This window comes from Hemitrygon akajei, unplaced genomic scaffold (assembly GCF_048418815.1).
Source record: "Hemitrygon akajei unplaced genomic scaffold, sHemAka1.3 Scf000048, whole genome shotgun sequence".
In the NCBI taxonomy this organism is placed as follows: domain Eukaryota; kingdom Metazoa; phylum Chordata; class Chondrichthyes; order Myliobatiformes; family Dasyatidae; genus Hemitrygon; species Hemitrygon akajei.
Window position 1 is genome coordinate 1854390 of NW_027331934.1, and position 121597 is coordinate 1975986.

At 45.1% G+C, this 121597-nt stretch overlaps 1 protein-coding gene and 1 non-coding gene across 2 annotated transcripts; both read right to left on the reverse strand.

Moving 5' to 3' along the window:
* Positions 1-4504: 4504 nt before the first annotated feature.
* trnav-uac (transfer RNA valine (anticodon UAC)) lies at positions 4505-4577 on the reverse strand. The gene has a single exon. It is a non-coding gene; the product is annotated as a tRNA-Val (tRNA).
* Positions 4578-36630: 32053 nt separating this feature from the next.
* Positions 36631-77759, reverse strand: LOC140720951 (NACHT, LRR and PYD domains-containing protein 3-like). Its single transcript, XM_073035797.1, has 13 exons — positions 77701-77759; positions 75090-75258; positions 69496-69659; positions 66193-66289; positions 63421-63708; positions 54615-55262; positions 47247-47413; positions 46155-46326; positions 46005-46055; positions 39350-41087; positions 38153-38239; positions 37830-37997; positions 36631-37665 (listed from the first exon to the last, which is right to left on the reverse strand). Exons 4-13 carry the CDS (start codon positions 66200-66202, stop codon positions 37578-37580), a joined length of 3417 nt encoding a protein of 1138 aa, XP_072891898.1. The 5' UTR covers positions 66203-66289; positions 69496-69659; positions 75090-75258; positions 77701-77759; the 3' UTR covers positions 36631-37577.
* Positions 77760-121597: the final 43838 nt, after the last annotated feature.

A 121597-nucleotide genomic window follows, 5' to 3' on the forward strand; every position in this document is an offset into this window, starting at 1 on the left:
ATCGGAAAGAAACTCAGCAATAAAACACAAATGGCTGAAGAGCTGACGAGGTAGACGCAAAGTTAAGGCGATGAACTGCTAATCCGTTGTGTTTTGCACGCGTGGGTTCGAATCCAATCCTAGTCGAGGCAGGTTTATCTGGGGGATGAAATATTGAAGTTATCACTTATTAGAATTCGGAGCCTTCACCTTTTGTCACATAGAGTGCTTGGCTGGGAATCATGAAAATCAACTTTTTCTATTAACGTTTGTTAATCTTTTGGCCATAATACCAGACGATATAGATGCAGAATTCAGCCATTCCGTCCGTTCCATCATGGCTGATATATTTTCTCTCAATGCCATTCTCCTGCCTTCTCGCAGTCACCTCTAACACGCCTCATAATCAAATACTTGTCTATCTCCGCTTAAGAATAGGATTCGAGAGGTAATGTTACAGCTTTATAAGACCCTGGTCTGATCCCACTTGGAGTACTGTACGCAGTTCTGGTCACCTCACTACACGAAGGATGCTGAAATTATAGAAAGTGTGCAGAGGAGATTTACAAGGATGTTGCCTGAATGGGAGTGTATGCCTTATGAGAATAGGTTGAGTGAACTCGGCATTTTCTCCTTGGAGCGATGGAGCATGACAGGTGACCTGATAGAGGTGTATAAGAGGATGAGAGGCATTGATCATGTGGATAGTCAGAGGCTCTTTTCCAGGGCTGAAATGGCTAGCACGAGAGGGCGCAGTTTCCAGGTGCTTGGGAGTAGGTACAGAGGAGATGTCAGGTTTAGGGGTTTAGGGTTTTTTTTCGCAGAGAGTGGTGAGTATGTGGAATGGGTTGCCGGCGACGATGTTGGAGGTGGATATAAAAGGATATTTTAACAGCCTCCTGGACAGGTACACGAAGCTTAGAAAAATAGAGGGCTATATATAGCCACAGGTAATTTCTAAATTATACACATGTTCGGCTCAGGTGTGTGGGCCGATGGGCCTGTATTATGCTGTAGGGCCTGTATTATGCTGTAGGATTTCTAAGTTTCTAAAATATTACCAAGTGAGTTGACTCCACAGATATCCCCGCAATGAAATCCACATATCGATAGCCTTCTGGTGACACAACTTCCTCCTCATCCCTGTCCTAAAGGGCGTCCCAATATTCTGAGGTTGTGCTCTGTTGACTCTAAACTCACCCACAATTGGAATCATCCTTTCCATGTCCAGTCTACCTGGGCCTTTCAGTATTTGATAATTTTCAAAGAAAACCCTAACTCCTTCTTCTAATCTCCAACGAGTACAGGGGCAGAGTCATAAAACGATCCTCATACATCTTTCCGGGATCATTCTCGTCACCGTCCTCTGGACCCTTTCCAATGCCAGGGCATCAGTTCTTAAATAAGGTACACAGACTGTTCATCTTGTTCCAGGCGCGGTCTGACCAATGCATTATAAAGACTCAACATTACAGCCTCACTCTTGTACTCTGGTTCTCTCCAAATGAATGTTGGCATTGCATTTGTCGTCCTTACTACCAACTCAGCCTGTGTTTGCCCTTTCGGCAATCCTGCACAGGGTCTCCCAGTTGTCTTTGTGCCTTCGATATTTGAATTTACTTCCCATTTAGAATCTTGTCTACGCCTTCGACAAAGTGTACAGTCGGACCTCCTTATCCGCGGATTCCGCATGCGCGGATTCAACCAACCGTGGATCGAGAAAACCCAGAAGATCTCTCTCCAGCACTCGTTGTTTGAGCATGTACAGACTATTTTTTCTTGTCATTATTCCCTAAGCAATGCAGTATACCAACTATTTACATTGTATTAGGTATGAAAAGTAATCTAGAGAGGATTTAAAACTACAGGCAGTTCCTGGGTTATGAGGGAGTTCCGTTCTTGAGTCCGTTTTTAAAACGGATTTGAAGTCGGAACAGGCATATCGGTTTATTTAACGTCAGTTAGTCAAACGTTTGTTTTAGTATATAATACATATTTTACCTTTCTATGCATATAGAACACTTAAGAAATGTTCTATTTTAAATTCATCAGTCCGTAGGACTTGATTCCAAAATGCATCAGGCTTGTTTAGATGTTCCTTTTGAAACGTCTGACGCTGGATTTTGTGGTGAGGACGCAGGAAAGGTTTTCTTCTGATGACTCTTCCATGACGGTTATATTTGTGCAGGTGTCGCTGCAGAGTAGAACAGTGCACCACCACTCCAGAGGCTGCTACATCTTCCTGAAGGTCTCTTGCAGTCAAACGGGGGTTTTGATTTGCCTTTCTAGCAATCCTACGAGCAGTTCTCTCGGAAAGTTTTCTTTGTCTTCCAGACCTCAACTTGACCTCCACCGTTCCTGTTAACTGACATTGATTAATTACATTACGAACTGAGGAAACGGCTACCAGAAAACTCTTTGCTATCTTCTTATAGCTTTCTCTTGTTTTGGGGCATCATTTATTTATTTTCTAAGCAGCTGCCAGGAGGAGCCCATGGTTGCTGATTGTTGGGACAAGGTTTGAGGAGTCAGGGTATTTATGAAGCTTTGAAATTTCCATCCCCTGGCCTTTCCTAACGACGACAGTAAACACGCCAGAGCCCTCACAAGCTCATAAAGGTCTGAGACACTGGTAAAGGTTATCTGAGACCTCAAATCTCTTGGGGTGCCCAAGCTTTTGCTTGGTGCTCCTTTTATTCTCTTTCACTCTGAAATTGTACAAAACAAAAATAATACACTAATCTTGCTTAAAATGCAGAAAAAGAATGTTTCATCTTTAACTTTATGACTTTTGGAGATCAGTTCATCTTCTACTCACTGAACTATTCACAGTAACAGAAACTTTGTCCGGGGCTGCCCGAACATTTGCATGTCACTGTACATGAGGCGGTGGAAAAGCGGCACAAGATCCGGACCGAAGAAGCACAAAACCTCAAATGTTGCCATGGAATTTTACACGCAAACTCGCGACTGCTGAGAAGGACAAATTACCACTGTCAATATACCATCCATCTGTTCATTAATGTCCAATGGTGAGGTGTTATTTTTCTACTGGACTCCACTGATATCCCAGGATACATTTTCATTGATCACTTTTCAGTGGCATACATTTCAAACGTTTCACATCACTGTGGAGATCCTGGAGTCAAGCATCACTGGTCATTACGTTGCCGAAATGTTAAACAATATAATTGTGGCCGGTTTGATCAGAATGACCGGCCGTAAGGTTTTAATAAGGTGATAGAGTTAAGAGTGTAACCGGGGAAAGATCGGGAGTTATTTCGGTGTAATTCTAAACGTTGAGTCAGGGGCAGAGCGTATTCCGAGATAAGTATTTATTCCTGATGTTCACATTGCGGAAGAAGCTCCATGGCCAGTTACTGACCCTTATGCAGGCGCGGGATATTTCGCCCATGCTTTAATTTTACAGGGAATCACAACAAATTCGATATATTGAAAAGTACAGTGATCCCAACTCTGCACCGATATGCGATCACCCACCGCCACCTCGTCTCAAAACTAAACAGTACCCAGTTTTCCTGTTCTACATTACCCTCATTACACAGGAAGGTTTTAACCATACTTTCGGCATTCCCGCAGAACCACGAAGTCAGCATTGTGATCAGTCCTTCCTCGCTGGTCCTTTAACAGGAATGGAATGTGCGATACCAGTGGTAAGATATTTGACCTGTCTGCGCTGCAATATCATCGGAAGATCGCAGATTCGAGTCCTGAAAATTTTAGGTGCTGATGTTACCGACTGTTTCCACCGCGGCTTAAACTGTACGAAGCACAAATATTTGATCGGTTGACGTGGGGTGGCTGTGGTGCTGCTCGCGACAGAGAAAACAAAGAGAAGCAGAGAGATTGAATGTGTGTGTGTGTGTGTGTGTGTGTGTGTGTGTGTGTGTGTGTGTGTGTGTGTGTGTGTGTGTGTGTGTGTGTGTATTTGAGTGTGCGTGTGTGTGAGAGTGGGAGAGATAGAGAGAGATGGAGAGAGAGATGGGGTGAGGCAAACTGAAAAGGTGGAACCTGGAATACTGTGGCGGAGAATTTGATCGGAGAGTCTGTATGGTGGGACTGGGAAAGCGTGGAATACAGGAGGGAGGCAAAATAAAGCGACTTCACATTTTAAAGTAGGTTTGAAATTTTGCAGCACACGGTTATTCTTCCCGATGTTTGTCTGGATGGGAACATTTCAGATGTGAGCTCCGTTGAAACCACAATGCATCCTCATGCGACAATACATGACAATAGGTTTGAAGGCTAATTCTCCCGTTACGCAGTGTACGTTATCCACGAACCTCCTTAGGTTTAAATCCGTTTATGTTCTCCTGTAAATTATATGTAATTTCTATTAATTCTTCTTTCTTTAATTTACCTTTGCCAGGTTTGAAATACAATGCGCTACTGCTAGAAAAGCGAATGTTCATAATATTTGCACCTGGATGCCCATGACAATACACTTGAACACAAACTGAAAAGTTGAGCCTCAAGTTCATTTGAAGCGCTGACGCCCAAACAATGTTTCTGCCCGGAATTGAACTGGGGACCTTTCGCGTGTAAAGCGAATGTGATAACCACTACACCACAGAAACCGTGCAAAGCGCTTAATGCTTTGCGCTCTTGAGCAATGACCCGAGGCACCCCCTCACCGCCCTGCTCTGAAGTACAGCAATAAGTACAAAACTTTGCCCACTGTTCCTTTCCGTTTTCAGGAACAAGTATTACATAGGTTAGAGAGAAAGATTCAATAGTTTAGGACTTTATTCCATGGAGCGTAGAAGAATGAGGGGAGACTTGATAGAGGTATATAAAATTATGATGGGTATAGATAGAGTGAATGCAAGCAGGTTTTTTCCACTGAGGCCAGGGGAGAAAAAAAAATCAGAGGACATCGGTTGAGGGTGAAGGGGGAACAGTTTAAAGGGAACATTGGGGGGGGGGGTTTCTTCACACAAAGAGTGGTGGGAGGGTGGAATGAGCTGCCAGATGAAGTGGTAAATACTCGCTCACTTTTAACATTTAATTAAACCTTGGACATGTACATGGATGAGAGGTGTATGGAGGGATATGGGCCAGGTGCAGGTCCATAGGACAAGGCAGAAAAATGGTTCGGCACAGCCAAGAAGGGCTGAAAGGCCTGATTCTGTACTGTAATGTTCGATGGTTCTATGGTTATGCGCCATATACAGAGATATGCATTAACAATTTCCTGTCGGATGTTGGTTAAGGCGCGACATGTGATAGTTAACTAAACTGTGTTGTATTAATAGGCAAGGAATTAAAACACCTTCTGTACTCTAGCTTCCAGTAGTCTCCACAGGGTGGCGCTCGGGCTCACGTGCGAAATTTAACAGTGCCTTTCAGCTTTCCCACCCTGTCTCTCTCGTCCGTTCTCTTCACCTCAGATTACAAGTTAATTGAAGCAAGTGAGAGAACCATGTGCCGATACACTTATATACAACAGGACGCGTTACGAGCCAGGGTTACTTGTGAGATGATGTCAGCTGTATAGTAACGAATCACGGCTAATCGTCCCACCGAGTCCGCACTGACACCAGACATACCGTCACACTGATATTTCATTAATGGTCACCGTCCAATCTGTTCCGTCGGATCGCAACCAGACCAAGACATCAACGGCCAATTAAACGACCTATCGAAGGAACATTATATCGGTAACAACAGCCTTCAGGAACGGAGCGGCAAGTCGATCAACTCTGAGGTCGCAGTGGAGTGATCACTCTCCAGCCGGAAGAACGTCAGCAGAATCGAGGGAGGGGTCGTTTCTTGAACAGAGGCTTGGTGATCTCGGGACATGTGAGAATTATTTTATAATTCGGCGCAGAAAGAATGCAGGTTCATGTTGAGAGAGCGGGAGAGTGATATCAGCATCTCGATACCATTTCCGGCCATTGAGGTTACGATTAATATCTCTTTTTTTTCCGCGTGTGCCTGAAGCTTATTGTGGACTTCAGGAAGGAGAGAGGTACCAATCCTCATAGAGGGATCAGAAGTGGAGAGAGTGAGCAGTTTCAGGTTCCTGGGTGTTAAGATCTCTGAGGACTTAACCTGGTCCCGACATATCGATGCAGTTATGAGGAAGGCAAAACAGCGGCTATCCAGTACTTCATTAGCAGATTAATGAATAGACTGAAACAACTTCTGGAGAACATTCTGACAGGCTGCATCACTGTCTGGTTTGGGGGAGGGCGGCGGGAGTGTTGTTACTCTACCGGAAGGAGAGATGGGGAGATGGGGAGCCTTATGATCATGCGGATGAGAACTATGGATGGTGGAGAACAAGTGAGCACTCAGTACTCAGTCGGTGAACTTTCCATGAGCGAAGGTAGCAGCGACAATTACAGTCTGATTCTTAAAGGAACAGTAGCATCTAACCATTCTCCGGCAGAAATCATTGTCGAGACTTGGATGACAGTGTCGCAAGGACGTGGCGGTGGAACGAACCCAAGTGCTGAACACGGGCGCGGAGGCCAAGTCGGGAGGTGTTACCGTCGTAGCGAGCGTGGAATGGGTACCAAGGGAGTGTTTACCCGGAGTCTTGGTTTTAGTAGAGAATTCAGAAACGATGCTAGACTGATAGTCCGAAGAACCATGGAACGAGGTTACTCATACACGAGTCGACTAACAAACTGGCAGCTCCTAGTTGTGGTCACAGGATTTTTACACTACATTTGCTGATGGAAAGCAGGTGTTTGTAGGTAGTGGAACCTGGGAATGATTGGAAACTAAACGAGATGATTAAGGCACAATTTCTGAGCCTGGTGCCAGAGGGGTCAATGACAGGCATCCTTTGATCTGTTGGAATGATAACGCTGGAACTCTTCCCTGGTTGGGAACAGATTACTTGATGTTAATCTTCATCTTCTCCTGAAGCTTTCTTCGTACGTTGTTTCTCTGTGTGTCCAGACGCCACATTATGGCTGAAAATTTTAACTTTCATTTCAGTTGATTATCCGCTCGCAGTGCTACATTTTCTCAGGCAGATGATGTGAACGTTCACTTGCCTTTCGCACTTGAGGTCCATCCAATAATATATCATCAATGCCGCTAAATCTGGGGCACCAAGTGAGAGACAGCTAGTTACCGAACCGCTAACTATTGGATCGTGACATTCAGTCAGCCTTTGTAAATCTGTCCAGTAATACTGAGAAAGTAATCTTTTCTCAAACTCCACAGTGCTTCTCATTGATAATCGCCTTGTCAATTCCGCTCCATCAAATTCGCAATATCTGATACAGCACAACCAGACAAAAACAGACAGCAGACGTCAGGCAGCAAGACAGACGAGTAGATAGACAAATAGATAGATAGATAGATAGATAGATAGATAGATAGATAGATAGATAGATAGATAGATAGATAGATAGATAGATAGATAGATAGATAGATAGATAGGTAGATAGATAGATAGACAGACACACCGACAGATAGATAGATAGATAGATAGATAGATAGATAGATAGATAGATAGATAGATAGATAGATAGATACATACATACAAGCACTCAGACAGTTATGCCGACCGGCCCTGTGGTTCAGAAGGAGAGGGAAAGGAAGAGGAAGGCAGGAAGGCAGTAGTAATAGGGGACTCTATAGTCAGGAGTTCAGACAGGCGATTCTGTGGACACAGGAAAGAAACTCGGAAGGCAGTTTGCCTCCCAGGTGCCAGGGTCCGGGATGTTTCTCATCGCGTCCAAGATATCCTGCGGTGGGAGGGAGAATACCAAGAGGTCGTGGAACATATTGGTACCAATGACATAGGTAGGAAAAGGGAAGAGGTCCTGAAAGAAGACTACAGGGAGTTCGGAAGGAAGTTGAAAAGCAGGACGTCAAAGGTAGTAATCTCGGGATTACCGCCTGTTCCAAGCGACAGTGAGAATAGGAATAGAATGAGGTGGAGGATAAATGCGTGGCTGAGGGATTGGAGCAGCAGGCAGTGATTCAGATTTCTGGATCATAGGGACCTCTTTTGGGGCGGGTGTGACCTGTACAAAACGGGCGGGTTGCACTTGAATCCCAGGGAGACCAATGTCCTGACGGGCAAGTTTGATAGAGCTGTTGGGGAGGCTTGAAACTAGTTTGGCAGGGGGAGGGGAGGGAATCAGAATGTGAGTGCAGGGATTATGGTAGAAGGACAGGAGCATGATGCTACGAGTTCTGAGTTGATGAGGAAGGGGACAGAACATAATTGTAGCCAGTTAAAGGGGTTGAAATGTGTCTATTTCAATGCTAGGAGTATTAGGAACAAGGAGGATGAACTTAGAGCATGGAGTAGGATGTGGATCTACGATGTTGTGGTTGTTACTGAAACTTGGTTGGAGGAAGGGCAGGACTGGATGATGCAGGTCCCGGGGTTCAGGTTTTTTAAAAGGAATAGGATGGGAGGTAGAAAAGTGGGGTTGGGTGAGTGGCATTGCAGGTCAGGGATAATATCACGGCTATAGAAAGGGAGAACACTGCAGAAGGAGTGTCCACTGAGTCGGCGTGGGTGGATGTCAGAAATAGGAAGGGATCAATCACTGTGCTGGGAGTAGACTGTAGGCCCCCAAATAGCCCTCGAGACACCGAGGAGCAGATAAGCAGGCTTATTTTAGAATGATGCTGGAAATACAGGGTAGTAGTTATGGGTGACTTCAACTTCCCTCATATTGACTGGTACCTCCTGAGTGCAAGGGGGATAGATGGGGTTGAATTTGTCAGGTGTGTTAAAGAAGGATTCGTGACACAGTATGTGGACCGGCCGACGGGAGGAGAGTCTATACTGGATCTAGTTCTGGGGAATGAACCTGGTCAGGTGACAGACCTCTTGGTGGAGGAGCAATTTGGTGAGAGTGACCACAACTCCCTTAGCTTCAGCCTAGCTATCGAAAGGAATAAAATCAGACTAAATGGTAAAGTGCTTAACTGGGGAAAGGCTAACTTTGAAGGGATGAGGCAGGAACTAGCAACAGTAAATTGGAAACAAATGTTCAAAGGGGAAAGCACAGAAGTAATGTGGGAAAAGTTTATGGATCACTTGAGCTGGGTTCAGGATAGGTTTGTCCCACTGAGGCAAGGAAAGAATGATAGGAAGAGGGAGCCGTGGCTGACAAAGCATGTGAGGCAACACTTCAAGAGGAAAAAGGAAGCATATGTTAGATATAAGAAGCAGGAAGTAGGAGGAGCTTATGAGAAATATAGTGCAGCCAGGAAGGAGCTAACGAAAGGACTTAGGAGAGCTCGAGGGCGGCATGAAAAGGCCTTGGCATGTAGGATTAAGGAGAACTCCAAGGCGTTCTATGCGTATGTGAAGTATAGGAGGATGACGAGAACAAAGGTGGGACCGCTAAAGGATAAAGAGGGCAACATGTGCCTGAAGGCAGAGGAGGTTGGGGAGGTCCTAAATTAATACTTTGCTTCAGTATTCACAAGTGAAAAGGATCTTGATCAGGATGAAGTCGAATTTGAGAGGGCCTGTGTACTTGACAATGTGGAGATTAAGGAAGAAAAAGTGCTTAAGCCTGATAAATTCCCAGGGCCGGACATGATACACCCCAGGTTGTTCTGGGAATTGAGAGAGGAGATCGCAGGAGCATTAGCTATGACCTTTGAATCCTCTTTGGCTGCAGGGGAAGTGCCGGAGGACTGGAGAATGGCAAATGTAGTTTCCTTGTTTAAAGAAGGCAATAGGGAGAAACCTGTGAACTATAGACCGATGAGTCTTACGTCGGTGGTATGCAAACTATTGGAAAGGATCCTTAAGGATAGGATCTACGAGCATTTGGAGAAGTACATTCTACTCCTGGATAGTCAACATGGTTTTGTGAAGGGAAGATCGTGCCTCAGGAGCCTGATTGAACTTTTTGAAGAGGTAACAAAAGAAATTGATGAGGGTGGGACAGTGGATGTGTTCTACATGGACTTTAGCAAAGCATTTGACAAGGTCCCTCATGAGAGACTCATCCAGAAAGTCATGAGGCATTGGGATAAGTGGAACCTTAGCTGTTTGGATAAAAAATTGGCTTAAAGGCAGAAAGAAGAGGGTAGTTGTAGAAGTAAGCAATGTACAGGGTATGTTAATTAAAATGGCTTCTTTGGTTTTCTAGAGTAGGAATGCTTTTATGTCTGATAAGTGTTTTCTCTCGCAGTTGTTTAGCTTTGGACTTGCTGATAGGGGGATTGTATTCATTTTTTATCCAATGGGGAATGTTATTTTGTCTTGTGGGGCTGGGAGCTTGGGGGTTTTCGCGGGTTTTCAGGGGAGTCGGGAAGAAGACGCCGAGGAAGGTGGACGTGCGCTGCACTGCTCGGTCGACCACCGGGGGTGGTCCCAGGTGCGAGGACATGGAGGTCGGAGGAAAGTGACGAGGGGTCGAATGGTTCGATGGTTGAGCTCCAACGATGTGCACTAAACTGACTGAACTTTGATAAGTTGGCGCCTTTTACTTTATTTTCTTTTCCATCACATATACTGTATTGCATAGTACTCTTTTAGTTTTAGTAAAATCTTTAAAGTGTATTCCATAAAGGTATCTGGTGTGAGTTTGATACTGTATGTTTACGGGAGGCATAAACTTGATTCTCACAGCACCTGCGTGCACGGGAGGTGGAGTTGGTGAGTGGCTGGATCTCCTTTTCCCCTAGACATATACCGGCCTGTTGGATAAGTGTTACAGAAGGAAAGTATTCTGCCTGGAGGTCGGTGACTACGGGAGTGCCGCAGGAATCCGTCCTGGGACCCCGCCTTTTGTGATTTTTTATAAATGACCTGGATGCAGAGGCGGAAGGATGGGTGAATAAGTTTTCGGATGACACGCAGATTGGAGGAGTTGTGAATGGAGCTGTAGGTTGTAGAAGCTTACAAGAGGATATAGACAAGCTGCAGAGTTGGGCAGGAAAATGGCAGATGGAGTTCAATCCGGACAAGTGTGAGGTGATGCGGTTTGGAAGCGCAAACCAGAGGACTGAATACAGAGTTAATGGTCAGTTACTTATGAGTGTGGATGAACAAAGGGACCTTGGGGTTCAAATCCATACATCCCTCAAGGTCGCTGCACAGGTTGATAGGGTAGTTAAGAAGGCCTATAGGATGCTAGGCTTCATTGACAAGGGGATTGAGTTCAAGAGTAGAGAGGCCATGTTACAACTCTACAAATCTCTGGCGAGTTCGCACTTAGAGTATTGTGTTCAATTCTGCTCACCTCATTATCGGAAGGATGTGGAAGCTATGGAGAGGGTGCGGAGGAGATTTACCAGGACGTTGCCTGGTTTGGAGAACAAGTCATATGAAGCAAGTTTATCAGAGCTGGGACTTTTCTCGTTGGAGTGTAGAAGAATGAGAGGGGACTTGATAGAGACCTACAAGATTATGAGAGGCATAGATATGGTGAATAGTCAGTACCTGTTTCCCAGGGCACCAATAGCAAACACCAGAGGGCATATGTACAAAATTAAGGGAGGGAAGTTTAGGGGAGAAATCAGGGGTAAGTTTTTTACACGAAGGGTTGTGAGTGCCTGGAATGACTTGCCAGGGATGGTGGTGGAGGCTAAAACATGAAGTGTATTTAAGAGCCTCTTGGACAGGCACATAGATGAAAAAAAATGGAGGGTTATGGGGTGGTGTGGGTTTAGTACTTTTTTAAAGGATTACATGGGTCGGCACAACATAGAGAGCTGAAGGGCATGTACTGTGCTGTAGTGTTCTATGGTTCAATGGTTCTATGGGAAGAAGTATAGTTCAGGTAATTGTGTGAGTCGATGGACTTATGATGTACGACAGTAGATGAGCTGGCTCGGAAGACAGAGAAAGAGAGATTGGAAATGGATCAGGTAAAACTAAAGGCGTGTTGGAAATTGGAGCTGGTTGATGAAATCAACGAGCAGCGTCCAGGAAGCAGCAGCAATGCTGTCGTCAGTGTCCCGCGGGAGATTTCGGACAGTGACACCGCTGTCGGCTTGGAACACGGACCGTTCCACGTAGCCAATAAAAAGGCAGGAATAGCCGGGATCCATGCGAGTGCCTATGGCTACAAGGTCTTCAAAGTGGGGGAGGGGTGGATGGGCGGGGGATGTGAATATGTTTACAGGCACTGTACCTGTTATCCGTTCAGCGACAATTACCAGTTCAACACTTTTATTCGAATCTAATCTGAGTTGGGTCTGGATGACCACTGTCCTTACTGCCACTGATATCTGCGATTCATGTTTAGTAGTATGGTTTAGCTGACGGACGTGTTCGTATTCAGGTATTATCGTTATGTTTGAGATTGACAGGATAAGCAGTTTGATTCATGTGTGAAAATGTCACCACTAGTAGAACTATTTATGTATCGTGAAAAGACCCGGTCACATCAGATCCCTCCAAGTATAAACACAATACCATGTGATACTTAAAAATAAAACAGCGAGCTTTTTCTGTGAACATTTTGGGCTATTCCCGATATTATTGAGATCAGAATAACAACAAATAATGTTCCTATCTCCCTCTGTCCGTGTGGGCACTCAATGGGGCCCTTGTTCAAAAATATCTCTCCTCCAAACTCGATAATATCTAGCCCATAACAACTTTCAGGACAATTCTGTCCGCGGCAACGGGGATTGTAAATGACATCATTGATGACAGTGGGTTTTTGACGATTGTAGCTGGATGGAGTATCAGCATTTTATTTCTTGCAATACAGCGGACACTGGAAATGCAGTATGTCGCCAATGTGATCTCCGTTGTCCAGGAATAACCAGTACCTGCTGGAAATAATGTCTGCAGTACGGTTACAGGAATAAGGGAGACTTGTGCGGACCGCTGGTAGTCAATGGAGTCGCGCAGAGGACGATCAGCAGAAACCGGAGATGGGGGAGGGAAAGTCGTGCCTGTTGGTAGAGTGGCTATGGAGATGGTGGAAGTTACGGTAAAATATTTTGCATGCGGAGGCTCGTGGCGTGTTACCTGATGACAAGGAGACCCAATCCTTTTTTATTATTCTGGGTGGGTTGGAGTGATGGTACCTGGGGGAAATGCGTCAGAGAATGGTGATAGCAGCATCGATCGTGGCGGAAGGGAATCTCCATTGACTGTAAAATGTCTGGAGATGAAATTCTCATCAATGGAAATGATAGAATGGAATAGCACTTTTGCGAGTGTCCGTTTGGCAGAAAGTATCGTCAGGATGACTGTTGGAGTCAGTAGCATGGCTTTGTAAAATATGTCTGTAGATAATCTCCCCCTGGAGTTGGGAACAGAGAGATCGAGAGACAAGATTGGTGTCAGAACGGGTACAACCTGATCTGAGGGCGGTGTGGCAAGTTGTAGGCCGGGTAGATGAGACTGACGAGCTCAGCGTGGCTGCAGGAAGAGGCACCAATTCAGTGGTCGATGGACTCGCAGCAGCAATTCAGCCGCCACTGTCGGGAATGAACAGGTTGTTCCGGGAACACGGATGCCCTCGCAGGAATATGGCCTTGCAGCTGGACCAACGAATCGGGAGGACAGAGGAATGTACAGTGGAACCATGGGGCGAAATGCACTACAATCAGTAGAGCAGAGAAGGGAAATGAGCCAGCGAATTCGGGACCAGCAATGCAGCTGCATAAGGGGCTTGTCTATGCAATTTCCGCTTGTGAGGTGTGACAGGAATAACGATATCGCCGGGCCAAGAGGGACAGAACGTGCCCGCAATATATAGAACGTAGTGGTATCTGGACGGGCGACGCCGCTAAGTCACGACTTTTTCGGAACAATGAGGGTAAGCGGAGATTTTACCACATTCTTTAGCTGCTCCCTAAACTTGGCCTGTGTAACGGCGTAAAGGGCCGTGTTTGTACAACAGCTCAGAAGCTGCAGAATGATGCCCAGCTCTCGAAGGGAATCTGGCGGAAGCAAACGTATGGGAAGATAATTCAGCCGATCCCACGCAGAGAACACACTGAAAGGTGCCCACAGCAGGATGAAATTACCCGAGACCATCAGCAATAAAACGAGGGATTTCCTGCGTTTCTCCATCTCCGGGTCTCTGGCACTCTGTCCGTTACCGGGAACTCTGAGTCTCCTGCGGGCTCTGCTGGTGACTAAGACGTGCCTGACAGTGATTCCATTCGTAACCAGAACCAGCACAAATGGGAGTACAGGGGTGAGGAAGGAATAAAATAGGTCAATTTGATTCGTGAAATGTAAAAACTGATATCTCTGTTGACAAATGAATGGAGCAATTATCCATGTGTATTTCTCTGACAGTCGAAAATACCAGTAAATATTCTTTAAATTGCTGATCACAGTGATTGTCCCCAAAACCACGGACGCAGTTTTCCGCGTGCAATATTTCGTTTTCAACTTTTGGCAACAAATGGCGACAAACCGATCAAAGGTGAACGAGACGGTGAACCAGACAGAACAGTCGGTTGCGGTGCAAATCAGAGCAGCGTGGATATTACACCCCTTGGGCATTGAGCGGGTGAAAACGTAGTGCTGCATATACGTAAGTGGAATCTTGCTCAATATCAGGTCCAGGATACGAACCAGAAGATCCGCCGCTGCCATGGCAACCAGATAGCAAGTGACAACTCTGGAGAGGCCGCACTTTCCCCGAGACAGGATGAATATGGTCACCATGTTCACTGCGAAGCAGAATAAACAGTCAGGGCAAATACAACAGGAAGAGCTCTCTTAAAACGAGTGTAATCTGTGTCAATGATTGAAATGAGTGTACCTGACGGAATAATGTAATCGTAGCGATTACCAGTTGAATAAAATTGAACCATTTTGCAAAGTAGTGTAATCTTAGCGCAATCTGTTCGATCGAAAATCAGCAACGAAACGGAAAGCGAAGAACACAGGTAACGACGGCCGATGGTTGAGAAATTCCGTACATGCTGAGGGAAAAAGATCCGAATGATGCTCCGCGGAATCTCCGTGAAATAATTATCCTTGACACCCACCATCTCTGGCTGAGGCGCAAATTCCCGTCCCTGATCCTTAGCCAGGGCGGCTGAATTTGCAGATGTAGTCCAAAACCTTATTTTTGTACATCACTTCCTGTTTGCCAACATTGGGGGAGTATTACCTTGAAATCGTACCACGAGTCTCGCCAGCTCCTCCTTGTACTTCTGCCTTTACAATCCTATGCCAGTCATTAATGTCTCGAAAATGCCTTATTTTTTCAGCAACAGTGAAACTGATTTGTCACCAGAACAATACGTCATGGTCAGCATTTCAAGAATTTACTGTGGTCTATCATGTTCTCAGAAAAAAAATCATGTTTTCAGAAATATGTTCCTTAGGCTTTACACACGGTCAAATGCAGCTGGCGTGAAAATATATATTAAAGATCACTGCATTTTACAATTTTTGGGTCCCAGTCGGAAAATGCATTTGATGAACACAGTGGGCAGGAGGGTGGCCAGAGCCAGAAGATGCAACCAGCGATTATATTCCGGAGACAATGCTTCCTTTGCTTCAGCGGCACCTCGGTCAGCACATGGAAGTTAGAAAGGAACTAACGAATTTGTTAACTTTCTAATCCGACCGATGTTGTTGGAGATGATCAGAGAGAAACGGAGGAGGGGTCGTCACACTAACGTCATTCTTTCTGCTGGAAGGCAGATAATTAGATGATTTATCCAACACAATTCTGCGGCAGCCTCACTCTGCCAACTGAAACGATAGCAAAATAAATGTGGATACAGAGCTGGCGAACGCAAAACGCGCGGAAGCGAAGCCATTAACATAAATGTTCACAGTTTAGAGAACGTAATGCCACTGCTGAACGACAGCCAATGTGGAAACGTGAAGAACGAACGACGTTTTCTAAGGAACTCCCGCAAGCCTATAGGGCGAGATAGGAGCCAAAATGCGAAAGACACTTCGATAATGTGGTCGCACGGCCGAAGGTCCTGACAGCGGAGGGACCTGGTTAAGTTCACGGGAATCCTGGACTGCAGATGACCGATCAGACCGATTAGCCACGGAAAGACTAGGGGTTGGAAACCTGTTTAATTGCAATTGACCCTCAAGTGAGGGGGAACAAAATCTTGATTCATCGCAGACATTCTCGCGGCGAGGAGAAAGCGAATGGAAAGCGGAGATCCATTTTAATATGCAATGGTTCAACGTCTCGGTGGTAGGCTGCTGTGCTGAGCGACTGTCAGTAAGTTTACTCGTCAGAAATTTAACCATTACACCCGGAGCAGTAACTGAACCAGCCTGACCACGCCACAGGACCATAAGCTACTTAAATCATGGTTGACGTGTTTCCCTTCCAAAACTGTCTTCCTGCCTTCTCTCCATAAACGTTGATGTCTCAGTTAACAACCGCTAAATTACCCGAATACGGGCACAGGCCATCAAACGCGCCTGATACGTGAGATCGCTTAATCGCTGGACCATTCTCATAAACCTGCTCTGGATCAACACCACTGCCACCACAAACTCTCTTGAACAGAGATCGTCAGGACAGAAAACCACCAAAGTGCATAGGAAAAAGGTTTGTTTAATTAACAGATTGCAGTGCGACAGCATCATTAATTATTATAATGAGAGGTACACATGATAAGAAAAATGGGGTGACGTAATAAAGAGACTCACCAGGAAGAGCAATAATGGCGAGGACGGGGAAGAAAACCACCTGAATGGCGAGGAGAACATGTGTAATTCGAAAATCTACCGATACCCGGTAATTTGTAGAAATATATGGAAACATCCAGAAGACACTTCTCCCATTTCCCGTTATATTCCAGGCTGCGCTTCGCGGATTCCGATCCATGACAGAACGAGCCAGTCCGTCCTCACTCTCCCCGACACTGCAGCTTTTGGTTATCTGTCCGTGGCAGGGGAGGCTGCTCTCGCTGAAACTGGAGGAACCGAGTGAACGGGGCTCTTATTAAGAAGGGAGAAAATAATCTCCTGTGACGTCAGCAGCCTACCCTGAAAAGACTTCCGCAAAGCTACAGGAAGAGTTAACCCTTGGTCTACCAGGTGACTGAGGAAGAAGTGTGTAGATAAGTGTTGCTGTGACCACGTATCCTGATATTAATAAAATTAATTTAAAAAATATTTTACTGCACCTGTTTAACAAGTTTGAAGAGGAAATAAGTCCAAAATGAGCAAGTATATGAATTTCCTTCAAAACACCCAGGTTAGCAAACCGGTAAATTAGTCAATAATCACATTTGATCCATCTTGGTTGGTGTAAGATGAATGGAAGAAAACAGCGGTTCTGAAAGAGAGCGGCATTAGTGTGGAAAGTAGAGGTTTTCTGAGACAGAAAAGGACCGTCAGCCCTCTGTGCAAATGTGCTCTCATGTTCGACAGGAGTAGCAGGTGGACAAGAAAGGTAGACAAGAGGAGGAAGGGAAGAGTGAGAGTGAAAGAGACAGACAGAGAGAGAGAGAAAGGGAGAGAGAGACAGAGAGAGAGAGAGAGAGAGAGAGAGAGAGAGATAGAGAGAGACAGAGAGAGATACAACGATAATAATGATGGAGTTAACTGTCCGCAACTGGGTTCCCTCCAGCGCAATGCGGATCAGATCACTGAGTGGGCAATAAGTATTCTTTGAGACGGTTGATTATTATTTTTTTTCATGTCATCCTTATATACTAGTAGATTACCAATCTTCAACATGGGCACTGTATCTCGCTTTCCTCTAAAATCCTGCTGCTGTTGAACCAGAAATTAGCAAGAAAAGTCAAGTTGTAGGTAGCAAGAAAAGTCAAGTTGTTTCCTTACGGTCCATAAGCCTCCCCACACCACATACAAAGCCCAAGCCGCAGACAGACAGAGATTTCCACTGTATGGCCGATGATCATAACCCTCCCCACACCGCATACAAAGCCCAGGCCGCAGACAGACAGAGATTTCCACTGTATGGCCGATGATCATAAGCCTCCCCACACCACATACAAAGCCGAAGCCGCAGACAGACAGAGATTTCCACTGTATGGCCGATGATCATAACCCTCCCCACACCACATACAAAGCCCAGGCCGCAGACAGACAGAGATTTCCACTGTATGGCGGATGATCATAAGCCTCCCCACACCGCATACAAAGCCCTGGCCGCAGACACGCAGAGATTTCCACTGTATGGCGGATGATCATAAGCATCCCCACACCGCATACAAAGCCCAGGCCGCAGACACACAGAGATTTCCACTGTATGGCCGATAATCATAACCCTCCCCACACCGCATACAAAGCCCAGCCCGCAGACAGACAGAGGTTTCCACTGTATGGCCGACGATCATAAGCCTCCCCACACCGCATACAAAGCCCAGGCCGCAGACAAACAGAGAGTTCCACTATATGGCCGATGATCATAAGCCTTCCCACACCGCATACAAAGCCCAGGCCGCAGACAGACAGAGATTTCCACTGTATGGCCGATGATCATAAGCCTCCCCACACCGCATACAAAGTCCAGGCCGCAGACAAACAGAGATTTCCACTGTATAGCCGATGATGCTGTTCTGCTGTCTGCAATGTGTCGGAGTGATAGGATGCGCTTTAATCCAGGCAGAATCAGCACTTTCCTGTAAAGTGACTTTGTATTTGTTGGCAAGCAAACGTGCCGCTGTACCTTTGTACAATTTACCCTCGATTGAAGATCATACAGAAATTAACATTCACCAGTGCTCTAAATGTGTTATTCGGATTATTTTATTATTATTTTTTCCTCTTTATTCGGTTCCTTGGAATGTTTCCTCTCACTTGAGCAGGGTCCGCAATCCTATGGTATTTCAACAAAGTCTATGGAAAGTAGAATTGTTTTCATTTTCCACAGACATGGTATATTTGTAAGCCTGCAAAGGCTGAACTAAAACTTCTCTTCCTGACTGTTATTTATCTCTGTTGCGTTTGCAATGAATTCCCTTAGAATTCAGCTTAGAGATCTAGAAGCAGCGGAACGGGTACGTTTATTCGAATTGTCGATAGCAATAAATTTGAAAAAGAATGTGTTTCAAGCTGGGAAAATTCTGATTAAAAGTATATATGTTCTATTAAACATATTTCTTTGCCACAAAAAAAAGTCAGGCAAGCACAGTCGTGTAACGTTCAATAAACCATTGCAGAGTAAGTGCCGAAGAAATATATCATTGCTTGCTCCTGTAGGCACCCTTACGTCCAGCCACTGAATACAAACGGCAGATGATTATGTAACTTCAGCTTCTTTATATGCTAATCAACTGAACAGCAATCACATTTAGATTTGACGTATAAATCCCAAATTTCTTCGGTGTGTGTGCAAAGAATCCCTTTAGTCCTACTGATGTGTAACCCTGTGTGATAAGAACATGGAATAGTACAGCACATTACAGGCCCTTCGTTGTGCCGACCCTCAAACCCTGCATCCCATATAATCCTCCCCCACCTTAGATTCCTCCATATACCTGTCTAGTAGTCTCTTAAACTTCATCAGTGTATCTGCCTCCACCACTAGCTCAGGCAGTGCATTCCACGCACCAACCACTCTGAGTAAAAAAAAACTTTCTATAATATCCCCCTTGAACTTCCCTCCCCTTATGTTAATGCCATGTCCTCTTGTATTGAGCAGTGGTGCCCTGGGGAAGAGGCGCTGGCTGTCCACTCTGTCTATTCCTCTTAATATCTTGTACACCTCTATCATGTCTCCTCTCATCCTCCTTCTCTCTAGAGAGGAAATCCTTGGCTCCCTTAATCTCTGATCATAATCCATACTCTCTAAGCAGGCAGCATCCTGGTAAATCTCCTCTGTACCCTTTCCAATGCTTCCACATCCTTCCTATATTGAGGCGACCAGAACTGGACACAATACTCCAAGTGTGGCCTAACCAGAGTTTTATAGAGCTGCATCATTACATCGCGACTCTTAAACCCTATCCCTCGACTTATGAAAGCTAACACCCCATAAGCTTTCTTAAATACCCTACCTACCTGTGAAGCAACTTTCAGGGATCTATGGACATGTACCCAGATCCCTCTGCTCCTCCACACCTACAATAATCCTGCTACGTACTTTGTACTCTGCCTTGGAGTTTTTCCTTCCAAAGTGTAGCACCTGACACTTCTCCGGGTTGAATTCCATCTGCCACTTCTTAGCCCACTTCTGCATCCTATCAATGTCTCTCTGCAATTTTCAACAATCCGCTACACTACCAACCTGTGTGTCGTCTGCAAACTTGCCAACCCACCAGCCTGCGCTTTCTCCGGTCTATTCGGTGTGCTACCCCTGCCCAATATAATGATTAAAATTAAACACAATAAACGTTCTTCCGCAACAACTTCAGTGTTTACTGATATTCTTGCGATAAAAATCAGCATATGATCATGCTGTTGAGGGTACAGGAAATCCCATCAATGATGTAAATGCTGACATGTTGACTGTTGAGTTTGGTTCTCGCTGAACAAACAGCTTTTATATTTGCCGGCGTGTGAGCGGCCATTGATATTATGAATATTGTTACACCTGTCCTTCGTAACCTGTGACAATGCAATACTCCACCAGATGTAATGTAGTAAATGCTGATTATGATTTATCCACTGCATATGTTTATGGTAGACAGGTAGAGTATTAAACATCGTCTGCGTGGAAGCTAAAGTCGAAATGAGTAACGTGTCTCCACAAAACTGCATTACTGCGATCTTAAATCACTTCGCCTCGTCGCTCGTTCTGTAAAAAAAAAGAACTATCTTTTGATGTGCATTTGATATAATTTCCAATCTAGTGCGCAGTGGATACCTATACTGCATAAAAACCAGACCAGATGCAATTTGACGAATTCCAATCTTTTAGCATTATGATAACGCTATATGAACTGCACCTTTAAGGGAAAATCCAGTGCCCGGTGTAGGCGGTGATCCTGCTTTAAAACGAAACAAGTAACGTACAGAAAACAGGATTTCACTCTGCTGATCACTTTCATCTGGAGAATCGAAAATCAGCTGGCTGCAAGGTTCACAACAGCAGTGAATAAATCGCCAATTGAATTCTATGCATAGAGGAGGAATTTCAAATATCGGTGACTTTGGAATGGAGTTCAGCGAGTGACCAGGAATCGCAGTGACATCATCACTGTCGTCAGATTTAAGATTCCAGACACAACAACATGAGTAACATGGTCAACGATGGGCGTGAAATAGTAATGACTTTTATCCGCGAGGCCAGTAGTGAGATCATCATCTCAGTTCAGTCGGCTGAGGTTGAACAGCAGTGACAGTGATGTAATTCAAGCAATGATAACTTCAGTGTGAGCAGCGACCAGTTTGAAAGTGTAGGCCATTTTACTCATTGAAATAAAGAGCCCCTGATCATTCCGACGTTCCATTATTACACTCTGCTTCCCGCAACACACAGAAAATGCTGGTGGAACGCAGCAGGCCAGGCAGCCTCAGTAGGAAGAAGTACAGTCGACGTTTCGGGCCGAGACCCTTCGTCAGGACAAACTGAAAGAAAAGATAGTAAGGCATTTAAAAGTGGGAGGGGTAAGGGAAATCCTAAATGATAGAAGACAGGAGGGGGAGGAGCTGGAAAGTTGATTGGCAACCTCAGCAATGGGTCGCTTAGCTACCTCCAGACAGGTGTGCACCTTCATACCGGCGGCTGCATCACTGAATCTGTTCGCATCCTTACAACAATATGCATCCCCATATTTGCCGACGCCGCCCTAAACCTGCGCACTTCCCGAAGAGTGCGCACCCTAACGGGCTGACACTCCAATATCCATAATAGATTATTCAGAGCAGGACTTATTTCAAACGGCGCAGAAAATGACTGTTTCCACGATAAGAATCCGCACGCATCCCAAATCCGTCTGGAACTGCAAATCGGCCGATACACCGAAATTTGGTGAAACCCAAAATCCGTATGCATCTCCATATTCGACAACAGATTCCTAAAACTGCGCTCATCACTAAATAAGAGCGCACACCTAAATCCATATGTATGTCAAACCCGATGACAGCTTCACATGCATATTAGATTATCCAAAAACAAAAGTCTTTTCAAGCAGTTCACAAAACAGCTGCCTCCACGTTCAAAATCTAGAACAAAGTTGTGCTCTATGTACATTTATTGTGAATGTATCTATAAACGATGCGACCTTGAGATTCATCACACACCACGATCCACCGACATCGCCAAATCCGCGTGTACCCAAACCTGCCGCGTATATCTCCAAATCTCTGCGCAGCTCCAAATTAGAAGGCGGCCCAAGAAGTACAAATGTTTATCCCAGAGCCAGAATCATTTCAAACTTTTCACAAGATAGCTTAATCCACATTAACAACAGCAAACAATCGAAGTTGAACGTTGAAGTGCATTATTTATTGACGTGTTTGTGAAAGAAACATTCTTGATATTTTCCATTACTCCAAATCCACAATTGCTCAGAAATCCGTGAAGACGAGCTTGAGATTCGTCACGTCACCAAATGCACCACCTCCCGGAATCTGTGAGCACCCGAGGACCGTGTACACCGTCAACCCGACTGAAACCCAGGTATGTACATTTGATTTTCCCAAAAGAATCATTCACAAAATAGCAGCCTTCACCTGAAAGAAATAGCTAGAACAAAGTTCAATGTTTAAAGATCAGTTGTTATTAAAACTCAAATAAATGAAACGACTTTGAGATTTTAACAGCTCGAAATCGACTGGCACCCACAAATCCATGTGCACACATATGCGCCGACCAACACCTAAACCAGCGGACATTATCAAAACCGTGTGCACCCCAAACACGCACGCACCCCTAAAATCCCTGTGCTCACTTACTCGGCGGCATTCCCATCAATCCGTGTGCACGACGTAATCCGTATGCGACCCCAAATCTGCTGACATACCCACTTGCATATTAGATTATCTCAGAGCAAGAAACATTTCTAGCAGATCACAAAATAGACTTAAACAATCAAATAGGTGTAAAGTACGATTGGAAGTGCATTTATTAATAAATTGTCGCAAAACGACCACCGATAAGCTAAAACCCCATGCGCAATGACGGCCATCAGCTGAGCGGCCATTGCACACATTTAGGCTAGTGGGCGAGGGTAGAAGCGACAGGCGTTGTCTCAAAGGAGCCTTCGGCTCTGTGTAAAGCGTCCGCTAAGGTTTCAGTTTTATCATTTTATCATTTTTCCCTCTCTCACTGGCTGTGGTATGCTCTTCGTGCCGTATGTTGGAGAACATTTCCCAGGGTGTCCATGAAATGCATTCGGCTGCAGCTCCATGAAGACCGTGTTAGGGATCTGGATCGGAAACGGGATGACCTTCAGCTTGTACGGGAGAGCGAGTTACAGGGATGTAGTCACCCCGAAGTTGCAGGAAGCGATTAGTTGGGTGCCCGTCTGGAGAAATGGGAATAGGCAGTTAGAACAGAAAACACCGTGGCCATTCCCACGAGAAAAGTATACGGCTTTGGGTACATTTGTCGGGGATGACCTCCCGGAAGAATGCCGCGGCAACCTGGTTACCGGCACAGAACATGGGGCGATGGCGGGGAAGGGGAAGAGAGCGAAGAAGGAACGGTAGCGATAGGGGAATCGATAGTGAGGGGAACAGACAGGAGACACTGTGGACGTAAACTGGACACTCGAAAGATATGTTGCCTCCCAGGTGCCAGGGCTGGGACAGATAAAATCGCGTCCACAACATTTTGGAAGGGGTGGGCGGGGCGTGGGAGGTGAAGCAGCCAGATGTCTCGGTGCATATTGATATCAATGACATACGGAGGAAAAGCAATGATGTCCTGAAAAGAGAATTGAGAGAGCTGGGTGGAAAGCTGAGAAGCAGGCCTCCCGGGTCGTAACTTCTAGATGTGTTCCTGAACCCGGGGGGGGGGGGCAATATTCTCGCGGGCAGATTTCTTACAGCTGGTGGGAAGGTTGGGAACCGGGGTGAGGGGACTCAGGAAAGGATAGATGGTAAAAAGTAAAGATAGCATGCAGTCACGTTGTCAGGAATGGAAGGCAGGTGATGGGACTTATTTGCAGCCAAAAGGTTGAGTCTCAAATCATTAGGTGTGCAGGGTTAGAAAGGACAGCAAGTGCGGTACTCAAGGTGTTGTATCTAAATGCTCGTCGTATAAGAAATAAGGTGGATGATATTGTGGCAATATTACAGATTTCCAGGCATGATGCTGCGGCTATCACTGAAATGCGGCTGAGAGATCTTTCTAAACAAGAGGAAATCTGCAGATGCTGGAAATTCAAGCAACACACACAAAATGCTGGTGGAACACAACAGGCCAGGCAGCAACTATAAGGAGAAGCACTGTCGACGTTTCGGGCCGAGACCCTTCGTCAGGACTAACTGAAAGGAGAGATTGTAAGAGATTTGAAAGTAGTGGAAGGAGTGGGAAATGCAAAATGATAGGAGAAGACTGGAGTGGTTGGGCTGAAGCTCAGAGCCGGAAAGGTGATTGGCAAAAAAGATACAGAGCTAGAGAAGGGAAAGCATCATTGGACGGGAGGCCTAGGGAGAAAGAATGGGGGAGGGGAGCACCAGTGGGAGATGGAGAACAGGTTGGGTGATGGGCAGAAAGAGAGAAAGGAAAGGAAGGGGGGAAAATATATCAGGGATGGGGTAAGAAGGGAAGGATGAACATTAACGGAAGTTAGAGAAGTCAATGTTCATGCCATTAGGTTGGCGGCTACCCAGCCGGTATATAAAGGTGTTGTTCCTCCATGCAACCTGAGTGTGGCTTCATCTTGACAGTAGAGCAGGCCATGGATAGACATATCAGAATGGGAATGGGACTTGGAATTAAAATGTGTGGCCACTGGGAGATCCTGCTTTCTCTGGTGGACAGAGCGTAGGTGTTCATCGAAAAGGTCTCCCAGTCGGCGTCGGGTCTCACCAATATATAAAAGGCCACACCGGGAGCACCGGACGCAATACACCACACCAGCCGACTCACAGTTGAAGTGTCGCCTCACCTGGAAGGACTGTCTGGGGCCCTGAATGGTGGTGAGTGGGGAAGTGTAAGGGCAGGTGTAGCACCTGTTCCGCTTCCAAGGATAAGTGCCAGGATGGAGATCGGTGGGAAGGGATGGGGGGGACGAGTGGACAATGGAGTCGCGTAGGGAGCGATCCCTGCGGAAAGCAAAAAGAGGGGGGAGGGAAAGATGTGCTTGGTGGTGGGATCCCGTTGGTGGTGGCGGAAGTTACGGAGAATTATACGTTGGACCTAGAGGCTGGTGGGGTGGGAGGTCATGACAAGGGGAACCCTATCCCGAGTGGGGTGGCTGGCGAATGGGGTGAGGGCAGATGTGCGGGAAATGGGAGAGATGCGTTTGAGAGCAGAGTTGATGGTGGAAGAAGGGAAGCACCTTTGTTTAAAAAAGGAAGACATTTTGCTTCGTCCTGGAATGAAAAGCCTCATCCTGAGAGCAGATGCGGCGGAGACGGAGGAATTGTGAGAGGAGGATGGCATTTTTGCAAGAGACAGGGTGGGAAGAGGAATAGTCCAGGTCGCTGTGAGAGTCTGTAGGCTTATAGTAGATATCAGTAGATAAGCCGTCTCCAGAGATGGAGACAGAAAGATCAAGAAAGGGGAAGGAGGTGTCGGAAATGGACCAGGTAAATTTGAGGGTAGGGTGAAAGTTGGAGGCAAAGTTAAAGAAGTCAACGAACTCAGCATGCGTGCAGGAGGCAGCGCCAATGCAGTCGTCGATGTAGCGAAGGAAAAGAGGGAGACAGAAAAGAGGGGGGAAAATGTTAGTAGTTGGGAACTGAATGTCCAAGTTTACATGTTATATCGGAGGGATAGAAAGTTAGTTAGAGGGGATGATGTGGCTCTACTGGAAAAGAATGCCATCCAATCATTAGAAAGATGTGATTGAGTATCGGAAGATCTTGCACCCTTGTGGGTTGAGTCAAGTAAATGCAAGGGGAAAAGAATGTTGTTGCCAGTTTTATACAGCCTCCCAACAGCGGCTGGGAGCTGGACAATAGGTTTCAACAGGAAACAGAAAAGGCGAGTCAACAGGAAATCATATGGTAGTCATGGACGATTTTAACATGCAGGTCGATTAGGAAGATCAGTTTGGTAATGGATCTCAAGAAAGTGAGTTTGTTGAATGCCTGAAATATAGCGTTTCGGAGCAGTTTATCGTTGAGCCTTCTAGGTGTTTAGTTATACTGGATTGGGTGTTACGTAATGAACCGGGGTCGACTTGGGAGCTTAAGGTAATAGAACGGTTAGGAACCACTGATCACAATATGACTGTGTTCTACTTGAAATTTCATAACTAGAAAGTGAAGTCTGAAGTAGCAGTATTTCACTGGAGTAAGGGAAATCACAGTGGTACGAGAGAGTAGTTGGTCAAAGTACAGTCAATTGGAAGGAGCTACATGCAGGGAGGTCAGCAGAGCAGAACAGGGAAAATGAGGAATGTGCAGGACATTTATATCCCAAATTTGAATAAATACTCACATTGTAAAATAGTACAACCGGGGCTGACAAGGGAAGTCAAAGTTATTGTAAAATCAAAGAAAGGGCAAACAACAAAGCTAAAATTAGTGGGAAGATAGAGGATTGGGAAGTTTTGTTTAAACCTACAGAGAGCAACTAAAACGATGATTAAAAGGGAAAAGATAAAATATGAAAGCAAGGTAGCAAATAATATCAAAGTTGATTGTAAAATATTTTTCAAGTATATTAAAAATAAAAGAGAAATGAGAATGGATATATGACCGCTAGAAAATGAGGCAGGAGAAATAATAAAGGAGACAAAGAGATGGCTGATCAATTAAATCAGTATTTTGCATCAGTGTTCATTGTGGCAGACACAAGCTGTATGCCTGATGTTGTAGTGTGTGAAGGAAGATAAATGTGTGCAGTTACTGTTAAAAGAGAAAAGATGCCCAAAGAGCTGAAAGACAGAAAGTTACATGAGTCACACGGATCAGAAGAACTGCACCCTAGGGTTCTGAAAGAGATAGCGTCAGAAATTGTGGTGCAATAGAAACGATCTTTCAGAAATCATTGAAATCTGTCATGATGCCAGAGGACTAGAAAATTGCAAACGTTACTCGTCTCTTTAGGAAAGGAGGAAGGCAGCAGAAAGGAAATTATAGACCAGTCACCCAGCTGCCATACCGTCAGGAGTACTGAACTGCAAACATTCTCCATCCTCTGCCAAACGGTCCTGATATCGACTTTAAATGATCTTGTAACTCCATCCACATATTCCAGTTTCTCCTAATGGCAGAACCTTCTGAACCTCTCCACTGTCAGAGACTCTGAATACATTTTACCATCGAGGAAGATGATGATCCACTTTTCTAAATTCCGCTGAACCTGGACATAGTTCAACTGGCAACTCATAACAGGACAATCCTTTCATCGAGGGAATTCTGAATCCCTTTCAGACTGACCCAGAGGATCTGCTTCCCTGTCAGGGGATTAGAACTGTCCCCGTTTCTCCAGATGTGGCCACACCAACTCCCCGTATAAATGCACTGTCTTGAAAGAAAAAAAAACTATTCATGTTCTTCTTGTTACGTACCCCGTAACGGGTTAAACGATGGAAGGAAGATGGTAAGTAATGATAGTAAAGTTGATGACAGAAATGCCGGGAGAATTTTCTCTGTAAAGGTGAAGAAAAAAAACGAGAAAGTAGCACCAACAGATTGAACGAGTAAAGGAATCCCGGGGAGATCCGTTGGTGCCGTCAGTCTCCCCGCTGACGAGGTCTGGTTGAAAAGTGGATATACTAGACATGTGATTCCTTTTACTAGAGACTTGTGTGGTTGGACACAAGGACGGTGGCCCTATGGGAGGCTTTGGAGATAAAGAAAATTAAATATTTTAAACAAGATACTGGTAGAGCAGACGGAGGCACTACGTGAGATTTAATAAAGTGTTTTGATTTATGCAATTTACTTTGTTATTTCGAACCTGGTCAACGGAGCATGTTGTCCTTGCTTTCCTAAGTAGCTGTGTGTTGTGTGTGCCCTGGGTCGGGGAAACGAAACGTTGTTTCGTTAAATGACAGTAACCTTGACTTGACGACTTGAAAAAAAGGCTGGAGGTAGCTAAGCGACATCAATCTCCGAAACCAATAAATAGACCGACTCTGCAGAAGACGTCCGAACAGAAGAACCGTAAGGTGTCTCAAGACTTATATCCTCACCTAGAGAGTCTGAGAGAGCCCGAGCCCGCCCCGGATTCAGATCTGGACGACGTTTTAATGTTCGCAGAAGCCGTACGACAGAATCAAACACCCCGACCCGCCTTATAACGCCCAGGCAAACGAAGCCGACGAGCAGAAGGGGGACAAACCGCAAGACAAAGAACTATCCAAGGATAGATGAGCCCATTTTCAGGGTCGCTTGTCCACTGGCAGAAGGGACTAAAAATCAAACGGGACATGAATATAATTTGCGCATTTAACCAGGAAACGGGAAGCGAATCAGAACAGATCCTGTTACACAATATCCAAAACAAAAGATTTACGCCACGGCGGTAATCCGGCCGTGGGCCCTGTCCGAGGTTCAGGCTATGGGACAAATTTGTAAGATTTATAACCCCTTCTCCAAATTTTTACATACAATTATTATCAATATACATACATTTGCCAACATACTGGGATGAGACTTATTATGTTCTGTAGGGGAACGGACGTGTGGTCGGGGAGAAGCAGAGATCAGATGGTGAAGTAAGGAAACAGACTGTCACGGGGCCACGGGATGTGAACAGAGAGAAAGACGGAGATATGCGGGGACAAAGAGAGAGCAGTCCGGAGATGGAGACGGAGTTGAAAAAAAAAAACCATATTGACCCCGTTATATGTTTCCCAGTCCGATCATGTTTCCCTCATGGTGAAAGTCACCAATCTAAACCGGTGTACAGGTGTTGGGGAAGAAACAACCGGGAAGTTTCTGGTGCGATCGAGGGCATCCTGAGAGAGGTTGGGAGCAAACACCGGGAATGTCACTAAAAGGAAGAATGAGAAACAGCCGAGAGGGTGTAGAAAAGGGAGTTGATCCATCCTGAGTGAACAAACCCGGAGAAAAGCACAGAGGGCATCACCAGAACAAAGAATGAGATGTAACGGAGAGAAAGAAAATAAAACGGGCGGGACCTGATTGGACCGTCCCTGACAGTTCCCGAGTTCTGCAGAGCGTCCACCGGGGTGAATTACCGCTGATGCGAGTCTCACATATTTGTCAGGAATATGGAACACTGCCTGCTACGAAAGCAATGGGATTAATAGTGTCAGCGTCTTCCGCCCATGACTGAAATGCGGGGACTGGGCAGGTGGCTGTGGATACAAGTAGCGAGAGAAACACTTCAGAACATCAGAATTAACTCTAATTCTGCCGTTTTCCGTTTCCTCACCTGCCACTCACTTCCCTCCCAGTATATTCAATCTCAACTCGTCATCCCTCCACTCCTTGCCCTCCCTCCTCGCTCTCCCAATTCTCCATTTAACCTTCTGCCGCCAGCCATTTTGTGACACTGTGACCATCTCTCCGACATACCCTACCACGAAGTGTGTCAGTCCCTCACACTCACAATCTTATCACACTCCTTCCCATCCCATCAATCGCAAACCCCTTCCCTCCCTCCCCTCGCTCTCCTCCCCACCACCTCGATTCTTTGCATCTTATGCCGGTTGGCTGCCATTTTCCGATTCCAATCTTCGCCTCACCTCATCGCCCTCTCTCTCTCTCTCTCTCTCTCTCTCTCTCTCTCTCTCTCTCTCTCTCACTCACTCTCTCTCTCTCTCTCTCTCTCTCTATTATCCGGTGAGTCACTCCCCTACTAACCTTATCACTTGATCAGGGATTCGCTCATTTTCAATCAGCGCGTCCCTCCCTCTCTTGTGCTCACTTCTACCAAAGCAGTCACTCCCTCCCCAGCGGCCATTTCAAGTGAAGCGTCGGACAATCCACCTCTCCCGGAAGTTCCGGGAGTCTCCCGCATATTGATAGTGGCTCCCTGACGCCCGGAAATTATATACAATATCCCGGAAATCAATTCTTTGAGAACGAGCGAGCGAGAAAGAGAGATAGATAGATAGATAGATAGATAGATAGAGAGAGAGAGAGAGAGAGAGAGAGAGAGAGAGAGAGAGAGAGAGAGAGAGAGAGAGAGAGAGAGAGAGAGAGAGAGAACGCCATAGCAGAGTATTCCAAAAAAGGAAAATATAAAACGTATTTCACCCCAGACTACACTAACGTGTACCCCTGCCTAATAGAGGTCAAAAATAATGACAGTGTTGCTCGCTGTACTGTTTGCAACAGTGACTTTTCTATTGCCCATGGGGAGTTAAATCACTGTTGAGGTGAGTTTAACAGGTGTCATTCGTTCATTAGCAGTGCAAACTTTATTTAAACTAGCTGGCTAGCTGCTAGGAGCTAATCTATTGCAGACATCCCGCCTCTCCCGGGAGTTCCGGGAGTCTCCCGGAAACTGATGGTGCTACCTCCCTGAAATGAGGTTTTGCAGGGTGGGATTAATTCAATTCGACGTTTCCTTCACTCCTTCTCTGCCGTTAATTTTATCCAAGACGTCGCTTCCTCCTCGGACCCGTTTCAACCCGGCCAAACGGGGTCTCCTTCAGTCAATACATCTACCCTTTTTCCTCAACAACATGAAGAATGTTGACGGATGTTTTCATTCGCCGTCTCACCCCCTCCCTTCCCTGCGCTCATGTTAAACAAGGTATCACAAACCCTAAACTGCCCCGTCAGTCATTTTAAGCGAAGCTGCTCTCTCCCAATAGATCCTTTTACATCGACCCATTACCCGTTCTCTTCTCAATGTGCCACTCCTCCATTTCGGCCATTTTACCCGGTGCGTGTCTCTCTCCCTGTCGGCCATTGTAACAAAGGAATCAGGGGCTATTTCAGGTCGGGCCGCCACTCCCTCTGACTTGTCCTGGCTTCCATTTTCTCAGTGTGTTACTCCACTCCTGGCGTCCATTTTCTCTCAGTGCATCCGTCCCTCCCTAGTGGCTATTTTCAATTCGTGAGTCACGGCCTCCCTGGTGACAATGTTATGTCGGTGCGTCACCCTCTCACTGGTGATAATTTTAATTTCTGGTTTTAAGTCTGAATCCTAGTTTCAATCATCACATAACTCCCTCGCTGGTGATAATTTTCAGTCAGTGCTTAATCCCCACCCTGTCGGTCATTTTAACTCTGCCTGTCTCTCCCACTCTCTTGTCAGTGTATCACTCCCTCCCTGCCGGCCATGAGGAACAAGGTGACCGCGACCATCTTAATTCCGCCCATCGCCCCCTCCCTGGCGCCCATTGTCACTCAGCCCATCACTTTCCCCCTGGAGGCCATTTTCAGTCAACCTTTCACTCCATCCCTAGTGACCATTCCAAATCCTTCTGTCATAGAAACATAGAAACGTAGAAAATAGGTGCAGGAGTAGGCTATTCGGCCCTTCGAGCCTGCACCGCCATTCTGTCTGATCATGGCTGATCATCCAACTCAGAACCCTGGACCTGCTTTCTCTCCATACCCCCTGATCCCTTTAGCCACAAGGGCCATAACAAACTTCCTCTTAAATATAGCCAATGAACCGGCCTCAACTGTTTACTGCGGCAGAAAATTCCACAGATTCACCACTTTCTGTGTAAAGTAGTTTTTCCTCATCTTGGTCCTAAAAGCCTTCCCCTTTATCCTTAAACTGTGACCCCTCGTTCTGGACTTCCCCAACATCAGAAACAATCTTCCTGCATCTAGCCTGTTCAATCCCTTCAGAATTTTATACGTTTCAATAAGATCCCTCCTCAATCTTCTAAATTCCTGTGAGTATAAGCCTAGTCGATCCAGTCTTTCTTCATATGAAAGTCCTGCCATCCCAGGAATCAATCTGGTGAACCTTCTTTGTACTCCCTCTATGGCAAGAATGCCTTGCCTCAGAGTAGGGGACCAAAACTGCACACAATACTCCAGATGCGGTCTCACCAAGTCCTTGTACAACTGCAATAGAACCTCCCTGCTCCTGTACTCAAATCCTTTTGCTATGAATGCCAACATACCATTTGCCTTTTTCACCGCCTGCTGTACTTGCATGGCCACCTTCAATGACTGTTGTACAATGACACCCAGGTCTCGTCGCACCTCCCCTTTTCTTAATCGGTCACCATTCAAATAATAATCTGTTTTCCTGTTCTTGCAACCAAAGTGGATAAGCTCACATTTTTCCACATTAAATTGCATCTGCCATGAATTTGCCCACTCACCTAACCTATCCAAGTCACCCTGCATCCTCTTAGCATCCTCCTCACAGCTAACACCGCCGCCCAGCTTCGTGTCATCCGCAAACTTGGAGATGCTGCATTTAACTCCCTCGTCTAAATCATTAATATATATTGTAAACAACTGGGGTCCCAGCACTGAGCCTTGCAGTACCCCACTAGTCACTGCCTGCCAATATGAAAAGGTCCCGTTTAATTCCACTCTTTGATTCCTGTTTGCCAACCAATTCTCTATCCACATCAAAACCATACCCTCAATATCGTGTGCTTTAAGTTTGCACACTAATCTCCTGTGTGGGATCTTGTCAAAAGCCTTTTGAAAATCTAAATATACCACATCCACTGGCTCTCCCCTATTCACTCTACTAGTTAAATCGTCAGAAAATTCTATAAGATTCGTCAGACATGATTTTCCTTTCACAAATCCACGCTGACATTGTCCGATGATTTCACCTCTTTCCAAATGTGCTGTTAACACATCTTTGATAACCTACTCTAGCATTTTCCGCATCACCGATGTCAGACTAACCGGTCTATAATTCCCCGGTTTTTCTCTCCCTCCTTTTTTTAGAAAGTGGGGTTACATTAGCCACCCTCCAAACCTCAGGAACTAATCCAGAATCTAAGGAGTTTTGAAAAATTATCACTAATGCATCCACTATTTCTTGGGCTACATCCTTAAGCACTCTGGGATGCAGACCATCTGGCCCTGAGGATTTATCTGCCTTTAATCCCTTCAATTTACTTAACACCACTTCGCTACTAATAAGTATTTCCCTCAGTTCCTCCATCTCACTAGACCCTCGGTCCCCTACTATTTCCGGAAGATTATTTATGTCCTCCTTAGTGAAGACAGAACCAAAGTCGTTGTTCAATTGGTCTGCCATGTCCTTGTTCCCTATGATCAATTCACCTGTTTCTGACTGTAAGGGACCTACATCTGTCTTGACCAATCTTTTTCTTTTCACATATCTAGAAAAGCTTTTACAGTCAGTTTTTATGTTCCCTGCCAACTTTCTCTCATAATCTTTTTTCCCTTTCCTAATTAAGCCCTTTGTCCTCCTCTGCTGGACTCTGAATTCCTCCCAGTCCTCAGGTGTGACGCTTTTTCTGCCTAATTTATATGTTTCTTCTTTGGGCTTGATACTATCACTAATTTCCCTTGTCAGCCACGGGTGCACTACCTTCCCTGGTTTATTCTTTTGTAGTTGTAGTTCATCCGTGCGACATTTAAATGCTTGCCATTGCACATCCACCGTCAACTCTTTAAGTATCATTTGCCAGTCTAGCTTAGCTAATTCGTGTCTCATACTTTCAAAGTTACCCTTCATTAAGTTCAGAACCTTTGCTTCTGAATTAACTATGTCACTCTTCATCTTAATGAAGAATTCCACCATATTATGGCCACTCTCACCCAAGGGGCCTCGCACGACAAGATTGCTAACTAACCCTTCCTCATTGTTCAATACCCAATCTAGAATGTCCTGCTCTCTAGTTGGTTCCTCGACATATTGGTTCAGAAAACCATCCCGCATACATTCCAAGAAATCCTCTTCCTCAGCACGCTTACCAATTTGGTTCACCCAATCTATATGTAGATTGAAGTCACCCATTATGACTATTGTTCCTTTATTGTACGCATTTCTAATTTCCTGTTTAATGTCATCCCCAACCTCACTACTACTGTTAGGTGGCCTGTACACTATTCTCACCAGCGTTTTATGCTCCTTAGTGTTATGCAGCTGCACCCATATTGATTCTACATCCTCTAGGCTAATGCCCTTCCTTTCTATTGCGTTAATCTCCTCTCTAACCAGCAATGCTACCTCACCTCCTTTTCTTTCCTGTCTATCCCTCCTGAATATTGAATATCCCTGGATGTTGAGCTCTCAACCTTGGTAACCCTGGAGCCATGCCTCTGTGATCCCAAGTAAATCATATTCATTAATAACTATCTGCACATTCATTTCATCCATCTTGTTATGAATGCTCCTCGCATCGACGCACAAATCCTTCAGGCTTGTTTTTACAACACTCTTAGCCCTTATACAATTACGTTGAAAAGTGGCCCCTTTTGCTTTTTGCTCTGGATTTGCCTGCCTGCCACTTTAACTTTTCACCTTTCTACTTTTTGCTTCTACCCTCATTTTACACCCCTCTGTCTCTCTGCACTTGTTCCCATCCTACTGCCACATTAGTTTAAATCCTCCTGAACATGCAGTAGCAAACGCTCCCCCTAGGACATTGGTTCTAGTCCAGCCCAAGTGCAGACCGTCCAGTTTATACTGGCCTCACCTCCCCCGGAACTGGTTCCAATGCCCCAAAAATTTGAATCCCTCCCCCTTGCACCATTTTTCAAGCCACGTATTCATCAGAAATATCCTCCTATTTCTACTCTGACTACCACGTGGCACTGGTAGTAATCCAGAGATTATTACCTTTGTGGCCCGACATTTTAGTTTATCTCCTAACTCCCTCAATTTAATTTGTAGGACCTCATCCCGTTTTTTACCTATATCGTTCCCTCCCTATTCACTATCTTCAATCAGGAGCCCCTCGCAGCACAGACACTCTCGACCACCCTCCACTCGATTGCGCAGACTGTTAATCATGAATAATAAAAATATCGCCAACAATAGAGACCGATCCGACATCCTCATTTCCGGATTCTGTGCGTCGTTACTCCAAGTGTCGTGGAGAGAGAGGATACAGACACCAGGAAACGTGTGTGGTAATATTCTCGGTGTCGATACAGAAACCCGACACCGTGCGCGGTAAAACTCTCGGTGTGGAGACAGAGATCGGGAACCGTGCCTGGCAAAATTCCCAGTTTGGATATGGAGACCGGAAACCGTGCCCTGTATTACTTCCGGTGTGCTATGTGGACACCGGGAACCGGGCGCAATGACTCACCCGGCATGCGGACACAGAAGCAATAAACCTCTCTCATCACTCCCCCACATCCCCTCCCCCCGCCATCTTTTGGAAGGCGTGCCGAAGTTCCATCAGTCCGATCATATCCACCGTCTCCGCCAGGGCATCGTCAGTTTTACGAAGTCGTCAACATCCACTCGACCCTCGACTTTCTGTGTAACTAATAAACCCATCGGCGTTCCCGTCAAATTTCCTACGTGCAGCCGTGAGTTCTGTCAAACACGGAACTCAGGCCTCCCCGCCAGTTTCCAGGTTCACAGGCCCGTTGGAAATGAACTGGAAGGAGTGCCATTGGGAGGCAGATGGTGAGAGTGAATGGAAAGGTATGAGTTCCATTGGGAGTGAATGGGAAGGCGTGGGTCCCATTGGGAGTTCGGACGATTGGAGTGAATTGGAAGCGGTTGAAACGGTAGGAGTGAATGGCAAGGGGCGGGGAACACTGGTATGCAAACAGTGGGAGTGAATGGGAAGGTGTGGGATCCATTGGAAGTTTGGACGATGCAAGCTAATGAGTAGGAGGGCGTCCCGTTAGGAATGCGGATGGGTTGAGTGAATGGGAAGGGGTGGGGTCATTGGGAGTGCGGATGGTTGGAATGAATGGGAAAGAACGGCATTTGATTGGGATAGCGGTCTGTGCGAGTGAACGGGAAGGGACGGCGTCCTGTGAGGAGTACGGACCATGGGAGAGGACGGGAAGGGATGGAGGCTTGTTTTGCAAAATTATCCTCAACTTTGATTTCATCCTGGGCTACTTCTGGACCCGAGAAGTCAAATATGATTGTTAACCGCTATGGTTAAGATTCCCGTCTGTCCTTCCCTGCCCCGTTTGTGCCCCACCCACCCTCTCGTGGTCTGTGCACATTGCATCCTCCCCCGTCTCTGTGACCACTTCTAAGTATATTCATTTTGTGTTTGTCTGTGTGTGTGTGTGTGTGTGTGTGGATATCAAATCATCGGAAGTTTTTTCCAAAGAGTTAACTGGATAACATAAAGATAGACCAGTTGATTTGTTTACAGTGCTACAGTTCCAAGGTGAACACAATGAGAGTCTCCTCTGTAATCTGTTTAAAATCGAGAACTCATTTGATATATCTCACACGACTACAGAGACGTACTTTTCCGGTGTCTGACCCCGGGAGTGTGTGATGGGACGGTGTGGAGGGAGATTCACTCTGTGTTTGACACCAGGAGTGTGTGATGGGGCGGTGTGGAGGGAGATTCATCCCGTACATAAAGCCGGTATTCCATCCCCTATCCCTCGCTGCACCGGTCCTCGGTTGAATCACGGCTGATATTACAGTCTATTTTAACGGTCTGCGGGGGGCAGGAGGGGGTCAGTTAGCCAGGAAGGGGGTTGGGTGGAGATGAGATCCTGGGCACCCAGACTCTGCCAGTCCGGCCTCCCTCAGCCTGGAGCTGAGACGCTACTGTGTCAGTGTGAGGAGCTCCGACCCACTGTTGCAGTGCACAGGGTGCGGGGGGCAGCAGAAACCTCAAATAAAACTCGAGTCCGGCACCAGGACAGGAAGTTACAGCGGTTTATTGATTTCATCATAACAAATGTAAATTAAACAACGTGTGAGCTGCTGACGTGCGGGAATAAATAAGCTGCTCCCGACTCACTCACAGTCACACACAATTAACTGACCGGCGACAACGAGTGAACGTTTGAATAATCACTCCCGTTTCGCACCGTCTCTCTGCATCGGGGAACCGATGATTATAAAATCACACTTCAGGGCCGTGTCCGAGATCGCTGCAGATCCAGGGTCACTGCCGAGGGATTTGTCAATTTAACATCATTATATCGGCCAGGCTGCCGAATGCACCGTCCTCAGCAAAGGGAGCAAAAGGATTCTCTCCTGGGAAAAATCCCACCCCGGGACTGACTGTGTCCCAGACTGTGCCCCGGCCCCCGGGCTCTTCCTGTCTGGGAAATTCTCCGGGGAGTCACGTGGGAGTCTCGAACCTGCACATTCCGCGAAAGCTGCCCCGCCGGACAACAGGCGGAAACACGTCACTGCGGGACCGCTCCGAGCGACGCACAGCGCGAGACCTGAGCTGGTTCCGTTAAAACCGTTGGGAATCATACCCGGCGCGCGGCTATTAAAGGTAAGGGCAGGAGTTAAAGGGGAGGGCGGGGATGTTCACACATTCAGATGTTCACAGATCCACTCTCAGTCCGGGTCTGACTCCCTCCAGAGGTCCCAGTTCCCCGGGGTCTCACGTGGGGGAAGTCTCGAAACCGCATATCCGGCGGAAGCTGCGCCGCTGGAGAACAGGCGGAAATACGTCACTGCGGACCGCATCCGATGTCACCGATCTCGAGACTGGAGCCAGTTCCGTTAAAACCGTTGGGAATCACCCCCGGCGTGCAGCCATGAAAGGTAAGGGCGGGAGTTAAAGGGGAGGGCGGGGAATCGGCCAAATCTCCCCATCCCGTGGGCGGGGATGTTCACACATTCAGATGTTCACACGGATATTCTCAGTCCGTGTCTGAGTTCCTGCAGAGATCTCAGTTCTTTCCTCCCGGACTCACTGAACTGATTGTCCACCAGCCTGAAACAGATGGGAGAATAAAGATGAAATAAACAGATTACACAACAGTGTCAGTAACAGGGGACTGGGGTTAATGTTTCAACAACACTCACAGACAAATATCACCAGAAAACCCGCGGATCCGCTGATATTTTATCACATTGAACATTAACACAAACACTCACAGGATCCACTCCAGACTCGGGAGGGTCAGTATGAGGCGGCGGAGAGCGGGGACAGATCGGTCTGTCAGAGAGTTTAATGTCAGGTCCAGCCCCGTCAGTGATCTGTTTGTACTAAGAGCGGAGACGAGACCCTCGGCACCAGAATCTGTGAGACCGACATTGAACAGCCTGGAGATGAAAGAGAGTGAGGGTGAAGGACAGAGAGAGACAGGAGACAGTACAAATCCCCAGTGTTTATCGGTAACACAATTACTGATCATATTAATGTTCAGTGTCAGACACCCAGTGACTGTAAACACAATCTCCCACAGTCTGTTACTTACCACAGTTTCTGTATTTTACACTCCGGGTTCCTCAGAGCCGCAGACACCAATTTCACTCCTGACTCTCCCAGTTTATTCATTGCAAGTCTAAAGACAAGTAGACAAATTGATGAACAAAGTGATTCAAACCGTTGGTCTGTGGGAATTTCTCTCACTCAGATGTTTCAAGAAACATTAAACCCTTCAGTAAATCACTGATCGGAGTTCCCATCACTGTCAATGTCCCTCACTGACCATCTCCAGCGTATTCACCAAATGTCGGTAATTTAGTCTGTCGGTGTGACCCTTTATACTCCACATATTCTGTCCCATTCCCCGATGGTTAGAAAAGTGTTCCTGATGTGAGAAGTTTGGGAGGGGCAGGGATGATGGATGGGAAAAAGTCACACAGTGAGGAAGATTTATGACTGAGGAAATGTCGATGGGAGACGGTGAAAGAGACCCTACCTGAGGAAAAGTGATGGGAAGACAGAAACTGCAAGGGGAAGAGGATGGGGAAGAGAGATCCCACAGGAGTAAGGGGGTGGGGAAGAGAGGTCTCACTGGACGAAGGGGGATGGGGATGAGAAGTCCCCCAGCAGTATTCTGATGGGAAAAGATAATCCAATAAGATGAGATGATCCAGAAGTAGATTGTAGGGGAGGGGTGGGTCTGAACGGAGGCCCACAATCGGGAGAGGAGATACACCCATGGGCTCTGGATATCTGGTAGTGAGCACAGTCACACAGGTGGACTGATGGTGATAGTCACAGTCGGGGAAGGGCAGTGAGGACAATCTCACAATGGTATTTCTTTCCTTCTCACTGGGACCGTCTGCTGACGGCCTCTTGTCCGTCACCGGGAAGGGGGTGTGAATCTCTGACCCACCTGCTGCAGTCAGAGTCGGTCTGGGTGTCAGTAACAGTGAGAAGGAACATTGTCAATGGACGTGTCACAGGCAGCGAGAAACACGGCCATTCCTGTGATTTACTACCATTAAACCAATGGTTGTTGTTCACTGATCTGATGAAGTCTCCAACATCCCTACACAAGGAGCCACAGAACCCTCCCGTCCTTGGGGAATTACTGACCGATCCCCTGGGCATTTGTCACAATTCTGCTCAATCTGATGTACCGCAGTTTAACCAAAATCCCTTTACATTGAAGCAACACAATGGAACTGTTTCACATTTTAGAGTGTGAAATAAATCAAGTTACCTCAGCTCCCGGCACTTGTGCAGCCCGGGTCCCAGCCGCTGGATTCCTTCACACTGAATGTGGCAGGCAGCCAAGTCGAGTTGTTTTATTGTATCACAGAGCCCGATGGAATGTGACAGGACCGCGCAATCAATCGGGGTCAGTGTCATTTCACTGAATGAAAGTGTTTCCACAGATCCCAGTGCGGCCTGAGCCAGTCCACTATTTTGAGACTCAAACAGGTAGTGCAATGTGTTCAGGAAGCTCCTTTTACCAGCTTCACTCCATGTGTTTTTAATCTGGCGTTTAACCTCCTCCTTCACCCAGTCAATCACCTGGCAGGTTGTGTCATGAGGAAATGGACCCAGAAACTCCTCCAGGCCCCGAGCTGTCATTGGGTTGGAGAGACCAGCGACAAAACGGAGAATTACCTCAAATCGCCCATTTGTCGTGTTGTGGGCTTCAATGAGAAATTTCAGGATTTTCTTGGGATGCAGAGATAGGAATAGTGCGACAGCAGCTACAAACTCTTGGATGGTGAGGTGTGGGAATGTGTACACCACGCTCCGGGCACAATCCTCTCTCTCCAAAAGTTCCATCAGGAACCCGGACAGGAACTGGGAAGGCTGCAGTTTATAGTTGATCAAATCTCCATCTGTAAACGCAATCTTCCTCTCGGACACTCCTCTGAAGGCCATCTGACCAACCTTGAGTAACACATCACGGGAGTTCTCAATCTCACGGCCGTGGTTTTTCAGGATGTTGTAAATATAGTAGGAGAACAGTTGGGTGATGGTCTTGGGAACTCGCTGCGTGTCCCTGATTCTTTGTGTGAAAAAGGGGCCCAGTGCCAGAGCGAGGATCCAGCAATAGGAGGGGTTGTAGCTCATGGTGTACAAGATCTCGTTCTCCTTCACGTGTTTGAAAACAGCTGCTGCCACCTTCTGATCTTCAAAATGTCTGATGAAATATTCCTTCCGTTCCTCACCAACAAATCCCAGGATTTCAGCCCAGACACCGATCTTTGCCTTTTCCAATAAATGTAACGCAGTGGGACGGGTGGTCACCAGCACTGAACACCCTGGGAGCAGCTTGCCCTGGATTAAACTGTACACAATGTCGGACACTTCACACCACCTCTCGGGATCTGGGCACATGTGCTTGGGTTCTGTATGTCTCCGACTGTCAGCAAAATCGATTCTGTGTTTGAATTCATCCAAACCATCGAATATAAACAGCAACCCTTCTGAGATCTTCCAGACCTCTCTCAGGATTTTCCCAAAGTAAGGATACCGATCCAGAATCAGTTCCCTCAGGTTTATTCTGCAGTTAATGGAGTTTAAATCACGGAATTTGAAACTGAAGACAAACTGGAACTGTTCGTATATTTTCCCCATTGCCCAGTCATAAACAATCTTTTGTACCATTGTTGTTTTCCCGATCCCCGGGACTCCGGCCACTGCTGCCGAACTCCCAGATTTGGATTTACTCCGGGAAAAGCTGCTCTGGAATAACTGATCAGACCGGATTTTTTCCAGCTCTCTGCGGAGATGTTTCTTTCTCAATTCTTCATGGTCTCTGCCTCTTGCCAGCAGCTCATGTTCCACCAGTCTCCGATCTCGAACAGTAGAAATGACCGTGAGCTCAGCGTATCGATCAACCAGCTGGAAAACCTTTACCTTCTCCCTCATCAGGATCGTGTTCACTCTCAGTGTTTCAGTTTGTGCCCGCAGAGTCTCCTTGTGTTTCTGTTGAACATCTTCCATGGGAACAGACAGTGGACAAACTGTTAGATGCCTCAACTCAGAACTCAGTATTTAAGCACACAATAGTTAGTTCAGAGCTATTGCATTGATTGGATTCATCAATGGATGTTCGTACAGTAAGTAAATTCAATTAACAGAACGCTGACTGGACAGAGAGGCCTGGTCTAGAGAAACACAAGGTCATCACATTTCCTCATTAATTGTGCTGTGAAGGTGAGTATTTCCCTGGTAGTTTACTGACCCCCGACTGCCCGGACCAAACACACTCCCACTACTGTCACAGATGTCATTTTTTCCTGAGGAAGAAACTTTTCACCCCAGTGTTGATATGTAGGGTCTCACCGTGTTTCAGCACCGTGTCAGGGGTGAGTATGCTCTCACTGTGTGTAGGAAACTATTAGGGGTATGTTGGGTCTCACAATGTGTGGGGACCCTGCCAGGGGTGTGTCAGGTCTCACATCCTGTCAAGTCAAGTCAAGTCACTTTTATTCTCATTTTGATCATAACTGCTGGAACAGTGCATAGTAAAAATGAGACAACGTTTTTCAGGACCATGGTGTTACATGACACAGTACAAAAAACTAGACTGAACTACGTAAAAAAAAACAACACAGAGAAAGCTACACTGGACTACAGACCTACACAGAACTGCGTAAAGTGCACAAAAAAACAGTGCAGGCATTACAATAAATAATAAACAGGACAATAGGGCAAGTTGTCAGTCCAGGCTCTGGGTATTGAGGAGTCTGATGGCTTGGGGGAAGAAACTGTTACATAGTCTGGTCGTGAGAGCCCGAAAGCTTCGGAGCCTTTTCCCAGACGGCAGGAGGGAGAAGATGTTTTATGATGGGTGCATGGAGTCCTTCATAATGCCGTTTGCTTTGTGGATGCAGCGTGTAGTGTAAATGTCCGTGATGGCGGGAAGAGAGACCCCGATGATCTTCTCAGCTGACCTCACTATCCGCTGCAGTGTCTTGCGATCCGAGACGGTGCAATTGCCAAACGAGACAGTGATGCAGCTGCTCAGGATGCTCTCAATACAACCCCTGTAGAATGTGATGAGGATGGGGGGTGGGTCATGGACTTTCCTCAGCCTTCGCAGAAAGTCTCACAGTGTGTCCGGAACTTGTCAAGGATGCGTAGGGACTCACCGTGTGTCAGGACACTGTCAGAGGTGTGTGGGGATTTATTGTGTGCAGGGACCTATCAGGGGTGTGTGGGGTCTCAACCTAACATAGAACATTGAATAGTACAGCATATTAGAGGCCCTACGGCCCACAATATTGTGCCGACCCTCAAAACCTGCCTCCCATATAATCCCCACCTTAAATTACTCCATATACCTCTCTAGTAGTCTCTTAAACTTCACTAGTGTATCTGCCTCCACCACTGACTCAGGCAGTGCATTCCACGCACCAACCACTCTCTGAGTGAAAACCCTTCCTCGAATATCCCCCTAGAGTTTCCCTCCTCTTACCTTTAAGTCATGTCCTTTTGTGCTGAGCAGTGGTGCCCTGGGGAAGAGGCTCTGGCTATCCACTCTATCTATTCCTCTTAATATCTTGTACACCTGTATCATTTCTCCTCTCATCCTCCGTCATTCCAAATTGTAAAGACCTAGATCCCTTAATCTCTGATCATAATCCATACTCTCTAAACCAGACAGCATCCTGGCAAATCTCCTCTGCACCCTTTCCAATGCTTCCACATTCTTCCTATAGTGAGGCGGCCAGAACTGGACACAGTACTCCAAGTGTGGCCTAACCAGAGTTTTACAGAGCTGCATCATTACATCGCGACTCTTAAACTCTATCCCTCAACTTATGTAAGCTAACACCCCATAAGCTTTCTTAACTACCCTATCTACCTGTGAGACAACTTTCAGGGATCTGTGGACATGTACCCCCAGATCCCTCTGCTCCTCCACACTACCAAGTATCCTGCCATTTACTTTGTACTCTGCCTTGGAGTTTGTCCTTCTAAAGTTACCACCTCACACTTCTCCGGGTTGAACTCCATCTGCCACTTCTCAGCCCACTTCTGCATCCTATCAATGTCTCTCTGCAATATTCGACAATCATCTACACTATCTACAACTCCACCAACTTTTGTGTCTTCTGCAAACTTTTCAACCCACCCTTCTACCCCCACATCCAGGTCGTTAATAAAAATCACGAAAAGTAGAGGTCACAGAACAGATCCTTGTGGGACACCATTAGACACAACACACCAATCTGAATGTACTCCCTCCATCACGACCCTCTGCCTTCTGCAGGCAAGATAATTATGAATCCACCTGGCCAAACTTCCCTGGATCCCATGCCTTCTGACTTTCTGAAAAAGCCTACCGTGTGAAAACTTGTCAAATACCTTACTAAATTCCATGTACATTACATTCACTGCACTACCCTCATCTATATGCCTGGTCACCTCCACAAAGAACTCTATCAGGCTTGTTAGTCACGATCTGCCCTTCACAAAGCCATGCTGTCTGTCCCTGATCAGACTATGATTCCCTAAATGCCCACAGATCCTATCTCTAAGAATCATTTCCAACAGCTTTCCCACGACAGACGTAAGGCTCACTGGTATATAATTACCCGGACTATCCCTACTACTTTTTTTGAACAAGGGGACCACATTGACTTCCCTCCAAACCTCCGGTACCATCCCCGGGGACAATGAGGACATAATGATCCTAGCCAGAGGCTCAGCAATCACTTCCCTCGCCTCGTGGAACAGCCTGGCGAATATTCCGTAAGGCCCTAGGGAATAATCCGTCCTAATGTATTATAACAACTCCAAAACCTCCTCTCTCTTAATATCATCATGGTCCCGAACATCAACCTCACTTATATTGCCCTCACCGTCACCAAGTTCACTCTCATTGGTGAATACCGAAGAGAAGTATTCATTGAGGACCTCGCTCACTTCCACAGCCTCCAGGTACATCTTCCCACCTTTATCTCTAATCGGTCTTACCTTCACTCCTGTCATCCTTTTGTTCTTCACATAATTAAAAAAATGCCCTGGGAGTTTCCTTTATCCTATTCGCCAAGATCTTCTCATGCCCCCTTCTTGCTCTTCTCAGCCCTTTCTTAAGCTCCTTTCTTGCTACCCTATATTCTTCAATAGACCCATCTGATCCTTACTTCCTAAACCTCATGTATACTGCCTTCTTCCATCTGACTAGATTTTCCACCTCACTTGTCACCCGTGGTTCCTTCACCCTACCATTCTTTATCTTCCTCATCGGGACAAATTTAACCCTAACGTCCTGTAAGAGATCCTTCAACATCGACCACATGTCCATAGTACATTTCCCTGCAAAAACATCATCCCAATTCACACCCCCAAGTTCTAGCCTTATAGCCTCACAATTTGCCCTCCCCCAATTAAAACTGTTGCTGTCCTCTGTGATTCTATCCCTTTCCATGATAATGCTAAAGGCCAGGGAGTGGTGTCACTGTCCCCCAGATACTCACCCACTGAAGGATCTGTGACCTGACCCAATCAATGTATTCGGGTGAAACAGGGAGGGTAGGAAAACTTTGACTTTTGAACTGTTTGGAGAATATGACAATGGTAGAAATAATATTCTTCAATAATCAGGGAGATGTCTGTTCTGTATTCAGAAATAGATGTGGGAATTTCACTGTCGTGACAGTTCCCTCAGCAAACAGAATGAAGAACAGAGAAGAACAAGTTTCCAGGGAAATTGCCGAGAATTCCCAAATACTTAGTGCAGAGAAACGGATGGAAATTACTGTCAGAATCTGGACTGGAAAAGCATTAACTCAGGTAACAGAAACGTGAGCAGTTTGAAAACTTTCTCTGGTATCTTTTGAAAATTAACATCTTTTGGAATTTGTTCTTGGAAATGAGACAGGCTGATTGAGGGTGTTGGCCAAGATTCCTTATATTTCTGTTCAAGGGCTTCTAGTTATCTGTTAAAGCATGGACTACGGTAAGATTAAGAATTTTTTACGATGTCTGACTTCTCTACGCTCTCTCCTCTATTAAATCTGCAGTTGAGTGATCCAACTCAATCTGCGATGATGAAGCCTTACAATCTCTGAGCCCATGGACTGCCCCGGGCTCCATTTTCTCCGACACAATGTGCTTACCGATGTAGTGAGTTTCTTATCCAGACGGTCACAATTTAACTAATTGCTATATTATTTATAGATATTTACAGTCCTTTCCACCTTCCTTGCCACAATCCCACAACCCTCGGTTTCTCTGTCCTAATTCCCATCTCTCACCCTTCCACAGTGTCCATCACACAACACAGGCACACATGAATTTTAGCTTCTGTGGACTGAGCTGAGGATTTTGTCTCCGATCTCACCTTCAGTAACACTGTATCTTGATGGAATTCCCATGATTATTGAGTAGGAAATTGAACTGAATAACTGTAGCAGTGTTTGCACTAAGGGGTTGCAGATGTGAACAGAGTGGGGTTCATATGCTGCTCTGGTATTAAACAGACTAGTTGTAGAGGTATCTGCTTTTCGCATTAAATGGATGCTGTCATTGTTATTCTGTGACGAGAACTTCAATGGACTCCCGATTCTAAAAAAATGATAACCTGTAGGATCTGAGGGAGTTTAGAAATGTGACTTAGGATGAGAGCTATTCCGGGTTTGGGTGGTTTTCGGGATATAATGAGTAAGACATTTCCCATAGTTTCGCTCCTCAGATTGCCCTCTTCTCCATTCTGACCCTGGTAGAGGGATTGTGTGGTTGAAGGACCCAGAGAGGAGTGATCCCTTTCAGCAAACTCACCAACTCTCTGCGTTGTTCCGCATAATGTCCTGTGAAAACTCTCCCTCCAGCAAACATTTTTCCATGTGTCTCACTGTGCGCTGTGTCACGGTGGAACATTTACCTGCGGTTTCTTCACTTACCTTTCAGCTTACTGGGGATCTCCGGAACGGGTTGATGGACCGGAACACAACCTGTTCAGATTTAAAATAAGTTGACACGTTTCAATTCCTCAAATTATAAGGATGTAATGTTTGATTCCAAAATTAAATCAATCTCTGATTTTATCTCACCATGTTCCTGTATTTCTTTCAAGATTTTATCAAACTTTGGGACATCAATCCGCATTTTCACAAAGGTTTCCCACATTACCCTCCGGGCGCGGGAGCCTTTCTCCATCACCAGGCTCAGGAGGAGTTTAGAACTGTCCGCCCGCTCTCCCTTATCAGCGAGATCAGAGATTTTCTGTGAAGAGTAACGGTGAACATATTGGGGACTGACAGATTCACACAGAGAATGAGAAGTAAATGATGTGCTCTGTAACGGGATCACACTGAGCAGTCACCCGGACGGATGCTGATCCTGTCTGGACATGGACTGTACATTCTGAGTGCAGAGCACACGGAGGGACATTCACCGTGAACCTGGTCCACCAGTCAATGAGATCCTGGCTGGTCTGTGACCGCTTCATTGACGTGGCTCCAAATCCATAAATAATTCCTCACTGGATTTGACCATGTAAAACAGAAATCAGAAAATAACGATCACAGATGAAGAAAGAAGTCAGGAGGGTTTTATAACAGAGTGAGCAGTCTCGGAGAAGTTGCAGAAAAGATGATGTGATTCATCTCCTCAGTCCGCCAGTGTCCAACATGACAGCGGATTACCGGCTGACACCTGATGCCTTTCCTTTGCCTTTTCCAGTGGAGGTTTATTCAGTGATTACACATTACAACACGGCAGTATTCCCCGATCCACACTGTTTTCAGTTACAGATTGTAACAGAATTATCGCCACCCAGATCAGAACACACTCGAGCTCCTGCGGCACCCACTGATGATGTCCCGGTTCTCACTGTCATCCTGCCGTCACGTGTCATGTTCTTTTCAAACCGAAACCTCCAGTCATATTTCCATTTAATACTGTAAGCCCACACAACTGTTACCTGCTCAACTCACTCTGAACATTGAGCAGCCACCCACCAGTCCGCGGGGTCTTTTCACCCCTTTCTATCACTGGTTTAGATTCACATATTTGTGATTGTGTGCACACTAATTATTTCCCAGTTGTTCTTTCACCTAATTCAATATCCGATGAGTCAGAGTTCCGACACCCATCAGTCCTGTGATGTGTGAAATTTCAAACCCATTCTCCTTCCCACTTACCCGATGTTTCTCTCCACTGAACTGATTCTTGGCCTTTAACGCCAGGCTCACTCCGTGCACCCCTCCTTCCATCGCCTGCTCCAGCCTGTCCCGGTAGAAGTCCGTCAACCGCAGTAGTTGGAAATCATTCCAGCTTGCCAGGAGCTCGGTGATCGCTGAGCTTGGACCTGTGAAGGAAAATGGGGACATTTAAATAAATTACTGGCCCCATATTGGGCAGGAACTTACCCTCTGGAATCTAAAGTTATATATATGGGAAGGGAAGAGGAACGGGCCGGGGGGAGTGGTGGTAGATTGTGGGAGGGGTTAGAGTTCCCCAAGAGTATACCTCCCTGCTTGGAAAGGACTCTGCTTATTCCTGAGAATATATTAACCCATCACCATCACTCTCCTGGTACTGCCCATCACCACCGCTTTGCTCTGGGTTACTGTCTGCCTGCCTGGTCAACCCCTTCGTCAGCAAATCTCTGGGATTTCTCACAAAATGCTGGAGGTGCTCAGCAGGTCAGGCAACATCAATGGAGTGGAATAAACATTCAACGTTTCGGGCCAAGGCCCTTCATCGGATTGGAAATGAGGGGACAGAAATTCTAGATATTGCCTTATTACTTTCTATTCCTCGTGTTCCTGATGCGAAACGTCAACTGTTCATTCATCTCCATGGATGTTGCGTGACTTTCTTGTGTTCTGGAGTAACTCGCTGTTTTAATGCGCGTCAGAAACTGTAAGAGGAGCAGGAAGCAGGCAGTAATTGTACCCCTAGAAATATTAACTCTTTCTCGTCTCTCTGCCCAGTTTCCACAAATATTTTGTTAATTGCCGATATTGAATAAAACCCAGACGCTGTCAGCAGAGTATTATAAATTAAAATACTTCGCCAGCATAATCATGTCCTTTCCTGATGTCGAACTCACTAGAACTCCTCCCCTGCCCACTCCTTGAACCATTTTCAGGACAGCTGTGAACAGAATTTGCTGTTCTGTAACAAAGCAACTAAACAGGAAGATCAGAAATTAATCAAGACGTAAAGGGGAACACCGTTCTGTACTTAAGCTGAGCCAAACACTTCCAAACATCTTCGATGTTGTGTATTTATGATGCTTTTTATGGTCCCATCTGTGCGGTGTGGTAAATGCGAAGGGAATCAGTTACATATGTGTGCTTTGTCCAGTACAGTACACAGCCGGGAAATGACGGATGTTATATTTTCTTATTATTATCCATTCAAATACGCCGAAATTACGCTTGGGTACAGTTCCGATTCATCACTTCAAGATTGTATGTTTGCTGATTGCTAATAAAGGATCGAATACATAACACCGACTTTTGTAACAATCATTATTGGAGCTGAGGGGACGTCATGCAATTATAACAAATCTGTGGGGTCACCAGCAACGGCAACTTGGCTTGGTTAGAATTCACCGCTACGTTCTCAACAGATGTTTCTCAATCTGCCAATCATTTTAAATATTCTGAGGTACTTAATGAATACTTTGCTTCAGTATTCACAAGTGAAAAGGACCTTGGCAATTGTGGGAATGACTTGCAGTGGACTGAAATGCTTGAGTGTACAGACATTAAGAAAGAGGATGTGCTGGAACTTCTGAAAAACATTAATTAGAAAAATTACCGGGACTGGATGTGATATGCCCCCCGGCTACTGTGGGAAGATTGCTGAGCCTCTGGCGATGATCTGTCGATTATCAATTCTGTGTTGAGAAGTATCAGAAGATTGGAAGGTTGCAAATGTTGTTCCCTTGTTTAAGAAAGGGAGTAGAGATAATCCAGTAAATTATAGACCAGTGAGCAAGTTGTTGGAGGTAGTTGTAGATGGTTGAAATACTGCAGGGAGGATGGTGACCAGTGGTATTCTGCAAGGATATGTTCTAGGACCCCTCCTCCTTCTGATTTCTACAAATGACCTGGATGAAGAAGTAGAAAGGTGGGACAGTAAGCTTGCCGATGACACAAAAGTTGGGTGTGTTGTGGATAGTCTGGAGGGTTATCAAAGGTTACAGCAGGACACTGATAGGATGCAGAACTGGGCTGAAAAGTGGCATATGGAGTTCAAACCTAGATAAGTGTGAAGTTGTTCGTTTCGGAAGAGCACATTTGAAGACAGAATATAATATTAATGGTAAGACTATTGGCAGTGTGGAGGATCAGAGAGATCTTGAAGTTTCTGTCCACAAGACACTCAAAGCTTCTGCGCAGATTAACAGTGTTGTGAAGAACGCATATGGTGTGATCGCCGTCATGAACTGTGGGATTGAGTTAAAGACCTGTGAAACAATGTCAAAGCTATATATGGCCTCAGTTAGATCGCACTTGGAGTACTGCGTTCATTTCTGGTCACCTCACTACAGGAAGGGTGTGGATACTGTAGAGAGAGTGCAGAGCAGATTTACAAGGATGTTGACTTCATTGCAGAACATGTCTTATGAGAATAGATTAAGTGAACTTGGCCTTTTCTTCTTGCAGCCACGGAGGATGAGATGACCTGATAGAGGTGCATAAGATCATGAGAAACTTTGAGCGTGTGGATAGACAGAAGTTTTTTTTTTCTCCCAAGGGCTGAAATGGCTAACACGAGGGGTCATATTTTAAGGTGCTTGTAGGTAGGAAGTATGGGGGATGTCACAGATACTGGTGAGAGCAGGGAATGCACTACCACCAACGGTGGTTGAGGCGGACACGATAGGGTCCTTTCAGGAACACATAGATAGGTACATGGAGCCGAGAAAATTAGAGGGTTATGCTGTAGGGCAATTCTAGTCAAATTCTAGAGAAGGTTATATTGTCAACACAACATTGTGGGCGGAAGGACCTGCAATGTGATGTAGGTTTCAATGTTCTATATTTTCATGTTTTTTTTTACAGTATTCAAAAACAGAGGATTTAATGTGGCTGTGTTGACACTGATGAACATAAAAATGTCACAACCACGAATTCGGCAGCACAGTAGATACGGCAATTGTGTTTGTCAATATGCACTTGCCAATAATTATTATTTCATTGTAACTCCATACTTGTCATCGTAGTGTTTGTTGAGACTTGAACACAAAAATGCTTTGCTGCCTGCTTGCATTCAGACTGAGAAATTGGACTGTCGAGTCAACCGATTCTGAAGACTAGCGGTATACGTTTTCTATTTATTTGGTTTTTTTTTTCAGCCGCAGTGTAGGCAACATTTTTTTTTGAGAGTCTTACACAATGGCCCTGTTTGGCCTAGTGTTTATTGTTTTCTTTTTCCATGTAACACTGTTCGCATTAAAGTCTGTGAACAATCGACCTGCGTCAGTATCTGTCACTCTGCACTTCGGCCATATCCGAACACGGTGACAGCGAGTCTCAACCACACAAAGCTGGACCCAGCAGAGAGAGGGCAGCTGACCTTGGCCATGAGGCTCATTGGTCAGAGTGATTCGTCGAAGCAACAATGTATGAACTCATGTTTCTGTCTCCATCATGACAGAAGGATCTTGCCAAGTTATGAACCGAGCAAAGTGACATTTCCACATTGTTGGGTTGATAAGAGAGTGCCTTCTTTCTCAGTGCATATCCTGAATCAACATTCCAAGAGTCCCGGGTCTACATACCGACCTTCTCCAGACTGCATTGAGTTTCGCCGGTTTCCATTCCAAGCTTTTCAAGTCACAACCACCCAGGTTCCCAACTTTGTGGTTCCGTGACTCAAGGGTCCATAACAAATGAGCGCTTCAAGCAAGCTTATCAATTGATCCAACAAATCAATATTGAAGTCAGTAGTGTAGATAATGGAAGTGCCCTGCTCCAAAAACTGATCCCTGGCTGCAGTGTGCAAATGCACAAGTAAAGTAACCCTATCAAAGTATTTTTAACCTCTTGACGAAAGTCATGGTACAGACCTGGAAAATATAAACGTTCATGTAGCAAATTAAACAGATCTAAAGAGAACCAGCTAGATTAGCGATGAAAGAAGCCTGTCCACGTTGTTTTGATCTGTAAAATTGGGAGTATATCCTAATTCCCTCTGGAAACATTTTGAAAGATAAAACACTGTGCACAAGATTTTAAAAGGTTCATTCTCTAGGTATTAACTTCCATGTTTTCAAGCCTTCCCAAGGGTTCTTCTCAATGTAGCCAAAGATTTCATTTTTTTCCCAATAGTTTCCAAGGCTTCTTCAATGTGTTTAGGGATTTTCGATGCCCTTTCCATCTCAAGGACTCCCAAGCCTCCCTGTGGGCCCCGCCCGTGGTTTCTTCATCTCAGTCAGGGTTCACTGTCTAAGTCTGTTGGGAGTCCCAGGTCTGTCAGTCTCTTTGGATTCTAAGACACCCTGCCGCTCAAGTTCCCCATACCTCCCTCTCAAGTTCCATAGGTCTCTTGTTTCATCACTGGATCTCGCTTTTTCAGGTCTTTCTGGGCCATTAGGTGCCAGATATAGGTGGAGGGTGGTCCTGTAGTGACATCCGCAGGCCTGTGCAGGGCATCAGAGGCATTGGGTCTGAAATCTTTAGCTTCTGAATTGGTTAATTGTTGCTTAACAATGTTTATTCATGGTTTAAGAGTTCCTTGCGTTTTTCTCGAGCGAGTTGATCTTTGTAATGAGGTTTCCTGGGGTTTTCTGTTTAAGTTGCTTTAGTCTGGTAGGCTCAGGGATTCTGTGTCAGCTTTATTGTCGAAGCAGATGCCCGATTAGCTCCAATCGGAGGGTCCTCATTTTGTGAATGATTCGTCTCACGGTGTCACTTGGTTGAGCTACACCTCTGTATAAGCTCTTGTTTCAGTCTCCACATGTAAAGTCTTTGGCTCCGATATTGGCAGTGCACACCATGGTACTTATCCACCAGGTGGACACGGGTCTGTGGCGCCTCAGGGGCTGCGATTGGAGAGGAGGGACCTGTCACAACCACCAATTGGGCAGCGCAGTAGATACGGCAATTGCGCTTGTGAGTATCCACAAGCCTGTTGATTATTATTTCACTGTGATAGTTTTTAACTCCGTACTTGTCGTTGTAGCGTTTCTGGAGATATGACCACAGCAATGCTTCGCTGCCTGCTTGTATTCGGCCTGAGAAATTGGACTGTTAAGTCAAATGACTCTGACGACTAGCGGAATCAGTTTTATATTTAGTTGTTCTTATCAGCAGCAGTGTGGGCTTCGATTTCCATTTGACAGTCTTAGTCAACGACGCTATTTGGCCTGCTGCTTATTGTTTTCCTTTTCCTGTAACACTGTTCGCATTAAATGCTGTGAGCTATCGACATGCGGCAGTGTCTCTCACTCCTCATTTGGGCCATATCCGAACACGGTGACAGCAAAGCTTGACCACACAAAGATGGACCCAGCAGAGGGAGAGGGCAGCTGGCCTTGGCCATGAAATTCATTGTTCAGAGCGATTCACCGAAGCAACAAGGTTCTGTTGGAATTTCCGTTGGCATTTCTGGAGGGAAACTAGGGTGGATAACACATAAAATGTTACTCAGCAGGTCTGGTAGCATTTATGGAGGGAAAGGGTCTCGGCCCGAAACATCGACAGTGCTTCTCCTTATAGATGCTGCCTGGCCTCCTGCGTTCCACCGGCATTTTGTGCATGGTGTTTAAAGCCTTTCTTTTATTGTTATTATTCAGCTCTGTTTGGCAGACTTTCTTTAGCCCTGAAGTACATTCTGTTGAATGATTGCTCTTTATCACATGGTGATCTATCTTCTTTGCTTGTTCATAACCTAAATATACTTATATGTTTCATATTCATGTGTCTGCTACGTTGAATCTTGATGCTCTGCCATAGAGTACAACCTCTACTGCACCTTTCGTAATGTTTGATGTTCTGCACTGTTCAGTCTAAAGCTCATGTTTATATCTTTAGAAATTAGTTCCATTATTTGAATTAATTGTTTTCGCTTTACAGATGCAAGAGCAAATATTTTCAAATCATTCTGTACAGCAGATGGGTCAAGCAATAATTCATTTGTTTTTTTTTCCTGATTTGATACCTGTTTTTTCTCCGATTCGGTAGGTTAGAGAGCGGGTTTAAAGCCAGTCAAGACTGTAGTAGGCTCAGCGTTTCGTTCTGGAAAATGTGTACATTTATTTTGATAACAATTGTTGTTCCTTTGCGGTTATTAGTAGGTTATTATTTGACGCCAATGCTTCGTCAGATGTTGTAGATGTTTCACAAGTATTAGGTGTGTATATATATATATTTTATTAACCACGAGTCAGGGACAGAATCAAATGTTCAAATGTTTTTTGATAGTCAATATAAAAGCATAAAAGATTTCTGCTCTTCCTCCAGGCTTGATATAGAATTACATCTTCTATTATCAGTTAATCCTTAAATCCCTTCATTCCCTAACAGTATCCTTTCTGCCCTTCTGTAAGTATATTCTGGTTATCTCTGTGACTGGCTATTGTTGCGAGATGCACGATGTTATAATTTTATGTATAAAATTGTCTCATTATTATTAATAACAAAATTGGTGACCATCAATAGTCTTATAAATGCAGAATTAAAGTTGTCCTTGAGGCCGGTGGTACATAACGTCAGCCTTTTATGTCTTCTGCCACATGGGAGTATGAAGGACAGAATGCTTGCAGTGGGTTAGGGTTCAGCAGCGAGGCTTTGGGCGGGGAAAGTAGAGTCTTGCGAACTCGATTGCGTTCTTCCAGGAAGTGACAAAGCTGATGGATGAAGTTACACAGTGGATCTTGCCTACTTGGATATTAGTCAGGTGTTTGACAAAGTCCCACATGGGAGTCTCATACAGAACATTAACATGCTTGGGAGCTGTGGTGAATTGGCCTTTGGATTCATCGATATCTTCCCCATAGCATACATATGGTATTGAGGTTTAACCTGGCTGGCGATCCTTGACCAGTCATGTTCCACAAGGAGCCACACTGGGATCGGCCATGTACACACATATGTCCTTTTCCCCAAAACGGGTCTCAAATCCTACCCAACAATGCTCTTAGAATTACTTTACCAGAAGAACCACTTTGTCAGAAACGAATCACTCCCACCCCGCTCACTCACCTATTTCAATTTAGGATGGGAATAAAAGTTGGGACTGTCAGTGAGGGTCACTTCCCAGAAATCCTCTCAGCATCCTGGCAAATATATTTCCCTTAATTCAAATCCCAGAAATGCATTTCATCTGGAAAGCTACATTTCCTCCGATACACATCCTGGAAATCCTTGAAATCAGGTAGTACATTTCCTGTAGTGGGGAAACGGGCGCCCCACTACCACATGTACCACATCCACACATTTCCCCACTTCTCTCAGCAATCCCTATGTTTCTAACCCTCCAACATAGCCTCACATTTACCGTTCTCTGTACCACATTCTGTGAACACACCACCCTCATATTTCACTCACCCACTCCTTGTTGGGGACTTGACAATTCTATGTTTGATGAGCTTCCTAGCTGACAGACAGTCGCCTCACTTGTGCTGGTTCCAGGGTCCTGATCTGTGTCTCTGACGTCACTGTCTCTGGGCTGACAGGCAGTCGCTTCACTTGTGCTGGTTCCAAGGTCCTGATCGGTGTCTCCGACGACACTGTCTCTGGGCTGACAGACAGTCGCCTCACTTGTGCTGGTTCCATGGTCCTGATCGGTGTCTCTGACGTCACTGTCTCTGAGCTGACAGACAGTCGCCTCACTTGTGCTGGTTCCATGGTCCTGATCGGTGTCTCCGACGTCACTGTCTCTGGGCTGACAGACAGTCGCCTCACTTGTGCTGGTTCCAGGCTCCTGATCGGTGTCTCTGACGTCACTGTCTCTGGGCTGACAGACAGTCGCCTCACTTGTGCTGGTTCCAGGGTCCTGATCTGTGTCTCTGACACCACTGTCTCTGGGCTGAATTTGCTCTTCCTCTTCTGCGGCCGGACCGCTTACAAATAGGACATTGCTGTCCATCTGACCCTGCTTTGGACCATTGTTTCCGGTGTCCCGATCATCCTCAGTCGGTTGGCCGCCTGGTAAAAAGCTCTTGAGTATTTTCCATACCCGATTTAATTTCTCACCTGAAATAAATGACAAATTACAAGTTATACTAGAGTGATTTAGAGCTCAGCAAAACAAGTATTCACAATGGGTGGATACAATAAGATCATAAGACATAGATACAGAATTAGGCCATTTGGCCCATCGAATCTTCTCCACCATTCAATCATGGCTGTTCCTTTTTGCCCCTCTTCAACCCCATTTCTCGGCATTCTTCCCGTAAACTTAGATGCTGTGTTCAATCAGGTCTCTGCCTTAAATACACCCAGTGCTCCGGCCTCCACAACCGCTTGTGGTAACAAATTCCACACGTTCACCACCCGCTGGCTGAATAAATTTCTGACTCAATGGATGTTCCTCTATCCTGAGGCTGTGCCCTCTTATCCTGGACTTCCCGACCACTGGAAACATCTTTCAACATCTATTCTGTCTAAGCCTTTCAACATTCAAAAGGGTTCAGTGTGATCTCCCCGCCCTCATCTTTCTAAATTCCAGCGAGAACAGACCCAGAGCCATCAAACAATGGAGCCGAGACACTGGCTGACCCCATGTGGAGTGGAACTTGCTGGTGAATGTGAACCGCACTGCCTGCCAGGTAACCATCCCGATAAGCCAGTGACCAGACACATCCACTCCCAGATACAGAGCAGGATGGACACAATAGTACTGAGCACTGGCTCTGCAGTAGTTGAACACACTGATAACCAGAGGATCTTAATGGAATGGTGTCAGGTGACACCAGGAGGGATCACTGAGATTATTTTCCACAAGCAAAAATCTCCCAAGGTCACAAACTGTTCAGTCACCTGTGTCACAGACAGATCAGCCACGGAATTACACACTGCTGGATCCCCTAAATCACATACCATCCGTCAACTGTGTGAAAGTGTCCGGTGTCCTGGGACAGAAACTGACTATTTCTTTGAGTCACAAACAGTCCGGTCCCCTGAGTCACAGACTGACCATTACCTAGATGTGCAGACTGTCCCGTCCACAGGGTCAAACACAGATCAGCCACCGGATTACAAGAGACAATGAGTGGGTCGACATTTATCAGTTTTGCCATCATTAGTTGTAGAGCAGAATACAGCGGCAGAGAGATCTTGTGACGAGGTTATAAACTGTTGGTTGGACCAGTTGGAATGGCATGTAGAGTTCTGGTACCAATACTACAGGAAGGATGTATCTGTACCTGAGAGATTGCAGATTGAATATTCTGCTTACAAAAGATTGAATCGGATGAGAACATTTTCTGACTCAGCTATACTCATTACCCTCCATAAATGCTACCTGACCTGCTGAGTTCCTCTAACATTTTGTGTGTTCTCCACCCTAGTTCCTCTCCGGAAATGCCGTGGGATTCACTTTAATCCTATTCACCCAATGTCATTCCATTGTCCCAGTCGACTTATTTGATTTTCTGCTTGTCTCCTGCTGTTTTTTATATTCCCTGAGCTATATCAGAGTATCAGCATTGAAGCTCCTTAAACGTCGTTTGAGAAAATCATGTTCACCATTTGTTCACAGCCTGGACATTCATTGGGTTATTAGAACCATAGAACCGTAGAATATTATAGCACAGAAACAGGCGTTTTACCCCTTCTTGACTGTGCCGAACTATTTTTCTGCCCAGTCCCATTGACCTGCACCTGGAACATAAACCTCCATAACTCATCCACGTAATTGTCCAAGTTTTCATTAATATTAAAAGTGAGTCCGCATTCACCACTTCATCTGGCAGCTCATTCCAAACTCACACAACTCTCTGTGTGAAGAAGCCCCCCCCCACAATGTTCCCTTTAACTTTCCCCCCTTTACCCCTAACCCATTTCCCTCTTGTTTTTTTTTCTCCCCTAGCCTTAGTGGAAAAAGCCTGCTTGCATTCACTCTATCTATACCCATCATAATTTTATACACCTCTATCAAATCTCCCTCATTCTTCTACGCTCCAAGGAATAAAGTCCTAACCTATTCACCCTTTCTCTGTAACTATGTTTCTCAAATCCCGGCAATATCCTTGTAAACATTCTCAGCACTCTTTCAAATTTATTAAAAAACCATTCCTGTAATTTGGTGATCAAAACTGCAGACAATACTCCAAATGCCTTATACAACCTCACCATAACATTTCAACTCTTAGATTCAATACTTTGATTTATAAAGGCCAATGTAGCACAAAGCGCTCTTTACGACCCTATCTAACTATGACGCCACGTTTAGGGAATTTTGTATCTGTATTCCCATATCCCTGAGTTCTACTACATACCTCAGTGTCCTAACATTTCCTTGTATGTCATACCTTGGTTTGTCATTCCAAATTGCAATACTTCACACTTGCCTGAATTAAACTCCATCTGCCACTTTTTAGCCCATTGTTCCAGCTGATCCAAATCCCTCTGCAAGCAATGAAAACCTTCCACACTGTCCACTACACCACCAATGTTTGTATCGCCAGCAAATTTGCTGTTCCAATTTACCACATTATCATCCAGATCATTGATATAGATGACAAATAACAATGGACCCAGCACTGATCCCTGTGGCACACCACTAGTCACAGGCCTCCACTCAGAGTAGCAATCCTCCACTACCAGTCTGTGGCTTCTTCCATTGAGCCCAATGTCTAACCCAATTTATTACCTCACCATGTATAACTAGTGTTATGTGTGATGCGAAAACCAGTTGGAGATGGGTCCAGAGTTGACCGGCATGTGAACTATGCTGCTAACGAGAGAGAGAGATGAAGAGGGGGTAGGCATCCTGTTGCAGATGGGAGAGTGAGACAAGGATTGAAATGGATGATTTAGTATTATGGCTTCTTCACTAATTGTTGACTTTAACGCCAAGGGCGATTGGCCTGTTTTTGTGGATCCCAACTGACACAGCAGAGTGATGCCAGGTGCCTTCTGAGAGAGGACGAGTGGCCAGTTCGATGGACATGGTCAGTTGATGGATGGCTGATACCCCGCCAGGGGAGAAAAAAAGACGGGTCTGCTGAGACACAGGCAGACAGGCCATGAGACACTGCAAGAGTGTTGTGCACCCACAGGAAGGTGGGAGCTTGGAGGACCGAATCGGGGAGATTGGTCACAAAGCTCACAGTGTGACGGCAGGACCGGTGAGGGCTTGTGTGTATGTCCACTCATGCCAGAGTGACGAGTCTAGCACGGAAGTAATGTCTAGCCGAGAATGATGGGGGTCATAACCGAATGACCACATCAGTACAATGGAACAAGACGACAGAAGGTTTGCCTGCTGCAGCTGCTCATCTCTCTCTCTCTCTCTCTCTCTCTCATCTCTCTCCCTCTCTCTCTCTCTCTCTTCTCTCTCTCTCTCTCTCTCTCTCTCTCTCTCTCTCTCGTCTCTCTCTCTCTCTCTCTCTCTCTCTCTCTCTCTCTCCTCTCTTCTCTCTCTCTCTCTCTCTCTCCAACGTCACAACAGCACCTACCTCAACACAAACTGAACTGAACTGAACGCTGCATTATCTTAAGGCTATTCATTTACCCCTAGACTACCATAGAGCTTGGTTTTGATTCTTATTTCTACACTTCTGTATTTATCATTGCTAACCTGTTTTATATGTATATTTGCATTTTTGATAGATACTGTATTACTTACCGGTAGTTTACTCATAAACACCTTTAGTTACAGTACCACTAGACCAACGTATCATTCCATTTCTGCTGGTTTGGTAACCCAGTTACGGGTACGTAACACTAGAGACTGAATCTTCCTAACTAACATCCCCAAAGGCCTTACTAAACTCAATGTAGACAAAATCCACTGCCTTCCCTTCATCCACTTTCCTGGTAAACTCCTCGGGAAAACTCTAATAGATTAGTTTAACATGACGTACCACGTACAAAGGCATGTTCACGCTCCCTGATAAGTTCCTGTCTATCCAAATACTTGTAGATCCTTTCCAATATTTTACCTACTACTGACGTCAAATTTACCGGCTATAATTTCCTGGATTACATTTAGAGCCTTTTTTAAACAACGGAACAACATAAGCTATCCTCCAATCCTCCGGCACCTCACCCCTAGATACCGACATTTTAAATATATCTGCCAGGGCCCCTACAATTTCAACACTTGTCTCTTCTAAGGTCTGAGGGATACCCTATCAGGTCCTGGAGATTTATCTACTCCGAGCTGTAATAAAAACTGAAAATATTTGAAGTCATTCTGACGAACGGTGTGAACCTGAATCATCATATTTGTTCCTCTCCACACAGCTGTTCCTTACTGCTGAGTGTTCCTGGTAATTCCAGTTTCTTTTTATTACATTCACCCTGGAATAGTTTAAATTTCCTGAAATGGACCTGATTTAACCTTGGAATGGAGATGGGCTCATTCTGTGATAGTAGAACTGAAAAGGAACCACAACTTTTCCCACTAATTTATCCTGGTACCAATTGCCTCTTATTCCTGGAAATGTGTTCAGTACAGTTGTTGCTAACAATATGAATATCTTAGGAATGATCGGCTTTATTTATGAGGAGGATTTGATGGGTCTGGACCTGTGCTCAATGTAGTTCAGACGGGATGGTGGTGGGGGAGGTGAAGTAGACCTACTGAAGGCTGAAAAGCCTGGATACAGTGGACATGGAGAGTCTGCAATCTGAGCGCACAGTCTCAGAGTAAAGATACTTCCCTTTAAAATGAGATGAGAAAAATCTCTTCAGCCGAAGGATGGCTGCTGTGTGGAAATTGTTGCAGAGGAGAGTGGTGGTGACTGCCATTTGCGTATATTGATAGCAGATTGAAATATGTTCGTGATTGCTCAGTAGATTCTATTAACAGTGGGGAAGGGACGTGAGGGGCTCGTCTGTGGAAACGTCTGAGCCCGCAGTGGTGTCGAGTAGAGATATTCATCACCTTGCGGGTCAAAAACTATTGAGCTGCAAGTGGAGTCAATGGTCAGGGTAAAATGAGATAGAGTGGTATTGTGGGGCAAGGATGGAACAATATTGGGTCTTATAGAATGACAGGAGAGACTGAACGGGCTGAATGGTCTGCTCCTGTTCATGTTGGCTGTGTGTTTAAAGAAAAGAATAGCCACACCCTTCTTGGGCCTGAAGGAAGTCCCTGTGAGTGTTTTAGGGTCGGGTGCTTGGAGCCCAGTTGTTCCCAAACTGTGTCAGCAACTTGGCTGAGGGACCAAATCAACATTTCCAAGTCAGCCCTTGAAATAAATGTGTATATATACACATTGTTAATGACACAAAAGTTGTATTTATGATTATTGGCACAACATATATATTTATATGATAGTTATGACATAAAACATGTATTTCTATATTGATAATGATACAGAATTGTATAATTTGTGTTCCGTGAGTTATCTGAATGTACTTGCCTGTGATGCTGCCACAAGTCAGTATTTCTCTGTCCCTGTACCTTCCCATAAATGCGCACTTGACATATATTCAACAGTACGTGAGAAAACTCAGTGAGATTAGATCCGTGATGATTATCTTGGCACATTTGTAGCTCAATTATATAGAGATAATACACCTAAATGCAAGACCCTTAACTGTGTCGATGAGCAGAAGGATCTTAGAGTCCCAAGTTCATCGCTCCTTCAAAGTGGCTACACAGATTGACGGGGTTGTTAAGAAGGCAAATGACATACTTGCCTTTATTAGTCAAGATATTCCATTCAAAATTCAGGAAGTTATGTTGCCGATTCTTAACTCTTTAAAACTGAGATTTTAAAAAAAAATCCCTTCAGCCAAAGGATGTCTGCTCTGTGTGGAAATTGCTGCTGCAGAGGGTGGTGGGGGCTGCCCTTTGCCTATATCTATAGCAGATTTTAAAATGTTTGTGATTGTTCAGTAGCTTCAAGGTTACAGGATGTAGGCAGGAATATGGTGTTGGATTAAAAATCATGGTTAAATGGTGGAGCAGCATCGATGGACCGAATCAGCTAATTCTCTTCCTACATTTTGTATCTGACCATAACTGAACGATGTCTCAAACTGTCTCCGGGGTCTTGAGCAGTTTTGTCAAGAGGAAAGGGGAAATATTGCTCTCTCTCTCTCTCTCTCTCTCTCTCTCTCTCTCTCTCTCTCTCTCTCTCTCTCTCTCTCTCTCTCTCTCTCTCTCTCTCTATATATATATATATATATATATATAATTATATGCATAAATGTTAATAGATTATGCAACATCTGTCGGTGGTATTAAACCTGTTTGTGATTCTGAGAAGTTTTATCGGACTGTTGTGTAATTCTTTATGTCCTTTGTTCCTCTTCCTCATGATATCCTGGGTTGTGTTAATCTAAGTGCGCTCTTGTCCACATGGTGTTTTCTAAATTTCTTATTTCAGTTCTTATTTTTATTTATAAGTTTTCATGTTCCGTTTCAGACTGAGATGTCATGCCAAAGAAATACGTCGATGTACGTACAGCGAACGTGTTTATTGCCTTTGTTATATTGTTATTATTCAGCTTTGTTTGGCAGATTCTCTTTAGCCCTGAAGTAAATACTGTTGAATGATTTCTCTTTTTCACATGGTGATCAATTGTCTTTGCCTGTTGATATCCTAAATATACTTATGTTTCATATCCATCTATGTGTTGTATTGATTCCTGTTGCTCTGCCATACAGTACAAGCTCTACTGCACCATTTGTAATGTTCAATGTTCTGCACTGTTCTAGACTAAAGCTCATGTTTATATCTTTGGAAATTCGTTCCATTATTTTAATTAATCGCATTAGCTTTACAGACGCAAAAGCGAATATTTTCAAATCATTCTGTACAGCAGGTGAATCAAGGTATAATTCATTTGTTACGTTTTTCCTGATTTGTTTCCTGAATTTTGCCCAATTCAGCAAATTAGACAGACAAAAGCCAGACAAAACCGTAGTGGGTTTTGCGCTTGACAACAGTAGTGGGTTTTGCGCTTGACAACAGTAGTTGTTCCTTTGTGGTTGCTGATATGTGACAATTGTACGCCAATGCTTCGTCAGATGTTGTATATATTTCACAAGTATTGGGTGTATATATTAGGAAGTTTTATTAACTACGAGTGAAACAGAATCAAATGTTTTTGATTGTCAATATAAAAGCATTAAAGATTTCTCCTTTCCCTCCGAGCTTGATATAGAATTACATCTTCTATTATTAATGGTTCCTTAAATCCCTTCATACCCTAACAGTATTCTGTTTGCTTTTCTGTAAGTATATTCTGGTTATTTATTAGTTGCGAGATGCCCGATGTTATAATTTTATATATAAAATTGTCTTATTATTATTAATAGTCAATTATAACACAGCTGATTACAACCAACCGTCCTGTAAATGCAGAATTAAAACTATCCTTGAGGCTGGTGGTACAGACATTAAGCCTTTTATACCTTCTGCCCCATGGGAGTATGAAAGACAGAATGTTTGAGGTGGTTTGGGGTTCAGCACCAAGGCTTTGGGCGGGAGAAGTAGAATCTTGCTAACTTGATTGAGTTCTTCCGGGAAGTGACAAAGATTACACAGTGGACATTGCCTACCTGGATATTAGGCGGGTGTTTAACTGGGTCCGACTTAGGAGTCTCATAAAGAAAATTAACATGCTTGAGGACGATGATGAATTAGACTTTTGGATTCATAGTTGTCTTCCCCATAGCAGACAGATGGTATTGAGGCTTAACCTGGCTGGCGATCTTCGACTAGTGACATTCCACAAGCAAACACAGTGGGATCGGCCATGTTTACACGTATGTCCCTTCCCCAAGACTGCCCTCAAAACCTACCCAGCAATGCTCTGGGAATTACTTTACCAGAAGGACCGCTTTGCCAGAAATGAACCAGTCCCACCCCACCCACTCAACCATTTCAATTTAGGATGGGAATAAATGCTGGGACTTTCAATAAGAGTCGCTTCCCACAGATGTTCTCTCTATCCTGACGAATACATTTCACTTAAATCATATCCCAGAAATGCTCTCTTCATCTGGGCAGCTGCATTTCCTCTGATACACATACTGGAAATCCTTTAAACAGGTAGTACATTTCCTGTATTAGAGTCACAGGTGCCCAACTACCACATGTACCACACCTACACATTTTCCCTCTCCTCTGATCAATCCCTATCTTTCTAACGCTCCAACAAAGTCTCCCATTTACCCTCCTCCCTGCCACATTCTGCAAACACATCACTCTCATATTTCGCTCACCCACTCCTTGTTGGGGACATGATAATTCCATGTTTGATGAGCTTCCGAGTTCACAGGCAGTCGCTTCTCTTGTACTGGTTCCAGTGTCCTTATCGGTGTCTCTGACGTCACTGCCTCTGGACTGTCTTTGCTCCTCCTCCTCTGCGGCCGGACTTCTCTTTATTGGGACATTACTCTCAATCTGACTCTGCTTTGGCGCATTGTTACCGGTGTGCCGACTATCTTCACTCGATGCACCATCTAGTGAATACCTCTTGAAAACTTTCCGTACCCGATTAAATATTCCACCTGAAATAAATGACGAAATACAAGTTATACTAGAGTGATTTAGATCTCAGCAAAACAAGAAATCACAATGGGTGGCTACAATAAGATCATAAGTCATAGATACAGAATTAGGACATTTGGCCCATCGAATCTGCTCCGCCATTCAAACATAGCTGATCCTTTTTTCCCCTCCTCAACTCCATTTCTCGGCCTTCTTACCCTAACATTTGATGCCGTCTCCAATCAATAACCTACAGGTCTCTGCCATAAATACACTCAATGACCCGGCCTGCACAACTGCTTGTGGTAGCAAATTCCACACTTTCACCACCCTCTGGCTAAGTAAATTTCTGTTTCAAAGGATGATCCTTTATTCTGAGGCTGTGCCCTCTTATCCTGGACTTCCCCACCACTAGAACCATCTTTCAACATCTATTCTGTCTAAGCCTTTCAACATTCGAAAGGGTACAATGATATCTCCCCTCCCTCATCTTTCTAAATTCCAGCGAGAACAGACACAGAGCCATCAAACAATGGAGCCGAGACTCTGGCTGACCGGATTTGGAGTGGAACTCTGCTGGTGAATGTGAACCACACTTCCTGCCAGGTGACCATCCTGATAAGCCAGTGAGTGGACACATCCACTCCCAGATATAGAACAGGATAGACACAATAGTACTGAGCACTGGCTATGCAGTAGTTAAACACACTGATAACCAGGGATTCTTAATGGAATGGTGTCAAGTGATACCGGAAAATATCACTGAGATTATTCTTCACAAGCAAAAACCTCCCTAGGTTACAGACTGTTCAGTCAGCAGCGTCACACACGGATAACAACACACACAAAATTCTCGTGGAACACAGCAGACCAGGCAACATCTATAAGGAGAAGAACTGTCGACGTTTCTGGCCGAGACCCTTCGTCAGGACTAACTGAAAGGAAAGATAGTAAGAGTATTGAAAGTTGGGTGGGGGGGAGGGGAAAATGTTAAATGATAGGAGAAGACCGCAGGGAGTGCATGAAGCTAAGGGCTGGAAAGAGCCTCTGGTCTTCTCCTATCATTTCGCATTTCCCACTCCCCCCACTACTTTCAATACTCTTACTATCTTTCCCTTCAGTTAGTCCTGACGAAGGGTCTCGGCCCGAAACGTCGACAGTGCTTCTCCTTATAGATGCTGCCTTGGCCTGCTGTGCTCCAACAGCATTTTGTGTGTGTTGTTGTTTGAATTTCCAGCATCTGCAGATTTCCTCGTGTTTGCTCTTTAAACACACGGATAAACCACCGGATTACACACTGCCAGATCCCCAAGATCACATACTCTCCGTCTGCTGTGTCAAATTTTCCGGTCCCCTGTGTCACATACTGACCATTACCTAGATGTGCACACTGTCCAGTCCACAGTGTCACACACCGTTCATCCACTGGATTACAGGAGACAATGTGTGGAGTCGACATTTAGCAGTTTTGCCATCATTAGTTGCAGAGCAGTATACAAGCGCAGAGAGATCTTGTGACAAGGTTATAAACTGTTGGTTGGACCAGTTGGAATGGACTGTACAGTTCTGGTACCAATACTACAGTAAGGATGTATTAGTGCCTGAGAGATTGCAGATTGAAAATGCTACCTGACCTGCTGAGGTTCTTTATAATTTTGTGTGTTCTCCACCCTAGTTCCTCTCCGGAAATGTCGTGGGATTCACTTTAATCGTATTCACCAATGACATCACGTTGTCCCAGTCGCCTTCTTTGATTCTGTTTGTCTCCTGCTGCTTTTATATTTCCTGTGCTATATCAGCATAGAAGCTCCTTAAACGTCTTTGGAGAAAATCACTATCGCCATTTGTCCACAGCCTAGACATTCATTGTGGCATTAAAACACCGAAACACACAACAAATTTACCTACAATGAGCTGCCTTTTTGAACCTCAGCAATTATAAACGTTGGCAATGTTCTTGGCTCTTTTGCAGAAAACATATTTCGAAACTCCCTTCATCTCCTTTGTGCAGCAGTCAAGAAAACCAAGGGGGGAGTTGATAGCTACCCGACCAAAACCTGAAATGCTGTGTTATCACACAGTCCCTGAAATCTCGGAAATGCTCCCATCATCTTGCTCTGAATTTTATAAATAAAAGTTTGAGATGTCTTTCACCTCTAAACAGGCCCTGATTTGCAACAATCTCCAAACCTGGACTTTTACATAACAAACAACACATTCCTGTCTGTGTTTCACTCTAATTCACCTAATTCAGGACTCCCTGTTGTTTTCACTCAGGTGAAGCTTTACACTGTGACCTGAGTGATTCGACCATTACCGGTGTCAGGTCCCTGCACTGGAACTGCTGGATTGATCGATTACTTAAGACCTCTTTACCTAGGGAATCAAGGACCCTGTTTGATGAAACGTTTCTGTGCACGTTAGCATCTGTGTAAGTTAATTCATCTGATCTATTGTGCACAAACGCGACGAAAGTTTAATTATAAAGATCCCAGTGATCATACCTGTAGCCATTCTGATTCTGACTGACGATTCCTGGTTGTTGTTTTCTTGTTTACACTTTGGTCCCGGTGCAGAAAAGCTCTACCTGCTGGTGATGTTCTGAATTACACACAAGCAGACAGTGAGTCAGAGAGTACAATTACTTTTTAAATATGACGGAACCTATAACCCCTGTATGAGAACAGCTGTTGGCTTAGGGACCAAGTATTCCCTGTTTCCATCAATTCCCACTCCATGTCTGTCCAGTGATATCTGACGCATACTCAGGAAAGAATTACAGAGGCAGATACAGACTGTACAGCCCAATCAGAAAATGTTAACCACAGTGCCCACAGAAATGGTCCTAATTTCCTGTTTTGAGCCCATTTCTCTCCTGGCCTCTTCACGCCATCTACACATCGCCACTGCTTCTGGAATTATACAATTGTGCAGCCTCATCCACTTCCTCTGACTGGTCCCTTCACATCATCACCAACCTCAGTGTGAAACTTTTGTTGCTCGTGTAGGTTTTGCTATCTATTTATCACTCCTCTACCCATTTAGATCCCCTATAAGCTACGATCATCTTCACCATGGGTACCATCTAATAATTTTGTGTCATCAGTGAACTTACTAGTCAAGCCTTGTGCACTTGCATTCAGATCATTGCTATGAAATAACGAATATCAAATGTCCCAACTTACGGCCTCTTTTCAAGGAAAAACCTTCAACCACCCCTCTTTGCTTACTACCTTCAAGGCAATCTTGAATCCATCTAACTTTCTCTCCCTGGACCGCATGTGAACTTATCTTCCAGACCGAGCTTTCATGTGGCACCTTTTCAACGGCTTTACTGTAGTTTAATATACAACATCCATTCCCGCACCATCATTGACACACCTCTTCCAAAAACTTAAGTCATGTTGAACACAACTTTCCATGCACAATGCCATGGTGCCTCTTTATCGGATTCTGTTGATCCGAATGTCATTGCATGGCTGTCACAGATGGTGGAAAATTATCTCTGGTACCTCCGCTACACTTTTGTCCACTCACCATCAAAACGCTGAAGTGGCAACCCGTAGTAAGTTACTGTTTCTCCAAATGCTCTAATTCCTGTTCCCAAGTATCCGTTCCAAGAGTTAGCCCAGCACCGCTGTAACACTCACTGGTCTATAATTCCATGGATTATATATATTACTTTTTTTGAATTACAGAACAACATATGCCATCTTCTCATCCTGTATTACTACGCCTGTGGCCAGAGATGGCACAAAGATCATTGGCAATGCCCTTCTAAACTCCTCCCTCACTTCCTGTCATAACGTAGTGTATATTGGAAGCTTCAACAACACCTCTTTCTTAAGATTGCCATGCTCCTATGCTATTGTCAGAGTCACTGTCCATCCCCTTGGTAACTCTAAAGCAAAGAATTCGCTAAGGACTTCACCTATCATCTCATCCTCCAGGCACGTTTCCATCTTTGCTCCTGAGTAGTTCTACCCTCAATCTATTCACCCTCCTCTTCGTCACCCATGTGTAGAATGCCTTGGGGCTTTCCTTCATTCTACTTGCCAAGGACTTCTCAAGTTCCCTTCGATCTCTAAATCCATTTTTTAGATTCTTGCTGGCTACCTTATAATTTTCGAGAGCCTTGCTTAAGTGTTGCTTCCTAAACCTTAATAATGCTTCCTTTTACCACTTGTCTAAACGTTCCCATTTCTTGTGAAACACGATTCATTTCACTGAACCTTCTTCCCCTCTCTGCGGGACAAGTACAAGTGTTTCTGAAACGACGTTCACAGTCCCAATGTACATTTGTCTGTGAAAATGTTTTCCCAATTTAGGCTTCCAAGTTGCTACAAATGCCATTGCAACTATCCATCGAATAATTAAATACTGTCTCCTATCGCCTGCTACTATCCTTGTCCATGACCTGATAATAGTTGAGGTGTTGTGGTCACTATCTCAAAAAGGTCACCTATCGTGACGTCTGTCACATGACCAGCATCATTGCCTCATACTAGATACAGTATTACTTCTCCTCCAGTTGTCCGATCCACATACTATGTCAGGAATCCTTCACAACGCATTCTGTCCTTTGACACATTTTGGAATAAGGAGGTGGGAATCAATATCAGGAAAGTTGAGGTCAAAGTATTGACCTTGGTCAGCCATTCCAAAAACTTCCAAGTTATCTGCTCCTCATTAACCAAGTGGCTTTAGGGGAGTCCTATATCATACGGAATGATAGCTCCCTTCCCGTTTCCGACTTTCACCCACACGGAGTCTGTCGATGGTCCCTCCATGATGTCCTCCGTTCCTGTAGCTGTGATTAGCAATGATAGTTGTCCCTCTTTCACCTCTCGCAATTGCATTCCGAAACAACTAAATCCCGGAACATCAAACAGCCAGCTTTGCTCTTTCAACAGTCAAGTCTGGGTAACCGTGATAACACGTGCCTTCCATGTTTAAGTTACTCTTACTCTTAATATTGTATTGAAGGAAACACTTTTCAACACATCCAACTGACTACATGATGCCCTGTCCACAACCTATCCTTCCACAGTTTCTCTGAACATTGCATCTACCTTAATACCAACTGCTCCATCATCTGCCCTAACACTTTGTTTACCGTCCTGCAACGACTGAGTTTGAACCGACTCCGTCAGCTCCATGAGATTCGTTCATCTCCACTACAGGTATAACCCGTCCCTTTGATACCGGGTCAAATTGGAACATAACTTCGTTGTAAAACCTATTTCTGTTTAATCACAGGGTCGTGGGTTCTGACAATTTATTAGTAGATAAGTATTTGATGATGAAAGGGTATATAAATGTAAATAATCGATTGGTTTTTGCCCTCTGGGACTGAATGAAATACTGTATTGTGCTGGGACATTTGACATCAGATGGTTGGTTCTTAGCAAAGGTTTGCACAACCATATTTTGAAGGGCTAGTATATCATTGCAGCTTGCAACAGCCAGATGAAATTGCGGCATCTCATAAAGGGAGCAGATTGTCAAAGCATTTTGAGATGATTGTGAACTAACACAGCCAGGCAAGGAAATATCAGAAGTGATATAAATCTATTTTAGAAGATGCAAGAGCTTGAAATGAACAAAACACTGAGGGAATGGAAGTGGCTTTAAAGAACATCGATTACTGACGGCACATTACAAGACCTGGACTGATTGCAACTGGGTGTGTCAGATGTATAACTGGTACTTCTGGGCACATTCAGTCTCACTCCAAGTATTTCCTACTTTCCTTCGTACAGGTATGTAATGTCTAAAGGACCAGTGTTTGAGTAAATGAGACTCACCAAACTTGCTGCCGAATGAATGATGGGAAACTCTGAGCCAGAAGCGTTCCCTCCAGTTGGTGCTCTCAGTCCTCAGGTCGTTCAATTATTGCTGTTCCCTCGTCTTCAGTTGTTCTATGTTTCCAGTTGTCGGTTTCTCTTCCAACAAATCTCTCAGCGCAGATCTAACGTTGATCAGAGAGGTAATGAAGGACATTAACAATACAAAGAAGAACAGAACATTTCTGTTGAATGTTCTTGAAAATATAACTCTTTGAAATTTACATCTTGAACACAAATATAATGATCCGAGTGATGAAATCTGTAACTGTCCTACACATTTTACAAAAACGGACAGGGGATATAAAGGAACACCCACAAAGCTGGAGAAACTCAGCAGGCCAGGTCTACTTGACAGATAGACCTCAGTATGTGCGGTTGAGAGACTGTAGGTCTGACACGGTGGTCAGCAGCACAGGAGCGCCGCAGGGAACCGTACTCTCTCCGGTCCTGTTCACCCTGTACACATCAGACTTCCAATATAACTCGGAGTCCTGCCATGTGCAGAAGTTCGCTGATGACACGGCCATAGTGGGGTGTGTCAGGAATGGACAGGAGGAGGAGTATAGGAAACTGATACAAGACTTTGTGATATGGTGCAACTCGAACTACCTGCGTCTCAATATCACCAAGACCAAGGAGATGGTGGTGGACTTTAGGAGATCTAGGCCTCATATGGAGCCAGTGATCATTAATGGAGAATGTGTGGAGCAGGTTAAGACCTACAAGTATCTGAGAGTACAGTTAGACGAGAAGCTGGACTGGACTGCCAACACAGATGCCTTGTACAGAGTCGACTGTACTTCCTTAGAAGGTTGGCGTCATTCAATGTCTGTAGTGAGATGCTGAAGATGTTCTATAGGTCAGTTGTGGAGAGCGCCCTCTTCTTTGTGGTGGCGTGTTGGGGAGGAAGCATTAAGAAGAGGGACGCCTCACGTCTTAATAAGCTGGTAAGGAAGGCGGGCTCTGTCGTGGGCATAGTACTGGAGAGTTTAACATCGGTAGCTGAGCGAAGGGCGCTGAGTAGGCTACGGTCAATTATGGAAAACCCTGATCATCCTCTACATAGCACCATCCAGAGACAGAGAAGCAGTTTCAGCGACAGGTTACTATCGATGCAATGCTCCTCAGACAGGATGAAGAGGTCAATACTCCCCAATGCCATTAGGCTTTACAATTCAACCGCCAGGACTTAAGAACTTCTTTTTTTAAGCTATTATTATGCTTTTTGAGTTAGTGATTTAGATGCATATCATATTTTTACTCAGTTAAGTATTGTATGTAATTAGTTTTGATACAACAAGTGTATGGGACATTGGAAAAACTGGTTGAATTTCCCCATGGGGATGAATAAAGTATCTATCTATCTATCTATGGAAAAGAGTACAGTCGACGTTCTGTTTCGAATCCAGCCAGTGTCTTCAGCAATCTGTTCTGCACCCTCTCCAGCTGGAATGTTTGCATGACAGGATTTTCACTGTACCTCGGGACATGAAAATAATAAACGAGTCCCCACTTTAATTGTGTGGAAATATTAGACAGACTGAGCTTCTCCTCAGGAAATTCTGGGTGAAGAATCCACTGAAGTGCACAAATGTTTGAGAAGCCCGAAATAATGGAAAGGCTTCCTTCTTTCATTAATAGGGTTATGTACCTGGAAACATTTGCTGCACTTCGGCAATCTGTAACAGTGGAATGGAGGCAAGGAAAGAAAAATGTCCACCTACAATGAGTGAACGTGACATATACGGATCTCACTCCCTGATCTGAACGGAAGAAAGATTCTCTCAGTCAAGTGAAGTGAAGTGTAGAAATTCTTTTAGGAGCCCAAATACATGGAAACAATTATTGAACCCAGGTATCGATCCAGGTGAATCTTGGATCCGCTACTGGGCCAAGTGATGGAGGTAAAGTTTCCGGGATACACCTCAATGGATGGGTTCAGTCCCGGCCTCACCACCTCATCCGGCTCCTTGGACCACAGCACCTTGGGCTGAACGGCAGCTCATCTTACAAGGTTCGGTGTGAAGGTCCCACAACCCGGACACACCCAGCAGGTTCAGGGAAATAACGGGGATCGCTGCCCAACACTTGGGACCTACCTCAATTCTCACCTATGGGATCTGATTGGTCTCGCTCACAGAGAATGATCTATCACCCGACTGCCCGCCCCAGGAGGCGAGGTCTCTCTCCTGATCTCAGCCCCACATATGATCCGCCGTATCCATCCACAAAAAATCACTGCCCATCCTGGGACAGAGCATGTACAATGTGATCACATAACCACATAACAATTAGAGCACGGAAACAGGCCATCTCGGCCCTTCTAGTCCGTGCCGACGCTTACTCTCACCTGCGTCATTGAGCGGGAGCAGGTCCTCAGAAAGAAACCTGCAGATACGGCCTATCTGTGGTAAAAAGGGAGCGGGAAACAGGATGGTGTGATGGTGCAGGGTCTCTCATTTAAACCAGTGACTCTGTTCCTTGCTCCTCACACGCTGCCTGATTCACCTGCCACATTTTCTACATTTCAAATTTACACCAGCTACATTTTTAATTTTTCTCTCTGTATCATTCCCATCCCATCCCTGTACCCCCTAGGTCACAGAAATATGGGTTTGATTCCCATTACTGTCTAACAGATGATTTAAACCCAAAAAGGACTTGTGTAGGTTTCATTCAAATCACTTCTATGTTTACAAGCACTAATTTCTACTCACATCGTCTGGGTTCACTGGACAGGAACACTGAAACATCAAGTGAGAAACGGCAGGAGAAGGACATTCATCCCCTCCAACCAATGACATGATAGCAGTTGTCCCATCTCAGCCACATTTCTTCCCAAATCTCATTGCCTCGATCCCTTCAGTCTCCACCCATCTCCCAGCCTCTTTTTGCAGTGAGGGTCATCATTGAGTCTTCACCGCCTCTGTGGTGGGGATTTACAAACATTCACCACCTTCGGAGTGGAGACATTTCCCCTCATCTCAGTCCCGGACAGTCCACCCCCTTTTTCAGAGACTGGGATCTCTGGTTCAATCAGTAACGATGTTGTGCATTTCAATGTGTTCACCTCTCAGTCCTCAATTCTCTAAATGAAAGCGATATCGCATTTGATCTTTCTTCATATTATGACCCCACCACTCCAGGGATCAGTCTGGTGAATCTTCATTGCACTCTCTATAACAAATACTCTCTAACCTCTTTGTTAATCCTCTATGGAATTAAATTCCATCTTCTGCAGTCCCGTGTTGCCCCAACCACTCACCTCCCACCACTGTCACTATTTCCACCTTCCCACCTCCCCCTCACCTGGATCCACCTCTCACTCCCCAGCTCTTGCCCTATCTCCACCCCTCACCTCTTTTCTCTGACTATTTCCCGTCTACTCTCAGTCCAGAGGGAGGGTCTCGGCCTGAAATATTGATAGTCCCTTCTCAAACACAGATGCTGCCCGACTCACTGAATTCCTCCGGCAGTTTGTTCTTTGGTCTGTATAACCCGTGCTGGTATGGGGAGCGGGATTTTACACCATATTCCAGGTACAATCTCCACAAAACCCAAATAATTGATAAAATGATTTTCATTCTTATACCAATAACTCTTGCAATAAATACAATGTACCTTGGACCTCCCTCCCTACCCTCTGCACCTCAGTCCATCTCCATTGAATCACACTCAGAATTTCAATTTGTCCTACAGAAGTGGGTGATCTCACTTTTCCCACATTGGGGTCCAGCTGACCTGTTGTTCCCACTCACCTGTTTTGCCTCCATAACCCTGAAACCTTTTGACAAGAGACACAGAACATAGAACAGTACAACACAGGAACAGGCCCTGTGGCCCAAAATGTTGTGCTCAAACTATTCAATTAATTACATTGCCAACTAAACTAATCCCTAATGCCTACAGAATTTTCCCTCACGTTCACCTGTCTATCTAAACATCTCTTAAAAGTCCCCATGTATCTGCCGCTACCATCACACCAGGCAGCACATTAAAGCAACCCACCACTCTGTATAAAAATTCAAAAAGCTGGACATCTACTTTGGAATTTGTTCCGCTGTGACGGGAAGTTCAAAGCGGGAGCAAGAGATGAATTCAGTGGGGGTAACGCCTTCTCAGCTGGTCTGTCTCTGCTATTGGATGTAACCAGTGATTGACATCACTTCACACCAATGGGAAGAGCGTAACTTCTCTGTTGACTGTGGGGTGGGGTGTGTGGGTGGGTCAGGTAATTTTTAACTCAGCCGGTGAAGTTCAACCGTCTCAGCGTCTATGTGACATAAAGAATTGCACACGTGATGTCAGATCCTTGTGTGGTGTCACAGTGGGTGAGAACTTGTTTTCAAAAGCTGTTCAATGGACGTTTTTAATGATTTTAGGGGGACAATGAAGGAAATTTAACAGGCTTCATCACTGAATCTTGTATTGTATCAAATTAAGTCTCCTGCTATGTGTCCGGCTTTGCCATGTTGTTGATGGAGTGGGCATCGTGGCCCTTTTCTCGAACTGGGTCACAAAACCCCAAATGCTTCTGGGGAAAACTTTCCAGGGTGATCTGGTGTGGGGTGGGTCAGTCAATGCAGTATCCTCTGGTTTCCTGACTAATCTTCCTGAACGTTGTGTTTGTGGCAGAGCCCCAGTGTCTGGGAACAGCTAAATGGCAGGACGCAGAGGGTGATGGGGAAGGGCTGTTTATTGGACTCCAGGCCAGTGCTTCGTGATGTTCTCCATGGTTATACCTATTGTTACTTGTCATCTATATCAATCATTTGGTTGGGAATATATAGGGTATAGTTAGTAAGTTTGAACATGGAACATAGAAACCGACAGCACATTACAGGCCCTTTGGCTCACAATGTTCTGCCAACCATGTAACCTGCTGTAGAAACTGACTAGAATTACCCAACTGCATAACACTATTTTTCTGAGCTCCATGTACCTATCTAAGAGTCTCTTAAAATACCTTATTGTATCTGCCTCCACCACCATCGCCAGCAATGCCTTCCAGACCCACCACTCTATGTGGAGAAATTCCCCTGACATCCCCCCTCTACCTTCCGCCACGCACCTTAAAACTATACCCCCTCATGTCAGTCATTTCAGCCCTGGGAAAAAAGCCTCTGGCTATCCACATGGTCAATGCCTCTCATCATTTTATACACTTCTATCAGGTCACCTCTCATTCTGCATCACTCCAAGGAGAAAAGGCCAAGCAAGTTTGTAGCAGGTAAGTTTAAAGAATTACTTTTTTTGAAAGATATTAAGTATAAACTCTCCACTTTGTTTCCATCTCCCCACTCAGAAGTGACGAAAAGCTGCTTCACAAGACGCAAGACCTTGAAATGACCAAATACTGAGGGAATGTGTGTGACCTTAAAGAGCTGGGATACTGACAGAACATTGCCAGAGCTGAACTGATTGTAACTGGGTCTGACAGAGGCATAACTGGTACTTTTGGGCACATTCCGTCTCACCCCAACTATTTCCTACCTTTCTTTGTGTAGGTATGTAATGTCTAAAGGACCAGTGTTTGAGTAAATGAGACTCACCAAACTTTCTCCTGACTGAATCAATGGAAACCCTGAGTCAGAAGGGTTCTGTCCAGTTGATGCTCTCAGTCCTCGGGCTGGTTCACTTGTTGATCTTCTCTCATCCTCAGTGCTGGTTTGCTTCCAGTTGTGGGCTTTTCTTCCAGTAAATCTTTCACCGCTGATCTAGCTTTAACATGAAAAATAATGAAGCATGTTAACAACACAAAGGAGAACAAAACATTACTGCTCAATGTTCCTGAAAATAAAACTCACTGAAATTTAAACATTGAAGACAAATATAATGATCTGAGTGAACAAATCTGTAATTGTTTCACACATCACAAAACGATATGGGATAAGAAGGAGCCATCATTCAGTCAGGAAGCGAATTAGGTGATTTGATACATCTGGTCTGCCTCGGCATTCAACCATGGCTGATTTCATTCCAACACCATATTCCTGCCTTCCTCCTGTAACCCTGAAGCTACTAGGAACAAACACAAATATATTAACTTCTGCCATAAATATACCCCCATAACAGCTTCATCCACCCTCTGTGGCAACAAATTCCACAGATCAGTCACCCTTTACTTAATATTCTCCTCATCTCAATTTTAAAGAGAAGCTTCTTTATTCTGGGACTGTGTTCTCAGATCCCAGACTCTCCGTCTAATGGAAACATCCTCTCCATGTCCATTGTATCCAGGCTTTTCAGCATTCGGTAGGTTTCCTTAAACAAGCACAACCACCACTCCCACTGTCCTTCTGAACTCCAGTGAGCACAGGTCCAGGACAATTGCCTAACAGGCAGATGACAGTGAGGGAAAATGTCCAAACACGCTTTGAACACTGAACCCCTGGGTCCAATTCTACTGCTGCAAACATTTAATGACCTCCTCTCCATGTGAGGGATGGTATAGGAACTCATTCTCTCCTCAGATCAGCACTCACTGCCTCCAAAGGAACTCCAGAAGCAAACAACCGAGACCAGACCAGAAACACTCGCTCAACACCTCATGAGCCTGAGCAGCTCGATCCCCAGCTCCATTTCACCAGGGTCAAAATCTGTGACAGGGTCGCACAGCTGAACGTGACACTTACCGACCCCAGAATCCTCACACATCGTCCCCACATCAGGGATTCCCCCACAACCAATGTCCAGCAACCCCAGACTTATGATTCATTGTGGGGGGAGGAACATTCAGCCCCATCTACAGAAGTACTGTCCTGGTCAAATCCCAAATACTGACAGTTCCATATTCCCGGAGTCTGCATCCCAGGATTATAGTACAAGCACCAATTTTCCCAGGACTCTCTTGCTGCCGGCAACATGCTGCAGTGTGTCGGTCATTCAGAGTTCAAAAACTAACACTCCTACATCAATCTATGGCAGAATGGGAACCTGATAAACCTCTGACTGGGCCAGATATTGGGCTGGAAAACCTGGGCGTGGGTTACGTTTCAGATGGTCTCCAGCAGCTAAACTGAAAGCATTTTATCATTATCTTATAGTTAAATGAGATTTTGCTCAGCACAATTGGCCGTCGCATTTCCTGTGGGCTATCAGGAATAACAGGCTTTTCATTTCAGATTGAAATTAAATGCTGGAAACTCGGTACATCAGACTGGATCTGTGGAAAGAGAAACTGTGGAAGACTCAGTATCAGAACTGATGCTGCCCGATCTGCTGAACGGTTCCAGCATTTTCTCTTTTCACTTTAAATGATGCACAACTATTGACTGATCACAAGATGTTTGTGACGGCCTGAACAAAGTTGCACAAATGTAAGTCCCACATTCATTAGTTTTGTCTTCATTCCAACACAGGGTTAATACAGTCGATACAGTGAATGCTCACAACATCCTCCCCACCCCACTATCAGTCTGTTCCATCTGCTCCCGAGGCCACTAACTCTCAATGAGAGGAAGTGACCAGAGAGATAAAAATGTGCACCACTCCCTGCAGATCCTGCGGCTGCTCCTGGCAACAGGAAAATTGCCTCTCCAAACATGACCAAAACAGGAAATAACAGACTCAACTTTAAACACTGAGTCTCCGTCTGACAAAGATTAACACAGCGGCCATTTGGTAACTTTGAAACTAAAATTGTGGTGACTGTCTTTATCCTTCCACATTCTGCATTAGATAAATCCTCTGGGAGTTCAGGTAACAAACACGGATTTCAGAAATAATTCCATGAGGCAAAATACTTCACAATGAAGGCAACGGTAGAAGAGAGATTGTCGATATTTATCATCGAGGTGGTGGGATGTCGGCTGGGCACAGATTGAACAAGATGGGCAGGGATTAAGCAGATGAAACGGGTGGGAGAAGGGATCAAGGACGATCACTGATGGTGCTTCAGCAATGCACAGACACTGAATTAACAGCATATACTACTATGTAGTAAAATGACAAAGATAGAGCAACAGGAACTTTGGCATTTACCCTTCTCCCTGAACCAACTTTTATTAACACACGGTGGGTATCTCCAGGTTTGGAGTGAAGATCTCACAACCCGGACAGACCCCGGTAGGTTTTGTCCAGGAAATGGGGTGCGACCGCGAGTTCGGGGAAGTTACCGGGACTCACTGCCCATCATCGCTCCGGACCGGACTCAGAACTCACCGCATGGATCTTGTCGGTCTCGCTCCGCTGAGAATGATCCGACCCCCTCCCCCCCCCCCCCTCCCCGAGGGGGCGAGGACCCTCTCCCGATCCGGATCCCGCCGACAATTCACCGTTCCGGACCCGCTTCAGCAAATACAAAGAAAAATAATCACTGGCCGTCCCGGGAATGTTAGCATGCGCAGTGCTTATTACGTCATCAGGGAGGGGGCGGGGCCTCGGAGACAAACCCGCAGATGCCGCCGATCTGCGGTAAAACGGGATCACGTGACGGTGGAGTGTCTCCCACGTGACCCGGTGACTGTTCCTCGCCCCTCACACGCTGCCCGACCCATCGGCCTCATTTCCCACATTACTTCACATTCACAGCTCTCCCATCTCCGAAACGTTTCTGCCCGATCCCCATTTCTTCGACCATGGAATTAATTTCCAACTTCTGCAGCCCGTATTGCCCCAAACACTCACCTCTCACTCCTGTCACAATTTCCATCTATCCACCTCCTCCCTCACCTGGATCCACCTCTCAGTCCCCAGCTCTTGCCCCATCCGCACCCCTCACCTCTTTTATCTGACTATCTCCCGTCGAATCTCAGTCCAGGGGGAGGGTCTTGGCCCGAAATGTTGACGGTCCATTTCCCTCCACAGATGCTGCCCGACCCACTGAGTTCCTCCGGCAGTTTGTTCTCTGGTCTGTATAACCCGTGTTAGTATGGGGAGCGGGATTTTACACCATATTCCAGGTACAATCTCAACAAGCCCAAATAATTGTCACATTGCCCGGACCATTGACCCCGCTTGCAGGGCAACAGTCTGCCGTGTTTGCCCCCCAATGTGGTGAATCCCTCAGCTCGACACCACCGGGGTCTCAGACATTTCCACAGATGAGCCCCTCCTGTCCCCACCGGGACAAACATCCTGTCCGCCCCCTCTCTAACCATCTTTACCCTTTCAATAAAATCCCCCCTCCCCGGGGAGCCGGCATCAAACCGACGGGCCGAGCCGTCTCCTCCTACCTCTCAGCGATACATCAGACTCCAACCTCAGGAGACGCTTCACAAACGCCCCAACTTCCCTCGGAGGGAAATGGAAATAAATCAGAAAGCGGACATTTATTTTGAGGTTTTCTCCGCTCTGAGGAGGCGGTCGGCGCTTGAGCGGGAGACGGACTCAGCGGGGTAACGCCCACTCGGCCTCGCCGGCTCCGCGACTGGTTGTAACTAGTGATTGACATCGCTTCCCACCAATGGGAATAGAGCAGCTCCTAAATCCTCTGTTGACAGCGGTGGGGGAGGGTCTGATCACGTGAATATCAGCCCAGCCGTTAAACCGATAAAGCTCGAGAACAGCAGCGCGTGGGTGACGTACGACACCGCGCACGTGAGGGCAGATCCCAGTGTGGGGAGCCCATGTGTGACGTCAGGCGCGTGGGGTGGAGCTGTGTGACGTCACCTGAGGGAGAGCGCTCGCATTGAAAAGCACCTTAATGGACTTTTCAGTGGGACAACAACATTAATCACGGGTTTCATCACTGAATCCTGTGTTGTGGGATGTAAAGTCCCCTGTTATGTGTCCGGCTGTGCCGTGTTGTTGGTGGAGTGGGCAGTGTGGTGTTTGTCTCGATTCGGGTCACAACACCAGAATTGCCAGCGGGGTCCACACACAGTGTATTAGTCAACAGAAAACCTCCCGTCCCTGCAGTTTTTGTCTCCTGGTAAACTCAACACCCTGACAGTGTGGACCATAGATACCCCTTCCTCTCAGAGTCAGGGAATCACTCATACAGCTGATCGCTGAGAGGAATTATATTTATTGGTCATTAAAGTTCACCCACATTCGTTTGGACGGATTTGATGTGGAGTTCGGGGTGTCACAGTGAAAGGGCCGGACGGCCGAACTCACTCCGTTGTCCAAACATCCTTCCGGTTGGGGCGACACTTCACCTGTGAATCTTCCGGGGTCGCCTCTTGTGTCCGCTGCTCCCGATGCGGCCGCCTAAACACTGGTGACAGCGGCTCCTCCGCAGTTGTGCGGGGTAGGAGTGTTTGTTTTGGGGGGGCGGTCGAGGATATTATTCCCTTTTGTGTGGGAGGGGTGGGTTTTGGGGGTTTGATGATCGGGATGCTGTCTTTTTGATGCGGGGGTTGAGGTGGGAGTTTGATTTTTCTCTGTGAACGACTTTCATGCTCTTTCTTTGTTTCGTGGTTTTCTGGAGAAGAAAAAAAGCTCAAGAATTGTTTACGGATACCTGCTTTGATAATAAATTAACCTTTGAACTATCCGCTCCGAGCGGGACTTCCTGGTGTCCAAACATTTTAATTCCGATTCCCACTGGGGAATCTATTGATGTTGAAAATGATCATAAACCTCTGATTGCATTGTTTTATGCGGAGGTGGGGTGGGAGTGTGATTTTTCTCTCTGATAGATGCTGCCCGGCCGGTTGAGTTCCGCCAGCGTTTTGTTTGTTGGGCAGCATCTGCAGACTTTGTCGTGTTTCTCATTTAACTCTCCGTTGTCCCTCCGGCCTCCGGTCACTGGTCCCTCTGTAGGGACCCCCGGCCACGGCTGGTGCAGCCCAAAACCTCCTGCTAAACGCAGGCGCAGTGCTGACCGTAGATATTATTCTGGTCAGGCGTCCGTGAAGAAGGGTCTGATCTCGGGTTTGTGTAAATCAGGGGCCGGCTGCCGTGGAACCACAACTTTGTGGGCCGAAGGGCCTGTATCGTGCTGCAGGTTTTCTATGTTTCTATGAAAAGTGCCGGGAACGAGCTCTGCCGGACGGCTGGAGGCTCCGGGCTCTCCGGTCCAGCAGCCCCGGTTTTAGCTTTGCGCCCGAGCCCGGGCTGTGGGATCAGTTAGTTGTGGTTCACAGGCTGGGAGGGGTTTCAGGTGAAGGGGATCTGTCTGTGTGTGTGTGGGTAGAGGGTACGGTGGACTGTGGGTATGGGGTGAGTGGGACCGTCGTCGGGGAGGGGGGGGTTTGGGGGTTGGGGTTGCTGTTGTGAGAATGTGGGATGATCGGACGTTCCGTGACCCGGGTCGAATACAATTGAAAAACAGGGGAGGATCTGCTCCGATGTGTCGGACGTTCGACTGTCCTTTCAGGAAGCAGCAATTCTCTCTTCAAATGAATTACTGTTTAATTTTGCTGTTAACATTGTGTTTGTTACAAAGCCCCAGTGTCTGGAAGAGCTGTCAGCGTCATGGGCTGTTGGTGCAGATTGGGATGGCGGTGGGGTGTCAGTGACCTCTGTATCAGAGAACAACACGGGTTTCTACATCCTCCTGTGAGATATAAATGTCCTCACAGTGGATTCGGATCAGCTGGCATATCTGGAGTTTGCAAAGGCGAATGGAACAGGGAAGGGGTGAGGAGAGAGAGTTTTAACCAGCGAAACATGCTCTGGGGTGGAGGGGTACAGGGGCTGCCTGATAGATCGTTTTACAGTAATTGTATTTTTATATAATCTCACAGACGGTGACTGAGGAAGAGACTTCTTGAGGGAGGATACCCGGAGGTGAGCAGGTCAGACACGGTATCAGGAGAGTGAGAGAGATGTGATTTCCTGTGCCACGGGTACAGACAGTCGTCTCAAGTGAGGAGTTTGTGTGGCGATGCAGCTTCCCTGGAGGTGGAGGAAAGAGGACACAACAACAGGTGGAACCAGCTGTGGGAAGACACAATTTGTCAGGTCTGACGACGAGCTGAATATACAATAACTTTAAGACTGAATCAGAAAACCATTCCGAGAGTATTTGAAATGTCAGAAGCAGGGGAGATGTGATCACATGTGCAGAGGGCACGGGTTGTGTCTCCATCAGACCCTCAGTGAAATGCTTCAAGTTACAATGTGCTGGGATGAAATCGCAGTGTTTGGGGCCGGATTTAATCACTGATTCTGACACGGTGAGAGGGTTAGTTTTGCTGTAAGCCGGCAACATTAATGGAAGAAGACACAGGAACTTCATCAATTGCCAGTTGTTTAGCAGAAGTGATCAATTTGTATATTACTTTGACAGAAACAGATATTCGCAATGGTGACAAAGGGGTGCAGTCTGGTTTAATTCAGGTTGGAATGGGGTGTGGAGTTTTGAAATCAATGCCTTGAATTCCTATCGTTAATTTAGGATGTCCAGAGGTGTGGGTCACACAGGACGGAAACAGGCCTTTGGCCAGCCATACCTGTTCTGACCATCCACTCACTGTCTACACTGGCCCCATTTATCAGCACGTGGTTCACAGCCGACTCTATCTCGGCAGTTTCAATTCCCATCCATTTCGTAAATGTTGTGAAGGGACCTTCCTCCACCGCCACCTCGAGCATTGAGCTCCAGATTTCAGCTACCCTCTGAGTGACAAATCTCCTCCTCAGATCCCTCTAAACCTCTTCATCCTCTGCTTAAATCCATGCCCTCTGATCGGTGACACCTCTGTCCCAGGATCGGGGCCGATATGGGCATCAGTGAGGCCTTTGATAAGGTTCACATGGTAAGTTGCTGTGGAAAGTCAGATCACACGGGATCCAGGGAGAGCTGGCTCACTGGATGCACAGTTGTCTTGATGGTAGGAAGCAGAGAGTGATGGTGGGAGGCTGTTTATTGGACTCGAGGCCCGGGCCTAGTGAGGTTCCCCAGGGTTACTCCCCATTGCTCTCATTATTCATTGATATTTAATGATATTTCCATTTGCACAGTTTGTTGAACTCTATGCTCCACTTGATCTTTCATTGATCCTGTTATTATTCTATAGATTTCCTAAGTGTTCCTGTAGGAAAAACAATCTCAGGGTTGCATGTGGTGACATATATGTACTCTGATAATAACATTTACTTTGAATATCAACCATTGCTACTTGTCATCTAGATCAATAATTTGGTTGCGAATGTACAGGGTATGGAGAGTATGTTTGCCGCAATTTGAAACAATTAGTTTTTCTGAAAGATATTAAGTATAACCTCTCCGCTTTGTTTCCCACTCCGCACTCGACCACCCACTCCCCATTACTTTCTTCCCTCTCTGCTCGGTCCTCCCTCTCACCCTGACATTGGACATACGTTCAGGGTGAAAGTGAATTATTTTCGGGGAACATGAAGGGGAATTCTTCACTCAGAGGTTGGTGAGAGTGTGGAATGAGCTGCCAGTGGAAGTGGAGGATGTGGGTTTGATTTAGACACTAAAGAGGAATTTGGGTGAGGACGTGGATGGGAGGTGTATGGAGGCTCTGGTGCAGGTAGCTGGAACCAGGCAGTAACAACAAAAACGGGTCGGCATGGACTAGAAGGGCTGAAAGAATGCAGAAAAAATTACGCGGCTATTGCCGGGACTGAATGTTTTTAATTAAAAAGAAAGGTTACATATGTCAGCACTTTATTCCCGAGCGGGTAGGGACCGAGGGGAGATTTCACAGAGGTGTACAACACTATGAGGCGGATGGAGAGTGTAAATGCCAGCGGGCTTTCTCCACTGATATTCGGTGAGAATACAACTAGAAATCATGGGCGAATGGTGAAACGTGAAAAGTTTAATGGAAACATGAGGGGAGACGTCTTCACCCAGAGGGTGGTCAGAGTGTAGACAGTGTCGCCAACGCAAGCAGTGATTGAGATTCCGATGCCAATGTTTACGAAATGATTTGATAAGTACTGGGATATGGATGGCCACGGTCCGGGTTCAGTCGATGGCAGTAGGCAGTTTAAGTAATTCCTCAGTGGCCTGACGGGTTGAAAACCCTGTTTCTGTGCAGTGGATCCCTATCGGTGTCTGACTGTATGTCTGGGTTAGAACTTCAGTGTGTCGCAGCACCGACCAATCTGTAAAGTCGTTGATACTGTTCTTGAATGGTTATAGCATGAGAAGATGGAAGCTTTGGAAATTGTTTATTCTGTATTCCCCAATTGCCTGCGGTGGTTTTCAAGGAAGACAAGTGTGAGCCCAGATATTTGCTTTGCCTTCGCTGCGTTTTCAGTTTGTGTAGATTTGTATGTTTAATTTATTATTGATTTCAGGGGGAGACACGGATTCCACACCGGCCATGTGGATTCAGGGTTAAATGGATCGAAATATGAGCGTATCTACACCCGATACGATAAAACCACGATTCAGAGGTAAATTGGCATTCAGATAAATTGGTGTATACCTGAATTGGGAATATGGATTTGACATTTTGGAAGGCTGGTTCTTTTAATAAGCGCCAGAAGCTGCTGCTGAACACTTTGAAATGCTGGTTTTAAGTTCTAGGTCGTCACTGGAAATCAGGTTGTAAAGTCATTGTAGCATTTGCCCTGTAATATGTAAATGACAGGTCAGTTTAGAAAACGCGCAGGTGCAGTCAATCACTCAGCGATTTGTTTACATCGTGAGTCCTAATTTCATTAATTATCCAGGTGTTACTGTGTGATCAGATTAAATCAATTATTTCCTCAGCCCTATTTCTTGGAGCACTGTAACTGCGGACTCGCAGTAGACTTGTAAAGTGTTTCGACTCTACGTGCGGAACACGGCTGTCCTTTGTCTTCCAGCCAGAATTCACTCTGTCTATCTCATCATCTGCTTTCGTTTAGGAAGCCAATTCTGAATCAACGCAGCCAGGTTCCCCTCGATCCCATGCCTCCTGACTTTCTGAATGAGTCCACTATGGGGAGCTGATGAAAATCCTGAGCATAATTAATGCACCCACATCGACTGTTCTAATTCTTCTATTTGATTTATTTTCACTTTTTCAAATAACTCAATCTGGCTAATAAAGGACAACATGCCATGTTGTTTCTCCTTAACCAGACTACGTTTCTCCAAATACACATAAATTCCTTTTTCAATTATCCTCTCCAGTAGTTTACCCAGTACCGATGTAAGACTGCCTGCTTATAATTAAAAGAAATATCCCTATTATCTTTCGTCAACAAATGAATAACATTTTCCACTCTCCAATCATCTAGTTCTACCTCCGTGGCCAGCTAAGACACAAATATCCTGTCCAAAAGTGCAGCAATATCTTTGCTCGCCTTCCAAAATTACCTGGACTATATCTCTTTCGGCACCGGGGAATCATCTATCATAATGTTTTCCAAGTTTCCAGCGCATCCTCTTTCTCAGCGTCGGCAGGTTCTGGCATATCTGCCATTTGACGCTGTGTTCACATTGACCTATGTATTCAGTGAGGAGCTTCAGGGCCTCTTTGGACTCCAGACACAAGTTTTTCCTCTTTTACATCTGATCTGCCCACACTCTCTCTGGTCATCTTTCTGTTCTTCACTTATCTTAGTGCATCTCTACTCCCCTTCTAACTTTGAAGTCCATTGTTAAATTCATTTTCTATCTACATTGTTACTCGCCCTAAGCCAATCTGATCCTTTCTTCCTGAACCTTAAATATCTTTCTTTCTTCCTCTTGACAAGCTGTTCCAATTTCTTATCAGCAAGGGTTACTTTCCGCTATCGTCCCTTTCCCTGCCTCAATGAGACAAGCTGTTACTGAACCTCATGTAAGTGTTTCCTGAACAATCTCCACATATGTGTTGTGCATTTCCCTGAGTACATCATTTTCCTATTTACCTACCCAAGTTCCTGCCAGGTAGCCCGATATATCGCAATTAAATAATTCCATGCTGTCTGGTCCTATCCCCGTGCAGGGTGGATGTCGGGGAGTTCTCCCTGTCGTTCTGAAATGCTGACCCGCGTAGAGATCTGTCACCTGATCCGTTTCGTTATCTAATATTAGATACCGTATGGACTTTTCGCAAGTCCGCCTGTCTTCATATAGTGACATGAATCCTTCAAGCACACAACTGAGGATTTCTGTCATAACCAAACCTTTTACCCTGGGGATGTGCCAAAGAATATTAGGGAACTTTCAGTTGCCCTTGCCAATAGATAGATAGATAGATAGATAGATAGATAGATACTTTATTCATCCCCATGGGAAAATTCAACTTTTTTTCCAATGTCCCATACACTTGTTGTAGCAAAACTAATTACATACAATACTTAACTCAGTAAAAAAATATGATATGCATCTAAATCACTATCTCAAAAAGCATTAATAATAGCTTTTGAAAAGTTCTTAAGTCCTGGCGGTTGAATTGTAAAGCTTAATTGGGGAGTATTGACCTCTTCATCCTGTCTGAGGAGCATTGCATCGATAGTAACCTGTCGCTGAAACTGCTTCTCTGTCTCTGGATGGTGCTATGTAGAGGATGTTCAGAGTTTTCCATAATTGACCGTAGCCTACTCAGCGCCCTTCGCTCAGCTACCGATGTTAAACTCTCCAGTACTTTGCCCACGACAGAGCCCGCCTTCCTTACCAGCTTATTAAGACGTGAGGCGTCCCTCTTCTTAATGACACATGTCCAAGTTCCGCTTCCCGATCAGTACCTCCCTGTTTCAGTCGCCGTTTTTATTTTTGTTCAACTTGTGGGCGGCTGTATAGAATACTCCAAAAGGAGAGATCGCGTCCTTCATGTTTCTGTGTTCGTCTCACAGCCTATTAACAAACGAACGCTCCACGTTGTCCTCCCTTTCTGCAGCTGCGATACTATCCCTGGTTTCCCATCGCACTCCCTTTACACTCTGTTCCCGACCCTGTCCATTTTGAAACACCTAAAACTCGGAAAGCCCTGAAGCCATCCCTGCCCTGTTGACACATTTCAGTGGCCATTGACATTGTCAATTTATAATTTCCTGTCAGACACATATCATGCTCAGATGTTCGTGCAACCAGGGTTTATTTAAGTACGTAAAATTAGTCTATGTACATAAGCGAATCTTATGTACCTTTCACCGACAGGCGAGTGTCTGTGATAGATTGTAACATAATTCAACCAATCTAACACTCACGGTAGCAGCATTGAGCGTTTGTATTGCTACCTACCTGAACTGTATCACGTCAGCAATCTTCCGCCAATTCTCCAATTCCCGGATGACCAGGCATATGAATGTTTGAATTTATGACATACTTGCCAAGCCTGTTCATTGTAAAACGGCTTTATTTGAAAACTCAGCTGAATTGCCATTGGAGGCGTTATCTACACAGATGGCCATTTAATGTAAACACATACTTCATTCCATTCCTCAGCTCCTCTCGGAATTTCCTCTGTGTCAGTGTATAGATACAAGTATTGGTGCACATGCTGAGAAATTGCAACATGAACCCAAATTGTTGGAAGATGTATACCGGGGAACTCAAATATCTGTCCTCGTAAAAATAGTTTTGCGCTTGCCATTTTAGAGTACGGGCTACATGGGGCATCCACAATAATATGAAATTAGCTGATATAGAAAACAGCAAAATCATCGATTTTCTGCGTTTTCCCACCTCGGCATCTTTCTGATTATCGCCGCTGTGCCGAAGCCTTCGGCGGACTCTATTTGCCACAACGATATGTCTTACGGTTAACCCGTTAAACACCAGGATTAAGCCGATTGGTAGCAGTGGTGTTAAAATGCTCTCCAGTAATTCGTATCCTTTCCACACGGGTGAAGTAGCGTATTCATATGTGGTGGTGCACCGCCACGGCGTGTTGTCAATGGTGACGTAAGGTTCAATGATAAAGTAAAACGGGACCCCGCAGCTCACTATAACCACCGTCACGATAACCACCGTTGCTGTTCTCTCGGTGCAGTATCGCTCCCGCAACTTTTCGCAACATATTGCGATGAAGCGATCGAAGGTAAAACTGACCGTGAACCAAACAGAACAGTCCGACGTTACAACCCGAAATACAAGTGTCAGTGCGCACACAGGAGTGATGAGCAGGGTTCTGGAATAAATGTAGATATTGTTGGTCTGTTCCATTAAAGCAGCAACGATAACCACCAGTAGATCGGCTGCTGCCATTCCAACCAGGTAACGGGTGATGCATTTGGAGAGTCCGCATTTTCCCCGAGAGAGGATCACAATCGCCGTTAAATTAACTGCAAGAAATTTGAAAAGAGATTAGAGATATGGTCATCTCCCTGCATGCCCCCATTCTACCGATGGTATGCAGGGTTGGGTCTTGGAAGTGGAAAGCGGGAGTCTGCGTCGCTGCACTCCGGCTGGGCAGGTTCGAGCAAAGAATCTGAGTTCCACGGCTCACGTACCGGTGAACGGACGATCGTCCCAGTAAACAACACCATTTCCATTACTAGAGGTGAAAGAGCTGAAGGGATTGTTTGCAGCCGTGACAAAGTGGAATCAAAAGATACAAAACACAATTTATCATTTACAGACCCGCGTGTCGGAAATAGACTAGACAGTCATTTAAATAAGCTGCTATGTTGTTTTTAGGTCGAAGTGTCTGCACTGATTGAAACTCGGACCTAAAAAAGCAGAGACCGGCATCACTTCAGAAAGCCTAGCGAGGTGAAATTATGAAACAATGTCAATATCGGCATATACGTAATTGACAAAAGAATAATCACTTCGAACAAAGTACGAAAATGAAAATAAAACAATCAGATGCCTGAAACCTCCATTCCGGAAACACGTTTCAGCCGACGGTAACATCTGTGCTCAGTAACAGTGCGGATACCGCAGCAGAGTAACGACGGCACCATACATAAAGATAACCAGCTCCGGCATCTTAACGGGGACACCAACCGCTACAAGTGTGGGATAGAAAATGGCCGCGATGTAGTAAATCGCCGGATATCCCATATTCCGTCAGAAGCAGCGTTCAGTTGTACGGAGCGTTTCAGCTGCTCAGATGGACTGGTGATCGGTTTAGCAGACTTTTATTGAGGTGAGAGCAATTCCACTGAGGCAATTAGCGTGGCTATCACGTCAGGGACATTAGTGACAACCAAATGCACAAACACTTACGTTAAGCTATTTTTACTGTCTCAATCCCCTTGTCATGAATTTGACTCCTCAAGGGATTTTGCAATGTAATTACTTTAAAACAAAATATGATGTGCTTTTTTTCCATGTTATTTTCCATGATACCTGGCTTCAGCTATTTAAATGAAGATATATTTTGTCATTGTTGCTTTTAAATCAGGCATTCAGCTTGAAGTCGATTTATTTGGAATATTTGACGGAGCACATTCGCTTCTGAAATTGACGGGAGTTTGTTCTGGCGGGTGAAATGGAGAACACTTATTTATTAAAGGGGAACTTTCATCATCTTTTCTTTCCTTCGTTCCAGTTATTCCGGGCGGTTTGAGTGATGGAAATCACAGTGACAGCTGACATGTGTTACAATAAAATACACTGCACATATTCCTCCAAACACTTTAAAAGATCCCCAGCGATATTCCAGAGACCTGTCGTCAAAAAGGGAGCGTGTCCTCGGGAGATTAGCGAGGGCTGTGGACAGTTTGAAGAACAATGTTTTCCAGCGCACACATGGGCCGTTTGGCAGGAACATGACCTCTGCCAGTGAAGGACCTGACCACCCCATACCCATGACCTGCGATGCAGTCTGTTTAACTTTAAAGATATTCTCAGACCTGCTACAATTCTACCACTATTTCTCCATCCATTCTCCGTTTGAACAAATATAGTAAGCAAAATCTATGATCAATCAGCAGGTTCTCAGGCTGTTGTATCATTTGCCACGAAGTTGTATATTCCACCCCCCCCCCCTGATTTACTGTCAGGTATATTGCCTTTCGAGCGTCACTATGGGTATGTGCAGAACAGCGGATGTGTTCAAGCTCACCTGTCAATCACACTTCCTTCTGCTCCTGCAGTGCACGGCTCCGTGCCGATTGTGGTTCTCGTACTGATGAGTGGCCCTCGGTTTATTGGAGAAAGTCTCATCACTCCGTTTCCAATGTGGAACTCGTACTAATGTGCGGCCCTCGGTTGACTCGAGAAAGTATCACCTCAGCCTTCAAAGTCATCCTTCCAAAGTGAATCACTCCGTAACGTTCCGGGTTGAACTCCATCTGTAACTTCCCAGCGCTGCTCTGCGTCCTGTCACTGTCTTGTTGTAAACTCTGACTACCTTCTATACTATCCCTAATTCCACCAAACTCCACATCATTGCAAATACAATGAACCACCCTTCCACTTATTTATTCACATCATTTTAAAGCACAAATATCCTGGGGTCTCAGAACAGATCTCTGCAGGACACAACTGGCACCAGCATCCAGGGAGAAAACGCTCCATCCACAACTACCCTCGTCCTTCTAGGGCATCAGTCCTGAATCCACAAGCCAACTTTCCCAGGATACCAAACCTTCTGGAAGGTCCTTCCATGGTTAACCGTAAGTATAACCGTCACATCCTCACAGAATTGAACCAGGCTCATGAGACATGATCTGCCCCTCACAAAGACATACTGACTCTCCCAAATTAGGTAATCTTTCTCCAAATTCTCGTAAATCCTGTTTCTAAGAATGTTCTCTGATAATTTGCCCATCACTGAAGTAGGACTCATCGCTTCCCGCAGTCACTCAGGCTTTCTCCCGATCACACAAGAAGACGTATTTAACCTACTGCATTTTTTTTTTCAAAAGTTCCAGTACATCCTCTCTGTTAACTTCGGTATTTTGTCGCACATCGGCCTGTTTAACGCTCTCCTCACAAGTATCCCTCTCACTGGTGAATTCTGAACTAAAGTCTTCATTCAGGACCTTCCTTTCTTCTCGCGACTCAGGGGCTTGGTTCATCTTCTATCCCCGACCGGTCCTACACTCCTTCCAGTAATCTTTTTCTTCACATACATCTCGAATGGCTTGGGGTTTCCCTGAAAGCCACTGCAGACCTTCTGTGGACGTTTCTAGTGATTCTAATTCCATTCTTCAGTTTGGCCCCGGCTACTTTGTATATCTACAGTCATGTCTGATCCTTGCTTTCTAATCCCGAGGTCAGCTTCCTGAAACTTCTTTCTTCCTCTTGACCAGATGTTTCACATCTCTTGTCAACCATGGTCCCTTTACCCAACCGTCCTTCCCCTGTCTGAATGGGGCAAACCTCTCCAGAACCCCGTGTAAGTGCAGCCTAAAATATATTCACATTTCCGATGTGCATTCTCCAGGACATATCCGTTCCTGATTTATGCTTTGATGTTCCAGCATAATATCTTCATAATTCCACTTACACAGTTAATTACCTCGGGAAATGACACAGAGCTGTGGGACGAGAGCGGGTAGAGTGATTAACTTGAACCCTGACAAGGGGCAGTGGGCAGAGAGTGTGGCAATGGGATGGGTATGGGGAATGACACGAGGTTGTGGGGACACAGCAGGGCATTGAGATTACTTGGTGACTGACGCGGGCTTGTGTCATTAATATATGTAAGTCTTTTACGAAATGGAGGGTGCTAGACCCCTTATGATTTCCCTACCAACACAACCGATCGACAGACGGCACAATAGACACTGCTCTACACACCGTCCTTATCATCTGGAGAAGAAGAATGCTTATGTGAGAATGCTATTCTTGGACGACAGTTCAGCATTCAACACCATCATTCCCCCCAGGCTCGACAGGAAGCTCAGAGATCTCGTCCTTGACCTTGCCTCTCAGATCGCCAGCAGGTTGTAAGAGTGGGCTCCCTCACCTCCACCCCTCTGACTTTCATCAGAGGAGCCCCTCAGGGACATGTACTGAGTCCCTTCCCTTACTCCCTGTATACCCATGACTGTATCGCCACGCGCAGCTCTAATCTGTTAATTAAATTTGCCAACGATTCTATATTGATTGGACTAATCTCAATAAATAACGAAGTGGCCTACAGGGAAGAAGTTATCTCTCTGACACAGTGACGTCAAGTAAACAACCTCTCCCTCAGTGCCGCAATAACAAAAGGGGGCTGGTTGTTGATTACAGGAGGAATGGAGACGGGCAAACCCCTATTGACATCAATGGATCTGTGGTTGAGAGGGTAAACAGCTTTAAGTTCCTCGGCATCCACATCACCGAGGACCTTACGTGGCCTGTACATATTGGCTGTGTGGTGAAAAAGGCACAACAGCTCACTTAGAGATAATAAGCTGTTTTAGGCCCCATTTCTTAGAAAGGATGGGTTAACACTTGAGTGAGATTAACAGGTTTATGAAAATGATTCCAGGATTGAATACCTTGTCATATGAAGAGAATTTGATGGGTAATACAATTTAAACCTATCGAATGTCCCCGATGGGCTGGATGTGGAGGGGCTGTGTCCAATGGGTGGGAGAGTCTAGGACCAGAGGAGACATTTTCTGAATGGCATGTCGTCCATTTGCAACGTTGATGAGTTTAGCCAGAGAGTGATGAATCTGTGGAATTATTTGCCACAGGCAGCTGTAGAGGCCAAGAATTTGTGCTTATTTAAGACAAAGGTTGATAGATTCTTGACTTGTCAGGACATGAAGGGATACAGGGAGAAAGCCGGAGATTGGGTCTGAGAGGAAATTTGGATCAGCCATGATGAAATGGCGGGGTAAACTCGATAACCTAACTCTGCTCCTATGTCTTTTGGTCATATGGTTAATATCCATCTCTCAGTTGCATTGTATCTGGCTGATCTGGTTCATAAATTGCAAACTCTATTACAACTTTCATAATTTTGCTCTGCACTGACCCAGTCTAAAGTTCATGTCTTTTTCTTTAAAATATAGTTCTACTATTTATTTAATTAATTCTTCTACCTTTAATGATGAAGGAGCGAGCGACTCTCTATACAGGGTTTGTCAACCTCTAATAATAATAATTATTATTATATTTTACTTGTTTCTCAGCTCGAGCTGGTATAACTTGAGGTAGAGCCATCGCGACACACACTCATTTCTCAGTTCGCCAGGAAATCGTGTGCTCAAGTTGCTGGGATGTCTTCTATGGATGGACAAGAGTGGTTCACCTGATCTTCCATAGTGACCATTTCTTCATGTTTCTGGATTGTGCTCTAATTTGCGTTTAGTGGTGTGTATTTTGTATTAGTTTTACACATGCCGGCATGCAGTGCTCAATTATGGTTTAGTTAAGATAAACATATCCTGAGGAGGTTTTTTAATTAACACCCCTCCCCTTCTCCCAGTTTCACCGATGAAGAACCTCCTTGTTATTCTTCCTCCCCTGCCCACTACACTTCTTACTCTGACATATCATCTCCTTTTTCAAAAAAGCCGATAATTCAAGAGTATCGTGGACAGAAGTGAGTATAAATGCCATGACTAATGAGAAACTGGAACGCCTGGATGTAGATAAGAATCCTGGACCAGATTATTCAGAAAGAGATAGTTGAAGAGTTTGTGAAGGCATTAGAGTCATGGAACATTACAACACAGGGAATGCCATTCGGCCATTCTAGTCTGTGTCAAGCCATTAATCTGCCTAGTTCCAGCATCATCTAACGGGACCATAGTCATCCATTCCCTCCCATCCGTATACCCATTCAAACTTCTCTGTAATGTTGAATATCGACCCTGCCACTTGCTCTGGCAGCATATTTCACATTCCCACCGCCTCTGAATGAAGACCTTCCCCCACATGTTTCTCTTAAAGCATGATTAATGATCTTTCAAGAGTGTCTCGATTTTCGAATGTTTCTGCCGAACTAGGAAGTTGCAAATGTCACCCCACTCTTTAAGAAGGAAGGGAGGCAGAAGAAAGGAAATTATACAACAGTTAGTCAGTGGTTGGATTCCATTAAGGATGATGTTTCGGGGTACTTGGCGCAAGCTAAAGTGGGCCAAATTCAGCATGGTTTTCTTCAGGGTGTATATTGCCTGACAAATCTCTTGGAATTCTTTGACAATATAACAAGCAGAATAGACAAAGGAGAGGCAGTGGATGTTTTTCTCTTGGATTTTCAGATGGTTTTAACGACTTGCTGCACATGAGGCTGCCAAACAAGATCACAACTCATGGTATTACAGGAAAGATACTGACACGGATCGAAGATTGGTTTACCGGCATGAGGCAAAGAGTTACAACAATGCGAGCCTATTCTGTTTGCTACCGGTAACCAATGGCGTTCCTCTGGAGTCGGTAATGAGATTGCTTCTGGTCATGTTAGAGTCAACGATTTGGATGACAGAGTCGGTCGCTTGCTGACCGACTTTGTAGTTGCTACGAAGGTAGGTGCCGGATAGGCAGCTTAGAGCAAAGTGGGTGTCTGCAGAAGGACTCAGACCGGTTTGAAGAACAGACAATGAAGTGGCAGATGGAATACAGAGTAGGGACTGAGATCTGCAGTCAGGTACTCAGATTTACTCAGTATAATGTTGCACGATCATTATTAGCAAAACACTCCTACACGATACTTGTTTTATTTTGTTACAGACAAAAATGCCAATTTTGGTACTACAAGTAAACTACATTTCCACATTGGTGGATAAGTGTGCTGACACCTCTCGCTCTCTGTAAAAACTGTGACGGGATCCTAACGTTTATTCAATATGGACTATGACTAAATGAAAGAAAGTGGGTGTACACCGATTCAGATAGAGAGAGAGAGCACCGAACAGCTCGTGAGTCTCCATGGTTACGGAAGGGCGGAGCTATATAATGGACAGCTGATGTTCAGCATATTTGGGATAGATACAAGGTCAGCTAGATTTTCAGACAGACACACAGACACACGGAAGACACGGACAGAAATACAGAAGAAATAGACACTGGTTGAGCTTTCAGTGCCCACGAAAGGGTGGGCTTTGCTCGCAGTGTGGTAAGGGGGTGACTGGCGGAAAGCTATCGGAGTGTTTAACCCTTGCCTGGGTTGACAGCTTTACCGCGTGAAAACGGAACTCTCCTTTGTGTGGTCACAGTCGGTGACTGTAACGGACACTTCGGAGAACAACGTGGGAAGAATCGACGGCATCGGCACCTGGAAGACAAAGCACACCCTCTCTCTCTCTCTCTCTCTCTCTCTCTCTCTCTCTCTCTCTCTCTCTCTCTCTCTCGCTCTCTCTCTCTCTCTCTCTCTCTCTCTCTCTCTCTCTCTCTCTCTCTCTCTCTCTCTCTCTCTCTCTCTCTCTCTCTCTCTCTCTCCCTCTTCCTCTCTATCAATCTCTCTCTCGCTCTCTCTCTCGCCCTCTCTCTCTCTGTATATATGTGTATATATACGCATATACTCTGCTAACCTGATTGATTTGCATGATTTTATATTCAGTATATTCCGTAGATACTAATAAAATAGACTTTGTAGCAAAAGACTCAGACTCCAGGTGTTTTCGGTTTCTGCTGGTCCTTTTAACCAGTTACGGGGTACATAACAAAATTGGGGCCTGCATCCGAGATATGAACAAATTATTGGCAGTAATTCTGAAAATTTGGGGGCGTGTTGATTGCCTGATTATCAATCTTATTGATCACTCTCCTTTGATTGGCTTGTGTACGGAAAACAGCAGAAATGGATGTTGAGCAATTTTTGGAAATTCAGACCCTGCGGCTTTGAAGAAAGCTACAGAGGATGAATTGTGGAAAGCTGTTAATGAATTGAAACTTAAGGTAAAGAAGGGTATGACAAACGGAGAACTCAGAAGCATAATAGCTGAGCACTATATTTCTACGAGAGAATTTAGTGAGGAGGAGTTAAAGGTATTTCATTTAGGTAAAGAGGAGATCCAGTTGCGACTGGAACAAATGAAGTTAGGGAGACTTAAATTAGATAGAGAGTTCGAGAGAGAGAGAAATGGAAGCGACAGGATCAAACGCCAGGTAGGGGTAATGAGCTGGTGGTGCCGTTTAAGGTCAGACAAGAAATTAAGTTAGTACCACCATTTGATGAGACTGACGTCGACAGGTATTTCCTACACTTTGAAAAGGTGGCCCGGAGACGGAAATGGACGAGGGATCAGTGGGCTGTCATGGTACAAAGTGTGTTGAAGGGGAAGGCACGGCAGGCGTATTCTGCCCTGACCCTTGAACATTCAGACGATTATGCCACAGTGAAAGATGCCGTGCTTAAGGTTTACGAGTTGCTTCCGGAGGCGTTTAGACAAAAGTTCAGAGATTTGAGGAAGTCTTGGAATCAAGCCTATGTGGAGTTTGCCCATTAAAAACGGGTGTACTTCGATCGTTGAATGACCTCAAAAAGGGCGAAAGAGAATATTGACAATTTAATAGAGTTGTTATTGAATTTAAACCGGTGGAATGCTGTCGGAGTGTTTAACCCTTACCTGGGTTGATAGCTTTACCGCGTGAAGACGGTACTCATTTGTGTGGTCACAATCGGTAACTTTAACAGAACTTCGGAGGACAACGGAACAATCGACGGCATCGGCTTACTTGGGAAACAAATCACCTCTCTCTCGCTGCTCTATTCTGCTCAACTTAATATCACGAACTGAACTGACGTCATTGCTATACCATCGTAAGAATAGTATTTACCACCTAAGATTGAAGAAGCTTGGGGTTTTATATTTACACATATATGCATAAACTCTGCTAGCCTGTTTGATTTATCTGGTTTTATGTTACTATATTACGTAGATACTAATAAATAGTGTTTCGTTTGTAGCAATACCAGACTCCAGGTGTGTTCCATTTCTGCTGGTTCCTTTAAACCGTTACGCGGCACTTAACAAAACCGTTCCAACCGTTACATCACACCGCATTTCTGTAACCCCTTGGACCCATACAGCATTCGGCACCTCCGCAAAACCTCCATCATCCACTCTGGTGCATACAGACGACAGCAGACCCGAGAAAGATACCGTCGTGTCAGATTGCATGGCTCATAAAACACTGTTGGCCAGAGGAAACTACAGTCTGATCAAGGCCAGGGGAAGCAGACAAACCAGTCCTCTCTGTTTCCCCCCATTTTGTGGACTATGAACTGATTCTTACACTGGAATAATTTAATCAGAGGAACTGAATGTGGACACAGGAAGCTTCAGATAATGATCTGCTAAACCTGAGACCATTCTCAAACAAGTCGCCATTTGTTATGTGAAGGGCGTGGACTCTGAACTGATTCTTGACTCTGGGACAATCTAATCAGAGCAATAAACCTGAGACCATGCTCAGAGGAGCAGCTACTTGTTATGTAAAATGCCAGACATATCAAAGAAGCAATCTGTAGTCTCGTTAGACTCTGTCTGGGTTGCCTCATTTAATTGGTTTGGACCAGTCAGGGTGTAAAGATACGAATATACAGGGCTGGGGTGGGCAGAGCCACGTACAATATGTTGGTTGTAGCTCTGTACAATGATCAGTAACCAGGTGACCCAGGTAGGTCAGGTGACTTGAGCAATTGTTTGGAGATCAAATGGTTCAATTGATGAGGAACAATATAAGATTCCGGAGCTTCAGATAGGCCGGGGTGATAACTCTCCAGCGGCCAGAGACCAACCATTGCCGAAAAGTAGGACCACACGGACTCGTGGAGATCGGGAACATGAGGATCGGAAGATGATGAGAGGCATTGATCGTGTGGATATTCAGAGGCTTTTTCCCAGGGCTGAAATGGTCGCCACAAGAGGACACAGGTTGAAGGTGCTGGGGAGTCGTTACAGAGGAGATGTCAGGGGTAATTTATTTCACTCAGAGAGTGGTGAGTGCGTGGAATAGGCTGCCAGCAACTGTGGTGGAGACGGATACGATTGGTTCTTTTTCAGAGACTTTTGGATAGGTACATGGAGCTTAGAAAGATAGAGGGCGATAGATAGGCCTAGTCATTTCTTAGGTAGGGACATGTTCGGCACAACTTTGTGGGCCGAACGCCCTGTATTGTGCTGTAGATTTTCTATGTTTTCTATGTTTCTATGGAATGCCTTGCCAGCGTAGACTGTTTTCCCGGGTAATACCGATTCTCTTCATTGACTGTTCATGGAGTGTCAGGGTTTTCCAGTAGGGTGCACACAGGAAGATAGTGTGTAAATCTACGTGCTTTTAGTAGAAATAATAACAGATACTTGTTGGTAAGTATAGATTCTCTGTATCTCATTGATCATTGTTACAAGGGATGATTCTTGTCACAGTGTCATTAACATTGCCCACTAACAGGACGTGCCCTCTACACAGTGTTACCGTCGGGAAGGAGATACAGAAACCTGAAAGCTCAGGCTCAGCGATTCAGGAACAGCTTTTATCCCCGCTGCCACCTATATCTCAGTTTTGTTTTCTCTATATTTATTTATCCTGTATTTCATTGTACTGCTACAGTAAAGTTAACAATTTCGCGACGTATGTCTGTGATATTAAATCTGTTCTGATTCTTTAAATGTACCTTTGAAACCTTTGATTCTGATTGAGATGCAGGGGGATGTGTCAGATCGAACTTACATTAGTTGAAAGCCTATCAGAACCTCGTGTATTGTGCTGTAATATTCTATGTTCTGTGTTCGACCGAGCGTACCGTATCTTGCTATAGTTAACTAAATCAATTAATTATTTAAAGCTATGGCGCCTTGCTTTTCCAGACTACTCTCAATGCGTCGGATAATAAAGTGCAGGAGAATTTAAAAAAAAAACAATAGGCCATAAAATCAGTGCCGACCGCTGGATGATTTCGATAGCTTTCCTTGGAAGGGACTCTCCAAGTATTATGTAATGATGAATTGCCTTCGGTGCTCAGACTACGCTGGTCATGGGGTATGAAGGGATGTATCTGGAGAAACAGGAACATTAACGATAGTCAGTATGGGCCAGTGTGTAGTAGGTCATGTCTAACCAATCTCTGAGAGTTTTACATAATTCCTCACGGACCTGACGGATTGAAGATCCTGCTTCTGTGCAGTTGCTTCCTGTGGCTGTCTGAGTGTATGGCTGGGTTAGAACTTCAGTGTCTCACAGCACCGACCAATCTAGAAAGTCGTTGGTACTGTTCGATCCCTCTGTCCTTGCACACACTGAAGCATGGAGACTGAGTAAAATGGATGGTTATAGCAGGAGAAGAAAGAAGTGCAGATGTGAGATGATGAAAGGAGTATCACCTAAAGGAATATACCTTCACTCCTTCAGTAAGGCGGTAAAGACAATAGGTCCGGCTGGAGGTGGGTGTGACAGCGGTCAAATCTGTTGCTTCATCGGAGGTACAGGGGATCATTAGCCCTGATACTACACAACAAAGGGTTCATTTAATCCGAATCCTATCCTGGATCAGAAATTGGAGGTGGGAAACCTCGGAAGTCGTTGGATGCTTGGAATTGTGGAGACGCCATATTTTTTATTGTATTGAATATTAACTCCTGGACGATACGTTACTTTCTGCGTCTCTTTGTCTTGGAGTCGAAAGGCTTTACTAAATGTTGTATGATTGCAATTACAGATGTTTATTAACTATTGAACAAATAAGGGCATGCCATTTTCTGCGCTATTTTGAAAATATGAATGTATTGCGGATTTAAAATATAGCACGAGGTTTGGACATAATTGAGTTCAATTGAAAGAGAAATAGAAAGATTACGGCCATGAATGACTTCATGGTAGTCATGTGTTTCTGTAGTTTGTGTGGGATGGATGATTAAATTAATCTTCTTTTTCACCATATATGAGGCAGAAAATTTGTGTCTCCTTGCGCGAAGTATTTTCCAGGAACTGATGCGAAATTCGGAGTCTACATATCATTCCGAAATTCTATGAAGTGTTAATGTATGTGAGACTCAGGTCTCCACATCTCACTCTCCTATGTTCTTTAGAATACGTGCTGAGGCCTTTTACTTTGGAAATTGTTTATTCTGTATTCTCCAATTGCTGCGATGGTTTTGCAGGAAGACAAGTCTGAGCCCGAACGTTTGGTTTGCTTTCCCTGAGTTTTTAGTTTGTGTAGTTATGTATGATTCATTTATTATGGATTTCTGATGGAGATACGGACTCCACACCGGCCATGTGGATTCAGGGTTAAAGGGATCGAAATTCGACCGCTTCTACACCCGACACGATAAAATCACGATTCAGAAGTAAATTGTCATTTGGATAAAATGGTGTCTACTTGAACTGGGAATTTGTAATTGGCATTTTGGAAGGCAGGTTCTTTTAATGAGCAGCAAAAGCTGCTGCTGAACACTTTGAAATACTGGTTTGAAGTTGCAGGTCTCATTGGAAAAGATTGTTTTGAAGTCATTGTAGCATCTGCCCTGTAACATGCAGATGGAAGGTCAGTTTAGATAACGTGGCGGTGTAATCATTAGCTCAACCATTTGCTTAAATCATCAGCCCTAATTCCATTAATTATCCAGCCGCTGCTGCGTGGTCAGATTAAATCGGTTATTTCCCTCTATAACTGCGAGGTCCAAATATAGTTGTAAAGTGTATCGAAATTTCGACCCACGACTGACATAATACTCGCTGGTCTGTAATTCGAAGGAGTCTCCCTATTATCTTTCGTCAACAAACCAATAACATTTTCCACCCAGCGCCCACCCCCCAGTCTTCTTGTTCTACCTCCGTGGCCAGCGAAGACACAAATATCCCGTCCAAAAGTACAGCAATATCTTCGCTCGCTTTCCAAAATGACCTGGACTATATCCCTTCCGGCACCGTGGAATCATCTATCATAATGTTTTCCAAGTTTCCGGCGCATCCTCTTTCTTAGCGTCGGCATGTTCTAGCCTTTTGACTCTGTGTTCATATTCATCAATGTATTCAGTAAGGACCCTTCACCACTTCCTTGACTCCAAACACAATTTTCCTCTGATCTGCCCACACTCGATCTAGTCATCCTCCTGCTCTTCCCTTACTTCAGTGCAACTCGCTAAGGCATTCACAGCTCCCCTTATATCTTTTCTAAGTCCATTGTTAAATTCTTTGCTGTCTGCATTATGACTCGCCATAACCCTACCCGATCCTTTCTTCCGAAACCTAAACTATCTTTTTTCTTCTTCTTGATTCGTCCATATTTCTTGTCACCTAGGGTTACCTTACGCTATCATCCTTTCCCTGCGTCAATGAGACAAGCCCTTACTGAACCCCATGTCAGTGCTCCCTAAACAATACCCACATATCTGTTGCGCATTTCCCTGAGTACATCATTTCCCACTGTACGTTCCCAAGTTCCTGCCAGGTAGCGTCATAATTCGCAGACCCCCAATTAAATACTTCCCTGCTCCTGGTCCTACACAGGTGTAAGCTAAATGTAGGGGAGTTCTCCCTATCTTCTGAAATGCTGACTCGCGGAGAGATCTGTCACCTGACCCGTTCATTTCTTCATGTTAGATCCGGTATCAACTGTTCGCGAGTCCACCTTTCTTCTTATAGTGACATGAATCTTTCCTGGACACAACTGAGAAATCATGCCATACCTCAACCTTTTACACTGGGAATATGCCAAAGAATATTAGGTAGGTTTTAATTTTACGTTCCAATAACATGGCATATGTCCACGTTCCGCTCCCGATCGTTCCTCAGTGTTCTCGTTGCAGTTTCATTTCTGTTAATCTGGTTGGAGGCCGTACAGAATACTCCAAATGGGGTGATGTGTTAGTCTCGCCATCTATTAACAAACGAACGCACCACGTTGTCCTCCCTTTCTGCAGCTGCGATACCATCCCTGGTTTGGCATCGCACTCCCTTTACACTCTGTTACCCGACCCTGTCCATTTTGAAACATATAAAACACGGAAAGTCCTGAAGCCATCCCTGTCGTGACAGTCGAGTGTCTGTGCTAGTTTGGAACATACTTCAACCAATGTAACAATCACGCCAGCAGCAATGAACGTTTGTATTGCTACCTACCTGAACTGTATGAAGTCAGCAATCTTCCGCCAATTCAGCAATTTCCGGATGACCAGGTATATGATTGTTTGAATTTGCGACTTATTTGCCAAACCTGTTCATTGTAAAACGACTTTATTTGAAAACTCCGCTGAATTGTCATTTGACGCGGGCGTTATCTACACAGATGGCCATTTAATGTAAACACACACTTCATTCCATTCCTCAGCTCTTCTCTGAATTTCCTCTGTGTCAGTGTATAGATACAAGTATTGGTGCACATGCTGAGGACTTGCAACATGAACCCAAATTGCTGGAGGATGTATACCGGGGAACTCAAATATCTGTTCACGTAAAAATAGTTTTCCAATTGCCATTTCAGGGAATGGGCTACATAGGGCAACCAAAATAATATGAAATTAGCTGATATTGAAAACAGCAAAATCATAGATTTTCTGCGGTTTTCCACCTCGGCATCTTTCTGATTGTCGCTGCTGTGCCGAAGCCTTCTGCGGACTCTATTTGCCTCAACGATATGTCTTATGGTTAACCCGTTAAACACCAGGATTAAGCCGATTGGTAGCAACGGATTTAAAATACTGTCCAGTAATTCGTATCCTCTCCACACGGGTGAAGTAGTGTATTCATATGTGACGGTGCACCGCCACGGCGTGTTGTCAATGATGACGTAAGGTTCAACGGCAAAGTAAACCGGGACACATCTCCCGCAGCTCACTATAACCACGGTCACGATAACCACCGTTGCTGTTCTCTCGGTGCAGTATCGGTCCCGCAGCTTTCGGCAACATATTGCGATGAAGCGATCGAAGGTAAAACTGACCGTGAACCAAACAGAACAGTCCGTCGTTGCAACCTTAAATACAAGTGTCAGAGCGCACACAGGAGTGATGAGCAGGGATCTAGAATAAATGTGGATATTGTTGGTCTGTTCCACTAAAGCAACAACGATAACCACCATCAGATCCGCTGTTGCCATTCCAACCAGGTAACGGGTGATGCATTTGGAGAGTCCGCATTTTCCCCGAGATAGGATCACAATCGCCGTTAAGTTAACTGCAAGAAATTTGGAAACAAAATAGTAATATGGTCAGCTCCCTGAATGCCCCCATTCTACCGATGCTATGGAGGGTATGGTCTGTTTGGAAGAGGAAAGCGGGAATCCTGTGTGTGCGGTCTCGGTCGCTGCACTCCGGCTGGAGGACAATGACGGATGTGAGTGTCAGTGGATTGGCGACCTTCCCACAGTTTATAGCGAGGCATCCGAGTTCCACGACTCACGGGCCGGTGAACAGAAGATTGTAAACAAAACCATTTCTATTATTAGGTGCGAAACAGTTGAAGCGATTGTTTGCAGCGGTGACAAAGTGGAATCACAAGATACAAAACACAATTTATCATTTACTGACTTGTGTAAGAACAGATCTGCGTGTCGATAATAGACTGGACCGTCATTTAAATAAGCGGCCACGTTGTTATAAGGTCGAAGTGTCTGCACTGATAGAAACTCGGACCTAGAAAAGCAGAGACGAGCATCACTTCAGAAAGCCTAGCGAGGTGAAATTATGAAACACTGTCAATATCGGCACGAACGTCACTGACGAAAGAAAAATCACTTCGATCAAAGTACGAAAATGAAAATAAAACAATGAGAAGCTGGAATTCTACGTTCCGGAACACGTTTCAGCCAACGGTAGCATCTGTGCTCAGTAACAGTGCGGATACCGCAGCAGAGTAACGACGGCACCATACATAAAGTAACCAGCTCCGGCATCTTACCGGGGACACCAACCGCTACAAGTGTGGGATAGAAAATGGCCGCGATGTAGTAAATAGCCGGATATTCCATATTCTGTCAGAAGCAACGTTCAGCTGCTCAGATGGACTGGGGATCGGTTTAGCAGACTTTTATTGAGGTGAGAGCAATTCCACTGAGGCAATTAGCGTGGCGATCACGTCAGGGACATTAGTGACAACCAAGTGCACAAACACTTACATTAAACTATTTTTATCACTGTTCCGTGTCATTAATTTGACTCCTCAGGGGATATTGCAATCTATTTACTTTAAAACAAAATATGATTTGTATTTTCCATGTTATTTTCCATGATAACTGGCTTCAGCTATTTAAATAGGATTTTTTTTTTTTAAATCTGTGTTGCTTTCAAAGTAGACATTCATCTTGAAGTCGATTTATTTTGTAACATTTGACGGAGCACATTCGCTTCTGAAATTGAGGAAAGGAGATTGTTTGGCAAGGGGAACGGAGAACACTTCTTCATTAAAGGGGAATATTCGTTCATTCTTTTCTTTCGTTCGTTCCAGTATTCCGAGCCGTGTGAGTGATGGATATCACAGTGACAACTGACATGTTTTACAATAAAATACACTGCACATATTCCTCTAAACACTGTAAAAGATCCACAGCGATATTCAAGAGACCTGTGGTCAAAAACGGAAGGTGTCTTCTGGAGCTTAGCGAGGGCTGAGGACAGTTTGAAGAACAATGTTTTCCAGCGCACACATGGGCCGTTTGGCAGGAACCTGACCTCTGCCAGTGAATAGCTTGACCACCCCACACCCGTGAACTTCCATGCAGTCGATTTAACTTTAAAGATATTCTCAAACCAGCTACAATTGTACCAGTATTTCGCTATCCATTCTCTGTTTGAAAAAAAGTAACAAGTTAAATCTGTGAACTTTCCGCAGGTTTTCAGGCAGTTCTATTATTTGCCACGAAGTTGTCTGTTTTTCTCCTGATTTGCTTTCAGGTATATTGTCTTTCATACAAACATAGAAACATAGAAAACCTACAGCACAACATAGGCCCTTCGGCCCATAAAGTTGTGCCGAACATGTCCCTACCTTAGAAATTACTAGGGTTACCCATAGCCTTCTATTTTTCCAAGCTCCATGTACCTATCCAAAAGTCTCTTAAAAGACCCAGTTGTTTCCGCCTCCGCCACCGTTGCCGGCAGACCATTTCACACACTCACTACTCTCTGAGTTGAAAACTTACTCCTGACATCTCATCTGTAACTACTCCCAAGCACCCGAATCCTGTATCCTCTTGTTGCAACCATTTCCTCTCTGGGAAAAAGCCTCTGACTATCCACATCATCAATGCCTCTCATCACCCTGTACACCTCTATCAGGTCATCTCTCATCCTCCGTCCCTCCAAGGAGAAAACGCCGAGTTCACTGAGTTCGAGCGTCACTGTAAGTATGTGCAGAACAACGGATGCGGTGAAGCTCACCTGTCAATCTCACTTCCTTCTGCTCCTGCAGTGCACCGTTCCGTGCCGATTGTGTTTCTCGTACCGATGAGCGGCCCTCGGCTTATTGGGGAAAGTCTCATCACTCTCTTTCCATTGTGGAACTCGTACTAATGTGCGGCCCTCGGTTGACTCGAGAAAGTATCACCTCTGCCTTCAAGTTCATCCTCTCAAAGTGAATCACTTCGTACCTTTCCAGGTTCAACTCCATCTGTAACTTCTTAACGCTGCTCTGCGTCCTGTCACTGTCCTGTTGTAATCTGTGACTACCTTCCGTACTATTCATAATTCCACCAAACTCCACATCATTGTAAATACAATAATCCACCCTTCCACCTCCTCATCCAAATCATTCATGAATACACAAAAAGCCGGGGGTCTCAAACTGATCACTGCAGGACACCACTGGTCACCGATATCCAGGGAGAAAACCCTCCATCCACAACTGCAGTCTGCCTTTAGTGGGCGTCAGTCCTGAATCCACCAGGCAACTCTCCCTGGATACCAAGCCTTCTGAAGCTATGAACGGTCCTACCATGGTTAACCGTATCAAATGCCTTACCAAATGGGGTCAAGGAGATACAAAGCACGAGTTCTAATTTACTGACTCACAACAGAACAGACCTACGTGTCGAACATAGACCGGACCGCCATTTAAATAAGATGCCACGTTGTTATAAGGTCGAAGTGTCTACACTGACAGAGACTCGGACCGAGAAAAGCAGAAGCCAGCATCACTTCAGAAACTCTAGCGAGGTAAAATTATGAGAAGTTGTCAAAAATAATTTCGATCGAAATACGGAAGATGAAAATAAAGCAATCAGATGCCTGAACCCTCCATTGCGGAAACATGTTTTTCTTTCGTTTGTTCCAATCAATCCCGGCGCTTTGAGTGATGGAAATCACAGTGACAGCTGTCATGTCTTACAGTAACGTATAGTGTACATGTTCCTGCAAACACTTTAAAAGATCCACAGCGATATTCTAGAGCCCTGTGGTCAAAGTGGGAACGTGTCCTCGGGAAATTAGCGAGGGATGCAGACCGTTTGAAGAACAATGCGTAAAGGGGATTTCTTCTTTTTCTTTGTTACTGTGTATGTAATCAAAATTACTTCTTGGTTTTGTTAAAAGTAGGAATGCTTCTTTGTTGCGAGAGAGTGCTGGAAGCTTGTTTGGGTTTAAATTTACTGATAACGAGAATGGTATTCCTCTGTAAACCAATTGGGATTAATGTTGTTCTTTCTTCTGAGTCTGTAAGCTATTGTTAGCGGGTTTTTGGAGAGTCGGCGCGAGGTGGGTGAAAGAGAGAGGACGCGATGCTGTAAACTGGGCGAGGAACGGACCCCAAGCGGGGGTCCAAGGCCAGGAGGTACCTCGAGGAGAGGAGACGAAGATAGATCTGCTTGGTTGACCACTTCGGGTTGTCCTGAGCTGCGAGTCGAGGAATTCGGAGGGGATCGAATGGCGGACAGAAGACTTCAGTAATTGAGCTCCAACGGTTGTGCACGAAGTGGTTTGGACTTTAATAAGTTTGGAGCCTTTTCTTTATTTTCTTTTCCTTCATGTATACTGCATCGTTATTAATTACAGTTATAGTAATCTTTATAAACTGTAATCATTTAATCGAATATGGTGTCCTGTTTGTTCTTTGGCGAGGCGGGGACATCACACAGCATCCACGCCAGCTGATTACCCAGTTTGGCGGGGCTGAAGGCTGCTCCCCCTAGACTAGAACGAGCTGAGCGAGCCTGAGGCAACTCAGAGGGTCACATTGTGGGGTTCTCATCCCGATTGATTACTGGGGAAGCTGTGTGATCGCCCTCTTTAAATTATGTCTGCGGTGAACAGCTGGTGTGCCTTTGCGGGTGTGCGATTGCTGGTTATCTCTGCATGTGTGTTGAGTGGGGTGGCTGTTGGTGCCCCGGACGGCGTTGTTCGTGTTCCGACTAGCGTTGACGAAATGGTGGTGGGGCCATGGAATGTCCATACTGTTAGGAGAGCGAGGAAGGACTGTTGGGTATGTTCCAGCTATGGTGGGCTCCGCCCGGTTGTTGGAATAATGTCCAGCCCTAAAGAGGCGGAGACGTGGGCGGAGCGGACCTCTCAGTTGTTGGGTGAGTGGCAGTGCTTGGCTGAGGGAAAGCGACAGGGATTGGTTGAAAGTTTGAGTAGGCGGGCTTGTGACGTTGTTAGAACTGTCGGGTACAATTACCTCGGAGTGACAGCTGCCAGTTCTGGGAAAGTGCGGGAAAATGCGTTTGGTTCGACTGGAAGTCAAATACCGTAGCTGGGGGGCTTACCATATCTGTGGCAGGAGATTGGTGGAAAGTTTTTAGGGTATCCCTTTTGGCTAGGGGGCAGATAAATTGCTTGCGGTGCCAGGGGGATCTGTCAAGGGGATCAGCTCCTCCCTCAGTTGTTCAGTTGATCCGAGAGATGTCGGGAAACGTAGAGGAGGCCTAGTGGGGGAACGGCTTGGGGTCTCTGGGGGAGCACGTTCCCAGCAATGTACCAAGAAACTCCCGAAAGGAACAGACCCTATTCGTGAAGGCTTAGAGGGACCACGCACTCAGGTGTCGTACGGATGGATGGAAGCCAAGTTAAAGCCATCCTCGACACCGGGGTGCCGGTTAAGTTGCTGTACAGTTCGTTTTATAACCGTTATTGGAAGCATTTACCCTTGACGACATTGAGGGCACTGGAGATTTTCAGTACCCGTGCCGGTGATTATACAGACGACGGTTGTTGGTCAGTGAAAATGGAGTTCTTAGAGGCAAATGTGGGGGTGACTGAGGTTCGTGAATCGTTAATGCTGATGTGTCCGGACACTGTTGAGACGGGCAGCGTTTCGGTTCTGGAGAGACCCAATATCCTGCTGGTGCGCTTGGGGGCCTGCCCGAAGTAGGCGGGTGAGAGCTGTTTGGAGGCATTGTCGATGCACCCAGAGTTTCCAGCTGCTTGTGCGGACGTGTGTAGCAGCATTGGGCCGATACTGAATTTAAACGAGAGTCGGTGCTGGTACGGCCTGGGGGAAGTATCTGAGGGTGAGACCCTCTTAGTGGACGCTGTGAAATACCACGAGGGAGGGGAGTTGACCGCTGAAGACACCTCGGTGAGAGAGAGAGAGGTTGCGGCGACTGGGCCCTGAAGCCGTGGGAGACGTAGGCAGCGTGTTTGTGGAGTATAGTGCGCTGAAGAGGCGCACTGTCAGTGACCAGAATACGGCCCTGAGGGCCGAAGAGGCGATGGCCTGTCTGAGTGGTGCGAAGTGGTTTAAGGTGCTGGATCTGAGGAGTGGATGTTGCCAGATCCCAATGAGTGGGGCCAACAAGGAGAAGACGGCCGTTATAGGTCCCCCTAGGATTCTTCCGGTCCGAAAAGGTGCCACAGGGCATATCCGGAGCCCTTGCAACCTTCCCGCGGGGCATGTGGAAGACCATGGGGGATGTGGAGGTGTTTGAAGTTTTGCCGTGAGTGGTTGTTCTCCTGGTATTTGGATTTGCCTCAGGAGAATATGAAGTGAGGTTGTTGCAGGAGCGGCTGAAACTACAGAGTTAAAGTGTTTTCTGGACAAGAGCCAGGGCTGGCGAAGGTCGCAGCTCGTGAGTGACTGTCTCTACGGAATCAAGTTTGAAATGAAGTCGGAGAGACTGGAGAAAGTTTATCTGAAAGAAGTCATGAGGGAGAAAATGTTGGAGAGAAGTGCAGTGAATACTGAACTGGAGGCTGACCAATCTTTAACTGTTGCTTTTCAGGTCGGGGTGGAAGAAGCTGTTGGAGTAACTGCGTCCCAGATTGAGATGGCCGGGATGCGTGAGTCAGAACTGCTGAGCCTGTGGCGAGAGTTGCAGGGGCCTGAGAAGCTGATATCTCGATTGCAAGAGGCTGAAGAGACTGCAGGGGCAGTGCAGGCCACGTTTTTCCGTTTGGAGAAGATCAAACAGCAGCTACCGATCGCAGAAATGAGGAAGAATACAGATTCGATGGATGTGTGGTAAATGCTGCCTTTTGCTGACTTTCCCTCGAATGAGGAAGAGACCTTTGGCCCTTCTCCCACTGAGTCAGGTGTAGTGGGGAGAGTTAGCTGTGTGCAGTGGGGGGCATGAGTGAGGTTGAGAGAGGAGTTGGTAGCGGGCCCGAGGTATCCCGAGTTGTGTCCGAGCCTGAAGGGTTTAGGTAAGGGGGTACGGAGGTGTCAGAGGGTTAGGAAACTCCCAGAGAAGTTGGCCTATGTAGCGCCTGAGGAACAGCGCATGAGGTTTACTGTTTGGGAAGCAATGTCACTGTTTGTACCTGGGTTAGGGTGTGTGTTGGCAGGAAGAGTGGGCGAGTTATTTAATTGTCATGAGGACATGACTTTTATTTGCTGGGGAGAGAGTGTAAAGGGGGGTTTCTTCTTTTTCTTTGTTACTGCGTACGTTAATCAAAATGGCTTCTTTGTTTTGTTAAAAGTAGGAATCCCTCTTTGTTGCGAGAGAGTGCTGGACGCTTGATTGGTCTAAAATTTACTGATAACGAGAATTGTATTCCTTTGTAAACCAATTGGGATTAATGCTGTTATTTCTTCTGAGTCTGTAAGCTATTGTTGGCGGGCTTTTGGGTAGTCGGCGCGAGGGGGTGAGAGAGAGAGGACGCGATGCTGTAGACTGGACGAGGAACGGACCCCAAGCAGGGGTCCAAGGTCAGGAGGTCTCCCGAGAAGAGGAGATGAAGCTAGATGTGCTTGGTTGACCACTTCGGATGGTCCTGAGCTGCGAGTCGAGGAGTTCGGAGGGGATCGAATGGTGGCCAGAAGACTTCAGTAATTGAGCTCCAACGGTTGTGCACGAAGTGGTTTGGACTTTGATAAGTTTGGCGCCTTTAAGTTATTTTCTTTTCCTTCATATATACTGTATGGTTATTAATCAGTTATAGTAAACTTTATAAATTGTATTCATTTAATCGCATATGGTGTCCTGTTTGTTCTTTGGCGAGGCGGGGGCATCACACAGCATCCACAGAAGCTGATTACCCAGTTTTGTGGGGCCGAAGGCTGCTCCCCCTAGACGAGAACGAGCTGAGCGAGCCTGAGGCGACCCAGGGGGTTACAATTACATTCACCCTGGACTGGTTTATATTTCCTGAAATGTACCTGATTTAACCTGGAAATGAAAATTAGTCGTCTGTGATAGTAGAACAGTAAAGGAAGCACAACTATTCCCTGTAAATTATCCCGGTATCAATTTGTCTGTTATTCCTGGAAATGTGTTCGGTACAGTTGTTGCTAACAACGTTCACATGAATAATCTCAGAAATGATCAGCTTTGTATTTGAGGAGCATTTGATGGTTCTGGACCTGTGCTCAGTGGAGTTCAGAGGGACGGTGGGGATGGTGGGGGATGTATGTTAAGTAAACCTACCGAATGCTGAAAAGCCTGGATACAGTGGACATGGGGAGGATGTTTCCATTAGACAGAGAGTCTGTCATCTCACAGTACAGTCTCAGGAAAAACATGCTTCTCTATAAAACTGGGATGAGAAAGATTTTTTGGCCAAAACATGTCTGATCTGTGTAATTTTTTGCCGCAGAGTTTGGTTGAAGCTGCCATTTGGGTATATTTATGACAGAGATTAACATATTCATGATGGTTAAGAAGCTTCAGGGTTACAGGAGGAAGGCAGGAATATGGAATTGGAATGTAAATCAGCCATGGTTAAATGGTGGGGCAGACCAGATGGATCAAATCACCTAATTCTGTTTCTGACTGAATGATGGCTCCTCCTTATCCCATAATGTTTTGTAACGGGTGAGGGACAATAAAAGATTGCTTACTGAGATCATTATATCTTCCTTCAACTTTTAATTTTCAGTGAGGGTTGTTCAGAGTAACATTAAGCAGAAATGTTTGGTTCTCCTTTTTATTGTTAATGTGCTTCATGATCTCTCTGGTTAAAGTTAGACCTGTGGTGAGAGGTTTATTGGAAGAAAAAACCCCAACTGCAGGCAAACGACGGCTGAAGACGAGGGAACAGCAACAAGTGAACCAGCCCGAGGACTGAGAGCATAAAATGGAGAGAACAACTCTGAATCTTCTGACTCGGAGTTCTCATTGATTCAGTCGGAAGAAAGCTTAGTGAGTCTAATTTAGTCAAACACTGGTCCTTTAGATATTACATACTTGTACAAGGGAAGGTAGGATTTAGTTGGAGTTGGACTGGATATGCCCAGAAGAACCAGTTATGCCTCTGTCAGACCCAGTTGCAATCACTCCAGGTCTGGTACTGTGTTTCCATCAGCCCAGCCCTTTAAAACCACTCCCATTCTGTGGAAGTCGAATCCGCAGAAAGTCTCTCAGAGAACCTACGGTACAAATTCTTTATTCCGGGTACCCGGGGCTTACTCAGTTAGTCGCTGAAACAGGAACAGTCGATGACTGTTCCCGCCCAATCCACTAACTGACTAACAATTATCCTTAGACCACAGCTATATCCTTCCAGATACTCCCCACACATGACAGGCTGGAGCCCCTAAAGACAAATTACAAAATAGTCATAATGGCTTACAGACACAGAACAGACTGAAGCTGCCCTGTCTCTGCGCATGAACACACAAGGCGATGAGCGTCCTGAAACCCTAGCTAGCTACCCTCAAGAAGAAATATGGCTCAGCATGACTTAGTACATCTGTTGATCATCAGCAGTTTGTTTCAGAAAAACAGGCTGCTATTTTTTAACGTTAACCCTTTTACATACTTTATCATTCCCTCCTTTAGATCAGTACACGATCAACAAAGCAGTAACTTTTTACAGAGAAAGCAACCAAGTACAGCATTGACTTCTCAGTGGGTAAAAACGGCATACATCAGTAATTATAACAATGATATGTACAACCATTTGGCCATAATGCAATATCATGCCCCACATATTACCAAACAGGCCTTCGAAGATCACCATTTCGGCCCTTCGGTGAACCCGTGAAAATACTGCCCTACTTTCTTGATGCTGTCAATCTCCTTGGCAGAGTGCTTGGAGAGGGATGTAACGTTAGTAGACTCATCAGGGATATAGGTGCAGCATTCTGGGTCAGTAATAGCACCGGTTCCCCCTTTCTCAGCTGCGATAGACTCTAAAGCCGTACGATTCTGTACGACTGTTTGCCGGATTGCAATCATTTCAGTGGATATTTCTGTTACTTCGGACTGTGTTTCTGTCAGGGCCCCTGCAGTATTGTGGCCAGCTCCTCAAGTGCTTGTAGCCAAACTGATTATCTCTCGTGAATTCCTGGCTACTCCATAGGAGAGAAAAGCGAACATCCAAAATCGCTCAGTCTCAGTTATTCCTCTCGGCTGCTGGGCACCTGCAGTTATAGCCAGAATGCATGTTTCCCAGTATAGGAAGATCAGTTGGGGGCCTGCGATACCATCCCTCAAAACACCGACAGCCACAGTCATCTCTGACTGAACCACAGTTCCTCACTCTCTTCCCCAGGGGTTATTTGAGGAAGCCCAGGCTGAGAGTTCCTCACTCTGGTTGAGCAGGATTACAGACATTGGAATCATAGTTTTACCGAGCAGGCCCCTAGTTCTACCAGTTTGGCAAGGTGTGACAGGGAGACAGAAAGGTGTTGACATGGGGGCCCCCAGAAAGACATAAACACGAACACCTGTTACATTCCTGTAACGGTTTAAATGAACCAGCCACAATAGACCACACCTGGAGTGTGGTTTTGATATTAAAACCACTGTCTTTATTCGTATCTACTTATAATATAACAAATTAAGCAAAATAATCAAAAGCTAAAAGTATTATGAGTACACATATGTGTAAATATAACTCCCAGACCATTGAGCTCAGGGAATACCAAGCTTAAGGTCCTGAGATGGTAAAGTATGAAAGTTCAGTTCATCCACGGAATCAATGACGAGAGAGAGAGATTTGTAATCCAAGGTGAATGTCGAGAGAAGGCAATTACGTTGAATTCCACAAATTCCACAGTGGTAAAACAGGATAACAGTCTCTGCAGGTCTTATCCGTCGTTGTTCTAAATCCACATACGAATTATCACCAGAAGTAGCTTATCACAGGAGTACTGTCTTCAGAAGGAACTACCACCCAGGCAAGGGTTAACACACAGGTAGATTCCGCAAGGTACTCCCAATCCAGATCCAACACACAAAGAATTACTGACAGTGATTTCCACAGAATATCCCTTCTCACAAGTGTTTACCACATAACACACCCGAATCCAGCAAAGGGTTAACAAATGTGGTAGCCACGAGATACTCCAACAAAATCTCCATTTGGATTATACGAATTATCACCAACAGTGATTGGTCACAGGGGTACCTCTTCAAGTGAATTACCACAACGAGGCAAGGGTTAGCAAAAGTGGTCCTCACAGGATACTCCCAAACCAACAGATCCATAGGAGTGGCCTTTGGTCCCTCGGCCCTTTGTTTTGAACTTTCCATCTTCTGTCTTTCTCTCTGGCTGATTGTGTTTGTGACTAACCTTGCTTAAATAAAACAAACTGCGAGCTATGTAATCACAAGCTGCAAGCAAGTGTAAACACTCTGCATCGTCAAATAGTTTCGCCTCTCTCTGGCCGGGAAAGCCAGGCTTGCATACACAGGAATTTAGGAGAATTTAGAATTTAGTATTTTCTCCCCGTATCGCCTTTTTAGTTATCTTCTATCGCTCTTTAAAAGTTTCCCAATCCTCTGGCTTCCCAGTCACCTTTGCTATGTTACACATTTTCTCTTTTATTTTTATACTGCCCTTGACTTCCCTTGTCAGCCATGGTCGCCCCCTACTCCCTTTAGCTGGCTTTTACCACTGAAATGGTGTGGGACTACAACCAGAGGCCATGGGTTAAAGGTGAAAGGTGAAATGTTAAGGTGAACATGAGGGGAAACTTCTTTACACAGACAATCATTCGGGTGTGGAATGAGCAGCCAGCACTAGTGGTGCATGCGAACCTGATTTCAACATTTAAGAGGTTCATGTAGGTACCTGGATGGTAGGGATGTGGGAGTGAGCAGTTTAATTAGTTCAGCACAAACCAGATGGCCCAAATGGCCTGTTTCTGTTTTGTAATTTTCCACAAGAACCTGACGTAACACTAATATTCACTCTAAGTCCTTTTAACAGCTGTGCAGACAAACCATTCACCTCAGCCGGGATTTTTTATATGGCGTTAAAATTGTGGAACTTTAAGTTAATAATACGTCACAGAAAATCCCAGATGCAAGTCAAGAAAGACAATTTGCATGAGAGTGTTTCAGTTACTGTGGGGCCAGGCGCCCATCCAGCTCAGCAGGAAGAGGGAATAATACCAATGGAGAGAGTCAAACTGAGCCAGGGTACAAATTGCAGAAGGCAGAAATGCCCCATTGTTATAGAAACAGGAAGAGCATCGGGGAAGTAATGGTCATTCCAGATACCAGCACTCTGCCCAGTCAGGAGATGATTTCTCTGTCCAACCTGGGTTCAACCTCATTGTAACAGTGAGGAACAACCAGATCTAAACTTGCCGACTCAAGCAGTCTCATCTGAAATGTTGTTCAGCCATTGATGGACTTTGTAAATCATTTCACAGGTTAAAACGAGAAGGAATTTGTCTCCAGGAATCTCAAACACAGCACACAGTTTTGCTGTCTCTGTCTAGATATTTAAGAAGTGGAGCGAGGGATTCAATCGAACATCCTTCCTACTCAGACTGTGGGGAGGGATTTATTCGGTCATCTGACCAACTGGCACGCCCATCATTTTACACAGGAGAACGGCCGTTCACCTGCTCAGACAGTGGGAATAGATTCACTCTGTCATCTCAACTGATGGTACATCATCAAGTTCTCACTGGGCAAGGCCATTCACCTGTTCTGTGTGTGAGAAAGGAGTCAATTGGTCTTCTCGCCTGTGGACACACCAGTCAGTTCACACCGGGCAGAGGCTGGTGATCTGCTGAATTTTTGGGAAAGGATTCACTCAATCATCTGACGTAATGGCACACCAGCGGGTTCACACTGGGGAGAAGCCATTCACCTGCTCAGAATGTGCGAAACGATTCACTCAGTCATCCGACCTACTGAGACACTATCGGGTTCATACTGGGGAGAAGCCCTTCATTTGTTCAGAATGTGGGAAGCGATTCATTCAGTCATCCCACCTACAGAGTCATCAGCGAGTTCACACCGGGGAGAAGCCGTTCACCTGCTCACTCTGTGGGGAGAGATTCACTCGGTCAGACAACCTACAGAGACATCAGCGAGTTCACACTGCGGAGAAGCCGTTCACCTGTTCAGCATGAGGGAAAGGATTCACTCAGTCATCCCAAGTACTGGCACATCAGGCAGTTCACAATGGGAAGTAACCGCTGTTATGAATTCCTGGGTTTCCTTTGCTGTGGACTGTCATTTTAAGAGAGATAGATTAAGAAGGCGTATCAGTCTGATTTCCAGCTTGTTTACATCGCTCGCAGCTTGTTTCGTTTTAACCGAGGGCACAGATACTCAGAGTCAGACGGAGGCGAAGGAGGAAAAATGGAAGGATCGAAACCAGGGAACTAGTGGCCAAGGGTAACTGATTGCAACTTTCCTATGCCCACAAGCGTGGGTTAATTATCGATTCACCGTACATCGAATGTGTGGTTGTCACCTCGTTTGATCCGTAGGAGTGGATCTGATTTGGGGTAACCTGTGAAGACCACTGATGTGTTAACCCTTGCCTGGGTGTGGTGTGGTAATTCACCTGAAGTCGATACCCCTTGTCACAAGTCACTTTCAGTGATAATTCGTATGTGGATTTGGAATGATGACGGATAAAATCTACAGCAACTGTTGTCTCGTTTTACCACCATGAAACCTGTGGAATTCGACATAATTGCCTTCTCTCAACATTTACGCTGGATTACAAATATCTCTCTCATCACCTGAACTTTCATACTTTGCCATCTCAAGACTCCAAGCCTTGTTTCTCCCGAGTTCAATAGTCCAGGAGTTATATTTACACACATATATACACATAACACGTTTGATTATCTTGTTTAAGTTACTATATTATAAGTAGATTCTAATAAAAATAGTTTTAACATCAATACAGACGCCAGGTGTAGTCTATTGCTGCTGTTCGTTTCTAAAGCGTTACAATTCATAAGAAAATTTGGGCCTGCGTCTGGGATATGAACAGATTTGGGGGCGTAGTCATTAATTGTCGATTTCATTGGGGAAATTCCTTTTGATTTATTTGTGTGTGGAAAATCAGCAGCAATGGATGATGATAGATGTCTCGAAACGCCAACCTCTGCGGCATTGGAGGACACAGAAGGATTGAGTTGTTGAGTCTTGCTAGAAGGTTAAAACTTGCTAAGGGGAAATTGACAATGAGGAGGGCACAGATGCAGAGTGTAATAGCTGAACATTATATATCTGAGGGTGTGTTTAAAGTGGAGGAGTTGGAGGTGTTTCCTGAACGTAAACCTAGTGAGCTTGAACTCCAGTACAAGTGAGAAAAATTAAATGCGAAGGCTGCGGAAAGGCAGAGGCAGTTTGAGGCGAGAGAGGCAGAAAAACAGAGGGAGGAAGCAGAAAGGCAGAGGCTGTTCGAGCTGGAAAAGATAGAGAGATTGCAGCAAAGGGGTCTAGTGTTAGACTCTGGTGATAAGTTTAAGACCAGTCGGGAAGTTAAATTGGTACCTCCATTTGATGAAGCAGAGGTTGATAAATACTTTCAGCATTTTGAGAAGGTTGTTTAAAGTGGCCAGAAGAGGATTGGCCTATTCTCTTACAAAGTGCAATTAAGGGGAATGCTCAGCCAGCCTATTCTGCTTTGACAGTTGATGAAGCAGCTGATTATGACATTGTGAAACAGGCTGTGCTCAAAACTTACGCGTTTTTCCCAGAATCATACAGGCAAAAGTTTAGAAATTTGAGGACGTCTGTGAACCAGACTTATATGGAACTTGCTTATGAGAAGTTTGTGTGTTTTGACCGCTGGTGCACATATAAAAATATAAATGATGATTTGAACAGCTTGAAAGAGTTGGTTTTAATTGAAGAATTCAGAGGGTGCGTCCCTGATGAGATAAAGACGTATTTAGATGAAAAATATGCTGCCACTTTGCAGGAGTCTGCTGGATTAGCAGATGAGTTTGTTTTAACTCATAAGGTTAAGTTTATCACGAATAAGAGCTTCCAAAAGAGTATCAGGGATCACCAGGGTAAACCAGAAATTAAAGCTGGGACTAGTGACAAGAGTAAGGATGAAGGGAAGCAGTTGAAGGAGAAATATTCTCATTTTACTTGTTACTATTGTAAGAAAGCTGGTCATAAGATGGCTAATTGTTGCCTCCTGAGGAAGAAAAATGAAAAGGAGCTAGTCCCGAATGCCTGTGTTCAGTATGTTGAAGCACCTGTAAACCCACAGGGTTCTGAACATTCTGTTGAGGCTCAGATAAGGAAAAAGGAAAAGGAGGCAGTCCCGAATGCCTGTGATCAGTCTGTTGAAGCACCAGTAAACCCACAGGGTTCTGAACATTCTGTTGAGGCTCAGATAAGGAAAAAGGAAAAGGAGGCAGTCCCGAATGCCTGTGATCAGTCTGTTGAAGCACCAGTAAACCCACAGGGTTCTGAACATTCTGCTGAGGCTCAGATAAGGATTTGAGAGGTCTGACCGAGTTAAGAAGAGAGTTGATTATTTTATGTCAGATGGGATTGCATTATTAAAGAAAGAGTCAACCCCGGTACCACTGAAAATTGTTTCAGATACAGGGGCTTCTCCGTCAGTTATATTAGACAGCATTCCAAAGTTTGGTGATGAAACTAAAACTGGTGAGGTAAATCTTATTAAAGGCATTGGGGACGGCATGGTTTCTGTGCCGTTGTACAAGGTAACTTTACAGTCAGGGTTGGTTTTGGGACCTGTTGAGATCGGATTGTGCTCCAGTTTACCGGTGGAAGATGTTACTTTGCTGTTAGGGAATGACCTGGCAGATGGTGAAGTTGTTCCTGCAGTGCAGTTGACAACTAAGCCAACCACCGACGACTCACGGATGGATTTTAACATTTATCCGTCCTGCCCAGTAACTCGAAGTATGGCTAAAAAGTCTGCCGACGCAGACGGTTCTGTGCAGCATGATTCTGATACCCATGATAGCCAAAATCGGGATTCCGGTTATGATGACTTGTCAGGGACTTTTCTGCCTTCATTGTTTCAACAGGATTCAGGTAGTAAGTCTGATGAGAAAGATTTATCCCTGTCTAGGAAGGGGTTTATAGCAGAACAGAATCGGGACTCTGATATTGAAAATTTAAAAGAAACAGCTCTGTCAGATGATTAGATTAAGAAAGTGCCAGTAGGGTATTATCTCAAGAATGAAGTGTTAATGAGGAAGTGGCTGCTTTACCAGCGAGTGAGGAATGGGCAATTGTTCACCAGGTTGTAGTTCCTAAAGTTTATAGGGCTGAAATTTCAACTTTGGCCCACAGTATGCCCTTAGGTGTCCATTTTGGAGTGAATATAACTGTAAACAGGTTTATGAAATAATTTTACTGGCCTAATTTGAGGAAACATGTGACCTTTTGCAAACCTGTCACACTTGTCCAGCTGTGGGTAAACCCCACCAGGTAATCCCAGTGTCCCCACTGTGGTTTATACGTGCATTCGGTGAACCCTTTTCTAAATTTATAGTGGACTGCGTTGGCCCATTGCCAAAGCCTAAAGCTGGCCATCATTATCTGCTAACTATTATGTGTACTGCATCCAGATTCCCAGAGGCAATACCTCTGAGAAATATTAAAGCTAAAACTGTAGCGAAAGTTCTTACCAAGTTGTTGTTTTTTTTTACACTTTTTCTGGATTGCCTAAAGAAATCCAGTCTGATCAAGAAAGTAATTTTACACCTGGATTATTTCAGTAGGTAGTTTTTGAACTAGGAGCTGAACAAATAACATCATCTGTGTACCATCTGGAATCACAAGGGCGGTAGAAAGTTTTCATTCTACACTCAAAACAATGATTAAGACATATTGTGTTGAAAATGGAAAGACTGGGATGAAGGAATATGTTTGCTTTTGTTCTCAGTAAGACCGTCAGTACAGGATCTCGTGGCTTTAGTCCATTTGAACTTCTTTGGTTGTAGACTGAGGGTACCTTTCACCTTGTTAAAGGAACAGTGGATTGATGGGGATGTACATGTTAACTTGTTAGACTATGTTTTGAAGTTCTGCAATAAACTACACCAAGCGTGTAGTCTAGTGAGACAAAACTTAAAGATTTCTCAAAACAAAATGAAGTGTTGGTTTGATAAGCGGGCATGCGAAAGAAAATAGAAAGTGTGAGATAGGGTGCTTGCCTTATCTCCAATGTTGACGAATCCACTCCAGGTGAAATTCAATGGACCGTATGAAATAGGCTCTCAAATTAATGATGTGAATTAAGTTATTAAAACACCCGACTGACGTAAACTAACACAGGTTGTACACGTAAATATGATAAAGCCTTATTTTGGCAAACATGCACCATCTGTGAGTGTTGTTGTCAAAACATATGAATCTGGTAACCCTGAGAATGAAACAATTGACTCGTCTGAGACTTTTCACAAGCCAAACATGGTCGCAGTTAGGCTAAAGAACTCGGTTGTTCCAGAAAACATTGATAACAAGTTGTCTCATCTGCAGCCAAAGCAACAACAACAGCTGAAGGAATTAATTCTGAAGTTTAAAGATTTATTTCCTGATGTTCCCACGGTCGTAGTACATGATGTAGATATTGGTCAAGCCAAGCCTATTAAACAACACCCGTATCATATGAAAGTAGAAAAGAGTAAATTGGCTGAGCAAGAATTTGAAAATATGCTGGGAAATGGTATTATTAGTCCTTCAGCATCAGGTTGGAGTCACCCTGCGTTATTGTGCCCAAACCTGATGGTAGTGTTAGATTTTGCACTGGTTATAGGAAGGTAAATGCAGTAACAAAAACAGATGCCTCTCCTATCCCTAGGGTGGATGAGTGCATCGATAAAGTTGGAAAAGCTAAATTTCCAACAAAGATTGATCTGTTGAAAGGGTATTGGTGTATTCCATTGATGGACAGAGTTAGAGAAATTTCTGCGTTTGTGACACCTTCTGGGTTGTATGAATACAATGTTTTGCTGTTTGGAATGAAAAAATGGTCCAGGATCATTCCAGAGACTGAATGATTCTGTAATTCTAGGGTTAGAACACACAGAAGCCTATATTGATGACTTAGTCACAGGGAGTGACACTTGGGAAGAGCATATCTCTGCAGTAGAAAAGCTATTTGACAGGCTTTCCCAGGCCAGCCTTACATTTAGCTAAGAGTAAATTTTACCTTGCCACTGTGACCTATCTTGGCTATGTTGTAGCTCAAGGCAAGTGGACTCCTGTTCAGGCAAAAGTCCAGGCAATTTCTCAAGTTCCTATTCTGACTGGTAAGAAGGCTCTTAGAAGGTTTCTGGGAATGGTAGGATATTATCGTAAGTTCTGTAAGAACTTTGCTTATATCGCTCTTCCTCTGACTAATCTCCTCAAGAAGGGTAAAAAGTTTGTTTGGACCGAGCCTTGTCAGGAGGCATTTGATCGATTGAAAGCCATTTTTATGTCATTAACCTGTGCTCAGGGCACCTGACTTTACAAAGCCATTCTCTGTAGCTGTGGATGCCAGTGATGAAGCTGCCGGGGCAGTGTTATTACAAAAAGATGATGATGATGTAGCTTACTTTTCGAGAAAATTCAATGAGCATCAAAGAAATTATTCCATCTTAGCGGGTTCACCTTTGACATTTAAGAAAAACCTGGACAGGTATATGGATGAGAGGCGTTTGGGTTGATATGGCCCAGGTGCAGGTCAGTGGGACTAGGCAGAAAAATGGTTCGGCACAGCCAAGAAGGGCCAAAAGGCCTGTTTCTGTGCTGTAATGTTCTGTGGTTCTTAGAGAAATAGTTGTTGTCACTCATCTTGGCTTTGCAGCATTTCGATGTCTGTGTTTGTCTTGAGAAGAAACCTCTTGTAGTTTATACTGATCATAATCTGTTGGTGTTTTTGAGTAAGGTAAAGGACAAAAACAGAAGATTGTTATACTAGTGTCTTATTTTGCAAGAGTATGATATTGTGATAACGCATATAAAATCCACGGATAATATCATTGCCGATTGTCTTTCCAGATGCTAAGCTTACAGTTTTAATAGTGAAGCAGAATCTGGTATCTGTAAACGCTGCTGCAATGTGTTACATGATAACCGTATGTGTATTGTTTTATATACTGTAGTTTGCAGTTAAAATTTTGCTCTTTGAGATCAAAAAATATTTTTTGGGGAGAGGGCAAGTGTTATGAATCCCTGGGTTTCGTTTGCTGTGGACTGTCACTTTAAGAGAGTGCCTGAGTGAGGTGGGGACTAACAATGACGTCAGCCGCTGACTTTCTCAGCTCACTTTTGATTTTTACAGAGAGAGAGAGAGCTCAAGGAGGCGGGACTGTCTGACTTGCAGCTTGTTTACATTACTCGCAGTTTGTTTCGTTTTAAGCGAGGACACAGACACTCACAGTCAGAAGGACGCAAAAAAAGAGAACAAAAGGATTTGGACAAGGAAGCTAGTGGCCAAGGGTCACTGTTTGGAACTCTCCTGTGCCCACAAGGGTGGTTTGATTATCGATCCAGTGCACATCGAATGTGTGCCTGTCACCTCGAATAATCCACAGGAGTGGATTTTGTTTGGGGAATCCTGTGGCGACCACTTATGTGTTAACCCTTGTTTGGGTATGTGGTGTGGCGATTCACTTGAAGATGATATCCCTGTGACAAGTCACTTTCGGTGATAATTCGTATGTGGATTTGGAACGACGACAGATAAAATCTACGGCGACTGTTAACTCAATTTAACCACCGTGGAACATGTGGAATTCAACGTAATTGCCGTCTCTCTGCACTTACCCTGGATTACAAATTTCTCTCTCCTATCCCTTATTCCATGAATGAACTAAACTTTCATACTTAACCATCTCAAGACTCTAAGCCTAGTTCTCCACCCCTACCCCCCCCCCCCAACACCCAGCTCAATAGTTTCGGAGTTATATCTACACACACACACACACACACACATA

What these genes read in the sequence shown, in the direction of transcription:
- LOC140720951 (XM_073035797.1), bottom strand. An exon ending in TGTAAAATACAGAAACTGTG is followed by an intron (nt 37,998 to 38,152) that starts GTAAGTAACAGA and finishes TTTCATCTCCAG; the next exon opens with GCTGTTCAATGTCGGTCTCA. An exon ending in CCGAGTCTGGAGTGGATCCT is followed by an intron (nt 37,666 to 37,829) that starts GTGAGTGTTTGT and finishes CATCTGTTTCAG; the next exon opens with GCTGGTGGACAATCAGTTCA.